Source organism: Somniosus microcephalus, chromosome 23 (genome assembly GCF_052327205.1).
Source record: "Somniosus microcephalus isolate GS21.2 chromosome 23, FLI_Smic_1.0, whole genome shotgun sequence".
NCBI lineage: Eukaryota > Metazoa > Chordata > Chondrichthyes > Squaliformes > Somniosidae > Somniosus > Somniosus microcephalus.
Genome location: NC_141009.1, coordinates 65,928,180 through 66,072,358, shown reverse-complemented (window position 1 = coordinate 66,072,358; position 144,179 = coordinate 65,928,180).

Sequence of the window (144,179 nt, the reverse complement as noted above, 5' to 3'; positions counted from 1 at the left end):
GAGTGAGTGTTTTGGGGTAAGTCTTTTGGAGTGAATGTTTTGGAGTGTTTTGGATTGTGTGGTTTGGAGTGTTTTGGAGTGAGTGTTTTGGTTTGATGTGGAGTGTGTGTGTTTTGGATTTTTTTTGGAGCGAATGTTTTGGAATGTGTGATTTGAAGTGGTTTGGAGTGAGTGTCTTGGAATGTTCTGGAGTGTGTGTTTTGGAGTGTTTTGGAGTGATGTGGCGAGTGAGTGTTTTGGAATAACTTGATGTGTGTGTGTTTAGGAGTAAGTGTTTTGGAATGTGTGATTTGGAGTGTTTTGGAGTGAGTGTCTTGGAATGTTCTGGAATGTGTGCTTTGGCGTGTTTTGGAGTGTTTGTTTTCGAGTGAGTGTTTTGGACTGTTTTGGAGTGTGTTTTGGAGTGTTTTGGAGTGAGCGTTTTGGAGTGTTTTGGAATGAGTGCTTTTGAATGAGTGGTTTGCAATGTGTTTTGGAGTGCACACTCAAAAACACTCCAAAACACTCACTACAAACCAGCCCAAAACAATCACTCCAAAACAATCCAAAACAAACTCCAAAACACTCCAAAACAATCACTCCAAAACACACACTCCAAACCATTCCAAAACACACACTCCAAACCACTCCAAAGCATACATTCCAAAACACTCTCCAAAACACACACTACAAACATTACAAAACACTCACTACAAGACACACCAAAATACACACTCCAAAACATTCACTCCAAAACAGTCCAAAACACCCACTCCAAAACACTCACTCCAAAGCATTCCAAAACACATACTCCAAATCACTCCAAAACACACACTCCAAATCAACCTAAAACGCTCCAAAACACACACTTCAGGACATCCGCACCAAACCACTCCAAGTCACATACTCCAAAACACTCACGCCAAAACACGACAAAACACACACATTTCACATCACAACAAAACACTCCAAAACACACTCCAAAACACTAACTCCAAAACACACACTGCAAAACATTCACTCCAAAACATTCCAGAACACACAGTCCAAAGCATTCCAAAATACTCATTCCAAAAGAGTCCAGAACACGCATTCCAAAACAATCCAAAACACTCCAAAATGCACACTCCAGAACACTCCAAAACACTCACTCCAAAACACACTACAAATCACTCCAAAACACTCATTCGAAAAAACACACACTCCAAAAACTCCAAAACACTTACTCCAAATCAATCACTCCAAAATCATGCTCAAAACACACTCCAAAACAAACACTCCAAAATACTCACTCCAATAATGTGTTTTGGAACATGTGATTTGGAGTTTTTTTGGGAGTGTGTTTTCGAGTGTTTGTTTTGGACTGTGTTCTGGAGTGTTTTGGAGTGATTGTTTTGGAATGTTTTGGATTAAGTTCTTTGGTGTTTGTGTTTCGGAGTGATTGTTTTGTAATAGTTTGTGTGTGTTGGAGTGTTTTGGAGTGTGTGTTTTGGAGTGTTTCTTTTGGATTGTGTTTTCGAGTGTTTATTTTGGAGCGTTTGTTTTTGGACTGTTTTGGAGTAAGTATTTTGGAGTTTATGCTTTGGAGTGTGTTTTGCAATGTTTTAGAATGTGAGTATTGGGAGGGTTTATCGGGGTGTGTGCTTTGGAGTGTGTTTTTGAGTGTTTGTTTTGGACAGTGTTTTGGACTGTTTTTGAATGTTTTGGAGTGTTTGTTTTGGAATAAGTATTTTGGAGTTTGTGCTTTGGAGTGATTGTTTTGTAATATATTGTAGTGTGTTTGGAGTGAGTGTTTTGGAGTGTGTTTTTGAGTGTGTGTTTTGGAGTGTGTTTTGGAGTGTTTTGTAGTGTGTCTTGGAGTGAGTGTTTTTGCATGTTCTGGAGTGTATGTTTTGGAGTGTGCGTTTTGGAGGTGGTGAGTTGTAATGCGAGTTTTGGTGTGTTTTGGAGTGATTGTTTTGGAGTGTTTTGGAATAAGCATTTTGGAGTTTGTTCTTTGGAGTGATTGTTTTGTAATATTTTGTAGTGTGTGTTTGGAGTGTTTTGGAGTGTGTTTTTGGGAGTTTTTGAGTGTGTGTTTTGGAGTGTGTTTTGGAGTGTTTTGGTGTGCGTTTTCACAGAAATCACAGAAACCCCACAGTGCAGATAGAGGCCATTTCGGCCCATCGAGCCTGCACCGACACATATCCCACCCGATCCCCGTAACCCCTACACCAACACATATCCCATCCTATCCTTGTAACCCCACGTATTTAATCCCCCTAACACTAATTTATCATATCCAATCAACCTAACCTGCACATCTTTGGACTGTGGGAGGAAACCGGAGCACCCGGAGAAAACCCACGCAAACACGGGGAGAATGTGCAAACTCCACACAGAGAGTCGCCCGAGGCCGGATTCGAACCCGGGTCTCTGGCGCTGTGAGGCAACAGTGCTAACCTCTAGGCCACCGTGCGTCTTTTGGCATGTTCTGGAGTGTATGTTTTGGAGTGTGCGCTTTGGAGTGTCTTGGACTGAGAGTTTTGGAGTGTTTTGATATGTGTTTTGGAAATTTGGAGTGAGTGTTTTGGAGTGTGTTTGGAGTGAATGTTTTGGAGTGAGTGTTTTGTAATATTTTGTAGAGTTTGTTTGGAGTGTTTTGGATTGAGTGTTTTGGAATGTGTGTTTTGCATTGTTTTGGAATGTTTGTTTTGGAGTGTTTCGGAGTGTGGTTTTCGAGTGAGTGTTCTGTAGTGAGTTTTTTGGAGTGCGTGTTTTGGAGTGAGTGTTTTGGCATGTTCTGGAGTGTGTGTGTTTTGGAATGTTTTGGAGTGAGTGGTTTGTAGTGAGTGTTTTGGTATGTTTTGGAGTGATTATTTTGGAGTGATTCTTTTTGAGTGAATGTTTTCGAGTGCTTGTTTTGGAGTGTTTTTGGAGAGTTTGGGAATGATTGTTTTTGGACTGTTTTGTAGTAAGTATTTTGGTGTTTATGTTTTGGAGTGATTGTTTTGCATTGTTTTGGAATGTGAGTTTTGGGTGCGTGTATCGGAGTGAGTGCTTTGGAGTGAGTGTTTTGTAGTGTGTTTTTAGAGCGAATGTTTTGGAGTGCTTTGGAGTGAGTGTTTTGGATTGTGTTTTGGAGTGTTTTGGAGAATGTTTTTGAATGTTTTGTATTGAGTTTTGTAGTTGCTGGTTTTGGAGTGTTTTTTGAGTGTTTTGTTGTGTTTTGGAGTGGTTGTTTTCGACTGTTTCGTAATAATATTATGGTTTTTGTGTTTTAGAGTTTGTGTTTTGCAGTGTTCTGGCGTGTGTGTTTTGGAGAGTTTTGATTTGTTGTGGAATGTGTGTTTGGCGTATTTTTGAGAGTGTTTTGGAGTGTGTGATTTGGAGTTTTTTGGTGTGAATGTTTTGTGTGTTTTGGAGTGTTTTAGGGTGATTTGGTGTGTGTGTATTTTGGAGTGCTTTGGAGTGAGTGATTTGGAGTGTGTTTTGGAGTGTGTATTTTGGAGTGATTATTTTGGAGTGAGTGTTTTGGAGTGATTTGATTTGGAGTATTTTGGCTACTGGGATTTGGAATGTTTTATTGTGAGTGTTTTGGAGTGTGTTGAAAGAAGTGTTTTTGAGTAAGTGGTTTGGAGTGTGTTTTGGAGTGTTTTGGAATGTGAGTTTTGGGTGTGCATCGGAGTGGGTGCTTTGGAGTGAATGCTTTGTTAATATGTGTTTTGGAGTGTGTGTTTTGGAGTGTGTTTTGGAGTGTTTGTTTTGGAATGAGTGTTTTGGACTGTTTTTGAGTGTTTGGAGTGATTGTTTTGGAGTGTTTTGGAATAAGTATTTTAGAGTTTGTGTTTTGGAGTTTGTATGAAATATTTTTGTAGTGTGTGTTTGGAGTGCTTTGGTGTGAGTGTTTTGGAGTGAGTGTTTTTGAGTGTGTGTTTTGGAGTGGGTGTTTTGGAGTGGGCGTTTTGGAGTTCGTGGGTTGTAATGCGTGTTTTGGTGTGTTTTGGAGTGATTTTTTTTGGAATGAGTTTTGGATTGTTTGGGATTGAGTGTATTCGACTGTTTTAGTTCTTTGGTGTGTTTTGGAGTGCTTGTTTTGGACTGTTTTGGAATAAGCATTTTGGTGTTTGTGTTATGGAGTGAGTGTTTTGCATTGTGTTTCGGAGTGTTTTATAGTGAGTGTTTTGGAGTGAGTGTTTTGGAGTGTGAGTTTTGGAGTGTCTTCGAGAGGGAGTTTTGGAGTGAGTGTTTTGGAGTGTGTTTAGGAGTGTGTGTTTTGGAGTGATTGTTTTGGAGTGCTTTGGAATAAGTATTTTGTTGATTGTTTTGTAATATTTTGTAGTGTGTTTGGAGTGTTTTGGAGTGAGTGATTTGGAGTGTGTTTTGGAGTATTTTGGTGTTTATGTTTTGGAGTGAGTGTTTTGCAGTGTTTTGGAATGTGAGTTTTGGGTGTGTGTATCGGAGTGAGTGCTTTGGAGTGAGTGTTTTGTAGTGTGTGTTTTAGAGCGAATGATTTGGAGTGCTTTGGAGTGAGTGTTTAGGAGTGTGTGTTTTGGAGTTTTTTGGAGTGTGTTTTGGAGTGTGTTTTGGAATGTTTTGGAGAGAATGTTTTTGAATGTTTTGTAGTGCTGGTTTTGGAGTGAGTGTTTTGGAGTGTTTTTGAGTGTTTTGTTCTGTTTTGGAGTGGTTTTTTTCGACTGTTTCGTAATAAGTATTTTGGTTTCTGTGTTTTAGAGTGTGTTTTGCAGTGTTTTGGCGTGTGTGTTTTGGAGAGTTTTGATTTGTTGTGGAATGTGTGTTTGGCGTATTTTTGAGAGTGTTTTGGAGTGTGTGATTTGGAGTTTTTTGGTGTGAATGTCTTGTGTGTTTTGGAGTGTTTTAGGGTGATTTGGTGTGTGTGTATTTTGGAGTGATTTGGAGTGATTGATTTGGAGTATTTTGGACTGGGATTTGGAATGTTTTATTGTGAGTGTTTTGGAGTGTATTGAAAGAGTGTTTTTGAGTAAGTGGTTTGGAGTGTGTTTTGGAGTGTTTTGGAATGTGAGTTTTGGGTGTGTATCGGAGTGGGTGCTTTGGAGTGAATGCTTTGTAGTGTGTGTTTTGGAGTGAGTGTTTTGGAGTGTGTTTTGGAGTGAGTGTTTTGGAGTGTTTGTTTTGGACTGAGTGTTTTGGACTGTTTTTGAGTGTTTTTGAGTGTTTGTTTTGGACTGAGTGTTTTGGACTGTTTTTGAGTGTTTTGGAGTGATTGTTTTGGAGTGTTTTGGAATAAGTATTTTAGAGTTTGTGTTTTGGAGTGATTGTTTTGAAATATTTGTAGTGTATGTTTGGAGTGTGTGTTTTGGAGTGAGTGTTTTGGAGTGTGTTTTGGAGTGTGTGTTTTGGAGTGTTTTTGAGTGTGTGTTTTGGAGTGAGTGTTTTGGAGTGGGCGTTTTGGAGTTCGTGGGTTGTAAAGCGTGTTTTGGTGTGTTTTGGAGTGATTTTTTTTGGAATGACTTTTGAATTGTTTGTTTGGGATTGAGTGTTTTGGAGTGTTTTTGTTTTTTGGTGTGTTTTGGAGTGCTTGTTTTGGATTGTTTTGGAGTAAGCATTTTGGTGTTTGTGTTATGGAGTGAGTGTTTTGCATTGTGGTTCGGAGTGTTTTATAGTGAGTGTTTTGGAGTGATTGTTTTGGGGTGTGTGTTTTGGAGTGTCTTCGAGAGAGAGTTTTGGAGTGAGTGTTTTGGAATGTTTTGGAGTGTGTGCTTTGGAGTGTCTTGGAGTGAGAGTTTTGGAGTGTTTTGGTATAAGTTTTGGAACGTTTGGAGTGAGTGTTTTGTAATATTTTCTAGTGTTTGGTGTTTTGGATTGAGTGTTTTGGAATGTGTGTTTTGCAGTGTTTTGGAGTGTTTGTTTTGGAGTGTTTTGGAGTGTGTGTTTTGGAGTGAGTGTTGTGGCATGTTCTGGAGTGTGTGTGTTGGAGTGTGTGTTTTGGAATGTTTTGAAGTGAGTGGTTTGTAGTGAGTGTTTTGGTGTGCTTGTGAGTGTTTGGGAGTGATTGTTTTGGACTCCTTTGGAATAATTATTTTGGTGTTTATGTTTTTGAGTTAGTGTTTTGCAGTGTTTTGGAATGTGAGTTTTGTGTGAGTGTATTGGAGTGAGTGTTTTGGAGTGAGTGTTTTGTTGTCTGTGTTTTGGAGTGTTTTGTAGTGTGTTTTGGAGTGTTTTGGAGTGAATGTTTTGGAGTGAGTGTTTTGTAATATTTTGTAGAGTTTGTTTGGAGTGTTTTGGATTGAGTGTTTTGGAATGTGTGTTTTGCATTGTTTTGGAATGTTTGTTTTGGAGTGTTTCGGAGTGTGGTTTTCGAGTGAGTGTTCTGTAGTGAGTTTTTTGGAGTGCGTGTTTTGGAGTGAGTGTTTTGGCATGTTCTGGAGTGTGTGTGTTTTGGAATGTTTTGGAGTGAGTGGTTTGTAGTGAGTGTTTTGGTATGTTTTGGAGTGATTATTTTGGAGTGATTCTTTTTGAGTGAATGTTTTCGAGTGCTTGTTTTGGAGTGTTTTTGGAGAGTTTGGGAATGATTGTTTTTGGACTGTTTTGTAGTAAGTATTTTGGTGTTTATGTTTTGGAGTGATTGTTTTGCATTGTTTTGGAATGTGAGTTTTGGGTGCGTGTATCGGAGTGAGTGCTTTGGAGTGAGTGTTTTGTAGTGTGTTTTAGAGCGAATGTTTTGGAGTGCTTTGGAGTGAGTGTTTTGGATTGTGTTTTGGAGTGTTTTGGAGAATGTTTTTGAATGTTTTGTATTGAGTTTTGTAGTGCTGGTTTTGGAGTGTTTTTGAGTGTTTTGTTGTGTTTTGGAGTGGTTGTTTTCGACTGTTTCGTAATAATATTATGGTTTTTGTGTTTTAGAGTTTGTGTTTTGCAGTGTTCTGGCGTGTGTGTTTTGGAGAGTTTTGATTTGTTGTGGAATGTGTGTTTGGCGTATTTTTGAGAGTGTTTTGGAGTGTGTGATTTGGAGTTTTTGGTGTGAATGTTTTGTGTGTTTTGGAGTGTTTTAGGGTGATTTGGTGTGTGTGTATTTTGGAGTGATTTGGAGTGAGTGATTTGGAGTGTGTTTTGGAGTGTGTATTTTGGAGTGATTATTTTGGAGTGAGTGTTTTGGAGTGATTGATTTGGAGTATTTTGGACTGGGATTTGGAATGTTTTATTGTGAGTGTTTTGGAGTGTGTTGAAAGAGTGTTTTTGAGTAAGTGGTTTGGAGTGTGTTTTGGAGTGTTTTGGAATGTGAGTTTTGGGTGTGCATCGGAGTGGGTGCTTTGGAGTGAATGCTTTGTAATATGTGTTTTGGAGTGTGTGTTTTGGAGTGTGTTTTGGAGTGTTTGTTTTGGAATGAGTGTTTTGGACTGTTTTTGAGTGTTTTGGAGTGATTGTTTTGGAGTGTTTTGGAATAAGTATTTTAGAGTTTGTGTTTTGGAGTTTGTATGAAATATTTTGTAGTGTGTGTTTGGAGTGCTTTGGTGTGAGTGTTTTGGAGTGAGTGTTTTTGAGTGTGTGTTTTGGAGTGAGTGTTTTGGAGTGGGCGTTTTGGAGTTCGTGGGTTGTAATGCGTGTTTTGGTGTGTTTTGGAGTGATTTTTTTTGGAATGAGTTTTGGATTGTTTGGGATTGAGTGTATTCGACTGTTTTAGTTCTTTGGTGTGTTTTGGAGTGCTTGTTTTGGACTGTTTTGGAATAAGCATTTTGGTGTTTGTGTTATGGAGTGAGTGTTTTGCATTGTGTTTCGGAGTGTTTTATAGTGAGTGTTTTGGAGTGAGTGTTTTGGAGTGTGAGTTTTGGAGTGTCTTCGAGAGGGAGTTTTGGAGTGAGTGTTTTGGAGTGTGTTTTGTAGTGTGTGTTTTGGAGTGATTGTTTTGGAGTGCTTTGGAATAAGTATTTTGTTGATTGTTTTGTAATATTTTGTAGTGTGTTTGGAGTGTTTTGGAGTGAGTGATTTGGAGTGTGTTTTGGAGTGTTTTGGTGTGTGTTTTGGAGTGTGTTTTGGCATGTGTCTTGGAGAGGAAGTTTTGGAGTGTGTTTTGGAGTGAGTGTTTTGGCATGTTTTGGAGTGTGTGCTTTGGAGTGTCTTGGACTAAGAGTTTTGGAGTGTTTTGGTATGTGTTTTGGAAATTTGGAGTGAGTGTTTTGGAGTGTGTTTTGGAGTGAATGTTTTGGAGTGAGTGTTTTGTAATATTTTGTAGAGTTTGTTTGGAGTGTTTTGGATTGAGTGTTTTGGAATGTGTGTTTTGGAGTGTTTGTTTTGGAGTGTTTTGGATTGAGTGTTTTGGAATGTTTTGGAGTGAGTGGTTTGTAGTGAGTGTTTTGGTGTGTTTTGGAGTGATTACTTTGGAGTGATTCTTTTCGAGTGAATGTTTTGGAGTGTTTTTGGAGAGTTTGGGAATGATTGTTTTTGGACTGTTTTGTAGTAAGTATTTTGGTGTTTATGTTTTGGAGTGAGTGTTTTGCAGTGTTTTGGAATGTGAGTTTTGGGTGTGTGTATCGGAGTGAGTGCTTTGGAGTGAGTGTTTTGTAGTGTGTGTTTTAGAGCGAATGATTTGGAGTGCTTTGGAGTGAGTGTTTAGGAGTGTGTGTTTTGGAGTTTTTTGGAGTGTGTTTTGGAGTGTGTTTTGGAATGTTTTGGAGAGAATGTTTTTGAATGTTTTGTAGTGCTGGTTTTGGAGTGAGTGTTTTGGAGTGTTTTTGAGTGTTTTGTTCTGTTTTGGAGTGGTTTTTTTCGACTGTTTCGTAATAAGTATTTTGGTTTCTGTGTTTTAGAGTGTGTTTTGCAGTGTTTTGGCGTGTGTGTTTTGGAGAGTTTTGATTTGTTGTGGAATGTGTGTTTGGCGTATTTTTGAGAGTGTTTTGGAGTGTGTGATTTGGAGTTTTTTGGTGTGAATGTCTTGTGTGTTTTGGAGTGTTTTAGGGTGATTTGGTGTGTGTGTATTTTGGAGTGATTTGGAGTGATTGATTTGGAGTATTTTGGACTGGGATTTGGAATGTTTTATTGTGAGTGTTTTGGAGTGTATTGAAAGAGTGTTTTTGAGTAAGTGGTTTGGAGTGTGTTTTGGAGTGTTTTGGAATGTGAGTTTTGGGTGTGTATCGGAGTGGGTGCTTTGGAGTGAATGCTTTGTAGTGTGTGTTTTGGAGTGAGTGTTTTGGAGTGTGTTTTGGAGTGAGTGTTTTGGAGTGTTTGTTTTGGACTGAGTGTTTTGGACTGTTTTTGAGTGTTTTTGAGTGTTTGTTTTGGACTGAGTGTTTTGGACTGTTTTTGAGTGTTTTGGAGTGATTGTTTTGGAGTGTTTTGGAATAAGTATTTTAGAGTTTGTGTTTTGGAGTGATTGTTTTGAAATATTTTGTAGTGTATGTTTGGAGTGTGTGTTTTGGAGTGAGTGTTTTGGAGTGTGTTTTGGAGTGTGTGTTTTGGAGTGTTTTTGAGTGTGTGTTTTGGAGTGAGTGTTTTGGAGTGGGCGTTTTGGAGTTCGTGGGTTGTAAAGCGTGTTTTGGTGTGTTTTGGAGTGATTTTTTTTGGAATGACTTTTGAATTGTTTGTTTGGGATTGAGTGTTTTGGAGTGTTTTTGTTTTTTGGTGTGTTTTGGAGTGCTTGTTTTGGATTGTTTTGGAGTAAGCATTTTGGTGTTTGTGTTATGGAGTGAGTGTTTTGCATTGTGGTTCGGAGTGTTTTATAGTGAGTGTTTTGGAGTGATTGTTTTGGGGTGTGTGTTTTGGAGTGTCTTCGAGAGAGAGTTTTGGAGTGAGTGTTTTGGAATGTTTTGGAGTGTGTGCTTTGGAGTGTCTTGGAGTGAGAGTTTTGGAGTGTTTTGGTATAAGTTTTGGAACGTTTGGAGTGAGTGTTTTGTAATATTTTCTAGTGTTTGGTGTTTTGGATTGAGTGTTTTGGAATGTGTGTTTTGCAGTGTTTTGGAGTGTTTGTTTTGGAGTGTTTTGGAGTGTGTGTTTTGGAGTGAGTGTTGTGGCATGTTCTGGAGTGTGTGTGTTGGAGTGTGTGTTTTGGAATGTTTTGAAGTGAGTGGTTTGTAGTGAGTGTTTTGGTGTGCTTGTGAGTGTTTGGGAGTGATTGTTTTGGACTCCTTTGGAATAATTATTTTGGTGTTTATGTTTTTGAGTTAGTGTTTTGCAGTGTTTTGGAATGTGAGTTTTGTGTGAGTGTATTGGAGTGAGTGTTTTGGAGTGAGTGTTTTGTTGTCTGTGTTTTGGAGTGTTTTGTAGTGTGTTTTGGAGTGCTTTGGAGTGAGTGTTTAGGAGTGTGTGTTTTGGAGTTTATTGGAGTGAGTGTTTTGGAGTATGTTTTGGAGTGTTTTGGAGAGAATGTTTTTTAGTGTTTTGTATTGAGTTTTGGATTGCTCGTTTTGGAGTGAGTGTTTTGGAGTGTTCTTGAGTGTTTTGTTGTGTTTTGGAGTGGTTGTTTTGGAATGTTTCATAATAAGTATTTTGGTTTTTGTGTTTTAGAGTGAGTGTTTTGCTGTGTTTTGGCATGTGTGTTTTGGGTGAGTGTATTGGAGTGAGTGTTTTGGAATGATTGTTTTGTAATGTTTTGTAGTTTGTGTTTTGGAGTGTTTTGTAGTGAGAGTGTTTTGGAGTGTGTGTTTTGGTGTGTTTTGGAGTGAGTGTTTTGGAGTGTTTTGATGTGTTGTGGAATGTATGTTTGGCGTTTTTTTGAGAGTGTTTTGGAGTGTGTGATTTGGAGTTTTTTGGTGTGAATGTCTTGCAATGTTCTGGACTGTGTGTTTTGGAGTGTTTTAGGGTGGTTTGGAGTTTGTGTATTTTGGAGTGATTTGGACTTAGTGTTTTGGAGTGTGTATTTTGGAGTGATTATTTTGGAGTGAGTGTTATGGAGTGATTGTTCTGGAGTATTTTGGACTGGGTTTTGGAATGTTTTATTGTGTGTGTTTTGGAGTGTATTGAAAGTGTTTTTGAGTGAGTGGTTTGGAGTGTGTTTTTGAGTGTTTTGGAGTCAGTGTGTTGGAATGATCTGGTGTGTTTGTTTTGGAGTGTTTTAGAGTGTTTGTTTTGGAGTGTTTTGGTGTGTTTTGGAGTGATTATTTTAGACTGTTTTGGAATAATAATTTTGGAGTTTGTGTTTTGAAGTGAGTGTTTTGGGCTCTTTTGGAGTGAGTGTTTTGTAATGTTTTGGAGTGAGTGTTTTGCAGTGAGTGTTTTGGAGTGTGTGTTTTGGAGTGTTTCGGAGTGTGTGTTTTCGAGTGCGTGCTTTGGACTGTGTGTTTTGTAGTGTGTGTTTTAGAGCGAATGTTTTGGAGTGCTTTGGAGTGAGTGTTTAGGAGTGTGTGTTTTGGAGTTTTTTGGAGTGTGTTTTGGAGTGTGTTTTGGATTGTTTTGGAGAGAATGTTTTTGAATGTTTTGTAGTGCTGGTTTTGGAGTGAGTGTTTTGGAGTGTTTTTGAGTGTTTTGTTCTGTTTTGGAGTGGTTGTTTTTGACTGTTTCGTAATAAGTATTTTGGTTTCTGTGTTTTAGAGTGAGTGTTTTGCAGTGTTTTGGCATGTGTGTTTTGGAGAGATTTGATTTGAAGTGGAATGTGTGTTTGGCGTATTTTTGAGAGTGTTTTGGAGTGTGTGATTTGGAGTTTTTTGGTGTGAATGTCTTGTGTGTTTTGGACTGTTTTAGGGTGATTTGGTGTGTGTGTATTTTGGAGTGATTTGGAGTGAGTGATTTGGACTGTGTGTTTTGGAGTGTGTATTTTGGAGTGATTATTTTGGAGTGAGTGTTTTGGAGTGATTGATTTGGAGTATTTTGGACTGGGATTTGGATTGTTTTATTGTGAGTGTTTTGGAGTGTGTTGAAAGAGTGTTTTTGAGTAAGTGGTTTGGAGTGTGTTTTGGAGTGTTTTGGAATGTGAGTTTTGGGTGTGTATCGGAGTGGGTGTTTTGGAGTGTGTGTTTTGGAGTGAGTGTTTTGGAGTGTGTGTTTTGGAGTGTTTGTTTTGGAGTGTTTGTTTAGGACTGAGTGTTTTGGACTGTTTTTGAGTGTTTTGGAGTGATTGTTTTGGAGTGTTTTGGAATAAGTATTTTAGAGTTTGTGTTTTGGAGTTTGTATGAAATATTTTGTAGTGTGTGTTTGGAGTGCTTTGGGGTGAGTGTTTTGGAGTGAGTGTTTTTGAGTGTGTGTTTTGGAGTGTTGTGGAGTGAGTGTTTTGGAGTGGGCGTTTTGGAGTTCGTGGGTTGTAATGCGTGTTTTGGTGTGTTTTGGAGTGATTTTTTTTGGAATGAGTTTTGGATTGTTTGGGATTGAGTGTTTTGGACTGTTTTTGTTTTTTGGTGTGTTTTGGAGTGCTTGTTTTGGACTGTTTTGGAGTAAGCATTTTGGTGTTTGTGTTATGGAGTGAGTGTTTTGCATTGTGTTTCGGAGTGTTTTATAGTGAGTGTTTTGGAGTGAATGTTTTGGAGTGTGAGTTTTGGAGTGTCTTCGAGAGGGAGTTTTGGAGTGAGTGTTTTGGAGAGTGTTTTGTAGTGTGTGTTTTGGAGTGATTGTTTTGGAGTGCTTTGGAATAAGTATTTTGTTGATTGTTTTGTAATATTTTGTAGTGTGTTTGGAGTGTTTTGGAGTGAGTGATTTGGAGTGTGTTTTGGAGTGTTTTGGTGTGTGTTTTGGCGTGTATTTTGGCATGTACTGGAGTGTGTGTTTTGGAGTGTGCGTTTTGGAGTTCGTGTGTTGTAATGCGTGTTTTGGTGTGTTTTGGAGTGATTTTTTTTGGAGTGAGTTTTGGAGTGTTTGTTTTGGATTGAGTGTTTTGGAGTGTTTTTGAATTTTTGGTGTGTTTTGGAGTGCTTGTTTTGGAATAAGTATTTTGGTGTTTGTGTTATGGAGTGAGTGTTTTTGCATTGTGTTTCGGAGTGTTTTATAGTGAGTGTTTTGGAGTGAGTGCATTGGCGTGTGAGTTTTGGAGTGTCTTGGAGAGGAAGTTTTGGAGTGTGTTTTGGAGTGAGTGTTTTGGCATGTTTTGGAGTGTGTGCTTTGGAGTGTCTTGGACTGAGAGTTTTGGAGTGTTTTGGTATGTGTTTTGGAAATTTGGAGTGAGTGTTTTGGAGTGTGTTTTGGAGTGAATGTTTTGGAGTGAGTGTTTTGTAATATTTTGTCGAGTTTGTTTGGAGTGTTTTGGATTGAGTGTTTTGGAATGTGTGTTTTGGAGTGTTTGTTTTGGAGTGTTTTGGATTGATTGTTTTGGAATGTTTGTTTTGGAGTGTTTCGGAGTGTGGTTTTCGAGTGAGTGTTCTGTAGTGAGTTTTTTGGAGTGCGTGTTTTGGAGTGAGTGTTTTGGCATGTTCTGGAGTGTGTGTGTTTTGGAATGTTTTGGAGTGAGTGGTTTGTAGTGAGTGTTTTGGTGTGTTTTGGAGTGATTACTTTGGAGTGATTCTTTTCGAGTGAATGTTTTGGAGTGTTTTTGGAGAGTTTGGGAATGATTGTTTTTGGACTGTTTTGTAGTAAGTATTTTGGTGTTTATGTTTTGGAGTGAGTGTTTTGCAGTGTTTTGGAATGTGAGTTTTGGGTGTGTGTATCGGAGTGAGTGCTTTGGAGTGAGTGTTTTGTAGTGTGTGTTTTAGAGCGAATGTTTTGGAGTGCTTTGGAGTGAGTGTTTAGGAGTGTGTGTTTTGGAGTTTTTTGGAGTGTGTTTTGGAGTGTTTTGGAGAGAATGTTTTTGAATGTTTTGTAGTGCTGGTTTTGGAGTGAGTGTTTTGGAGTGTTTTTGAGTGTTTTGTTCTGTTTTGGAGTGGTTGTTTTCGACTGTTTCGTAATAAGTATTTTGGTTTCTGTGTTTTAGAGTGTGTTTTGCAGTGTTTTGGCGTGTGTGTTTTGGAGAGATTTGATTTGAAGTGGAATGTGTGTTTGGCGTATTTTTGAGAGTGTTTTGGAGTGTGTGATTTGGAGTTTTTTGGTGTGAATGTCGTGTGTTTTGGAGTGTTTTAGGGTGATTTGGTGTGTGTGTATTTTGGAGTGATTTGGAGTGAGTGATTTGGACTGTGTTTTGGAGTGTGTATTTTGGAGTGATTATTTTGGAGTGAGTGTTTTGGAGTGATTGATTTGGAGTAATTTGGACTGGGATTTGGAATGTTTTATTGTGAGTGTTTTGGAGTGTGTTGAAAGAGTGTTTTTGAGTAAGTGGTTTGGAGTGTGTTTTGGAGTGTTTTGGAATGTGAGTTTTGGGTGTGTATCGGAGTGGGTGCTTTGGAGTGAATGCTTTGTAGTGTGTGTTTTAGAGCGAATGTTTTGGAGTGCTTTGGAGTGAGTGTTTTGGAGTGTGTTTTGGAGTGTTTTGGAGAGAATGTTTTTGAATGTTTTGTATTGTGTTTTGTAGTGCTGGTTTTGGAGTGAGTGTTTTGGAGTGTTTTTGAGTGTTTTGTTGTGTTTTGGAGTGTTTTAGGCTGATTTGGTGTGTGTGTATTTTGGAGTGATTTGGAGTGAGTGATTTGGACTGTGTGTTTTGGAGTGTTTATTTTGGAGTGATTATTTTGGAGTGAGTGTTTTGGAGTGATTGATTTGGAGTATTTTGGACTGGGATTTGGAATGTTTTATTGTGAGTATTTTGGAGTGTATTGAAAGAGTGTTTTTGAGTAAGTGGTTTGGAGTGGAGTGTTTTGGAATGTGAGTTTTGGGTGTGTATCGGAGTGGGTGCTTTGGAGTGAATGCTATGTAGTGTGTGTTTTGCAGTGTGTGTTTTGGAGTGAGTGTTTTGGAGTGTGTTTTGGAGTGAGTGTTTTGGAGTGTTTGTTTTGGACTGAGTGTTTTGGACTGTTTTTGAGTGTTTTGGAGTGATTGTTTTGGAGTGTTTTGGAATAAGTATTTTAGAGTTTGTGTTTTGGAGTGATTGTTTTGAAATATTTTGTAGTGTATGTTTGGAGTGTTTTGGGGTGAGTGTTTTGGAGTGTGTGTTTTGGAGTGTTTTTGAGTGTATGTTTTGGAGTGTTTTGGAGTGAGTGTTTTGGAATTCGTGGGTTGTAAAGCGTGTTTTGGTGTGTTTTGGAGTGATTTTTTTGGATTGTTTTGGAGTAAGCATTTTGGTGTTTGTGTTATGGAGTGAGTGTTTTGCATTGTGTTTCGGAGTGTTTTACAGTGAGTGTTTTGGAGTGAGTGTTTTGGAGTGTGAGTTTTGGAGTGTCTTCGAGAGAGAGTTTTGGAGTGAGTGTTTTGGAGTGAGTGTTTTGGAATGTTTTGGAGTGTGTGCTTTGGAGTGTCTTGGAGTGAGAGTTTTGGAGTGTTTTGGTATAAGTTTTGGAACGTTTGGAGTGAGTGTTTTGGAGTGAATGTTTTGGAGTGAGTGTTTTGTAATATTTTCTAGTGTTTGTTTGGTGTTTTGGATTGAGTGTTTTGGAACGTGTGTTTTGCAGTGTTTTGGAGTGTTTGTTTTGGAGTGTTTTGGAGTGTGTGTTTTGGAGTGAGTGTTGTGGCATGTTCTGGAGTGTGTGTGTTGGAGTGTGTGTTTTGGAATGTTTTGACATGCATTCTTGCTTGCATTCTTGCATGCAATCTTGCATTCTTTCTTGCATTCTTGCATGCAGCCTTGCAATCTTTCTTGCATTCTTGCATTCTTGCTTGCACTCTTGCAATCTTGCATGCATTCTTGCATGCATTCTTGCACTCTTGCTTACATTCTAGCACTCTTGTAAGCAATCTTGCATGCATTCTTGCATTTTTCATTCTTGCTTGCATTCTTGCCTGCGTTATTACATACTTGCGTGCATTCGTGCATTCTCGCATGCATTATTGCATGCATTCTTACATTATTGAATGCATTCTTGCTTGCATTATTCCATTCTTGCATTCTTGCTTGCATTCTTGCATGCAATCTTGCATTCTTTCTTGCATTCTTACATGCAGCCTTGCAATCTTTCTTGCATTCTTGCATTCTTGCTTGCACTCTTGCAATCTTGCATGCATTCTTGCATGCATTCTTGCATTCTTGCACTCTTTCTTTCATTCTAGCAATCTTGTAAGCAATCTTGCATGCATTCTTGCATTTTTTCATTCTTGCTTGCATTATTGCCTGCGTTATTGCATTCTTGCGTGCATTCATGCATTCTCGCATGCTTTATTGCATGCATTCTTACATTATTGAATGCATTCTTGCTTGCATTATTCCATTCTTGCATTCTTGCTTGCATTCTTGCATTCTTGCTTGCATTCTTGCATTCTTGTTTGCATTCTTGCATGCATTCTTGCTTGCATTCTTGCATGCATTCTTGCAGTCTTGCTTGCATTCTTCCATTCTTCCATTCTTGCATTCTTGCTTGCATTCTTGCATTTTTGCTTGAATTCTTGCATACATTCATTTGTTCTTGCATTCTTGTTTGCATTGTTGCATTCTTAGATTCTTGCTTGCATTCTTGCATTATTTCTTGCATTCTTGCATTCCTGCATGCATTCTTGCATTCTTGCTTGGATTATTGAATTATTGGTTGCATTCCTGAATTCTTGCTTGCATTCTTGCATTCTCGAATACATTCTTGCATTCTTGCTTCATTCTTGCTATCTTGCATGCATTCTTGCTTGCATTCTTGCATGCATTCTTGCATGCATTCTTGCATGCATTCTTACATTCTTGCATTCTTGCTTGCATTCTTGCATTCTTACATTCTTGCTTACCTTCTTGCATTCTTGCATGCATTCGTGCATTCTTGAATTCTTGCTTGCATTCTTTCTCTTTTTCTTGCATTCTGTCTATCTTTCTTGCAATCTTGCATGCATTCTTGCTTGCATTCTTTCTTTCTTTATTGCAGCCCTGCATGCCTTCTTGCACTCTTACTTGCAGTCTTGCATTCTTGCTTGCATTCTAGCTTGCAGACTTGCATGCATTCTTGCAGTCTTGCATGCAATCTTGCATTCAATCTTGTGTTTATTCTTGCATTCTTGCATGCAACCTTGCATTCTTTCAGCCTTGCTTGCATTCTTGCAATCTTGCATGCATTCTTGTTTGCATTCATGCATGCATTCTTGCATGCGTCCTTGCATTCTTTCTTGCATTCTGTCTGGCATTCTTGCATTCCTGCATGCATACTTGCATTCCTGTTTGCATTCTTGGTTGCATTCCTGACTTCTTGCTTGCATTCTTGCATTCTCGCATACATTCTTCCATTCTTGCTTGCATTCTTGCATTCTTGCATACTTTCTTGCATGCATTCTTGCATTCTTGCTTGCATTGTTGCAATCTCTCATGCATTCTTGCATTCCTGCTTGCTTTCTTGCATTCTTTCTTGCATTCTTGCATGCACTCTTGATGTCTTGCTTGCATTCTTCCATTCTTGCATTCTTGCTTGAATTCTTCCATACATTCATTTGTTCTTGCAGTCTTGTTTGCATTGTTGCATTCTTAGATTAATGCTTGCGTTATTGCATTCTTTCTTACATTCTTGCAATCTTGCATGCATTCTTGCATTCTTGCATGCATTCTTGCCTGCATTCTTGCATTCCTGCGTTCTTGCATTCCTGCATTCACGCATGCGTTCTTGCATTCTTGCATGCAATCTTGCATGCATTCTTGCTTTGTTGGATTATTTCTTGCATTCTTGCTTGCATTCTTGCATTCTCGCATGCTTTCTTGCATTCTTTAATTCTTGCATGCATTCTTGCATTCTTGTTTGCATTCTTGCTTGCATTCATGCATTCTTGCATACACTCTTGCATTCTTGCTGCCATTTCATCCATTCTTGCATTCCTGCATGCTTGCTTGCATTCTTGCATACACTCTTGCATTTTTTCTTGCATTCTTGCAATCTTGCATGCATTCTTGCATACATTCTTGCTTGCATTCATCCATTCTTGATTTCCTGCTTACATTCTTGCATGCATTCTTCCATTCTTTCTTGCATTCTTTTTTGCATTCCTGCATTCTTGCTTGCGTGCTAGCATTCTTGCTTGCATTTTAGCTTGCATTCTTGCTTGCATTTTTGCTTTGTTGGATTCTTGATTGATTTCTTGCATGCATTCTTGCTTGCATTGTTGCATTCTCGCATGCATTCTTGCATTCTTGCTTGAATTCTTGCCTGTATTCTTGCATGCAGTCTTGCAATCTTGCATGCATTCTTGCATACATTCTTGCTTGCATTAATCCATTCTTACATTCCTGCTTGCATTCTTGCATGCATTCTTCCATTCTATCTTGCATTCTTTTTTGCATTCTTGCTTGCGTGCTAGCATTCTTGCTTGCATTTTTGCTTCCATTCTTGCATTCTTGCTTTCATTCTTGTTTTGTTCGATTCTTGCTTGCATTCCTGCATGCATTCTTGCATTCTTGCTTGCATTGTTGCATTCCCTCATGCATAGTTGCATTTTTTGCTTGCATTCTTGATTGCATTCTTGCATGCATTCTTGCTGTCTTGCTTGCATTCTTTTCCTTGCATTTCTGAATTCTTGCTTGCATTCTTGCATTCACGCACGCAGTCTTGCATTCTTTCTTGCATTCTTGCATGCATTCTTGCATGCATTCTTGCGTGCGCTCTTGCGTTCATTCTTGCATGCATTCTTGCTTCCGTTCTTTCATTCTTGCATGCATTCTTGCATTACTGCATTTTTGCTTGCATTCTTGCATCCTCGCATGCATTCTTGCATTCATGCTTGCATTCTTGCATTGTTGCTTGCAAAGTTGCATGCATTCTTGTGTTCCTATTTGCATTCTTGTTTGCATTCCTGCATTCCTGCATTCTTGCTTGCATTATTGGTGTGTTTTGGAGTGAGTGTTTAGGAGTGTTCTTGCATTCTTGCTTGCATTCTTGCATTCTTTCTAGCTTTCTTGCATTCTGGCTTCCATTCTTGCATTCTTGCTTGCATTCGTCCATTCTTGCATTCTTGCATGCATTCTTGCATTCTTGCTTGCATTCATGTATTCTTGCATGCATTCTTGCATTCTTGTGTACAATCTTGTATTTTGCTTTCATTCTTCCATTCTTGCATTCTTACATTCTTGCTTGCATTCTTGCATTCATGCTTGCATTCTTGCATACCTTCTTGCATTTTTTCTTGCATTCTTGCACTCTTGCATTCTAGCATTCTTGCTTGCATTATTGCATGCATTGTTGCGTGCATTCCTGCATTCTTGCTTGCATGCATTTTTTGCATTCCTGTGCATTCTTACATGTATTCTGGCATCATTGCGTGCATTGTTGCATTCTTGCTTGCATTCTTTCTTGCATGCAATCTTGCATTCTTTCTTGCATTCTTGCATGCAGCCTTGCAATCTTTCTTGCATTCTTGCTTGCACTCTTGCAATCTTGCATGCATCCTTGCATGCATTCTTGCATTCTTGCACTCTTGCTTACATTCTATCAATCTTGTAAGCAATCTTGCATGCATTCTTGCATTGTTTCATTCTTGCTTGCATTCTTGTCTGCGTTATTGCATTCTTGCGTGCATTCATGCATTCTCGCATGCATTATTGCATGCATTCTTACATTATTGAATGCATTCTTGCTTGCATTCTTGCATTCCTGCATTCTTGCTTGCGTGCTGGCATTCTTGCTTGCATTTTTGCTTGCATTCTTGCATTCTTGCTTGCATTCTTGCATTGTTGAATTTTTGCTTATATTTTAGCAATCTTGCATGCATTCTTGCATTCTTGCTTGCTTGCATGCTTGCCTGCGTTCTTGCATTCTTGCATTCATTCTTGCATTCTCGCATGCATTCTTGCATGCATTCTTACAATATTGAATGCATCATTGCATGCATTATTGCTTGCATTATTCCATTCTTGCATTCTTGCTTGCATTCTTGCTTGCTTTCTTGCATTCTTTCTTGCATTCTTGTTTGCATTCTTGCATTTCTGCATGATTGCTTGCATGTTAGCATTCTTGCTTGAATTTGTGCTTGCATTCTTGCTTGCTTTCTTGCATTCTTGATTGCATTCTTGCATTGCTGGATTTTTGCTTGCATTCTTACATTCTTGCATGCATTCTTGCATTCTTGAGTGCATTCTTGCATGCTTTATTGCAACCTTGCATGCAATCTTGCATGTATTCTTGCATGCATTCTTTCATTGTTGCTTGCATTCTTGCATGCATTCCTGCATTCTTGCTTGCATTCTTGCATTCTTGCTTGCATTCTTGCTAGCATTCTTGCAAGCATTCTTGCATTCTTGCTTGCGTTCTTGCACTCTTGCATGCATAGAAACTTGAAATATAGAAGATAGGAGCAGGAGTAGGTCATACGGGGTCTTGCGCCTGCTCCATCATTCGATGAGTTCATGCATGCATGCATTCTTGCTTGCATTCTTTAATGTATTCTTGCTTGCGTTCATCCATTCTTGCATGCATTCTTGCATTCTTGCTTGCATTCATGTATTCTTGCATGCATTCTTGCATTCTTGTGTACAATCTTGTATTTTGCTTTCATTCTTCCATTCTTGCATTCTTACATTCTTGCTTGCATTCTTGCATTCATGCTTGCATTCTTGCATAATTTCTTGCATTTTTTCTTGCATTCTTGCACTCTTGCATTCTAGCATTCTTGCTTGCATTATTGCATGCATTCTTGCATTCTTGCGTGCTTTCCTGCATTCTTGTTTGCATTCATTCTTGCATTCTTGCATGCCGCCTTGCAATCTTTCTTGCATTCTTGCAATCCTGCTTGCACTCTTGCAATCTTGCATGCATTCTTGCATGCATTCTTGCACTCTTGCTTACATTCTAGCACTCTTGTAAGCAATCTTGCATGCATTCTTGCATTGTTCATTCTTGCTTGCATTCTTGCGTGCGTTATTGCATTCTTGCATGCATTCATACATTCCCGCATGCATTATTGCATGCATTCTTACATTATTGAATGCATTCTTGCTTGCATTATTCCATTCTTGCATTCCTGCTTGCATTCTTGCATTCTTGCTTGCATTCTTGCATTCTTATTTGCATTCTTGCATGCATTCTTTCTTGCATTCTTGCATGCATTCTTGCAGTCTTGCTTGCATTCTTCCATTCTTCCATTCTTGCATTCTTGCTTGCATTCTTGCATTTTTGCTTGAATTCTTGCATACATTCATTTGTTCTTGCATTCTCGTTTGCATTGTTGCATTCTTAGATTCTTGCTTGCATTCTTGCATTATTTCTTGCATTCTTGCATTCCTGCATGCATTCTTGCATTCTTGCTTGGATTATTGAATTATTGGTTGCATTCCTGAATTCTTGCTTGCATTCTTGCATTCTCGCATACGTTCTTGCATTCTTGCTTCATTCTTGCTATCTTGCATGCATTCTTGCTCGCATTCTTGCATGCATTCTTGCATGCATTCTTACATTATTGAATGCATTCTTGCATGCATTATTGCTTGCGTTATTCCATTCTTGCATTCTTGCTTTCATTCTTGCTTGCGTTCTTGCATTATTTCTTGCATTCTTGTTTGCATTGTTGCATTCTTGCTTGCATTCTTGCATGCATTCTTGCATTCTAGCTTGCATTTGTCCATTCTTGCATGCTTCCATTCTTACTTGCATCCTTGCATGCATTCTTGCATGCTAGCTTGCATTCGTCCATTCTTGCATGCTTCCATTCTTACTTGCATTCTTGCATGCATTCTTGTATTAGTTCTTGCATTCTTGTTTGCATTATTGCATTCTTGCTTGCATTCTTGCATTCTTGCTTGAGTGTTTTGGAGTGAGTGTTTTGGTGTTTTTTGGAGTGTTTGTTTTGGACTAAATGTCTTGGAGTAAGTGCTCTGGAGTGTTTTGGAGTGTGTGTTTTGGAGCGAGTGATATGGAGTGTGTGTTGTGGAGTGTTTTGGAGTGAGTGTTTTGGAGTGAGTGTTATGGAGTGTTTTGGAGTGTGTGTTTTGGAGTGTTTTGGAGTGAGTGTTTTGGAGTGTTCTTGCATTCTTGCTTGCATTCTTGCATGCATTCATGCATTCTTGCTGGCATTCTTGCATTCATTCTTGCATTCTTGCATGCATTCCTGCATGTATTCTGGCATCCTTGCATGCATTATGCATTCTTGCTTGCATTCTTGCATTCTTTCTAGCTTTCTTGCATTCTGGCTTCCATTCTTGCATTCTTGCTTGCATTCTTCCATTCTTGCATTCTTGCATGCATTCTTGCATTCTTGCTTGCATTCATGTATTCTTGCATGCATTCTTTCATTGTTGCTTGCATTCTTGCATGCATTCCTGCATTCTTGCTTGCATTCTTGCATTCTTGCTTGCATTCTTGCTAGCATTCTTGCAAGCATTCTTGCATTCTTGCTTGCGTTCTTGCACTCTTGCATGCATAGAAACTTGAAATATAGAAGATAGGAGCAGGAGTAGGTCATACGGGGTCTTGCGCCTGCTCCATCATTCGATGAGTTCATGCATGCATGCATTCTTGCTTGCATTCTTTAATGTATTCTTGCTTGCGTTCATCCATTCTTGCATGCATTCTTGCATTCTTGCTTGCATTCATGTATTCTTGCATGCATTCTTGCATTCTTGTGTACAATCTTGTATTTTGCTTTCATTCTTCCATTCTTGCATTCTTACATTCTTGCTTGCATTCTTGCATTCATGCTTGCATTCTTGCATAACTTCTTGCATTTTTCTTGCATTCTTGCACTCTTGCATTCTAGCATTCTTGCTTGCATTATTGCATGCATTCCTGCATTCTTGCTTGCATGCATTCTTGCATTCCTGTGCAATCTTACATGTATTCTGGCATCATTGCATGCATTCTTGCATTCTTGCATGCAATCTTGCATTCTTTCTTGCATTCTTGCATGCAGCCTTGCAATCTTTCTTGCATTCTTGCATTCTTGCTTGCACTCTTGCAATCTTGCATGCATTCTTGCATTCTTGCACTCTTGCTTACATTCTAGCACTCTTGTAAGCAATCTTGCATGCATTCTTGCATTTTTCATTCTTGCTTGCATTCTTGCCTGCGTTATTGCATTCTTGCGTGCATTCATGCATTATTGCATGCATTCTTACATTATTGAATGCATTCTTGCTTGCATTATTCCATTCTTGCATTCTTGCTTGCATTCTTGCATGCAATCTTGCATTCTTTCTTGCATTCTTGCATGCAGCCTTGCAATCTTTCTTGCATTCTTGCATTCTTGCTTGCACTCTTGCAATCTTGCATGCATTCTTGCATGCATTCTTGCATTCTTGCACTCTTGCTTTCATTCTATCAATCTTGTAAGCAATCTTGCATGCATTCTTGCATTTTTCATTCTTGCTTGCATTATTGCCTGCGTTATTGCATTCTTGCGTGCATTCATGCATTCTCGCATGCATTATTGCATGCATTCTTACATTATTGAATGCATTCTTGCTTGCATTATTCCATTCTTGCCTTCTTCCTTGCATTCTTGCATTCTTGCTTGCATTCTTGCATTCTTGTTTGCATTCTTGCATGCATTCTTGCTTGCATTCTTGCATGCATTCTTGCAGTCTTGCTTGCATTCTTCCATTCTTGCATTCTTGCTTGCATTCTTGCATTTTTGCTTGAATTCTTGCATACATTCATTTGTTCTTGCATTCTCGTTTGCATTGTTGCATTCTTAGATTCTTGCTTGCATTCTTGCATTATTTCTTGCATTCTTGCATTCCTGCATGCATTCTTGCATTCTTGCTTGGATTATTGAATTATTGGTTGCATTCCTGAATTCTTGCTTGCATTCTTGCATTCTCGCATACATTCTTGCATTCTTGCTTCATTCTTGCTATCTTGCATGCATTCTTGCTTGCATTCGCGCATACATTCTTGCATTCTTGCTTCATTCTTGCTATCTTTCATGCATTCTTGCTTGCATTCTTGCATGCATTCTTGCATTCTTGCTTGCATTCTTGCATTCTAGCTTGCATTCTTGCATTCTTACATTCTTGCTTACCTTCTTGCATTCTTGCATGCATTCGTGCATTCTTGCATGCATTCTTGAATTCTTGCTTGCATTCTTTCTTTTTTCTTGCATTCTGTCTAACTTTCTTGCAATCTTGCATGCATTCTTGCATTTTTGCTTGCATTCTAGCTTGCAGACTTGCATTCTTGCATGCAATCTTGTTTTTTTCTTGCATTCTTGCATGCAACCTTGCATTCTTGCATCCTTGCAGTCTTGCTTGCAATTTTGCAATCTTGCATGCATTCTTGCATTCTTGTTCGCATTCATGCATGTATTCTTGCGTGCATTCTTGCATTCTTTCTTGCATTCTGACTGGCATGCTTGCATTCCTGCATGCATACTTGCATTCCTGCCTGCATTCTTGGTTGCATTCCTGAATTCTTGCTTGCATTCTTGCATACATTCTTGCATTCTTGCTTGCATTCTTGCATGCTTTCATGCATTCTTGCATGCATTCCTGCATTCTTCAATGCATTCTTGCAGTCTTGCTTGCATTCTTCCATTCTTGCATTCTTGCTTGCATTCTTGCTTGAATTCTTGCATACATTCATTTGTTCTTGCATTCTTGTTTGCATTGTTTCATTCTTAGATTCTTGCTTGCGTTCTTGCATTCTTTCTTGCTTGCATGCATTCTTGCCTGCGTTCTTACATTCTCGCATGCGTTCTTGCATTCTTGCATGCAGTCTTGCAATCTTGCATGCATTCTTGCATGCTTTCTTGCTTGCATTAATCCATTCTGACATTCCTGCTTGCATTCTTGCATGCATTCTTGCATTCTTTCTTGCATTCCTGCATTCTTGCTTACGTGCTAGCATTCTTGCTTGCATTTTTGCTTGCATTCTTGCTTGCATGCTTGCATGCATTCTTGCATTCTTGCTTGCATTGTTGCAAACTCTCATGCATTCTTGCATTCTTGCTTCCATTCTTGCATGCATTCCTGCATGTATTCTGGCATCCGTGCCTGCATTCTTGCATTCCTGCTTGCTTTCTTGCATTCTTTCTTGCATTCTTGATTCCATTCTTGCATGCACTCTTGCTGTCTTGCTTGCATTCTTCCATTCTTGCATTCTTGCTTGCATTCCTGCATTTTGCTTGAATTCTTCCATACATTCATTTGTTCTTGCAGTCTTGTTTGCATTGTTGCATTCTTAGATTAATGCTTGCGTTATTGCATTCTTTCTTACATTCTTGCAATCTTGCATGCATTCTTGCATTCTTGCATGCATTCTTGCCTGCATTCTTGCATTCCTGCGTTCTTGCATTCCTGCATTCACGCATGCGTTCTTGCATTCTTGCATGCAATCTTGCATACATTCTTGCTTGCATTAATCCATTCTTACATTCCTGCTTGCATTCTTGCATGCATTCTTCCATTCTATCTTGCATTCTTGCTTACCTTCTTGCATTCTTGCATGCATTCGTGCATTCTTGAATTCTTGCTTGCATTCTTTCTCTTTTTCTTGCATTCTGTCTATCTTCCTTGCAATCTTGCATGCATTCTTGCATTCTTGCTTGCATTCTTTCTTTCTTTCTTGCAGCCCTGCATGCCTTCTTGCACTCTTACTTGCAGTCTTGCATTCTTGCTTGCATTCTAGCTTGCAGACTTGCATGCATTCTTGCAGTCTTGCATGCAATCTTGCATTCTTGCATGCAATCTTGTGTTTATTCTTGCATTCTTGCATGCAACCTTGCATTCTTTCAGCCTTGCTTGTATTCTTGCAATCTTGCATGCATTCTTGTTTGCATTCATGCATGCATTCTTGCATGCGTCCTTGCATTCTTTCTTGCATTCTGGCATTCCTGCATGCATACTTACATTCCTGTTTGCATTCTTGGTTGCATTCCTGACTTCTTGCTTGCATTCTTGCATTCTCGCATACATTCTTCCATTCTTGCTTGCATTCTTGCATTCTTGCATACTTTCTTGCATGCATTCTTGCATTCTTGCTTGCATTGTTGCAATCTCTCATGCATTCTTGCATTCTTGCTTCCATTCTTGCATGCATTCTTGCATGTATTCTGGCATCCGTGCCTGCATTCTTGCATTCCTGCTTGCTTTCTTGCATTCTTGATTCCATTCTTGCATGCACTCTTGCTGTCTTGCTTGCATTCTTCCATTCTTGCATTCTTGCTTGCATTCCTGCATTTTGCTTGAATTCTTCCATACATTCATTTGTTCTTGCAGTCTTGTTTGCATTGTTGCATTCTTAGATTAATGCTTGCGTTATTGCATTCTTTCTTACATTCTTGCAATCTTGCATGCATTCTTGCATTCTTGCATGCATTCTTGCCTGCATTCTTGCATTCCTGCGTTCTTGCATTCCTGCATTCACGCATGCGTTCTTGCATTCTTGCATGCAATCTTGCATGCATTCTTGCTTTGTTGGATTCTTTCTTGCATTCTTGCTTGCATTCTTGCATTCTCGCATGCTTTCTTGCATTCTTTAATTCTTGCATGCATTCTTGCATTCTTGTTTGCATTCTTGCTTGCATTCATGCATTCTTGCCTGCATTCTTGCATACAATCTTGCATTCTTGCTGCCATTTCATCCATTCTTGCATTCCTGCATGCTTGCTTGCATTCTTGCATACACTCTTGCATTTTTCTTGCATTCTTGCCATCTTGCATGCATTCTTGCATACATTCTTGCTTGCATTCATCCATTCTTGATTTCCTGCTTGCATTCTTGCATGCATTCTTCCATTCTTTCTTGCATTCTTTTTTGCATTCCTGCATTCTTGCTTTCGTGCTAGCATTCTTGCTTGCATTTTAGCTTGCATTCTTGCATTCTTGCTTGCATTCTTGCTTTGTTGGATTATTGATTGATTTCTTGCATGCATTCTTGCTTGCATTGTTGCATTCTCGCATGCATTCTTGCATTCTTGCTTGAATTCTTGCTTGTATTCTTGCATGCAGTCTTGCAATCTTGCATGCATTCTTGCATACATTCTTGCTTGCATTAATCCATTCTTACATTCCTGCTTGCATTCTTGCATGCATTCTTCCATTCTATCTTGCATTCTTTTTTGCATTCTTGCTTGCGTGCTAGCATTCTTGCTTGCATTTTTGCTTCCATTCTTGCATTCTTGCTTTCATTCTTGTTTTGTTCGATTCTTGCTTGCATTCCTGCATGCATTCTTGCATTCTTGCTTGCATTGTTGCATTCTCGCATGCATAGTTGCATTTTTTGCTTGCATTCTTGATTGCACTCTTGCATGCATTCTTGCTGTCTTGCTTGCATTCTTTTCCTTGCATTTCTGAATTCTTGCTTGCATTCTTGCATTCACGCACGCAGTCTTGCATTCTTTCTTGCATTCTTGCTTGCATTCTTGCATGCGTTCTTGCGTGCGCTCTTGCGTTCATTCTTGCATGCATTCTTGCTTCCGTTCTTTCATTCTTGCGTGCATTCTTGCATTACTGCATTTTTGCTTGCATTCTTGCATCCTCGCATGCATTCTTGCATTCATGCTTGCATTCTTGCATTGTTGCTTGCAAAGTTGCATGCATTCTTGTGTTCCTATTTACATTCTTGTTTGCATTCCTGCATTCCTGCATTCTTGCTTGCATTATTGGTGTGTTTTGGAGTGAGTGTTTAGGAGTGTTCTTGCATTCTTGCTTGCATTCTTGCATTCTTTCTAGCTTTCTTGCATTCTGGCTTCCATTCTTGCATTCTTGCTTGCATTCGTCCATTCTTGCATTCTTGCATGCATTCTTGCTTGCATTCATGTATTCTTGCATGCATTCTTGCATTCTTGTGTACAATCTTGTATTTTGCTTTCATTCTTCCATTCTTGCATTCTTACATTCTTGCTTGCATTCTTGCATTCATGCTTGCATTCTTGCATACCATCTTGCATTTTTTCTTGCATTCTTGCACTCTTGCATTCTAGCATTCTTGCTTGCATTATTGCATGCATTGTTGCGTGCATTCCTGCATTCTTGCTTGCATGCATTTTTTGCATTCCTGTGCATTCTTACATGTATTCTGGCATCATTGCGTGCATTCTTGCATTCTTGTTTGCATTCTTTCTTGCATGCAATCTTGCATTCTTTCTTGCATTCTTGCATGCAGCCTTGCAATCTTTCTTGCATTCTTGCTTGCACTCTTGCAATCTTGCATGCATCCTTGCATGCATTCTTGCATTCTTGCACTCTTGCTTACATTCTAGCAATCTTGTAAGCAATCTTGCATGCATGCTTGCATTGTTTCATTCTTGCTTGCATTCTTGTCTGCGTTATTGCATTCTTGCGTGCATTCATGCATTCTCGCATGCATTATTGCATGCATTCTTACATTATTGAATGCATTCTTGCTTGCATTATTCCATTCTTGCATTCTTGCTTGCATTCTTGCATTCTTGTTTGAAATCTTGCATTCCTGCATTCTTGCTTGCGTGCTGGCATTCTTGCTTGCATTTTTGCTTGCATTCTTGCTTGCTTTCTTGCATTCTTGCTTGCATTCTTGCATTGTTGAATTTTTGCTTATATTTTAGCAATCTTGCATGCATTCTTGCATTCTTGCTTGCTTGCATGCTTGCCTGCGTTCTTGCATTCTTGCATTCATTCTTGCATTCTCGCATGCATTCTTGCATGCATTCTTACAATATTGAATGCATCATTGCATGCATTATTGCTTGCATTATTCCATTCTTGCATTCTTGCTTGCATTCTTGCTTGCTTTCTTGCATTCTTTCTTGCATTCTTGTTTGCATTCTTGCATTTCTGCATGATTGCTTGCATGTTAGCATTCTTGCTTGAATTTGTGCTTACATTCTTGCTTGCTTTCTTGCATTCTTGATTGCATTCTTGCATTGCTGGATTTTTGCTTGCATTCTTACATTCTTGCATGCATTCTTGCATTCTTGAGTGCATTCTTGCATGCTTTATTGCAATCTTGCATGCAATCTTGCATGTATTCTTGCATGCATTCTTTCATTGTTGCTTGCATTCTTGCATGCATTCCTGCATTCTTGCTTGCATTCTTGCATTCTTGCTTGCATTCTTGCTAGCATTCTTGCAAGCATTCTTGCATTCTTGCTTGCGTTCTTGCACTCTTGCATGCATAGAAACTTGAAATATAGAAGATAGGAGCAGGAGTAGGCCATACGGGGTCTTGCGCCTGCTCCATCATTGGATGAGTTCATGCATGCATGCATTCTTGCTTGCATTCTTTAATGTATTCTTGCTTGCGTTCATCCATTCTTGCATGCATTCTTGCATTCTTGCTTGCATTCTTGTATTCTTGCATGCATTCTTGCATTCTTGTGTACAATCTTGTATTTTGCTTTCATTCTTCCATTCTTGCATTCTTACATTCTTGCTTGCATTCTTGCATTCATGCTTGCATTCTTGCATAACTTCTTGCATTTTTTCTTGCATTCTTGCACTCTTGCATTCTAGCATTCTTGCTTGCATTATTGCATGCATTCTTGCGTGCATTCCTGCATTCTTGCTTGCACGCATTCTTGCATTCCTGTGCATTCTTACATGTATTCTGGCATCATTGCATGCATTCTTGCATTCTTGCTTGCATTCTTGCATGCAATCTTGCATTCTTTCTTGCATTCTTGCATGCAGCCTTGCCATCTTTCTTGCATTCTTGCATTCTTGCTTGCACTCTTGCAATCTTGCATGCATTCTTGCATGCATTCTTGCATTCTTGCACTCTTGCTTTCATTCTAGCAATCTTGTAAGCAATCTTGCATGCATTCTTGCATTTTTCATTCTTGCTTGCATTATTGCCTGCGTTATTGCATTCTTGCGTGCATTCATGCATTCTCGCATGCATTATTGCATGCATTCTTACATTATTGAATGCATTCTTGCTTGCATTATTCCATTCTTGCATTCTTGCTTGCATTCTTGCATTCTTGCTTGCATTCTTGTTTGCAATCTTGCATGCATTCTTGCTTGCATTCTTGCATGCATTCTTGCAGTCTTGCTTGCATTCTTCCATTCTTACATTCTTGCATTCTTGCTTGCATTCTTGCATTTTTGCTTGAATTCTTGCATACATTCATTTGTTCTTGCATTCTTGTTTGCATTGTTGCATTCTTAGATTCTTGCTTGCATGCTTGCATTATTTCTTGCATTCTTGCATTCCTGCATGCATTCTTGCATTCTTGCTTGGATTATTGAATTATTGGTTGCATTCCTGAATTCTTGCTTGCATTCTTGCATTCTCGCATACATTCTTGCATTCTTGCTTCATTCTTGCTATCTTGCATGCATTCTTGCATGCATTCTTACATTCTTGCATTCTTGCATTCTTACATGCTTGCTTGCATTCTTGCTTACCTTCTTGCATTCTTGCATGCATTCGTGCATTCTTGAATTCTTGCTTGCATTCTTTCTCTTTGTCTTGCATTCTGTCTATCTTTCTTGCAATCTTGCATGCATTCTTGCTTGCATTTTTTCTTTCTTTCTTGCAGCCCTGAATGCCTTCTTGCACTCTTACTTGCAGTCTTGCATTCTTGCTTGCATTCTAGCTTGCAGACTTGCATGCATTCTTGCAGTCTTGCATGCAATCTTGCATTCTTGCATGCAATCTTGTGTTTATTCTTGCATTCTTGCATGCAACCTTGCATTCTTTCTTGCATTCTTTCAGCCTTGCTTGCATTCTTGCAATCTTGCATGCATTCTTGTTTGCATTCATGCATGCATTCTTGCATGCGTCCTTGCATTCTTTCTTGCATTCTGTCTGGCATTCTTGCATTCCTGCATGCATACTTGCATTCCCGTTTGCATTCTTGGTTGCATTCCTGACTTCTTGCTTGCATTCTTGCATTCTCGCATACATTCTTCCATTCTTGCTTGCATTCTTGCATACTTTCTTGCATGCATTCCTGCATTCTTCAATGCATTCTTGCAGTCTTGCTTGCATTCTTCCATTCTTGCATTCTTGCTTGCATTCTTGCATTCTTGCTTGAATTCTTGCATACATTCATTTGTTCTTGCATTCTTGCTTGCATTCTTTAATGTATTCTTGCTTGCGTTCATCCATTCTTGCATGCATTCTTGCTTGCATTCATGTATTCTTGCATGCATTCTTGCATTCTTGTGTACAATCTTGTATTTTGCTTTCATTCTTCCATTCTTGCATTCTTACATTCTTGCTTGCATTCTTGCATTCATGCTTGCATTCTTGCATAACTTCTTGCATTTTTTATTGCATTCTGGCACTCTTGCATTCTAGCATTCTTGCTTGCATTATTGCATGCATTCTTGCGTGCATTCCTGCATTCTTGCTTGCATGCATTCTTGCATTCCTGTGCATTCTTACATGTATTCTGGCATCATTGCATGCATTCTTGCATTCTTGCTTGCATTTTTGCATGCAATCTTGCATTCTTTCTTGCATTCTTGCATGCAGCCTTGCAATCTTTCTTGCATTCTTGCATTCTTGCTTGCACTCTTGCAATCTTGCATGCATTCTTGCATGCATTCTTGCACTCTTGCTTTCATTCTAGCAATCTTGTAAGCAATCTTGCATGCATTCTTGCATTTTTCATTCTTGCTTGCATTCTTGCCTGCGTTATTACATACTTGCGTGCATTCATGCATTCTCGCATGCATTATTGCATGCATTCTTACATTATTGAATGCATTCTTGCTTGCATTATTCCATTCTTGCATTCTTGCTTGCATTCTTGCATGCAATCTTGCATTCTTTCTTGCATTCTTACATGCAGCCTTGCAATCTTTCTTGCATTCTTGCATTCTTGCTTGCACTCTTGCAATCTTGCATGCATTCTTGCATGCATTCTTGCATTCTTGCACTCTTGCTTTCATTGTAGCAATCTTGTAAGCAATCTTGCATGCATTCTTGCATTTTTTCATTCTTGCTTGCATTATTGCCTGCGTTATTGCATTCTTGCATGCATTCATGCATTCTCGCATGCATTATTGCATGCATTCTTACATTACTGAATGCATTCTTGCTTGCATTATTCCATTCTTGCATTCTTGCTTGCATTCTTGCATTCTTGCTTGCATTCTTGCATTCTTGTTTGCATTCTTGCATGCATTCTTGCTTGCATTCTTGCATGCTGTCTTGCAGTCTTGCTTGCATTCTTCCATTCTTGCATTCTTGCTTGCATTCTTGCATTTTTGCTTGAATTCTTGCATACATTCATTTGTTCTTGCATTCTTGTTTGCATTGTTGCATTCTTAGATTCTTGCTTGCATTCTTGCATTATTTCTTGCATTCTTGCATTCCTGCATGCATTCTTGCATTCTTGCTTGGATTATTGAATTATTGGTTGCATTCCTGAATTCTTGCTTGCATTCTTGCATTCTCGCATACATTCTTGCATTCTTGCTTCATTCTTGCTATCTTGCATGCATTCTTGCTTGCATTCTTGCATGCATTCTTGCATGCATTCTTGCATGCATTCTTGCATTCTTGCTTGCATTCATGTATTCTTGCATGCATTCTTGCATTCTTGTGTACAATCTTGTATTTTGCTTTCATTCTTCCATTCTTGCATTCTTACATTCTTGCTTGCATTCTTGCATTCATGCTTGCATTCTTGCATACCATCTTGCATTTTTCTTGCATTCTTGCACTCTTGCATTCTAGCATTCTTGCTTGCATTATTGCATGCATTGTTGCGTGCATTCCTGCATTCTTGCTTGCATGCATTTTTTGCATTCCTGTGCATTCTTACATGTATTCTGGCATCATTGCGTGCATTCTTGCATTCTTGTTTGCATTCTTTCTTGCATGCAATCTTGCATTCTTTCTTGCATTCTTGCATGCAGCCTTGCAATCTTTCTTGCATTCTTGCTTGCACTCTTGCAATCTTGCATGCATCCTTGCATGCATTCTTGCATTCTTGCACTCTTGCTTACATTCTAGCAATCTTGTAAGCAATCTTGCATGCATGCTTGCATTGTTTCATTCTTGCTTGCATTCTTGTCTGCGTTATTGCATTCTTGCGTGCATTCATGCATTCTCGCATGCATTATTGCATGCATTCTTACATTATTGAATGCATTCTTGCTTGCATTATTCCATTCTTGCATTCTTGCTTGCATTCTTGCATTCTTGTTTGAAATCTTGCATTCCTGCATTCTTGCTTGCGTGCTGGCATTCTTGCTTGCATTTTTGCTTGCATTCTTGCTTGCTTTCTTGCATTCTTGCTTGCATTCTTGCATTGTTGAATTTTTGCTTATATTTTAGCAATCTTGCATGCATTCTTGCATTCTTGCTTGCTTGCATGCTTGCCTGCGTTCTTGCATTCTTGCATTCATTCTTGCATTCTCGCATGCATTCTTGCATGCATTCTTACAATATTGAATGCATCATTGCATGCATTATTGCTTGCATTATTCCATTCTTGCATTCTTGCTTGCATTCTTGCTTGCTTTCTTGCATTCTTTCTTGCATTCTTGTTTGCATTCTTGCATTTCTGCATGATTGCTTGCATGTTAGCATTCTTGCTTGAATTTGTGCTTACATTCTTGCTTGCTTTCTTGCATTCTTGATTGCATTCTTGCATTGCTGGATTTTTGCTTGCATTCTTACATTCTTGCATGCATTCTTGAGTGCATTCTTGCATGCTTTATTGCAATCTTGCATGCAATCTTGCATGTATTCTTGCATGCATTCTTTCATTGTTGCTTGCATTCTTGCATGCATTCCTGCATTCTTGCTTGCATTCTTGCATTCTTGCTTGCATTCTTGCTAGCATTCTTGCAAGCATTCTTGCATTCTTGCTTGCGTTCTTGCACTCTTGCATGCATAGAAACTTGAAATATAGAAGATAGGAGCAGGAGTAGGCCATACGGGGTCTTGCGCCTGCTCCATCATTGGATGAGTTCATGCATGCATGCATTCTTGCTTGCATTCTTTAATGTATTCTTGCTTGCGTTCATCCATTCTTGCATGCATTCTTGCATTCTTGCTTGCATTCTTGTATTCTTGCATGCATTCTTGCATTCTTGTGTACAATCTTGTATTTTGCTTTCATTCTTCCATTCTTGCATTCTTACATTCTTGCTTGCATTCTTGCATTCATGCTTGCATTCTTGCATAACTTCTTGCATTTTTTCTTGCATTCTTGCACTCTTGCATTCTAGCATTCTTGCTTGCATTATTGCATGCATTCTTGCGTGCATTCCTGCATTCTTGCTTGCACGCATTCTTGCATTCCTGTGCATTCTTACATGTATTCTGGCATCATTGCATGCATTCTTGCATTCTTGCTTGCATTCTTGCATGCAATCTTGCATTCTTTCTTGCATTCTTGCATGCAGCCTTGCCATCTTTCTTGCATTCTTGCATTTTTGCTTGCACTCTTGCAATCCTGCATGCATTCTTGCATGCATTCTTGCATTCTTGCACTCTTGCTTTCATTCTAGCAATCTTGTAAGCAATCTTGCATGCATTCTTGCATTTTTCATTCTTGCTTGCATTATTGCCTGCGTTATTGCATTCTTGCGTGCATTCATGCATTCTCGCATGCATTATTGCATGCATTCTTACATTATTGAATGCATTCTTGCTTGCATTATTCCATTCTTGCATTCTTGCTTGCATTCTTGCATTCTTGCTTGCATTCTTGCATTCTTGTTTGCAATCTTGCATGCATTCTTGCTTGCATTCTTGCATGCATTCTTGCAGTCTTGCTTGCATTCTTCCATTTTTACATTCTTGCATTCTTGCTTGCATTCTTGCATTTTTGCTTGAATTCTTGCATACATTCATTTGTTCTTGCATTCTTGTTTGCATTGTTGCATTCTTAGATTCTTGCTTGCATGCTTGCATTATTTCTTGCATTCTTGCATTCCTGCATGCATTCTTGCATTCTTGCTTGGATTATTGAATTATTGGTTGCATTCCTGAATTCTTGCTTGCATTCTTGCATTCTCGCATACATTCTTGCATTCTTGCTTCATTCTTGCTATCTTGCATGCATTCTTGCTTGCATTCTTGCATGCATTCTTGCATGCATTCTTACATTCTTGCATTCTTGCATTCTTACATGCTTGCTTGCATTCTTGCTTACCTTCTTGCATTCTTGCATGCATTCGTGCATTCTTGAATTCTTGCTTGCATTCTTTCTCTTTTTCTTGCATTCTGTCTATCTTTCTTGCAATCTTGCATGCATTCTTGCTTGCATTTTTTCTTTCTTTCTTGCAGCCCTGAATGCCTTCTTGCACTCTTACTTGCAGTCTTGCATTCTTGCTTGCATTCTAGCTTGCAGACTTGCATGCATTCTTGCAGTCTTGCATGCAATCTTGCATTCTTGCATGCAATCTTGTGTTTATTCTTGCATTCTTGCATGCAACCTTGCATTCTTTCTTGCATTCTTTCAGCCTTGCTTGCATTCTTGCAATCTTGCATGCATTCTTGTTTGCATTCATGCATGCATTCTTGCATGCGTCCTTGCATTCTTTCTTGCATTCTGTCTGGCATTCTTGCATTCCTGCATGCATACTTGCATTCCCGTTTGCATTCTTGGTTGCATTCCTGACTTCTTGCTTGCATTCTTGCATTCTCGCATACATTCTTCCATTCTTGCTTGCATTCTTGCATACTTTCTTGCATGCATTCCTGCATTCTTCAATGCATTCTTGCAGTCTTGCTTGCATTCTTCCATTCTTGCATTCTTGCTTGCATTCTTGCATTCTTGCTTGAATTCTTGCATACATTCATTTGTTCTTGCATTCTTGCTTGCATTCTTTAATGTATTCTTGCTTGCGTTCATCCATTCTTGCATGCATTCTTGCTTGCATTCATGTATTCTTGCATGCATTCTTGCATTCTTGTGTACAATCTTGTATTTTGCTTTCATTCTTCCATTCTTGCATTCTTACATTCTTGCTTGCATTCTTGCATTCATGCTTGCATTCTTGCATAACTTCTTGCATTTTTTTATTGCATTCTTGCACTCTTGCATTCTAGCATTCTTGCTTGCATTATTGCATGCATTCTTGCGTGCATTCCTGCATTCTTGCTTGCATGCATTCTTGCATTCCTGTGCATTCTTACATGTATTCTGGCATCATTGCATGCATTCTTGCATTCTTGCTTGCATTTTTGCATGCAATCTTGCATTCTTTCTTGCATTCTTGCATGCAGCCTTGCAATCTTTCTTGCATTCTTGCATTCTTGCTTGCACTCTTGCAATCTTGCATGCATTCTTGCATGCATTCTTGCACTCTTGCTTACATTCTAGCACTCTTGTAAGCAATCTTGCATGCATTCTTGCATTTTTCATTCTTGCTTGCATTCTTGCCTGCGTTATTACATACTTGCGTGCATTCATGCATTCTCGCATGCATTATTGCATGCATTCTTACATTATTGAATGCATTCTTGCTTGCATTATTCCATTCTTGCATTCTTGCTTGCATTCTTGCATGCAATCTTGCATTCTTTCTTGCATTCTTACATGCAGCCTTGCAATCTTTCTTGCATTCTTGCATTCTTGCTTGCACTCTTGCAATCTTGCATGCATTCTTGCATGCATTCTTGCATTCTTGCACTCTTGCTGTCATTGTAGCAATCTTGTAAGCAATCTTGCATGCATTCTTGCATTTTTTCATTCTTGCTTGCATTATTGCCTGCGTTATTGCATTCTTGCATGCATTCATGCATTCTCGCATGCATTATTGCATGCATTCTTACATTACTGAATGCATTCTTGCTTGCATTATTCCATTCTTGCATTCTTGCTTGCATTCTTCCATTCTTGTTTGCATTCTTGCATGCATTCTTGCTTGCATTCTTGCATGCAGTCTTGCAGTCTTGCTTGCATTCTTCCATTCTTCCATTCTTGCATTCTTGCTTGCATTCTTGCATTTTTGCTTGAATTCTTGCATACATTCATTTGTTCTTGCATTCTTGTTTGCATTGTTGCATTCTTAGATTCTTGCTTGCATTCTTGCATTATTTCTTGCATTCTTGCATTCCTGCATGCATTCTTGCATTCTTGCTTGGATTATTGAATTATTGGTTGCATTCCTGAATTCTTGCTTGCATTCTTGCATTCTCGCATACATTCTTGCATTCTTGCTTCATTCTTGCTATCTTGCATGCATTCTTGCTTGCATTCTTGCATGCATTCTTGCATGCATTCTTGCATGCATTCTTACATTCTTGCATTCTTGCTTGCATTCTTGCATTCTTACATTCTTGCTTGCATTCTTGCTTACCTTCTTGCATTCTTGCATGCTTTCGTGCATTCTTGAATTCTTGCTTGCATTCTTTCTCTTTTTCTTGCATTCTGTCTATCTTTCTTGCAATCTTGCATGCATTCTTGCATTCTTGCTTGCATTCTTTCTTTCTTTCTTGCAGCCCTGCATGCCTTCTTGCACTCTTACTTGCAGTCTTGCATTCTTGCTTGCATTCTAGCTTGCAGACTTGCATGCATTCTTGCAGTCTTGCATGCAATCTTGCATTCAATCTTGTGTTTATTCTTGCATTCTTGCATGCAACCTTGCATTCTTTCAGCCTTGCTTGCATTCTTGCAATCTTGCATGCATTGTTGTTTGCATTCATACATGCATTCTTGCATGCGTCCTTGCATTCTTTCTTGCATTCTGTCTGGCATTCTTGCATTCCTGCATGCATACTTGCATTCCTGTTTGCATTCTTGGTTGCATTCCTGACTTCTTGCTTGCATTCTTGCATTCTCGCATACATTCTTCCATTCTTGCTTGCATTCTTGCATTCTTGCGTACTTTCTTGCATGCATTCTTGCATTCTTGCTTGCATTGTTGCAATCTCTCATGCATTCTTGCATTCTTGCTTCCATTCTTCCATGCATTCCTGCATGTATTCTGGCATCCGTGCCTGCATTCTTGCATTCCTGCTTGCTTTCTTGCATTCTTGATTCCATTCTTGCATGCACTCTTGCTGTCTTGCTTGCATTCTTCCATTCTTGCATTCTTGCTTGCATTCCTGCATTTTGCTTGAATTCTTCCATACATTCATTTGTTCTTGCAGTCTTGTTTGCATTGTTGCATTCTTAGATTAATGCTTGCGTTATTGCATTCTTTCTTACATTCTTGCAATCTTGCACGCATTCTTGCATTCTTGCATGCATTCTTGCCTGCATTCTTGCATTCCTGCGTTCTTGCATTCCTGCATTCACGCATGCGTTCTTGAATTCTTGCATGCAATCTTGCATGCATTCTTGCTTTGTTGGATTCTTTCTTGCATTCTTGCTTGCATTCTTGCATTCTCGCATGCTTTCTTGCATTCTTTAATTCTTGCATGCATTCTTGCATTCTTGTTTGCATTCTTGCTTGCATTCATGCATTCTTGCCTGCATTCTTGCATACACTCTTGCATTCTTGCTGCCATTTCATCCATTCTTGCATTCCTGCATGCTTGATTGCATTCTTGCATACACTCTTGCATTTTTTCTCGCATTCTTGCAATCTTGCATGCATTCTTGCATACATTCTTGCTTGCATTCATCCATTCTTGATTTCCTGCTTACATTCTTGCATGCATTCTTCCATTCTTTCTTGCATTCTTTTTTGCATTCCTGCATTCTTGCTTGCGTGCTAGCATTCTTGCTTGCATTTTAGCTTGCATTCTTGCATTCTTGCTTGCATTCTTGCTTTGTTGGATTCTTGATTGATTTCTTGCATGCATTCTTGCTTGCATTGTTGCATTCTCGCATGCATTCTTGCATTCTTGCTTGAATTCTTGCTTGTATTCTTGCATGCAGTCTTGCAATCTTGCATGCATTCTTGCATACATTCTTGCTTGCATTAATCCATTCTTACATTCCTGCTTGCATTCTTGCATGCATTCTTCCATTCTATCTTGCATTCTTTTTTGCATTCTTGCTTGCGTGCTAGCATTCTTGCTTGCATTTTTGCTTCCATTCTTGCATTCTTGCTTTCATTCTTGTTTTGTTCGATTCTTGCTTGCATTCCTGCATGCATTCTTGCATTCTTGCTTGCATTGTTGCATTCTCGCATGCATAGTTGCATTTTTTGCTTGCATTCTTGATTGCATTCTTGCATGCATTCTTGCTGTCTTGCTTGCATTCTTTTCCTTGCATTCCTGAATTCTTGCTTGCATTCTTGCATTTACGCACGCAGTCTTGCATTCTTTCTTGCATTCTTGCTTGCATTCTTGCATGCATTCTTGCATGCATTCTTGCGTGCGCTCTTGCGTTCATTCTTGCATGCATTCTTGCTTCCGTTCTTTCATTCTTGCATGCATTCTTGCATTGCTGCATTTTTGCTTGCATTCTTGCTTCCTCGCATGCATTCTTGCATTCATGCTTGCATTCTTGCATTGTTGCTTGCAAAGTTGCATGCATTCTTGTGTTCCTATTTGCATTCTTGTTTGCATTCCTGCATTCCTGCATTCTTGCTTGCATTATTGGTGTGTTTTGGAGTGAGTGTTTAGGAGTGTTCTTGCATTCTTGCTTGCATTCTTGCATTCTTTCTAGCTTTCTTGCATTCTGGCTTCCATTCTTGCATTCTTGCTTGCATTCGTCCATTCTTGCATTCTTGCATGCATTCTTGCATTCTTGCTTGCATTCATGTATTCTTGCATGCATTCTTGCATTCTTGTGTACAATCTTGTATTTTGCTTTCATTCTTCAATTCTTGCATTCTTACATTCTTGCTTGCATTCTTGCATTCATGCTTGCATTCTTGCATACCTTCTTGCATTTTTTCTTGCATTCTTGCACTCTTGCATTCTAGCATTCTTGCTTGCATTATTGCATGCATTGTTGCGTGCATTCCTGCATTCTTGCTTGCATGCATTTTTTGCATTCCTGTGCAGTCTTACATGTATTCTGGCATCATTGCGTGCATTCTTGCATTCTTGCTTGCATTCTTTCTTGCATGCAATCTTGCATTCTTTCTTGCATTCTTGCATGCAGCCTTGCAATCTTTCTTGCATTCTTGCTTGCACTCTTGCAATCTTGCAGGCGTCCTTGCATGCATTCTTGCATTCTTGCACTCTTGCTTACATTCTAGCAATCTTGTAAGCAACCTTGCATGCATTCTTGCATTGTTTCATTCTTGCTTGCATTCTTGTCTACTTTATTGCATTCTTGCGTGCATTCATGCATTCTCGCATGCATTATTGCATGCATTCTTACATTATTGAATGCATTCTTGCTTGCATTATTCCATTCTTGCATTCTTGCTTGCATTCTTGCATTCTTGTTTGCATTCTTGCATTCCTGCATTCTTGCTTGCGTGCTGGCATTCTTGCTTGCATTTTTGCTTGCATTCTTGCTTGCTTTCTTGCATTCTTGCTTGCATTCTTGCATTGTTGAATTTTTGCTTATATTTTAGCAATCTTGCATGCATTCTTGCATTCTTGCTTGCTTGCATGCTTGTCTGCGTTCTTGCATTCTTGCATTCATTCTTGCATTCTCGCATGCATTCTTGCATACATTCTTACAATATTGAATGCATAATTGCATGCATTATTGCTTGCATTATTCCATTCTTGCATTCTTGCTTGCTTTCTTGCATTCTTTCTTGCATTCTTGTTTGCATTCTTGCATTTCTGCATGATTGCTTGCATGTTAGCATTCTTGCTTGAATTTGTGCTTGCATTCTTGCTTGCTTTCTTGCATTCTTGATTGCATTCTGGCATTGCTGGATTTTTGCTTGCATTCTTACATTCTTGCATGCATTCTTGCATTCTTGAGTGCATTCTTGCATGCTTTATTGCAACCTTGCATGCAATCTTGCATGTATTCTTGCATGCATTCTTTCATTGTTGCTTGCATTCTTGCATGCATTCCTGCATTCTTGCTTGCATTCTTGCATTCTTGCTTGCATTCTTGCAAGCATTCTTGCATTCTTGCTTGCGTTCTTGCACTCTTGCATGCATAGAAACTTGAAATATAGAAGATAGGAGCAGGAGTAGGTCATACGGGGTCTTGCGCCTGCTCCATCATTCGATGAGTTCATGCATGCATGCATTCTTGCTTGCATTCTTTAATGTATTCTTGCTTGCGTTCATCCATTCTTGCATGCATTCTTGCATTCTTGCTTGCATTCATGTATTCTTGCATGCATTCTTGCATTCTTATGTACAATCTTGTATTTTGCTTTCATTCTTCCATTCTTGCATTCTTACATTCTTGCTTGCATTCTTGCATTCATGCTTGCATTCTTGCATAATTTCTTGCATTTTTTCTTGCATTCTTGCACTCTTGCATTCTAGCATTCTTGCTTGCATTATTGCATGCATTCTTGCATTCTTGCGTGCATTCCTGCATTCTTGCTTGCATGCATTCTTGCATTCCTGTGCATTCTTACATGTATTCTGGCATCATTGCATGCATTCTTGCATTCTTTCTTGCATTCTTGCATGCAGCCTTGCAATCTTTCTTGCATTCTTGCATGCAGCCTTGCAATCTTTCTTGCATTCTTGCATTCTTGCTTGCACTCTTGCAACCTTGCATGCATTCTTGCATGCATTCTTGCACTCTTGCTTACATTCTAGCACTCTTGTAAGCAATCTTGCATGCATTCTTGCATTGTTCATTCTTGCTTGCATTCTTGAATGCGTTATTGCATTCTTGCATGCATTCATACATTCTCGCATGCATTATTGCATGCATTCTTACATTATTGAATGCATTCTTGCTTGCATTATTCCATTCTTGCATTCCTGCTTGCATTCTTGCATTCTTGCTTGCATTCTTATTTGCATTCTTGCATGCATTCTTGCTTGCATTCTTGCATGCATTCTTGCAGTCTTGCTTGCATTCTTCCATTCTTCCATTCTTGCATTCTTGCTTGCATTCTTGCATTTTTGCTTGAATTCTTGCATACATTCATTTGTTCTTGCATTCTCGTTTGCATTGTTGCATTCTTAGATTCTTGCTTGCATTCTTGCATTATTTCTTACATTCTTGCATTCCTGCATGCATTCTTGCATTCTTGCTTGGATTATTGAATTATTGGTTGCATTTCTGAATTCTTGCTTGCATTCTTGCATTCTCGCATACATTCTTGCATTCTTGCATGCATTCTTGCATGCATTCTTGCATGCATTCTTACATTATTGAATGCATTCTTGCATGCATTATTGCTTGCGTTATTCCATTCTTGCATTCTTGCTTGCGTTCTTGCATTATTTCTTGCATTCTTGTTTGCATTGTTGCATTCTTGCTTGCATTCTTGCATGCATTCTTGCATTCTAGCTTGCATTTGTCCATTCTTGCATGCTTCCATTCTTACTTGCATCCTTGCATGCATTCTTGCATGCTAGCTTGCATTCGTCCATTCTTGCATGCTTCCATTCTTACTTGCATTCTTGCATGCATTCTTGTATTATTTCTTGCATTCTTGTTTGCATTATTGCATTCTTGCTTGCATTCTTGCATTCTTGCTTGAGTGTTTTGGAGTGCGTGTTTTGGTGTTTTTTGGAGTGTTTGTTTTGGACTAAATGTCTTGGAGTAAGTGCTCTGGAGTGTTTTGGAGTGTTTTGGAGTGTGTGTTTTGGAGCGAGTGATATGGAGTGTGTGTTGTGGAGTGTTTTGGAGTGAGTGTTTTGGAGTGTTTTGGAGTGAGTGTTTTGGAGTGTTCTTGCATTCTTGCTTGCATTCTTGCATGCATTCATGCATTCTTGCTTGCATTCTTGCATTCATTCTTGCATTCTTGCTTGCATTCTTGCATTCTTTCTAGCTTTCTTGCATTCTGGCTTCCATTCTTGCATTCTTGCTTGCATTCTTCCATTCTTGCATTCTTGCATGCATTCTTGCATTCTTGCTTGCATTCATGTATTCTTGCATGCATTCTTGCATTCTTGTGTACAATCATCTTGTATTTTGCTTTCATTCTTCCATTCTTACATTCTTGCTTGCATTCTTGCATTCATGCTTGCATTCTTGCATACCTACTTGCATTCTTTCTTGCATTCTTGCACTCTTGCATTCTAGCTTTCTTGCTTGCATTATTGCATGCATTCTTGCGTGGATTCCTGCATTATTGCTTGCATGCATTCTTGCATTCCTGTGCATTCGTACATGTATTCTGGCATCATTGCATGCATTCTTGCATTCTTTCTTACATTCTTGCTTGCATTCTTGCATGCAATCTTGCATTCTTGCATGTAGCCTTGCAATCTTTCTTGCATTCTTGTTTGCACTCTTGCAATCTTGCATGCACCCTTGCATGCATTCTTGCATTTTTGCACTCTTGCATAAAATCTAGCAATCTTGTAAGCAATCTTGCATGCATTCTTGCATTTCTCATTCTTGCTTGCATTCTTGCCTGCGTTATTGCATTCTTGCGTGCATTCATGCATTCTCACATGCATTATTGCATGCATTCTTACATTATTGAATGCATTCTTGTTTGCATTATTCCATTCTAGCATTCTTGCTTGCATTATTGCGTGCATTCTTGCATTCTTGCGTGCATTCCTGCATTCTTGCTTGCATGCATTCTTGCATTCCTGTGCATTCTTACATGCATTCTGGCATCATTGCATGCATTCTTGCATTCTTGTTTGCATTCTTGCATGCAATCTTGCATTCTTTCTTGCATTCTTGCATGCAGGCCTGCAATCTTTCTTGCATTCTTGCTTGCACTCTTGCAATCTTGCATGCATTCTTGCATGCATTCTTGCATTCTTGCACTCTTGCTTACATTCTAGCACTCTTGTAAGCAATCTTGCAGGCATTCTTGCATTTTTCATTCTTGCTTGGATTATTGCCTGCGTTATTGCATTCTTGCGTGCATTCATGCATTATTGCATGCCTTCTTACATTATTGAATGCATTCATGCTTGCATTATTCCATTCTTGCATTCTTGCATGCAGCCTTGCAATCTTTCTTGCATTCTTGCATTCTTGCTTGCACTCTTGCAATCTTGCATGCATTCTTGCATGCATTCTTTCTTTCTTTCTTGCAGCCCTGCATGCCTTCTTGCACTCTTACTTGCAGTCTTGCATTCTTGCTTGCATTCTAGCTTGCAGACTTGCATGCATTCTTGCAATCTTGCATGCATTCTTGCATTCTTGCATGCATTCTTGCCTGCATTCTTGCATTCCTGCGTTCTTGCATTCCTGCATTCACGCATGCGTTCTTGCATTCTTGCATGCAATCTTGCATGCATTCTTGCTTTGTTGGATTCTTTCTCGCATTCTTGCTTGCATTCTTGCATTCTCGCATGCTTTCTTGCATTCTTTAATTCTTGCATGCATTCTTGCATTCTTGCTTGCATTCTTGCTTGCATTCATGCATTCTTGCCTGCATTCTTGCATACAATCTTGCATTCTTGCTGCCATTTCATCCATTCTTGCATTCCTGCATGCTTGCTTGCATTCTTGCATACACTCTTGCATTTTTTCTTGCATTCTTGCAATCTTGCATGCATTCTTGCATACATTCTTGCTTGCATTCATCCATTCTTGATTTCCTGCTTGCATTCTTGCATGCATTCTTCCATTCTTTCTTGCATTCTTTTTTGCATTCCTGCATTCTTGCTTGCGTGCTAGCATTCTTGCTTGCATTTTAGCTTGCATTCTTGCATTCTTGCTTTGTTGGATTCTTGATTGATTTCTTGCATGCATTCTTGCTTGCATTGTTGCATTCTCGCATGCATTCTTGCATTCTTGCTTGTATTCTTGCATGCAGTCTTGCAATCTTGCATGCATTCTTGCATACATTCTTGCTTGCATTAATCCATTCTTACATTCCTGCTTGCATTCTTGCATGCATTCTTCCATTCTATCTTGCATTCTTTTTTGCATTCTTGCTTGCGTGCTAGCATTCTTGCTTGCATTTTTGCTTCCATTCTTGCATTCTTGCTTTCATTCTTGTTTTGTTCGATTCTTGCTTGCATTCCTGCATGCATTCTTGCATTCTTGCTTGCATTGTTGCATTCTCGCATGCATAGTTGCATTTTTTGCTTGCATTCTTGCATGCATTCTTGCTGTCTTGCTTGCATTCTTTTCCTTGCATTTCTGAATTCTTGCTTGCATTCTTGCATTCACGCACGCAGTCTTGCATTCTTTCTTGCATTCTTGCATGCATTCTTGCATGCGTTCTTGCGTGCGCTCTTGCGTTCATTCTTGCATGCATTCTTGCTTCCGTTCTTTCATTCTTGCATGCATTCTTGCATTACTGCATTTTTGCTTGCATTCTTGCATCCTCGCATGCATTCTTGCATTCATGCTTGCATTCTTGCATTGTTGCTTGCAAAGTTGCATGCATTCTTGTGTTCCTATTTGCATTCTTGTTTGCATTTCTGCATTCCTGCATTCTTGCTTGCATTATTGGTGTGTTTTGGAGTGAGTGTTTTGGAGTGTTCTTGCATTCTTGCTTGCATTCTTGCATTCATTCTTGCATTCGTGCATGCATTCCTGCATGTATTCTGGCATCCTTGCATGCATTATGCATTCTTGCTTGCATTCTTGCATTCTTTCTAGCTTTCTTGCATTCTGGCTTCCATTCTTGCATTCTTGCTTGCATTCGTCCATTCTTGCATTCTTGCATGCATTCTTGCATTCTTGCTTGCATTCGTGTATTCTTGCATGCATTCTTGCATTCTTGTGTACAATCTTGTATTTTGCTTTCATTCTTCCATTCTAGCATTCTTACATTCTTGCTTGCATTCTTGCATTCATGCTTGCATTCTTGCATACCTTCTTGCATTTTTCTTGCATTCTTGCACTCTTGCATTCTAGCATTCTTGCTTGCATTATTGCATGCATTGTTGCGTGCATTCCTGCATTCTTGCTTGCATGCATTTATTGCATTCCTGTGCATTCTTACATGTATTCTGGCATCATTGCGTGCATTCTTGCATTCTTGCTTGCATTCTTTCTTGCATGCAATCTTGCATTCTTTCTTGCATTCTTGCATGCAGCCTTGCAATGTTTCTTGCATTCTTGCTTGCACTCTTGCAATCTTGCATGCATCCTTGCATGCATTCTTGCATTCTTGCACTCTTGCTTACATTCTTGCATTCTTGTTTGCATTCTTGCATTCCTGCATTCTTGCTTGCGTGCTGGCATTCTTGCTTGCATTTTTGCTTGCATTCTTGCTTGCTTTCTTGCATTCTTGCTTGCATTCTTGCATTGTTGAATTTTTGCTTATATTTTAGCAATCTTGCATGCATTCTTGCATTCTTGCTTGCTTGCATGCTTGCCTGCGTTCTTGCATTCTTGCATTCATTCTTGCATTCTCGCATGCATTCTTGCATGCATTCTTACAATATTGAATGCATCATTGCATGCATTATTGCTTGCATTATTCCATTCTTGCATTCTTGCTTGCATTCTTGCTTGCTTTCTTGCATTCTTTCTTGCATTCTTGTTTGCATTCTTGCATTTCTGCATGTTTGCTTGCATGTTAGCATTCTTGCTTGAATTTGTGCTTGCATTCTTGCTTGCTTTCTTGCATTCTTGATTGCATTCTTGCATTGCTGAATTTTTGCTTGCATTCTTACATTCTTGCATGCATTCTTGCATTCTTGAGTGCATTCTGGCATGCTTTATTGCAATCTTGCATGCAATCTTGCATGTATTCTTGCATGCATTCTTTCATTGTTGCTTGCATTCTTGCATGCATTCCTGCATTCTTGCTTGCATTCTTGCTTGCATTCTTGCTAGCATTCTTGCAAGCATTCTTGCATTCTTGCTTGCGTTCTTGCACTCTTGCATGCATAGAAACTTGAAATATAGAAGATAGGAGCAGGAGTAGGTCATACGGGGTCTTGCGCCTGCTCCATCATTCGATGAGTTCATGCATGCATGCATTCTTGCTTGCATTCTTTAATGTATTCTTGCTTGCGTTCATCCATTCTTGCATGCATTCTTGCATTCTTGCTTGCATTCATGTATTCTTGCATGCATTCTTGCATTCTTATGTACAATCTTGTATTTTGCTTTCATTCTTCCATTCTTGCATTCTTACATTCTTGCTTGCATTCTTGCATTCATGCTTGCATTCTTGCATAATTTCTTGCATTTTTTCTTGCATTCTTGCACTCTTGCATTCTTGCTTGCATTATTGCATGCATTCTTGCATTCTTGCGTGCATTCCTGCATTCTTGCTTGCATGCATTCTTGCATTCCTGTGCATTCTTACATGTATTCTGGCATCATTGCATGCATTCTTGCATTCTTTCTTGCATTCTTGCATGCAACCTTGCAATCTTTCTTGCATTCTTGCATTCTTGCTTGCACTCTTGCAATCTTGCATGCATTCTTGCATGCATTCTTGCACTCTTGCTTACATTCTAGCACTCTTGTAAGCAATCTTGCATGCATTCTTGCATTGTTCATTCTTGCTTGCATTCTTGCCTGCGTTATTGCATTCTTGCATGCATTCATACATTCTCGCATGCATTATTGCATGCATTCTTACATCATTGAATGCATTCTTGCTTGCATTATTCCATTCTTGCATTCCTGCTTGCATTCTTGCATTCTTGCTTGCATTCTTATTTGCATTCTTGCATGCATTCTTGCTTGCATTCTTGCATGCATTCTTGCAGACTTGCTTGCATTCTTCCATTCTTCCATTCTTGCATTCTTGCTTGCATTCTTGCATTTTTGCTTGAATTCTTGCATACATTCATTTGTTCTTGCATTCTCGTTTGCATTGTTGCATTCTTAGATTCTTGCTTGCATTCTTGCATTATTTCTTACATTCTTGCATTCCTGCATGCATTCTTGCATTCTTGCTTGGATTATTGAATTATTGGTTGCATTCCTGAATTCTTGCTTGCATTCTTGCATTCTCGCATACATTCTTGCATTCTTGCTATCTTGCATGCATTCTTGCATGCATTATTGCATGCATTCTTACATTATTGAATGCATTCTTGCATGCATTATTGCTTGCGTTATTCCATTCTTGCATTCTTGCTTTCATTCTTGCTTGCGTTCTTGCATTATTTCTTGCATTCTTGTTTGCATTGTTGCATTCTTGCTTGCATTCTTGCATGCATTCTTGCATTCTAGCTTGCATTTGTCCATTCTTGCATGCTTCCATTCTTACTTGCATCCTTGCATGCATTCTTGCATGCTAGCTTGCATTCGTCCATTCTTGCATGCTTCCATTCTTACTTGCATTCTTGCATGCATTCTTGTATTATTTCTTGCATTCTTGTTTGCATTATTGCATTCTTGCTTGCATTCTTGCATTCTTGCTTGAGTGTTTTGGAGTGTGTGTTTTGGTGTTTTTTGGAGTGTTTGTTTTGGACTAAATGTCTTGGAGTAAGTGCTCTGGAGTGTTTTGGAGTGTTTTGGAGTGTGTGTTTTGGAGCGAGTGATATGGAGTGTGTGTTGTGGAGTGTTTTGGAGTGAGTGTTTTGGAGTGTGTGTTTTGGAGTGTTTTGGAGTGAGTGTTTTGGAGTGTTCTTGCATTCTTGCTTGCATTCTTGCATGCATTCATGCATTCTTGCTTGCATTCTTGCATTCATTCTTGCATTCTTGCATGCATTCCTGCATGTATTCTGGCATCCTTGCAGGCATTATGCATTCTTGCTTGCATTCTTGCATTCTTTCTAGCTTTCTTGCATTCTGGCTTCCATTCTTGCATTCTTGCTTGCATTCTTCCATTCTTGCATTCTTGCATGCATTCTTGCATTCTTGCTTGCATTCATGTATTCTTGCATGCATTCTTGCATTCTTGTGTACAATCATCTTGTATTTTGCTTTCATTCTTCCATTCTTACATTCTTGCTTGCATTCTTGCATTCATGCTTGCATTCTTGCATACCTACTTGCATTTTTTCTTGCATTCTTGCACTCTTGCATTCTAGCTTTCTTGCTTGCATTATTGCATGCATTCTTGCGTGGATTCCTGCATTATTGCTTGCATGCATTCTTGCATTCCTGTGCATTCGTACATGTATTCTGGCATCATTGCATGCATTCTTGCATTCTTTCTTGCATTCTTGCTTGCATTCTTGCATGCAATCTTGCATTCTTGCATGTAGCCTTGCAATCTTTCTTGCATTCTTGTTTGCACTCTTGCAATCTTGCATGCACCCTTGCATGCATTCTTGCATTTTTGCACTCTTGCATACATTCTAGCAATCTTGTAAGCAATCTTGCATGCATTCTTGCATTTTTCATTCTTGCTTGCATTCTTGCCTGCGTTATTGCATTCTTGCGTGCATTCATGCATTCTCGCATGCATTATTGCATGCATTCTTACATTATTGAATGCATTCTTGTTTGCATTATTCCATTCTAGCATTCTTGCTTGCATTATTGCGTGCATTCTTGCATTCTTGCGTGCATTCCTGCATTCTTGCTTGCATGCATTCTTGCATTCCTGTGCATTCTTACATGCATTCTGGCATCATTGCATGCATTCTTGCATTCTTGTTTGCATTCTTGCATGCAATCTTGCATTCTTTCTTGCATTCTTGCATGCAGGCCTGCAATCTTTCTTGCATTCTTGCTTGCACTCTTGCAATCTTGCATGCATTCTTGCATGCATTCTTGCATTCTTGCACTCTTGCTTACATTCTAGCACTCTTGTAAGCAATCTTGCAGGCATTCTTGCATTTTTCATTCTTGCTTGCATTATTGCCTGCGTTATTGCATTCTTGCGTGCATTCATGCATTCTTGCATGCATTATTGCATGCCTTCTTACATTATTGAATGCATTCATGCTTGCATTATTCCATTCTTGCATTCTTGCATGCAGCCTTGCAATCTTTCTTGCATTCTTGCATTCTTGCTTGCACTCTTGCAATCTTGCATGCATTCTTGCATGCATTCTTTCTTTCTTTCTTGCAGCCCTGCATGCCTTCTTGCACTCTTACTTGCAGTCTTGCATTCTTGCTTGCATTCTAGCTTGCAGACTTGCATGCATTCTTGCAGTCTTGCATGCAATCTTGCATTCTTGCATGCAATCTTGTGTTTATTCTTGCATTCTTGCATGCAACCTTGCATTCTTTCAGCCTTGCTTGCATTCTTGCAATCTTGCATGCATTCTTGTTTGCATTCATATATGCATTCTTGCATGCGTCCTTGCATTCTGTCTGGCATTCTTGCATTCCTGCATGCATACTTGCATTCCTGTTTGCATTCTTGGTTGCATTCCTGACTTCTTGCTTGCATTCTTGCATTCTCGCATACATTCTTCCATTCTTGCTTGCATTCTTGCATTCTTGCATACTTTCTTGCATGCATTCTTGCATTCTTGCTTGCATTGTTGCAATCTCTCATGCATTCTTGCTTCCATTCTTGCATGCATTCCTGCATGTATTCTGGCATCCGTGCCTGCATTCTTGCATTCCTGCTTGCTTTCTTGCATTCTTGATTCCATTCTTGCATGCACTCTTGCTGTCTTGCTTGCATTCTTGCATTCTTGCTTGCATTCCTGCAATTTGCTTGAATTCTTCCATACATTCATTTGTTCTTGCAGTCTTGTTTGCATTGTTGCATTCTTAGATTAATGCTTGCGTTGTTGCATTCTTTCTTACATTCTTGCAATCTTGCATGCATTCTTGCATGCATTCTTGCCTGCATTCTTGCATTCCTGCGTTCTTGCATTCCTGCATTCACGCCTGCGTTCTTGCATTCTTGCATGCAATCTTGCATGCATTCTTGCTTTGTTGGATTCTTTCTCGCATTCTTGCTTGCATTCTTGCATTCTCGCATGCTTTCTTGCATTCTTTAATTCTTGCATGCATTCTTGCATTCTTGCTTGCATTCTTGCTTGCATTCATGCATTCTTGCCTGCATTCTTGCATACAATCTTGCATTCTTGCTGCCATTTCATCCATTCTTGCATTCCTGCATGCTTGCTTGCATTCTTGCATACACTCTTGCAGTTTTTCTTGCATTCTTGCAATCTTGCATGCATTCTTGCATACATTCTTGCTTGCATTCATCCATTCTTGATTTCCTGCTTGCATTCTTGCATGCATTCTTCCATTCTTTCTTGCATTCTTTTTTGCATTCCTGCATTCTTGCTTGCGTGCTAGCATTCTTGCTTGCATTTTAGCTTGCATTCTTGCATTCTTGCTTGCATTCTTGCTTTGTTGGATTCTTGATTGATTTCTTGCATGCATTCTTGCTTGCATTGTTGCATTCTCGCATGCATTCTTGCATTCTTGCTTGAATTCTTGCTTGTATTCTTGCATGCAGTCTTGCAATCTTGCATGCATTCTTGCATACATTCTTGCTTGCATTAATCCATTCTTACATTCCTGCTTGCATTCTTGCATGCATTCTTCCATTCTATCTTGCATTCTTTTTTGCATTCTTGCTTGCGTGCTAGCATTCTTGCTTGCATTTTTGCTTCCATTCTTGCATTCTTGCTTTCATTCTTGTTTTGTTCGATTCTTGCTTGCATTCCTGCATGCATTCTTGCATTCTTGCTTGCATTGTTGCATTCTCGCATGCATAGTTGCATTTTTTGCTTGCATTCTTGATTGCATTCTTGCATGCATTCTTGCTGTCTTGCTTGCATTCTTTTCCTTGCATTTCTGAATTCTTGCTTGCATTCTTGCATTCACGCACGCAGTCTTGCATTCTTTCTTGCATTCTTGCTTGCATTCTTGCATGCATTCTTGCATGCGTTCTTGCGTGCGCTCTTGCGTTCATTCTTGCATGCATTCTTGCTTCCGTTCTTTCATTCTTGCATGCATTCTTGCATTACTGCATTTTTGCTTGCATTCTTGCATCCTCGCATGCATTCTTGCATTCATGCTTGCATTCTTGCATTGTTGCTTGCAAAGTTGCATGCATTCTTGTGTTCCTATTTGCATTCTTGTTTGCATTTCTGCATTCCTGCATTCTTGCTTGCATTATTGGTGTGTTTTGGAGTGAGTGTTTTGGAGTGTTCTTGCATTCTTGCTTGCATTCTTGCATTCATTCTTGCATTCGTGCATGCATTCGTGCATGTATTCTGGCATCCTTGCATGCATTATGCATTCTTGCTTGCATTCTTGCATTCTTTCTAGCTTTCTTGCATTCTGGCTTCCATTCTTGCATTCTTGCTTGCATTCGTCCATTCTTGCATTCTTGCATGCATTCTTGCATTCTTGCTTGCATTCGTGTATTCTTGCATGCATTCTTGCATTCTTGTGTACAATCTTGTACTTTGCTTTCATTCTTCCATTCTTGCATTCTTACATTCTTGCTTGCATTCTTGCATTCATGCTTGCATTCTTGCATACCTTCTTGCATTTTTTCTTGCATTCTTGCACTCTTGCATTCTAGCATTCTTGCTTGCATTATTGCATGCATTGTTGCGTGCATTCCTGCATTCTTGCTTGCATGCATTTATTGCATTCCTGTGCATTCTTACATGTATTCTGGCATCATTGCGTGCATTCTTGCATTCTTGCTTGCATTCTTTCTTGCATGCAATCGTGCATTCTTTCTTGCATTCTTGCATGCAGCCTTGCAATGTTTCTTGCATTCTTGCTTGCACTCTTGCAATCTTGCATGCATCCTTGCATGCATTCTTGCATTCTTGCACTCTTGCTTACATTCTTGCATTCTTGTTTGCATTCTTGCATTCCTGCATTCTTGCTTGCGTGCTGGCATTCTTGCTTGCATTTTTGCTTGCATTCTTGCTTGCTTTCTTGCATTCTTGCTTGCATTCTTCCATTGTTGAATTTTTGCTTATATTTTAGCAATCTTGCATGCATTCTTGCATTCTTGCTTGCTTGCATGCTTGCCTGCGTTCTTGCATTCTTGCATTCATTCTTGCATTCTCGCATGCATTCTTGCATGCATTCTTACAATATTGAATGCATCATTGCATGCATTATTGCTTGCATTATTCCATTCTTGCATTCTTGCTTGCATTCTTGCTTGCTTTCTTGCATTCTTTCTTGCATTCTTGTTTGCATTCTTGCATTTCTGCATGTTTGCTTGCATGTTAGCATTCTTGCTTGAATTTGTGCTTGCATTCTTGCTTGCTTTCTTGCATTCTTGATTGCATTCTTGCATTGCTGGATTTTTGCTTGCATTCTTACATTCTTGCATGCATTCTTGCATTCTTGAGTGCATTCTGGCATGCTTTATTGCAATCTTGCATGCAATCTTGCATGTATTCTTGCATGCATTCTTTCATTGTTGCTTGCATTCTTGCATGCATTCCTGCATTCTTGCTTGCATTCTTGCATTCTTGCTTGCATTCTTGCTAGCATTCTTGCAAGCATTCTTGCATTCTTGCTTGCGTTCTTGCACTCTTGCATGCATAGAAACTTGAAATATAGAAGATAGGAGCAGGAGTAGGTCATACGGGGTCTTGCGCCTGCTCCATCATTCGATGAGTTCATGCATGCATGCATTCTTGCTTGCATTCTTTAATGTATTCTTGCTTGCGTTCATCCATTCTTGCATGCATTCTTGCATTCTTGCTTGCATTCATGTATTCTTGCATGCATTCTTGCATTCTTATGTACAATCTTGTATTTTGCTTTCATTCTTCCATTCTTGCATTCTTACATTCTTGCTTGCATTCTTGCATTCATGCTTGCATTCTTGCATAATTTCTTGCATTTTTTCTTGCATTCTTGCACTCTTGCATTCTAGCATTCTTGCTTGCATTATTGCATGCATTCTTGCATTCTTGCGTGCATTCCTGCATTCTTGCTTGCATGCATTCTTGCATTCCTGTGCATTCTTACATGTATTCTGGCATCATTGCATGCATTCTTGCATTCTTTCTTGCATTCTTGCATGCAGCCTTGCAATCTTTCTTGCATTCTTGCTTGCACTCTTGCAATCTTGCATGCATTCTTGCATGCATTCTTGCACTCTTGCTTACATTCTAGCACTCTTGTAAGCAATCTTGCATGCATTCTTGCATTGTTCATTCTTGCTTGCATTCTTGCCTGCGTTATTGCATTCTTGCATGCATTCATACATTCTCGCATGCATTATTGCATGCATTCTTACATTATTGAATGCATTCTTGCTTGCATTATTCCATTCTTGCATTCCTGCTTCCATTCTTGCATTCTTGCTTGCATTCTTATTTGCATTCTTGCATGCATTCTTGCTTGCATTCTTGCATGCATTCTTGCAGTCTTGCTTGCATTCTTCCATTCTTCCATTCTTGCATTCTTGCTTGCATTCTTGCATTTTTGCTTGAATTCTTGCATACATTCATTTGTTCTTGCATTCTCGTTTGCATTGTTGCATTCTTAGATTCTTGCTTGCATTCTTGCATTATTTCTTACATTCTTGCATTCCTGCATGCATTCTTGCATTCTTGCTTGGATTATTGAATTATTGGTTGCATTCCTGAATTCTTGCTTGCATTCTTGCATTCTCGCATACATTCTTGCATTCTTGCTATCTTGCATGCATTCTTGCATGCATTATTGCATGCATTCTTACATTATTGAATGCATTCTTGCATGCATTATTGCTTGCGTTATTCCATTCTTGCATTCTTGCTTTCATTCTTGCTTGCGTTCTTGCATTATTTCTTGCATTCTTGCATTCTTGCTTGCATTCTTGCATGCATTCTTGCATTCTAGCTTGCATTTGTCCATTCTTGCATGCTTCCATTCTTACTTGCATCCTTGCATGCATTCTTGCATGCTAGCTTGCATTCGTCCATTCTTGCATGCTTCCATTCTTACTTGCATTCTTGCATGCATTCTTGTATTATTTCTTGCATTCTTGTTTGCATTATTGCATTCTTGCTTGCATTCTTGCATTCTTGCTTGAGTGTTTTGGAGTGTGTGTTTTGGTGTTTTTTGGAGTGTTTGTTTTGGACTAAATGTCTTGGAGTAAGTGCTCTGGAGTGTTTTGGAGTGTTTTGGAGTGTGTGTTTTGGAGTGTGTGTTTTGGAGTGAGTGTTTTGGAGTGTTCTTGCATTCTTGCTTGCATTCTTGCATGCATTCATGCATTCTTGCTTGCATTCTTGCATTCATTCTTGCATTCTTGCATGCATTCCTGCATGTATTCTGGCATCCTTGCAGGCATTATGCATTCTTGCTTGCATTCTTGCATTCTTTCTAGCTTTCTTGCATTCTGGCTTCCATTCTTGCATTCTTGCTTGCATTCTTCCATTCTTGCATTCTTGCATGCATTCTTGCATTCTTGCTTGCATTCATGTATTCTTGCATGCATTCTTGCATTCTTGTGTACAATCATCTTGTATTTTGCTTTCATTCTTCCATTCTTACATTCTTGCTTGCATTCTTGCATTCATGCTTGCATTCTTGCATACCTACTTGCATTTTTTCTTGCATTCTTGCACTCTTGCATTCTAGCTTTCTTGCTTGCATTATTGCATGCATTCTTGCGTGGATTCCTGCATTATTGCTTGCATGCATTCTTGCATTCCTGTGCATTCGTACATGTATTCTGGCATCATTGCATGCATTCTTGCATTCTTTCTTGCATTCTTGCTTGCATTCTTGCATGCAATCTTGCATTCTTGCATGTAGCCTTGCAATCTTTCTTGCATTCTTGTTTGCACTCTTGCAATCTTGCATGCACCCTTGCATGCATTCTTGCATTTTTGCACTCTTGCATACATTCTAGCAATCTTGTAAGCAATCTTGCATGCATTCTTGCATTTTTCATTCTTGCTTGCATTCTTGCCTGCGTTATTGCATTCTTGCGTGCATTCATGCATTCTCGCATGCATTATTGCATGCATTCTTACATTATTGAATGCATTCTTGTTTGCATTATTCCATTCTAGCATTCTTGCTTGCATTATTGCGTGCATTCTTGCATTCTTGCGTGCATTCCTGCATTCTTGCTTGCATGCATTCTTGCATTCCTGTGCATTCTTACATGCATTCTGGCATCATTGCATGCATTCTTGCATTCTTGTTTGCATTCTTGCATGCAATCTTGCATTCTTTCTTGCATTCTTGCATGCAGGCCTGCAATCTTTCTTGCATTCTTGCTTGCACTCTTGCAATCTTGCATGCATTCTTGCATGCATTCTTGCATTCTTGCACTCTTGCTTACATTCTAGCACTCTTGTAAGCAATCTTGCAGGCATTCTTGCATTTTTCATTCTTGCTTGCATTATTGCCTGCGTTATTGCATTCTTGCGTGCATTCATGCATTCTTGCATGCATTATTGCATGCCTTCTTACATTATTGAATGCATTCATGCTTGCATTATTCCATTCTTGCATTCTTGCATGCAGCCTTGCAATCTTTCTTGCATTCTTGCATTCTTGCTTGCACTCTTGCAATCTTGCATGCATTCTTGCATGCATTCTTTCTTTCTTTCTTGCAGCCCTGCATGCCTTCTTGCACTCTTACTTGCAGTCTTGCATTCTTGCTTGCATTCTAGCTTGCAGACTTGCATGCATTCTTGCAGTCTTGCATGCAATCTTGCATTCTTGCATGCAATCTTGTGTTTATTCTTGCATTCTTGCATGCAACCTTGCATTCTTTTAGCCTTGCTTGCATTCTTGCAATCTTGCATGCATTCTTGTTTGCATTCATATATGCATTCTTGCATGCGTCCTTGCATTCTGTCTGGCATTCTTGCATTCCTGCATGCATACTTGCATTCCTGTTTGCATTCTTGGTTGCATTCCTGACTTCTTGCTTGCATTCTTGCATTCTCGCATGCATTCTTCCATTCTTGCTTGCATTCTTGCATACTTTCTTGCATGCATTCTTGCATTCTTGCTTGCATTGTTGCAATCTCTCATGCATTCTTGCATTCTTGCTTCCATTCTTGCATGCATTCCTGCATGTATTCTGGCATCCGTGCCTGCATTCTTGCATTCCTGCTTGCTTTCTTGCATTCTTGATTCCATTCTTGCATGCACTCTTGCTGTCTTGCTTGCATTCTTGCATTCTTGCATTCTTGCTTGCATTCCTGCAATTTGCTTGAATTCTTCCATACATTCATTTGTTCTTGCAGTCTTGTTTGCATTGTTGCATTCTTAGATTAATGCTTGCGTTGTTGCATTCTTTCTTACATTCTTGCAATCTTGCATGCATTCTTGCATGCATTCTTGCCTGCATTCTTGCATTCCTGCGTTCTTGCATTCACGCATGCGTTCTTGCATTCTTGCATGCAATCTTGCATGCATTCTTGCTTTGTTGGATTCTTTCTCGCATTCTTGCTTGCATTCTTGCATTCTCGCATGCTTTCTTGCATTCTTTAATTCTTGCATGCATTCTTGCATTCTTGCTTGCATTCTTGCTTGCATTCATGCATTCTTGCCTGCATTCTTGCATACAATCTTGCATTCTTGCTGCCATTTCATCCATTCTTGCATTCCTGCATGCTTGCTTGCATTCTTGCATACACTCTTGCAGTTTTTCTTGCATTCTTGCAATCTTGCATGCATTCTTGCATACATTCTTGCTTGCATTCATCCATTCTTGATTTCCTGCTTGCATTCTTGCATGCATTCTTCCATTCTTTCTTGCATTCTTTTTTGCATTCCTGCATTCTTGCTTGCGTGCTAGCATTCTTGCTTGCATTTTAGCTTGCATTCTTGCATTCTTGCTTGCATTCTTGCTTTGTTGGATTCTTGATTGATTTCTTGCATGCATTCTTGCTTGCATTGTTGCATTCTCGCATGCATTCTTGCATTCTTGCTTGAATTCTTGCTTGTATTCTTGCATGCAGTCTTGCAATCTTGCATGCATTCTTGCATACATTCTTGCTTGCATTAATCCATTCTTACATTCCTGCTTGCATTCTTGCATGCATTCTTCCATTCTATCTTGCATTCTTTTTTGCATTCTTGCTTGCGTGCTAGCATTCTTGCTTGCATTTTTGCTTCCATTCTTGCATTCTTGCTTTCATTCTTGTTTTGTTCGATTCTTGCTTGCATTCCTGCATGCATTCTTGCATTCTTGCTTGCATTGTTGCATTCTCGCATGCATAGTTGCATTTTTTGCTTGCATTCTTGATTGCATTCTTGCATGCATTCTTGCTGTCTTGCTTGCATTCTTTTCCTTGCATTTCTGAATTCTTGCTTGCATTCTTGCATTCACGCACGCAGTCTTGCATTCTTTCTTGCATTCTTGCTTGCATTCTTGCATGCATTCTTGCATGCGTTCTTGCGTGCGCTCTTGCGTTCATTCTTGCATGCATTCTTGCTTCCGTTCTTTCATTCTTGCATGCATTCTTGCATTACTGCATTTTTGCTTGCATTCTTGCATCCTCGCATGCATTCTTGCATTCATGCTTGCATTCTTGCATTGTTGCTTGCAAAGTTGCATGCATTCTTGTGTTCCTATTTGCATTCTTGTTTGCATTTCTGCATTCCTGCATTCTTGCTTGCATTATTGGTGTGTTTTGGAGTGAGTGTTTTGGAGTGTTCTTGCATTCTTGCTTGCATTCTTGCATTCATTCTTGCATTCGTGCATGCATTCCTGCATGTATTCTGGCATCCTTGCATGCATTATGCATTCTTGCTTGCATTCTTGCATTCTTTCTAGCTTTCTTGCATTCTGGCTTCCATTCTTGCATTCTTGCTTGCATTCGTCCATTCTTGCATTCTTGCATGCATTCTTGCATTCTTGCTTGCATTCGTGTATTCTTGCATGCATTCTTGCATTCTTGTGTACAATCTTGTACTTTGCTTTCATTCTTCCATTCTTGCATTCTTACATTCTTGCTTGCATTCTTGCATTCATGCTTGCATTCTTGCATACCTTCTTGCATTTTTTCTTGCATTCTTGCACTCTTGCATTCTAGCATTCTTGCTTGCATTATTGCATGCATTGTTGCGTGCATTCCTGCATTCTTGCTTGCATGCATTTATTGCATTCCTGTGCATTCTTACATGTATTCTGGCATCATTGCGTGCATTCTTGCATTCTTGCTTGCATTCTTTCTTGCATGCAATCTTGCATTCTTTCTTGCATTCTTGCATGCAGCCTTGCAATGTTTCTTGCATTCTTGCTTGCACTCTTGCAATCTTGCATGCATCCTTGCATGCATTCTTGCATTCTTGCACTCTTGCTTACATTCTTGCATTCTTGTTTGCATTCTTGCATTCCTGCATTCTTGCTTGCGTGCTGGCATTCTTGCTTGCATTTTTGCTTGCATTCTTGCTTGCTTTCTTGCATTCTTGCTTGCATTCTTGCATTGTTGAATTTTTGCTTATATTTTAGCAATCTTGCATGCATTCTTGCATTCTTGCTTGCTTGCATGCTTGCCTGCGTTCTTGCATTCTTGCATTCATTCTTGCATTCTCGCATGCATTCTTGCATGCATTCTTACAATATTGAATGCATCATTGCATGCATTATTGCTTGCATTATTCCATTCTTGCATTCTTGCTTGCATTCTTGCTTGCTTTCTTGCATTCTTTCTTGCATTCTTGTTTGCATTCTTGCATTTCTGCATGTTTGCTTGCATGTTAGCATTCTTGCTTGAATTTGTGCTTGCATTCTTGCTTGCTTTCTTGCATTCTTGATTGCATTCTTGCATTGCTGGATTTTTGCTTGCATTCTTACATTCTTGCATGCATTCTTGCATTCTTGAGTGCATTCTGGCATGCTTTATTGCAATCTTGCATGCAATCTTGCATGTATTCTTGCATGCATTCTTTCATTGTTGCTTGCATTCTTGCATGCATTCCTGCATTCTTGCTTGCATTCTTGCATTCTTGCTTGCATTCTTGCTAGCATTCTTGCAAGCATTCTTGCATTCTTGCTTGCGTTCTTGCACTCTTGCATGCATAGAAACTTGAAATATAGAAGATAGGAGCAGGAGTAGGTCATACGGGGTCTTGCGCCTGCTCCATCATTCGATGAGTTCATGCATGCATGCATTCTTGCTTGCATTCTTTAATGTATTCTTGCTTGCGTTCATCCATTCTTGCATGCATTCTTGCATTCTTGCTTGCATTCATGTATTCTTGCATGCATTCTTGCATTCTTATGTACAATCTTGTATTTTGCTTTCATTCTTCCATTCTTGCATTCTTACATTCTTGCTTGCATTCTTGCATTCATGCTTGCATTCTTGCATAATTTCTTGCATTTTTTCTTGCATTCTTGCACTCTTGCATTCTAGCATTCTTGCTTGCATTATTGCATGCATTCTTGCATTCTTGCGTGCATTCCTGCATTCTTGCTTGCATGCATTCTTGCATTCCTGTGCATTCTTACATGCATTCTGGCATCATTGCATGCATTCTTGCATTCTTTCTTGCATGCAGCCTTGCAATCTTTCTTGCATTCTTGCATTCTTGCTTGCACTCTTGCAATCTTGCATGCATTCTTGCATGCATTCTTGCACTCTTGCTTACATTCTAGCACTCTTGTAAGCAATCTTGCATGCATTCTTGCATTGTTCATTCTTGCTTGCATTCTTGCCTGCGTTATTGCATTCTTGCATGCATTCATACATTCTCGCATGCATTATTGCATGCATTCTTACATTATTGAATGCATTCTTGCTTGCATTATTCCATTCTTGCATTCCTGCTTGCATTCTTGCATTCTTGCTTGCATTCTTATTTGCATTCTTGCATGCATTCTTGCTTGCATTCTTGCATGCATTCTTGCAGTCTTGCTTGCATTCTTCCATTCTTCCATTCTTGCATTCTTGCTTGCATTCTTGCATTTTTGCTTGAATTCTTGCATACATTCATTTGTTCTTGCATTCTCGTTTGCATTGTTGCATTCTTAGATTCTTGCTTGCATTCTTGCATTATTTCTTACATTCTTGCATTCCTGCATGCATTCTTGCATTCTTGCTTGGATTATTGAATTATTGGTTGCATTCCTGAATTCTTGCTTGCATTCTTGCATTCTCGCATACATTCTTGCATTCTTGCTATCTTGCATGCATTCTTGCTTGCATTCTTGCATGCATTATTGCATGCATTCTTACATTATTGAATGCATTCTTGCCTGCATTATTGCTTGCGTTATTCCATTCTTGCATTCTTGCTTTCATTCTTGCTTGCGTTCTTGCATTATTTCTTGCATTCTTGTTTGCATTGTTGCATTCCTGCTTGCATTTTTGCATGCATTCTTGCATTCTAGCTTGCATTTGTCCATTCTTGCATGCTTCCATTCTTACTTGCATCCTTGCATGCATTCTTGCATGCTAGCTTGCATTCGTCCATTCTTGCATGCTTCCATTCTTACTTGCATTCTTGCATGCATTCTTGTATTATTTCTTGCATTCTTGTTTGCATTATTGCATTCTTGCTTGCATTCTTGCATTCTTGCTTGAGTGTTTTGGAGTGCGTGTTTTGGTGTTTTTTGGAGTGTTTGTTTTGGACTAAATGTCTTGGAGTAAGTGCTCTGGAGTGTTTTGGAGTGTGTGTTTTGGAGCGAGTGATATGGAGTGTGTGTTGTGGAGTGTTTTGGAGTGAGTGTTTTGGAGTGTGTGTTTTGGAGTGTTTTGGAGTGAGTGTTTTGGAGTGTTCTTGCATTCTTGCTTGCATTCTTGCATGCATTCATGCATTCTTGCTTGCATTCTTGCATTCATTCTTGTATTCTTGCATGCATTCCTGCATGTATTCTGGCATCCTTGCAGGCATTATGCATTCTTGCTTGCATTCTTGCATTCTTTCTAGCTTTCTTGCATTCTGGCTTCCATTCTTGCATTCTTGCTTGCATTCTTCCATTCTTGCATTCTTGCATGCATTCTTGCATTCTTGCTTGCATTCATGTATTCTTGCATGCATTCTTGCATTCTTGTGTACAATCATCTTGTATTTTGCTTTCATTCTTCCATTCTTACATTCTTGCTTGCATTCTTGCATTCATGCTTGCATTCTTGCATACCTACTTGCATTTTTTCTTGCATTCTTGCACTCTTGCATTCTAGCTTTCTTGCTTGCATTATTGCATGCATTCTTGCGTGGATTCCTGCATTATTGCTTGCATGCATTCTTGCATTCCTGTGCATTCGTACATGTATTCTGGCATCATTGCATGCATTCTTGCATTCTTTCTTGCATTCTTGCTTGCATTCTTGCATGCAATCTTGCATTCTTGCATGTAGCCTTGCAATCTTTCTTGCATTCTTGTTTGCACTCTTGCAATCTTGCATGCACCCTTGCATGCATTCTTGCATTTTTGCACTCTTGCATACATTCTAGCAATCTTGTAAGCAATCTTGCATGCATTCTTGCATTTTTCATTCTGGCTTGCATTCTTGCCTGCGTTATTGCATTCTTGCGTGCATTCATGCATTCTCGCATGCATTATTGCATGCATTCTTACATTATTGAATGCATTCTTGTTTGCATTATTCCATTCTAGCATTCTTGCTTGCATTATTGCATGCATTCTTGCATTCTTGCGTGCATTCCTGCATTCTTGCTTGCATGCATTCTTGCATTCCTGTGCATTCTTACATGCATTCTGGCATCATTGCATGCATTCTTGCATTCTTGTTTGCATTCTTGCATGCAATCTTGCATTCTTTCTTGCATTCTTGCATGCAGGCCTGCAATCTTTCTTGCATTCTTGCTTGCACTCTTGCAATCTTGCATGCATTCTTGCATGCATTCTTGCATTCTTGCACTCTTGCTTACATTCTAGCACTCTTGTAAGCAATCTTGCAGGCATTCTTGCATTTTTCATTCTTGCTTGCATTATTGCCTGCGTTATTGCATTCTTGCGTGCATTCATGCATTCTTGCATGCATTATTGCATGCCTTCTTACATTATTGAATGCATTCATGCTTGCATTATTCCATTCTTGCATTCTTGCATGCAGCCTTGCAATCTTTCTTGCATTCTTGCTTGCACTCTTGCAATCTTGCATGCATTCTTGCATGCATTCTTGTACTCTTGCTTTCATTCTAGCAATCTTGTAAGCAATCTTGCATGCATTCTTGCATTTTTCATTCTTGCTTGCATTATTGCCTGCGTTATTGCATTCTTGCGTGCATTCATGCATTCTCGCATGCATTATTGCATGCATTCTTACATTATTGAATGCTTTCTTGCTTGCATTATTCCATTCTTGCATTCTTGCTTGCATTCTTGCATTCTTGCTTGCATTCTTGCATTCTTATTTGCATTCTTGCATGTATTCTTGCTTGCATTCTTGCATGCATTCTTGCAGTCTTGCTTGCATTCTTCCATTCTTACATTCTTGCATTCTTGCTTGCATTCTTGCATTTTTGCTTGAATTCTTGCATACATTCATTTGTTCTTGCATTCTTGTTTGCATTGTTGCATTCTTAGATTCTTGCTTGCATTCTTGCATTATTTCTTGCATTCTTGCATTCCTGCATGTATTCTTGCATTCTTGCTTGGATTATTGAATTATTGGTTGCATTCCTGAATTCTTGCTTGCATTCTTGCATTCTCGCATACATTCTTGCATTCTTGCTTCATTCTTGCTATCTTGCATGCATTCTTGCTTGCATTCTTGCATTCATTCTTGCATGCATTCTTGCATGCATTCTTACATTCTTGCATTATTGCTTGCATTCTTACATTCTTGCTTGCATTCTTGCTTACCTTCTTGCATTCTTGCATGCATTCGTGCATTCTTGAATTCTTGCTTGCATTCTTTCTCTTTTTCTTGCATTCTGTCTATCTTTCTTGCAATCTTGCATGCATTCTTGCATTCTTGCTTGCATTCTTTCTTTCTTTCTTGCAGCCCTGCATGCCTTCTTGCACTCTTACTTGCAGTCTTGCATTCTTGCTTGCATTCTAGCTTGCAGACTTGCATGCATTCTTGCAGTCTTGCATGCAATCTTGCATTCTTGCATGCAATCTTGTGTTTATTCTTGCATTCTTGCATGCAACCTTGCATTCTTTCAGCCTTGCTTGCATTCTTGCAATCTTGCATGCATTCTTGTTTGCATTCATACATGCATTCTTGCATGCGTCCTTGCATTCTTTCTTGCATTCTGTCTGGCATTCTTGCATTCCTGCATGCATACTTGCATTCCTGTTTGCATTCTTGGTTGCATTCCTGACTTCTTGCTTGCATTCTTGCATTCTCGCATACATTCTTCCATTCTTGCTTGCATTCTTGCATACTTTCTTGCATGCATTCTTGCATTCTTGCTTGCATTGTTGCAATCTCTCATGCATTCTTGCTTCCATTCTTGCATGCATTCCTGCATGTATTCTGTCATCCGTGCCTGCATTCTTGCATTCCTGCTTGCTTTCTTGCATTCTTGATTCCATTCTTGCATGCACTCTTGCTGTCTTGCTTGCATTCTTGCATTCTTGCATTCTTGCTTGCATTCCTGCAATTTGCTTGAATTCTTCCATACATTCATTTGTTCTTGCAGTCTTGTTTGCATTGTTGCATTCTTAGATTAATGCTTGCGTTGTTGCATTCTTTCTTACATTCTTGCAATCTTGCATGCATTCTTGCATTCTTGCATGCATTCTTGCCTGCATTCTTGCATTCCTGCGTTCTTGCATTCCTGCATTCACGCATGCGTTCTTGCATTCTTGCATGCAATCTTGCATGCATTCTTGCTTTGTTGGATTCTTTCTCGCATTCTTGCATTCTCGCATGCTTTCTTGCATTCTTTAATTCTTGCATGCATTCTTGCATTCTTGCTTGCATTCTTGCTTGCATTCATGCATTCTTGCCTGCATTCTTGCATACAATCTTGCATTCTTGCTGCCATTTCATCCATTCTTGCATTCCTGCATGCTTGCTTGCATTCTTGCATACACTCTTGCATTTTTTCTTGCATTCTTGCAATCTTGCATGCATTCTTGCATACATTCTTGCTTGCATTCATCCATTCTTGATTTCCTGCTTGCATTCTTGCATGCATTCTTCCATTCTTTCTTGCATTCTTTTTTGCATTCCTGCATTCTTGCTTGCGTGCTAGCATTCTTGCTTGCATTTTAGCTTGCATTCTTGCATTCTTGCTTGCATTCTTGCTTTGTTGGATTCTTGATTGATTTCTTGCATGCATTCTTGCTTGCATTGTTGCATTCTCGCATGCATTCTTGCATTCTTGCTTGAATTCTTGCTTGTATTCTTGCATGCAGTCTTGCAATCTTGCATGCATTCTTGCATACATTCTTGCTTGCATTAATCCATTCTTACATTCCTGCTTGCATTCTTGCATGCATTCTTCCATTCTATCTTGCATTCTTTTTTGCATTCTTGCTTGCGTGCTAGCATTCTTGCTTGCATTTTTGCTTCCATTCTTGCATTCTTGCTTTCATTCTTGTTTTGTTCGATTCTTGCTTGCATTCCTGCATGCATTCTTGCATTCTTGCTTGCATTGTTGCATTCTCGCATGCATAGTTGCATTTTTTGCTTGCATTCTTGATTGCATTCTTGCATGCATTCTTGCTGTCTTGCTTGCATTCTTTTCCTTGCATTTCTGAATTCTTGCTTGCATTCTTGCATTCACGCACGCAGTCTTGCATTCTTTCTTGCATTCTTGCTTGCATTCTTGCATGCATTCTTGCATGCGTTCTTGCGTGCGCTCTTGCGTTCATTCTTGCATGCATTCTTGCTTCCGTTCTTTCATTCTTGCATGCATTCTTGCATTACTGCATTTTTGCTTGCATTCTTGCATCCTCGCATGCATTCTTGCATTCATGCTTGCATTCTTGCATTGTTGCTTGCAAAGTTGCATGCATTCTTGTGTTCCTATTTGCATTCTTGTTTGCATTTCTGCATTCCTGCATTCTTGCTTGCATTATTGGTGTGTTTTGGAGTGAGTGTTTTGGAGTGTTCTTGCATTCTTGCTTGCATTCTTGCATTCATTCTTGCATTCGTGCATGCATTCCTGCATGTATTCTGGCATCCTTGCATGCATTATGCATTCTTGCTTGCATTCTTGCATTCTTTCTAGCTTTCTTGCATTCTGGCTTCCATTCTTGCATTCTTGCTTGCATTCGTCCATTCTTGCTTGCATTCGTGTATTCTTGCATGCATTCTTGCATTCTTGTGTACAATCTTGTATTTTGCTTTCATTCTTCCATTCTTGCATTCTTACATTCTTGCTTGCATTCTTGCATTCATGCTTGCATTCTTGCATACCTTCTTGCATTTTTTCTTGCATTCTTGCACTCTTGCATTCTAGCATTCTTGCTTGCATTATTGCATGCATTGTTGCGTGCATTCCTGCATTCTTGCTTGCATGCATTTATTGCATTCCTGTGCATTCTTACATGTATTCTGGCATCATTGCGTGCATTCTTGCATTCTTGCTTGCATTCTTTCTTGCATGAAATCTTGCATTCTTTCTTGCATTCTTGCATGCAGCCTTGCAATGTTTCTTGCATTCTTGCTTGCACTCTTGCAATCTTGCATGCATCCTTGCATGCATTCTTGCACTCTTGCTTACATTCTTGCATTCTTGTTTGCATTCTTGCATTCCTGCATTCTTGCTTGCGTGCTGGCATTCTTGCTTGCATTTTTGCTTGCATTCTTGCTTGCTTTCTTGCATTCTTGCTTGCATTCTTGCATTGTTGAATTTTTGCTTATATTTTAGCAATCTTGCATGCATTCTTGCATTCTTGCTTGCTTGCATGCTTGCCTGCGTTCTTGCATTCTTGCATTCATTCTTGCATTCTCGCATGCATTCTTGCATGCATTCTTACAATATTGAATGCATAATTGCATGCATTATTGCTTGCATTATTCCATTCTTGCATTCTTGCTTGCATTCTTGCTTGCTTTCTTGCATTCTTGTTTGCATTCTTGCATTGCTGGATTTTTGCTTGCATTCTTACATTCTTGCATGCATTCTTGCATTCTTGAGTGCATTATTGCATGCTTTATTGCAATCTTGCATGCAATCTTGCATGTATTCTTGCATGCATTATTGCATGCATTCTTACATTATTGAATGCATTCTTGCATGCATTATTGCTTGCGTTATTCCATTCTTGCATTCTTGCTTTCATTCTTGCTTGCGTTCTTGCATTATTTCTTGCATTCTTGTTTGCATTGTTGCATTCTTGCTTGCATTTTTGCATGCATTCTTGCATTCTAGCTTGCATTTGTCCATTCTTGCATGCTTCCATTCTTACTTGCATCCTTGCATGCATTCTTGCATGCTAGCTTGCATTCGTCCATTCTTGCATGCTTCCATTCTTACTTGCATTCTTGCATGCATTCTTGTATTATTTCTTGCATTCTTGTTTGCATTATTGCATTCTTGCTTGCATTCTTGCATTCTTGCTTGAGTGTTTTGGAGTGCGTGTTTTGGTGTTTTTTGGAGTGTTTGTTTTGGACTAAATGTCTTGGAGTAAGTGCTCTGGAGTGTTTTGGAGTGTGTGTTTTGGAGCGAGTGATATGGAGTGTGTGTTGTGGAGTGTTTTGGAGTGAGTGTTTTGGAGTGTGTGTTTTGGAGTGTTTTGGAGTGAGTGTTTTGGAGTGTTCTTGCATTCTTGCTTGCATTCTTGCATGCATTCATGCATTCTTGCTTGCATTCTTGCATTCATTCTTGCATTCTTGCATGCATTCCTGCATGTATTCTGGCATCCTTGCATGCATTATGCATTCTTGCTTGCATTCTTGCATTCTTTCTAGCTTTCTTGCATTCTGGCTTCCATTCTTGCATTCTTGCTTGCATTCTTCCATTCTTGCATTCTTGCATGCATTCTTGCATTCTTGCTTGCATTCATGTATTCTTGCATGCATTCTTGCATTCTTGTGTACAATCATCTTGTATTTTGCTTTCATTCTTCCATTCTTACATTCTTGCTTGCATTCTTGCATTCATGCTTGCATTCTTGCATACCTACTTGCATTTTTTCTTGCATTCTTGCACTCTTGCATTCTAGCTTTCTTGCTTGCATTATTGCATGCATTCTTGCATAGATTCCTGCATTATTGCTTGCATGCATTCTTGCATTCCTGTGCATTCGTACATGTATTCTGGCATCATTGCATGCATTCTTGCATTCTTTCTTGCAATCTTGCTTGCATTCTTGCATGCAATCTTGCATTCTTGCATGTAGCCTTGCAATCTTTCTTGCATTCTTGTTTGCACTCTTGCAATCTTGCATGCACCCTTGCATGCATTCTTGCATTTTTGCACTCTTGCATACATTCTAGCAATCTTGTAAGCAATCTTGCATGCATTCTTGCATTTTTCATTCTTGCTTGCATTCTTGCCTGCGTTATTGCATTCTTGCGTGCATTCATGCATTCTCGCATGCATTATTGCATGCATTCTTACATTATTCCATTCTAGCATTCTTGCTTGCATTATTGCGTGCATTCCTGCATTCTTGCTTGCATGCATTCTTGCATTCCTGTGCATTCTTACATGCATTCTGGCATCATTGCATGCATTCTTGCATTCTTGTTTGCCTTCTTGCATGCAATCTTGCATTCTTTCTTGCATTCTTGCATGCAGCCCTGCAATCTTTCTTGCATTCTTGCATTCTTGCTTGCACTCTTGCAATCTTGCATGCATTCTTGCATGCATTCTTGCATTCTTGCACTCTTGCTTACATTCTATCACTCTTGTAAGCAATCTTGCAGGCATTCTTGCATTTTTCATTCTTGCTTGCATTATTGCCTGCGTTATTGCATTCTTGCGTGCATTCATGCATTCTTGCATGCATTATTGCATGCCTTCTTACATTATTGAATGCATTCATGCTTGCATTATTCCATTCTTGCAATCTTGCTTGCATTCTTGCATTCTTGTTTGCATTCTTGCATGCATTCTTGCTTGCATTCTTGCAGTCTTGCTTGCATTCTTCCATTCTTCCATTCTTGCTTGCATTCTTGCATTTTTGCTTGAATGCTTGCATACATTCATTTGTTCTTGCATTCTTGTTTGCATTGTTGCATTCTTAGATTCTTGCTTGCATTCTTGCATTATTTCTTGCATTCTTGCATTCCTGCATGCATTCTTGCATTCTTGCTTGGATTATTGAATTATTGGTTGCATTCCTGAATTCTTGCTTGCATTCTTGCATTCTCGCATATATTCTTGCATTCTTGCTTCATTCTTGCTATCTTGCATGCATTCTTGCTTGCATTCTTGCATGCATTCTTGCATGCATTCTTGCATGCATTCTTACATTCTTGCATTCTTGCTTGCATTCTTGCATTCTTACATTCTTGCTTGCATTCTTGCTTACCTTCTTGCATTCTTGCATGCATTCGTGCATTCTTAAATTCTTGCTTGCATTCTTTCTCTTTTTCTTGCATTCTGTCTATCTTTCTTGCAATCTTGCATGCATTCTTGCATTCTTGCTTGCATTCTTTCTTTCTTTCTTGCAGCCCTGCATGCCTTCTTGCACTCTTACTTGCAGTCTTGCATTCTTGCTTGCATTCTAGCTTGCAGACTTGCATGCATTCTTGCAGTCTTGCATGCAATCTTGCATTTTTGCAAGCAATCTTGTGTTTATTCTTGCATTCTTGCATGCAACCTTGCATTATTTTTTGCATTCTTGCAGCCTTGCTTGCATTCTTGCAATCTTGCATGCATTCTTGTTTGCATTCATGCATGCATTCTTGCATGCGTCCTTGCATTCTTTCTTGCATTCTGTCTGGCATTCTTGCATTCCTGTTTGCATTCCTGACTTCTTGCTTGCATTCTTGCATTCTCGCATACATTCTTCCATTCATGCTTGCATTCTTGCATAATTTCTTGCATTTTTTCTTGCATTCTTGCACTCTTGCATTCTAGCATTCTTGCTTGCATTATTGCATGCATTCTTGCATTCTTGCGTGCATTCCTGCATTCTTGCTTGCATGCATTCTTGCATTCCTGTGCATTCTTACATGTATTCTGGCATCATTGCATGCATTCTTGCATTCTTGCTTGCATTCTTTCTTGCATTCTTGCATGCAGCCTTGCAATCTTTCTTGCATTCTTGCATTCTTGCTTGCACTCTTGCAATCTTGCATGCATTCATGCATGCATTCTTGCACTCTTGCTTACATTCTAGCACTCTTGTAAGCAATCTTGCATGCATTCTTGCATTGTTCATTCTTGCTTGCATTCTTGCCTGCGTTATTGCATTCTTGCATGCATTCATACATTCTCGCATGCATTATTGCATGCATTCTTGCATTATTGAACGCAATCTTGCTTGCATTATTCCATTCTTGCATTCCTGCTTGCATTCTTGCATTCTTGCATGCATTCTTGCATTCTTATTTGCATTCTTGCATGCATTCTTGCTTGCATTCTTGCATGCATTCTTGCAGTCTTGCTTGCATTCTTCCATTCTTCCATTCTTGCATTCTTGCTTGCATTCTTGCATTTTTGCTTGAATTCTTGCATACATTCATTTGTTCTTGCATTCTCGTTTGCATTGTTGCATTCTTAGATTCTTGCTTGCATTCTTGCATTAGTTCTTGCATTCTTGCATTCCTGCATGCATTCTTGCATTCTTGCTTGGATTATTGAATTATTGGTTGCATTCCTGAATTCTTGCTTGCATTCTTGCATTCTTGCTTCATTCTTGCTATCTTGCATGCATTCTTGCATGCATTCTTACATTATTGAATGCATTCTTGCATGCATTATTGCTTGCGTTATTCCATTCTTGCATTCTTGCTTTCATTCTTGCTTGCGTTCTTGCATTATTTCTTGCATTCTTGTTTGCATTCTTGCATTCTTGCTTGCATTCTTGCATGCATTCTTGCATTCTAGCTTGCATTTGTCCATTCTTGCATGCTTCCATTCTTACTTGCATCCTTGCATGCATTCTTGCATGCTAGCTTGCATTCGTCCATTCTTGCATGCTTCCATTCTTACTTGCATTCTTGCATGCATTCTTGTATTATTTCTTGCATTCTTGTTTGCATTATTGCATTCTTGCTTGCATTCTTGCATTCTTGCTTGAGTGTTTTGGAGTGAGTGTTTTGGTGTGTTTGTTTTGGACTAAATGTCTTGGAGTAAGTGCTCTGGAGTGTTTTGGAGTGTTTTGGAGTGTGTGTTTTGGAGCGAGTGATATGGAGTGTGTGTTGTGGAGTGTTTTAGAATGAGTGTTTTGGAGTGAGTGTTATGGAGTGTTTTGGAGTGTGTGTTTTGGAGTGTTTTGGAGTGAGTGTTTTGGAGTGTTCTTGCATTCTTGCTTGCATTCTTGCATGCATTCATGCATTCTTGCATTCATTCTTGCGTTCTTGCATGCATTCCTGCATGTATTCTGGCATCCTTGCATGCATTATGCATTCTTGCTTGCATTCTTGCATTCTTTCTAGCTTTCTTGCATTCTGGCTTCCATTCTTGCATTCTTGCTTGCATTCTTCCATTCTTGCATTCTTGCATGCATTCTTGCATTCTTGCTTGCATTCAAGTATTCTTGCTTGCATTCTTGCATTCTTGTGTACAATCTTGTATTTTGCTTTCATTCTTCCATACTTGCATTCTTACATTCTTGCTTGCATTCTTGCATTCATGCTTGCATTCTTGCATAATTTCTTGCATTTTTTCTTGCATTCTTGCACTCTTGCATTCTAGCATTCTTGCTTGCATTATTGCATGCATTCTTGCATTCTTGCGTGCATTCTTGCTTGCATGCATTCTTGCATTCCTGTGCATTCTTACATGTATTCTGGCATCATTGCATGCATTCTTGCATTCTTTCTTGCATGCAATCTTGCATTCTTTCTTGCATTCTTGCATGCAGCCTTGCAATCTTTCTTGCATTCTTGCATTCTTGCTTGCACTCTTGCAATCTTGCATGCATTCTTGCATGCATTCTTGCATTCTTGCACTCTTGCTTACATTCTAGCACTCTTGTAAGCAATCTTGCAGGCATTCTTGCATTTTTCATTCTTGCTTGCATTATTGCCTGCGTTATTGCTTTCTTGCGTGCATTCATGCATTCTTGCATGCATTATTGCATGCCTTCTTACATTATTGAATGCATTCATGCTTGCATTATTCCATTCTTGCATTCTTGCTTGCATTCTTGCTTGCATTCTTGCATGCATTCTTGCTTGCATTCTTGCAGTCTTGCTTGCATTCTTCCATTCTTCCATTCTTGCTTGCATTCTTGCATTTTTGCTTGAATGCTTGCATACATTCATTTGTTCTTGCATTCTTGTTTGCATTGTTGCATTCTTAGATTCTTGCATGCATTCTTGCATTCTTGCTTGGATTATTGAATTATTGGTTGCATTCCTGAATTCTTGCTTGCATTCTTGCATTCTCGCATACATTCTTGCATTCTTGCTTCATTCTTGCTATCTTGCATGCATTCTTGCATGCATTCTTGCATGCATTCTTACATTCTTGCATTCTTGCATTCTTACATTCTTGCTTACCTTCTTGCATTCTTGCATGCATTCCTGCATTCTTGAATTCTTGCTTGCATTCTTTCTCTTTTTCTTGCATTCTGTCTATCTTTCTTGCAATCTTGCATGCATTCTTGCATTCTTGCTTGCATTCTTTCTTTCTTTCTTGCAGCCCTGCATGCCTTCTTGCACTCTTACTTGCAGTCTTGCATTCTTGCTTGCATTCTGGCTTGCAGACTTGCATGCATTCTTGCAGTCTTGCATGCAATCTTGCATTTTTGCATGCAATCTTGTGTTTATTCTTGCATTCTTGCATGCAACCTTGCATTATTTTTTGCATTCTTGCAGCCTTGCTTGCATTCTTGCAATCTTGCATGCATTCTTGTTTGCATTCATGCATGCATTCTTGCATGCGTCCTTGCATTCTTTCTTGCATTCTGTCTGGCATTCTTGCATTCCTGCATGCATACTTGCATTCCTGTTTGCATTCTTGGTTGCATTCCTGACTTCTTGCTTGCATTCTTGCATTCTCGCATACATTCTTCCATTCTTGCTTGCATTCTTGCATTCTTGCATACTTTCTTGCATGCATTCCTGCATTCTTCAATGCATTCTTGCAGTCTTGCTTGCATTCTTCCGTTCTTGCATTCTTGCTTGCATTCTTGCATTCTTGCTTGAATTCTTGCATACATTCATTTGTTCTTGCATTCTTGCTTGCATTCTTTAATGTATTCTTGCTTGCGTTCATCCATTCTTGCAGGCATTTTTGCATTCTTGCTTGCATTCATGTATTCTTGCATGCATTCTTGCATTCTTGTGTACAATCTTGTATTTTGCTTTCATTCTTCCATTCTTACATTCTTACATTCTTGCTTGCATTCTTGCATTCATGCTTGCATTCTTGCATAATTTCTTGCACTTTTTCTTGCATTCTTGCACTCTTGCATTCTAGCATTCTTGCTTGCATTATTGCATGCATTCTTGCATTCTTGCATTCATGCTTGCATTCTTGCATAATTTCTTGCACTTTTTCTTGCATTCTTGCACTCTTGCATTCTAGCATTCTTGCTTGCATCATTGCATGCATTCTTGCATTCTTTCTTGCATTCTTGCATGCAGCCTTGCAATCTTTCTTGCATTCTTGCATTCTTTCTTGCACTCTTGCAATCTTGCATGCATTCTTGCATGCATTCTTGCATTCTTGCACTCTTGCTTACATTCTAGCACTCTTGTAAGCAATCTTGCATGCATTCTTGCATTGTTCATTCTTGCTTGCATTCTTGCCTGCGTTATTGCATTCTTGCATGCATTCATACATTCTCGCATGCATTATTGCATGCATTCTTACATTATTGAATGCAATCTTGCTTGCATTATTCCATTCTTGCATTCCTGCTTGCATTCCTGCATTATTGCTTGCATTCTTGCATTCTTATTTGCATTCTTGCATGCATTCTTGCTTGCATTCTTGCATGCATTCTTGCAGTCTTGCTTGCATTCTTCCATTCTTCCATTCTTGCATTCTTGCTTGCATTCTTTCATTATTTCTTGCATTCTTGCATTCCTGCATGCATTCTTGCATTCTTGCTTGGATTATTGAATTATTGGTTGCATTCCTGAATTCTTGCTTGCATTCTTGCATTCTCGCATACATTCTTGCATTCTTGCTTAATTCTTGCTATCTTGCATGCATTCTTACATTATTGAATGCATTCTTGCATGCATTATTGCTTGCGTTATTCCATTCTTGCATTCTTGCTTTCATTGTTGCTTGCGTTCTTGCATTATTTCTTGCATTCTTGTTTGCATTCTTGCATTCTTGCTCGCATTCTTGCATGCATTCTTGCATTCTAGCTTGCATTTGTCCATTCTTGCATGCTTCCATTCTTACTTGCATCCTTGCATGCATTCTTGCATGCTAGCTTGCATTCGCCCATTCTTGCATGCTTCCATTCTTACTTGCATTCTTGCATGCATTCTTGTATTATTTCTTGCATTCTTGTTTCCATTATTGCATTCTTGCTTGCATTATTGCATTCTTGCTTGAGTGTTTTGGAGTGAGTGTTTTGGTGTGTTTGTTTTGGACTAAATGTCTTGGAGTAAGTGCTCTAGAGTGTTTTGGAGTGTTTTGGAGTGTGTGTTTTGGAGCGAGTGATATGGAGTGTGTGTTGTGGAGTGTTTTGGAATGAGTGTTTTGGAGTGAGTGTTATGGAGTGTTTTGGAGTGTGTGTTTTGGAGTGTTTTGGAGTGAGTGTTTTGGAGTGTTCTTGCATTCTTGCTTGCATTCTTGCATGCATTCATGCATTCTTGCTTGCATTCTTGCATTCATTCTTGCGTTCTTGCATGCATTCCTGCATGTATTCTGGCATCCTTGCATGCATTATGCATTCTTGCTTGCATTCTTGCATTCTTTCTAGCTTTCTTGCATTCTGGCTTCCATTCTTGCATTCTTGCTTGCATTCTTCCATTCTTGCATTCTTGCATGCATTCTTGCATTCTTGCTTGCATTCAAGTATTCTTGCTTGCATTCTTGCATTCTTGTGTACAATCTTGTATTTTGCTTTCATTCTTCCATACTTGCATTCTTACATTCTTGCTTGCATTCTTGCATTCATGCTTGCATTCTTGCATAATTTCTTGCATTTTTTCTTCCATTCTTGCACTCTTGCATTCTAGCATTCTTGCTTGCATTATTGCATGCATTCTTGCATTCTTGCGTGCATTCCTGCATTCTTGCTTGCATGCATTCTTGCATTCCTGTGCATTCTTACATGTATTCTGGCATCATTGCATGCATTCTTGCTTGCATTCTTTCTTGCATTCTTGCATGCAATCTTGCATTCTTTCTTGCATTCTTGCATGCAGCCTTGCAATCTTTCTTGCATTCTTGCTTGCACTCTTGCAATCTTGCATGCATTCTTGCATTCTTGCACTCTTGCTTACATTCTAGCACTCTTGTAAGCAATCTTGCAGGCATTCTTGCATTTTTCATTCTTGCTTGCATTATTGCCTGCGTTATTGCATTCTTGCGTGCATTCATGCATTCTTGCATGCATTATTGCATGCGTTCTTACATTATTGAATGCATTCATGCTTGCATTATTCCATTCTTGCATTCTTGCTTGCATTCTTGTTTGCATTCTTGCATGCATTCTTGCTTGCATTCTTGCAGTCTTGCTTGCATTCTTCCATTCTTGCTTGCATTCTTGCATTTTTGCTTGAATGCTTGCATACATTCATTTGTTCTTGCATTCTTGTTTGCATTGTTGCATTCTTAGATTCTTGCTTGCATTCTTGCATTATTTCTTGCATTCTTGCATTCCTGCATGCATTCTTGCATTCTTGCTTGGATTATTGAATTATTGGTTGCATTCCTGAATTCTTTCTTGCATTCTTGCATTCTCGCATACATTCTTGCATTCTTGCTTCATTCTTGCTATCTTGCATGCATTCTTGCTTTCATTCTTGCATGCATTCTTGCATGCATTCTTACATTCTTGCATTCTTGCTTGCATTCTTACATTCTTGCTTGCATTCTTGCTTACCTTCTTGCATTCTTGCATGCATTCCTGCATTCTTGAATTCTTGCTTGCATTCTTTCTCTTTTTCTTGCATTCTGTCTATCTTTCTTGCAATCTTGCATGCATTCTTGCATTCTTGCTTGCATTCTTTCTTTCTTTCTTGCAGCCCTGCATGCCTTCTTGCACTCTTACTTGCAGTCTTGCATTCTTGCTTGCATTCTAGCTTGCAGACTTGCATGCATTCTTGCAGTCTTGCATGCAATCTTGCATTTTTGCATGCAATCTTGTGTTTATTCTTGCATTCTTGCATGCAACCTTGCATTATTTTTTTGCATTCTTGCAGCCTTGCTTGCATTCTTGCAATCTTGCATGCATTCTTGTTTGCATTCATGCATGCATTTTTGCATGCGTCCTTGCATTCTTTCTTGCATTCTGTCTGGCATTCTTGCATTCCTGCATGCATACTTGCATTCCTGTTTGCATTCTTGGTTGCATTCCTGACTTCTTGCTTGCATTCTTGCATTCTCGCATACATTCTTCCATTCTTGCTTGCATTCTTGCATTCTTGCATACTTTCTTGCATGCATTCCTGCATTCTTCAATGCATTCTTGCAGTCTTGCTTGCATTCTTCCATTCTTGCATTCTTGCTTGCATTCTTGCATTCTTGCTTGAATTCTTGCATACATTCATTTGTTCTTGCATTCTTGCTTGCATTCTTTAATGTATTCTTGCTTGCGTTCATCCATTCTTGCAGGCATTCTTGCATTCTTGCTTGCATTCATGTATTCTTGCATGCATTCTTGCATTCTTGTGTACAATCTTGTATTTTGCTTTCATTCTTCCATTCTTGCATTCTTACATTCTTGCTTGCATTCTTGCATTCATGCTTGCATTCTTGCATAATTTCTTGCATTTTTTCTTGCATTCTGGCACTCTTGCATTCTAGCATTCTTGCTTGCATTATTGCATGCATTCTTGCATTCTTGCGTGCATTCCTGCATTCTTGCTTGCATGCATTCTTGCATTCCTGTGCATTCTTACATGTATTCTGGCATCATTGCATGCATTCTTGCATTCTTGCGTGCATTCTTTCTTGCATTCTTGCATGCAGCCTTGCAATCTTTCTTGCATTCTTGCATTCTTTCTTGCACTCTTGCAGTTTGCATGCATTTTTGCATGCATTCTTGCATTCTTGCACTCTTGCTTACATTCTAGCACTCTTGTAAGCAATCTTGCATGCATTCTTGCATTGTTCATTCTTGCTTGCATTCTTGCCTGCGTTATTGCATTCTTGCATGCATTCATACATTCTCGCATGCATTATTGCATGCATTCTTACATTATTGAATGCAATCTTGCTTGCATTATTCCATTCTTGCATTCCTGCTTGCATTCTTGCATTATTGCTTGCATTCTTATTGGCATTCTTGCATGCATTCTTGCTTGCATTCTTGCATGCATTCTTGCAGTCTTGCTTGCATTCTTCCATTCTTCCATTCTTGCATTCTTGCTTGCATTCTTTCATTTTTGCTTGAATTCTTGCATACATTCATTTGTTCTTGCATTCTCGTTTGCATTGTTGCATTCTTAGATTCTTGCTTGCATTCTTGCATTATTTCTTGCATTCTTGCATTCCTGCATGCATTCTTGCATTCTTGCTTGGATTATTGAATTATTGGTTGCATTCCTGAATTCTTGCTTGCATTCTTGCATTCTCGCATACATTCTTGCATTCTTGCTTAATTCTTGCTATCTTGCATGCATTCTTACATTATTGAATGCATTCTTGCATGCATTATTGCTTGCGTTATTCCATTCTTGCATTCTTGCTTTCATTCTTGCTTGCGTTCTTGCATTATTTCTTGCATTCTTGTTTGCATTCTTGCATTCTTGCTTGCATTCTTGCATGCATTCTTGCATTCTAGCTTGCATTTGTCCATTCTTGCATGCTTCCATTCTTACTTGCATCCTTGCATGCATTCTTGCATGCTAGCTTGCATTCGCCCATTCTTGCATGCTTCCATTCTTACTTGCATTCTTGCATGCATTCTTGTATTATTTCTTGCATTCTTGTTTCCATTATTGCATTCTTGCTTGCATTATTGCATTCTTGCTTGAGTGTTTTGGAGTGAGTGTTTTGGTGTGTTTGTTTTGGACTAAATGTCTTGGAGTAAGTGCTCTAGAGTGTTTTGGAGTGTTTTGGAGTGTGTGTTTTGGAGCGAGTGATATGGAGTGTGTGTTGTGGAGTGTTTTGGAATGAGTGTTTTGGAGTGAGTGTTATGGAGTGTTTTGGAGTGTGTGTTTTGGAGTGTTTTGGAGTGAGTGTTTTGGAGTGTTCTTGCATTCTTGCTTGCATTCTTGCATGCATTCATGCATTCTTGCTTGCATTCTTGCATTCATTCTTGCGTTCTTGCATGCATTCCTGCATGTATTCTGGCATCCTTGCATGCATTATGCATTCTTGCTTGCATTCTTGCATTCTTTCTAGCTTTCTTGCATTCTGGCTTCCATTCTTGCATTCTTGCTTGCATTCTTCCATTCTTGCATTCTTGCATGCATTCTTGCATTCTTGCTTGCATTCAAGTATTCTTGCTTGCATTCTTGCATTCTTGTGTACAATCTTGTATTTTGCTTTCATTCTTCCATACTTGCATTCTTACATTCTTGCTTGCATTCTTGCATTCATGCTTGCATTCTTGCATAATTTCTTGCATTTTTTCTTCCATTCTTGCACTCTTGCATTCTAGCATTCTTGCTTGCATTATTGCATGCATTCTTGCATTCTTGCGTGCATTCCTGCATTCTTGCTTGCATGCATTCTTGCATTCCTGTGCATTCTTACACGTATTCTGGCATCATTGCATGCATTCTTGCTTGCATTCTTTCTTGCATTCTTGCATGCAATCTTGCATTCTTTCTTGCATTCTTGCATGCAGCCTTGCAATCTTTCTTGCATTCTTGCTTGCACTCTTGCAATCTTGCATGCATTCTTGCATTCTTGCACTCTTGCTTACATTCTAGCACTCTTGTAAGCAATCTTGCAGGCATTCTTGCATTTTTCATTCTTGCTTGCATTATTGCCTGCGTTATTGCATTCTTGCGTGCATTCATGCATTCTTGCATGCATTATTGCATGCGTTCTTACATTATTGAATGCATTCATGCTTGCATTATTCCATTCTTGCATTCTTGCTTGCATTCTTGCATTCTTGTTTGCATTCTTGCATGCATTCTTGCTTGCATTCTTGCAGTCTTGCTTGCATTCTTCCATTCTTCCATTCTTGCTTGCATTCTTGCATTTTTGCTTGAATGCTTGCATACATTCATTTGTTCTTGCATTCTTGTTTGCATTGTTGCATTCTTAGATTCTTGCTTGCATTCTTGCATTATTTCTTGCATTCTTGCATTCCTGCATGCATTCTTGCATTCTTGCTTGGATTATTGAATTATTGGTTGCATTCCTGAATTCTTGCTTGCATTCTTGCATTCTCGCATACATTCTTGCATTCTTGCTTCATTCTTGCTATCTTGCATGCATTCTTGCTTTCATTCTTGCATGCATTCTTGCATGCATTCTTACATTCTTGCATTCTTGCTTGCATTCTTACATTCTTGCTTGCATTCTTGCTTACCTTCTTGCATTCTTGCATGCATTCCTGCATTCTTGAATTATTGCTTGCATTCTTTCTCTTTTTCTTGCATTCTGTCTATCTTTCTTGCAATCTTGCATGCATTCTTGCATTCTTGCTTGCATTCTTTCTTTCTTTCTTGCAGCCCTGCATGCCTTCTTGCACTCTTACTTGCAGTCTTGCATTCTTGCTTGCATTCTAGCTTGCAGACTTGCATGCATTCTTGCAGTCTTGCATGCAATCTTGCATTTTTGCATGCAATCTTGTGTTTATTCTTGCATTCTTGCATGCAACCTTGCATTATTTTTTTGCATTCTTGCAGCCTTGCTTGCATTCTTGCAATCTTGCATGCATTCTTGTTTGCATTCATGCATGCATTCTTGCATGCGTCCTTGCATTCTTTCTTGCATTCTGTCTGGCATTCTTGCATTCCTGCATGCATACTTGCATTCCTGTTTGCATTCTTGGTTGCATTCCTGACTTCTTGCTTGCATTCTTGCATTCTCGCATACATTCTTCCATTCTTGCTTGCATTCTTGCATTCTTGCATACTTTCTTGCATGCATTCCTGCATTCTTCAATGCATTCTTGCAGTCTTGCTTGCATTCTTCCATTCTTGCATTCTTGCTTGCATTCTTGCATTCTTGCTTGAATTCTTGCATACATTCATTTGTTCTTGCATTCTTGCTTGCATTCTTTAATGTATTCTTGCTTGCGTTCATCCATTCTTGCAGGCATTCTTGCATTCTTGCTTGCATTCATGTATTCTTGCATGCATTCTTGCATTCTTGTGTACAATCTCGTATTTTGCTTTCATTCTTCCATTCTTGCATTCTTACATTCTTGCTTGCATTCTTGCATTCATGCTTGCATTCTTGCATAATTTCTTGCATTTTTCTTGCATTCTGGCACTCTTGCATTCTAGCATTCTTGCTTGCATTATTGCATGCATTCTTGCATTCTTGCGTGCATTCCTGCATTCTTGCTTGCATGCATTCTTGCATTCCTGTGCATTCTTACATGTATTCTGGCATCATTGCATGCATTCTTGCATTCTTGCGTGCATTCTTTCTTGCATTCTTGCATGCAGCCTTGCAATCTTTCTTGCATTCTTGCATTCTTTCTTGCACTCTGGCAATCTTGCATGCATTCTTGCATGCATTCTTGCATTCTTGCACTCTTGCTTACATTCTAGCACTCTTGTAAGCAATCTTGCATGCATTCTTGCATTGTTCATTCTTGCTTGCATTCTTGCCTGCGTTATTGCATTCTTGCATGCATTCATACATTCTCGCATGCATTATTGCATGCATTCTTACATTATTGAATGCAATCTTGCTTGCATTATTCAATTCTTGCATTCCTGCTTGCATTCTTGCATTCTTGCTTGCATTCTTGCATTCTTATTTGCATTCTTGCATGCATTCTTGCTTGCATTCTTGCATGCATTCTTGCAGTCTTGCTTGCATTCTTCCATTCTTCCATTCTTGCATTCTTGCTTGCATTCTTGCATTTTTGCTTGAATTCTTGCATACATTCATTTGTTCTTGCATTCTCGTTTGCATTGTTGCATTCTTAGATTCTTGCTTGCATTCTTGCATTATTTCTTGCATTCTTGCATTCCTGCATGCATTCTTGCATTCTTGCTTGGATTATTGAATTATTGGTTGCATTCCTGAATTCTTGCTTGCATTCTTGCATTCTCGCATACATTCTTGCATTCTTGCTTAATTCTTGCATTCTTGCTATCTTGCATGCATTCTTGCTTGCATTCTTGCATGCATTCTTGCATGCATTCTTACATTATTGAATGCATTCTTGCATGCATTATTGCTTGCGTTATTCCATTCTTGCATTATTTCTTGCATTCTTGTTTGCATTCTTGCATTCTTGCTTGCATTCTTGCATGCATTCTTGCATTCTAGCTTGCATTTGTCCATTCTTGCATGCTTCCATTCTTACTTGCATCCTTGCATGCATTCTTGCATGCTAGCTTGCATTCGTCCATTCTTGCATGCTTCCATTCTTACTTGCATTCTTGCATGCATTCTTGTATTATTTCTTGCATTCTTGTTTGCATTATTGCATTCTTGCTTGCATTCTTGCATTCTTGCTTGAGTGTTTTGGAGTGAGTGTTTTGGTGTGTTTGTTTTGGACTAAATGTCTTGGAGTAAGTGCTATGGAGTGTTTTGGAGTGTTTTGGAGTGTGTGTTTTGGAGCGAGTGATATGGAGTGTGTGTTGTGGAGTGTTTTGGAATGAGTGTTTTGGAGTGAGTGTTATGGAGTGTTTTGGAGTGTTTTGGAGTGAGTGTTTTGGAGTGTTCTTGCATTCTTGCTTGCATTCTTGCATGCATTCATGCATTCTTGCTTGCATTCTTGCATTCATTCTTGCGTTCTTGCATGCATTCCTGCATGTATTCTGGCATCCTTGCATGCATTATGCATTCTTGCTTGCATTCTTGCATTCTTTCTAGCTTTCTTGCATTCTGGCTTCCATTCTTGCATTCTTGCTTGCATTCTTCCATTCTTGCATTCTTGCATGCATTCTTGCATTCTTGCTTGCATGCATTCTTGCATTCCTGTGCATTCTTACATGTATTCTGGCATCATTGCGTGCATTCTTGCATTCTTGCTTGCATTCTTGCATGCAATCTTGCATTCTTTCTTGCATTCTTGCATTCTTGCATGCAGCATTGCAATCTTTCTTGCATTCTTGCATTCTTGCTTGCACTCTTGCAATCTTGCATGCATCCTTGCATGCATTCTTGCATTCTTGCACTCTTGCTTACATTCTAGCAATCTTGTAAGCAATCTTGCATGCATTCTTGCATTTTTCATTCTTGCCTGCATTCTTGCCTGCGTTATCGCATTCTTGCGTGCATTCATGCATTTTCGCATGCATTATTGCATGCATTCTTACATTATTGAATGCATTCTTGCCTGCATTATTCCATTCTTGCATTCTTGCTTGCATTCTTGTTTGCATTCTTGCATTCTTGCTTGCATGCTGGCATTCTTGCTTGCATTTTTGCTTGCATTCTTGCTTGCTTTCTTGCATTCTTGCTTGCATTGTTGCATTGTCGAATTTTTGCTTATATTTTAGCAATCTTGCATGCATTCTTGCATTCTTGCTTGCTTGCATGCTTGCCTGCGTTCTTGCATTCTTGCATTCATTTTTGCATTCTCGCATGCATTCTTACAATCTTGAATGCATCATTGCATGCATTATTGCTTGCATTATACCATTCTTGCATTCTTGCTTGCATTCTTGCTTGCTTTCTTGCATTCTTTCTTGCATTCTTGTTTGCATTCTTGCATTTCTGCATTATTGCTTGCATGTTAGCATTCTTGCTTGAATTTTTGCTTGCATTCTTGCTTGCTTTCTTGCATTCTTGATTGCATTCTTGCATTGCTGGATTTTTGCTTGCATTCTTACATTCTTGCATGCATTCTTGAGTGCATTCTTGCATGCTTTATTGCAATCTTGCATGCAATCTTGCATGTATTCTTGCATGCATTCTTTCATTGTTGCTTGCATTCTTGCTTGCATTCTTGCATGCATTCCTGCATTCTTGCTTGCATTCTTGCATTCTTGCTTGCATTCTTGCTAGCATTCTTGCAAGCATTCTTGCATTCTTGCTTGCATTCTTGCATTCTTGCATGCATAGAAACTTGAAATATAGAAGATAGGAGCAGGAGTAGGTCATACGGGGTCTTGCGCCTGCTCCATCATTCGAAGAGTTCATGCATGCATGCATTCTTGCTTGCATTCTTGCTTGCATTCTTTAATGTATTCTTGCTTGTGTTCATCCATTCTTGCATGCATTCTTACATTCTTGCTTGCATTCATGTATTCTTGCATGCATTCTTGCATTCTTGTGTACAAACTTGTATTTTGCTTTCATTCTTCCATTCTTGCATTCTTACATTCTTGCTTGCATTCTTGCATTCATGCTTGCATTCTTGCATAACTTCTTGCATTTTTCTTGCATTCTAGCATTCTTGCTTGCATTATTGCATGCATTGTTGCATTATTGCGTGCATTCCTGCATTCTTGCGTGCATGCATTCTTGCATTCATGTGCATTCTTACATGTATTCTGGCATCATTGCAGCATTCTTGCATTCTTGCTTGCATTCTTGCATGCAATCTTGCATTCTTTCTTGCATTCTTGCACGCAGCCTTGCAATCTTTCTTGCATTCTTGCATTCCTGCTTGCATTCTTGCATTCATTCTTGCATGTATTCTGGCATCCTTGCATTCATTCTTGCTTGCATGCATTCTTGCATTCCTGTGCATTCGTACATGTATTCTGGCATCATTGCATGCATTCTTGCATTCTTTCTTGCATTCTTGCATGCAATCTTGCATTCTTGCATTCTTGCATGCAGCCTTGCAATCTTTCTTGCATTCTTGCTTGCACTCTTGCAATCTTGCATGCATCCTTGCATGCATTCTTGCATTTTTGCACTCTTGCATACATTCTAGCAATCTTGTAAGCAATCTTGCATGCATTCTTGCATTTTTCATTCTTGCTTGCATTCTTGCCTGCGTTATTGCATTCTTGCGTGCATTCATGCATTCTCGCATGCATTATTGCATGCATTCTTACATTATTGAATGCATTCTTGCTTGCATTATTCCATTCTAGCATTCTTGCTTGCATTATTGCATGCATTCTTGCGTGCATTCCTGCATTCTTGCTTGCATGCATTCTTGCATTCCTGTGCATTCTTACATGCATTCTGGCATCATTGCATGCATTCTTGCATTCTTGTTTGCATTCTTGCATGCAATCTTGCATTCTTTCTTGCATTCTTGCACGCAGCCTTGCAATCTTTCTTGCATTCTTGCATTCTTGCTTGCACTCTTGCAATCTTGCATGCATTCTTGCATTCTTGCACTCTTGCTTACATTCTAGCACTCTTGTAAGCAATCTTGCAGGCATTCTTGCATTTTCCATTCTTGCTTGCATTATTGCCTGCGTTATTGCATTCTTGCGTGCATTCATGCATTCTTGCATGCATTATTGCATGCCTTCTTACATTATTGAATGCATTCATGCTTGCATTATTCCATTCTTGCATTCTTGCTTGCATTCTTGCAGTCTTGCTTGCATTCTTCCATTCTTCCATTCTTGCTTGCATTCTTGCATTTTTGCTTGAATTCTTGCATACATTCATTTGTTCTTGCATTCTTGTTTGCATTGTTGCATTCTTAGATTCTTGCTTGCATTTTTGCATTATTTCTTGCATTCTTGCATTCCTGCATGCATTCTTGCATTCTTGCTTGGATTATTGAATTATTGGTTGCATTCCTGAATTCTTGCTTGCATTCTTGCATTCTCGCATACATTCTTGCATTCTTGCATCATTCTTGCTATCTTGCATGCATTCTTGCTTGCATTCTTGCATGCATTCTTGCATGCATTCTTGCATGCATTCTTACATTTTTGCATTCTTGCTTGCATTCTTGCATTCTTACATTCTTGCTTACCTTCTTGCATTCTTGCATGCATTCGTGCATTCTTGAATTCTTGCTTGCATTCTTTCTCTTTTTCTTGCATTCTGTCTATCTTTCTTGCAATCTTGCATGCATTCTTGCATTCTTTCTTTCTTTCTTGCAGCCCTGCATGCCTTCTTGCACTCTTACTTGCAGTCTTGCATTCTTGCTTGCATTCTAGCTTGCAGACTTGCATGCATTCTTGCAGTCTTGCATGCAATCTTGCATTCTTGCATGCAATCTTGTGTTTATTCTTGCATTCTTGCATGCAACCTTGCATTATTTTTTGCATTCTTGCAGCCTTGCTTGCATTCTTGCAATCTTGCATGCATTCTTGTTTGCATTCATGCATGCATTCTTGCATGCGTCCTTGCATTCTTTCTTGCATTCTGTCTGGCATTCCTGCATTCCTGCATGCATACTTGAATTCCTGTTTGCATTCTTGGTTGCATTCCTGACTTCTTGCTTGCATTCTTGCATTCTCGCATACATTCTTCCATTCTTTCTTGCATTCTTGCATACTTTCTTGCATGCATTCCTGCATTCTTCAATGCATTCTTGCAGTCTTGCTTGCATTCTTCCATTCTTGCATTCTTGCTTGCATTCTTGCATTCTTGCTTGAATTCTTGCATACATTCATTTGTTCTTGCATTCTTGCTTGCATTCTTTAATGTATTCTTGCTTGCGTTCATCCATTCTTGCAGGCATTCTTGCATTCTTGCTTGCATTCATGTATTCTTGCATGCATTCTTGCATTCTTGTATACAATCTTGTATTTAGCTTTCATTCTTCCATTCTTCAATTCTTCCATTCTTGCTTGCATTCTTGCATTCATGCTTGCATTCTTGCATAATTTCTTGCATTTTTTCTTGCATTCTTGCACTCTTGCATTCTAGCATTCTTGCTTGCATTATTGCATGCATTCTTGCATTCTTGCGTGCATTCTTGCTTGCATGCATTCTTGCATTCCTGTGCATTCTTACATGTATTCTGGCATCATTGCATGCATTCTTGCATTCTTCCTTGCATTCTTGCAATCTTGCATGCATTCCTGCATGCATTCTTGCATTCTTGCACTCTTGCTTACATTCTAGCACTCTTGTAAACAATCTTGCATGCATTCTTGCATTGTTCATTCTTGCTTGCATTCTTGCCTGCGTTATTGCATTCTTGCATGCATTCATACATTCTCGCATGCATTATTGCATGCATTCTTACATTATTGAATGCAATCTTGCTTGCATTATTCCATTCTTGCATTCCTGCTTGCATTCTTGCATTCTTGCTTGCATTCTTGCATTCTTATTTGCATTCTTGCATGCATTCTTGCTTGCATTCTTGCATGCATTCTTGCAGTCTTGCTTGCATTCTTCCATTCTTCCATTCTTGCATTCTTGCTTGCATTCTTGCATTTTTGCTTGAATTCTTGCATACATTCATTTGTTCTTGCATTCTCGTTTGCATTGTTGCATTCTTAGATTCTTGCTTGCATTCTTGCATTATTTCTTGCATTCTTGCATTCCTGCATGCATTCTTGCAGGGATTATTGAATTATTGGTTGCATTCCTGAATTCTTGCTTGCATTCTTGCATTCTCGCATGCATTCTTGCATTCTTGCTTCATTCTTGCTATCTTGCATGCATTTTTGCTTGCATTCTTGCATGCATTCTTGCATGCATTCTTACATTATTGAATGCATTCTTGCATGCATTATTGCTTGCGTTATTCCATTCTTGCATTCTTGCTTTCATTCTTGCTTGCGTTCTTGCATTATTTCTTGCATTCTTGTTTGCATTCTTGCATTCTTGCTTGCATTCTTGCATACATTCTTGCATTCTAGCTTGCATTTGTCCATTCTTGCATGCTTCCATTCTTACTTGCATCCTTGCATGCATTCTTGCATGCTAGCTTGCATTCGTCCATTCTTGCATGCTTCCATTCTTACTTGCATTCTTGCATGCATTCTTGTATTATTTCTTGCATTCTTGTTTCCATTATTGCATTCTTGCTTGCATTCTTGCATTCTTGCTTGAGTGTTTTGGAGTGAGTGTTTTGGTGTGTTTGTTTTGGACTAAATGTCTTGGAGTAAGTGCTCTGGAGTGTTTTGGTGTTTTTTGGAGTGTTTGTTTTGGACTAAATGTCTTGGAGTAAGTGCTCTGGAGTGTTTTGGAGTGTTTTGGAGTGTATGTTTTGGAGCGAGTGATATGGAGTGTGTGTTGTGGAGTGTTTTGGAGTGAGTGTTTTGGAGTGAGTGTTATGGAGTGTTTTGGAGTGTGTGTTTTGGAGTGTTTTGGAGTGAGTGTTTTGGAGTGTTCTTGCATTCTTGCTTGCATTCTTGCATGCATTCATGCATTCTTGCTTGCATTCTTGCATTCATTCTTGCATTCTTGCATGCATTCCTGCATGTATTCTGGCATTCCTGCATGCATTATGCATTCTTGCTTGCATTCTTGCATTCTTTCTAGCTTTCTTGCATTCTGGCTTCCATTCTTGCATTCTTGCTTGCATTCGTCCATTCTTGCATTCTTGCATGCATTCTTGCATTCTTGCTTGCATTCATGTATTCTTGCATGCATTCTTGCATTCTTGTGTACAATCTTCCATTCTTGCATTCTTACATTCTTGCTTGCATTCTTGCATTCTTACATTCTTGCTTGCATTCTTGCATTCATGCTTGCATTTTTGCATACCTTCTTGCATTTTTTCTTGCATTCTTGCACTCTTGCATTCTAGCATTCTTGCTTGCATTATTGCATGCATTCTTGCGTGGATTCCTGCATTCTTGCTTGCATGCATTCTTGCATTCCTGTGCATTCTTACATGTATTCTGACATCATTGCATGCATTCTTGCATTCTTGCTTGCATTCTTGCATGCAGCCTTGCAATCTTTCTTCCATTCTTGCATTCCTGCTTGCACTCTTGCAATCTTGCATGCATCCTTGCATGCATTCTTGCATTCTTGCACTCTTGCTTACATTCTATCAATCTTGTAAGCAACCTTGCATGCATTCTGGCATTTTTCATTCTTGCTTGCATTCTTGCCTGCGTTATCGCATTCTTGCGTGCATTCATGCATTGTCGCATGCATTATTGCATGCATTCTTACATTATTGAATGCATTCTTGCTTGCATTATTCCATTCTTGCATTCTTGTTTGCATTCTTGCATTCCTGCATTCTTGCTTGCATGCTGGCATTCTTGCTTGCATTTTTGCTTGCATTCTTGCTTGCTTTCTTGCATTCTTGCTTGCATTCTTGCATTGTTGAATTTTTGCTTATATTTTTGCAATCTTGCATGCATTCTTGCATTCTTGCTTGCTTGCATGCTTGCCTGCGTTCTTGCATTCTTGCATTCATTCTTGCACTCTCGCATGCATTCTTACAATATTGAATGCATCATTGCATGCATTATTGCTTGCATTATTCCATTCTTGCATTTTTCTTGCTTTCTTGCATTCTTTCTTGCATTCTTGCATTTCTGCATTATTGCTTGCATGTTAGCATTCTTGCTTGAATTTTTGCTTGCATTCTTGCTTGCTTTCTTGCATTCTTGATTGCATTCTTGCATTGCTGGATTTTTGCTTGCATTCTTACATTCTTGCATGCATTCTTGCATTCTTGAGTGCATTCTTGCATGCTTTATTGCAACCTTGCATGCAATCTTGCATGTATTCTTGCATGCATTCTTTCATTGTTGCTTGCATTTTTCTTGCATTCTTGCATGCATTCCTGCATTCTTGCTTGCATTCCTGCATTCTTGCTTGCATTCTTGCTAGCATTCTTGCAAGCATTCTTGCATTCTTGCTTGCGTTCTTGCATTCTTGCATGCATAGAAACTTGAAATATAGAAGATAGGAGCAGGAGTAGGTCTGCTCCATCATTCGATGAGTTCATGCATGCATGCATTCTTGCTTGCATTCTTGCTTGCATTCTTTAATGTATTCTTGCTTGCGTTCATCCATTCTTGCATGCATTCTTGCTTGCATTCATGTATTCTTGCATGCATTCTTGCATTCTTGTGTACAATCTTGTATTTTGCTTTCATTCTTCCATTCTTGCATTCTTACATTCTTGCTTGCATTCTTGCATTCATGCTTGCATTCTTGCATAACTTCTTGCATTTTTTCTTGCATTCTTGCTTGCATTATTGCATGCATTCTTGCATTCTTGCGTGCATTCCTGCATTCTTGCTTGCATGCATTCTTGCATTCCTGTGCATTCTTACATGTATTCTGGCATCATTGCATGCATTCTTGCATTCTTGCTTGCATTCTTGCATGCAGCCTTGCAATCTTTCTTGCGTTCTTGCTTGCACTCTTGCAATCTTGCATGCATTATTGCATGCATTCCTGCATTCTTGCACTCTTGCTTACATTCTAGCACTCTTGTAAGCAATCTTGCATGCATTCTTGCATTTTTCATTCTTGCTTGCATTCTTGCCTGTGTTATTGCATTCTTGCGTGCATTCATGCATTCTCGCATGCATTATTGCATGCATTCTTACATTATTGAATGCATTCTTGCTTGCATTATTCCATTCTTGCATTCTTGCTTGCATTCTTGCATGCAATCTTGCAATCTTTCTTGCATTCTTGCATTCTTGCTTGCACTCTTGCAATCTTGCATGCATTCTTGCATGCATTCTTGCATTCTTGCACTCTTGCTTACATTCTAGCACTCTTGTAAGCTATCTTGCATGCATTCGTGCAGTTTTCATTCTTGCTTGCATTATTGCCTGCGTTATTGCATTCTTGCATGCATTTATGCATTCTCACATGCATTATTGCATGCATTCTTACATTATTGAATGCATTCTTGCTTGCATTATTCCATTCTTGCATTCTTGCTTGCATTCTTGCATTCTTGCTTGCATTCTTGCATTCTTGCTTGCATTCTTGCATGCATTCTTGCTTGCATTCTTGCATGCATTCTTGCAGTCTTGCTTGCATTCTTCCATTCTTCCATTCTTGCATTCTTTCTTGCATTCTTGCATTTTTGCTTGAATTCTTGCATACATTCATTTGTTCTTGCATTCTTGTCTGCATTGTTGCATTCTTAGATTCTTGCTTGCATTCTTGCATTATTTCTTGCATTCTTACATTCCTGCATGCATTCTTGCATTCTTGCTTGGATTATTGAATTATTGGTTGCATTCCTGAATTCTTGCTTGCATTATTGCATTCTCGCATACATTCTTGCATTCTTGCTTCATTCTTGCTATCTTGCATGCATTCGTGCTTGCATTCTTGCATGCATTCCTGCATGCATTCTTGCATTCTTACATTCTTGCTTGCATTCTTGCTTACCTTCTTGCATTCTTTCTTGCATTCTTGCAGCCTTGCTTGCATTCTTGCAATCTTGCATGCATTCTTGTTTGCATTCATGCATGCATTCTTGCATGCGTCCTTGCATTCTTTCTTGCATTCTGTCTGGCATTCTTGCATTCCTGCATGCATACTTGCATTCCTGCTTGCATTCTTGTTGCACTCCTGACTTCTTGCTCGCATTCCTGCATTCTCGCATACATTCTTCCATTCTTGCTTGCATTCTTGCATTCTTGCATACTTTCTTGCATGCATTCCTACATTCTTCAATGCATTCTTGCAGTCTTGCTTGCATTCTTCCATTCCTGCATTCTCGCATACATTCTTCCATTCTTGCTTGCATTCTTGCATTCTTGCATACTTTCTTGCATGCATTCCTACATTCTTCAATGCATTCTTGCAGTCTTGCTTGCATTCTTCCATTCTTGCATTCTTGCTTGCATTCTTGCATTCTTGCTTGAATTCTTGCATACATTCATTTGTTCTTGCATTCTTGCTTGCATTCATCCATTCTTGCATGCATTCTTGCATTCTTGCTTGCATTCATGTATTCTTGCATGCATTCTTGCATTCTTGTGTACAATCTTGTATTTTGCTTTCATTCTTCCATTCTTGCATTCTTACATTCTTGCATTCATGCTTGCATTCTTGCATACCTTCTTGCATTTTTTCTTGCATTCTTGCACTCTTGCATTCTAGCATTCTTGCTTGCATTATTGCATGCATTCTTGCGTGGATTCCTGCATTCTTGCTTGCATGCATTCTTGCATTCCTGTGCATTCTTACAGGGGTGAAAGAGGAGTTGGGGTGAGGGGTTGGAGAGTAGGGTGAAAGAGGAGTTGGGGTGAGGGTGTTTTTTGTGGGCCTTCATCCTGCGCCAGACTTCTGTAGCATGGAGGGAGCGAGGGAGACCTCCATGTCTGCAGGGGCCTCCGCCTCTGCTCCCTCCGGCGGAGCAGGTTTGTCGGCTTCCTCGGGCCCGAGCCCGGCCGCAGGTATTGACGTTTCCGCTAAGGCGGACAATTCAGCCTGCTGCGCGCTCATAGTGTTGGGGAGCTTAATTGCCAGGGCAATGTTTGCCGCAGGGTCATAAACTCCACACCCTGTGAGTCGCTTGCCGTCAGATACCATGCTAGAACCGTCTACGTAGATCTCGCGGCCTGTAGGATGTATCCCGGCCCGTAAACCTATGTTGACTTCCCATACCCCTTCTACGGAACATTGATGGGCTGTCCCGGGTTTTGCCATATTGGCTGCGAGCCTTGGCGCGCAGAGGCCTTTGACTTTGAGATCCATCTGGGAAAGGAGGAGGGTCCAGCGCGCGATCCGAGCGCTGCTTACGGTCCCATCCTTAATCCTTCCATCCAGAAGCATCTTTGTGGGGGTGTGATGGGTGAGGAGCGTAATGGGAGAGGTCCCTGTGAAGATCACAGCCCAATGCGTGGCCAGGAGATGCCGTTCGCAATTGGAGAAACTCCTCTCCACATCCGTGAGCACCCTGGAGGAATAAACTACTGGACTTAGCTTGCCGTGCCGCTCCTGGAGCAGCATTGCGCTCAGGCTGTCTCCACTAGCGGCTACCTCCAGAAAGAACTCCTCTCCCCCATCTATGGCCCCTAGGGCTGGCGCGGTCTGCAGATCTCTTTTCAACTTCTCGAATGCTGCCTGGCACCCCTGGTCCCAGGAGCACTCGACTCCCTTGTGTAAGAGTCGGAGTAGCGGGGCCGCCGTGGCAGCATAGTCCTCGATGAAATCTCTGCAGTACCCGGTCAATCCCAAAAAGGACCTTACACCCGTTACTGTGTTGGGAATCGGCAGATCTTGTATAGATTCCCGTCTGGCCTTATCTATGGCTCTTTCCCCAGCATGGATGGCCAGACCCAGGAATTTGACTTCCTGCTGGCCGATCTGGGCTTTCTTTGCATTTACTTTGAAACCCTTCCTTTCTAACAGTTCCAATAATTCGGCTAATAGTGGGCCGTGCTCCTCCCTTGTGTCTGTGAACAGGAGTAAGTCATCCACATACTGCACTATCTGGTTGGGCTGGCTAAACTCTTTCAAACTCCCCGCCATGCACTGATGGAAAATGCTGGGGCTGTTGTGAAAACCCTGTGGTAAGCAGTTCCAAGTGTACTGTTGCCCTTTGAAAGTAAAGGCGAACTTGTACTGGTCCTCCCGCCGCAGCGGAATGGACCAAAAACCGTTTGAGATGTCCAGCACCGTGAATGTGGTCGCCGATGCTGGAATACTCCCTATTAAGTCTGCAACTGCTGCTACCGTGGGCGCGCAGGCCGGGATGTTACTATTGAGGACTCTGTAGTCCACCGTGGCTCTCCACGAATTGTCCGGTTTCTTTACCGGCCATAATGGGGAGTTCACGTGGGTGACTATCGTTCTCAACACGCCCTGCTGCACCAATGAAGATATTGCTGTCTCCATGTCGGGTTCTGCCTCCTTGGGGAAATTATACTGCTTTTGGGGTCGGATCATGGGGTCCCCGTCTACGCTGACTTCGAACCCAGTGACTCTCCCACAATCGTGCTTGTGGGTGGCAAACGCGGTCAGATTTTCTGACACACACGCCTGCAAGTCCGTTGGGACGTTCGCTACCATGACCTCGAGATCGTAACCTCCTGACGGCTTCATAGTGCACAGGGCCCCCTTTTCTTCCTTCCCCGGGATTACGACTACCTTACCTAAACCGCCCTTGGCTCCCCAGAGACAGTGATTTCTCAGGTCCATGAGGATCCCGTGTTCCACCAAGAAATCAGCCCCGAGGATGCCTTTTCCACCCCTTCTCTCCACTTCAATAGGATGCACGTCCATGTGGTGTGGAGTGCTCCCAACTGAATGGAGAGCGGGCGGGAGTACGCGCCAGCCTGTTCTCTGCCTGTGAAACCCGCTACTAAATATGGAGTTCCGTCCCCCTCTCCCATAATCTCTAAGATCTCATCCCGTAGCAAATCATAGTCCTTGTGCCCTCTCTTGCTCTCGTCAGGGAGACATTGGAGGAGCGAGCTGTCCAGGGAGAACAGCAGCATTTTAGACTGTTCAACCCCGTCGCAGTCATTGACTGCTGTGGTCTGCTCCACGTCCCTGAAATGCACGGAGGGATCTCCTGACTCGGAGAGTTTCGGGATGTGACTTATCATCTCTCTTAGCTGTCGTGCGCTATGAGGCATTATGATCTGACTCTCAAGGGGTCCGTCATCGCCATTCTCTTCGTTTGGACCGAGCCTCCAGTGTCTCGTTGGACACATCGGCGCCGGCCCTGACTCTACTGTCGGGGGTTGTTTTACCTCAGGGCTCTCTTCCTCTACCGTCTCCGTCTCCTTTCCCGGAGTCCAAGACTCCTCATAAGCAGGAGGCGCAGAGGGTTCGGGGGTTGGTTCCTGAACTACCTCTTGTGGAATCGGTCTTTTGGATTCCTTGGCTAGTAATAGCTGGCTTGCCGGTGGATTTATGAGACACACCAACCCGTTTGCCTTCGCTAGGGCCTTTCTCAGGTCCTCTAGCTCCCGGCGGCAAGCGCTGTGGTCGGTGCTCTCAGATCTATCCTCCATGGCCATCTTATATGCTGCCCTGGCTCCCAGGAGCTTTCCCTCTTGGGCATCTACTTGCTTGGCCAGACGGAAACACCTCTCTCTCATTCTACCCTCACTGGCCTTGGCTTCAATGACCTGACATTTGATATATTCTACCCGGGTCTCGTGGCAGCGAATCATGGAGTGGCGTTCCTGATTCAGCGCGTTAAGCGCTTCAATCAGTTGCTGCCCTCCCGCAACCTTCTCCTCCACATCTTTAAGCAAGCCGTTGATCTGGGCTGTCTGTGCTGCAACGACCTGGTCCAAAAGCTGGACTTGCTTTTTGTAGCACATCAGCCAGACTGCCTTCTCTACAGATTTCTTATGCTCTTTACCCGCTGTCCACTTGATGGCTGCGTCTAGCGGGCGCCTATCCCTTAATAGGTCAGATATCCATTGCTTTGTGAGGTTAACTTTTCCAAAAACATAATCGGCTATTCTCTCGTCCATCACATCTCGTTTATTCAGAACCTGATCTAACACACTACTTTAATGCTGCCAAGGTCCTGCCGCGGTCGCCATTTCTGTAGGGGGTTTCTCCCTTGCCCGTTCTGGTCTCCTGCCAGGCTTCGAGCAATTACTCTTGAGTGGTTCAACCCACTCCCACTACGGTTCTAGACCTTGGACTTGGGTGCAGAGAACAGTAGTGCAGAGACTCAATAGACCAGGTTGAATAGCATGAAATGGATGCTTTTATTTTAAACCGTTTGAAGCATTAGAAAATACATGTCATAGGCACAGATTAAAGTAACTACAATCTTGCACAAATTTGTGAACTTAACTTTATGGAAATGGGGAACACACGGCACATCGAAAAAGGGAAAACACATTACGATAACCCTTAACCCCCTCCCCTATACCTAAACTAAGTTTCGACCTGGGGAACCTGGGATCATGCTCACCACTCTTGAAATCGCGAAAAAGGGGGGTTCGCAGCCTTTTGGTACCGCTTTCCGTCATCACGTGGATTTGGAAGCTTCTGGCGCAGTCGATATTCTCTCTCTCTCTCGAGGCGGTGGGGTAGACATAGCCTCGATGAGCGCTCGTCAAGGTTGAGATCCACTATGTGGATTTGTGTTCATGTAGCAGACCTAGATGCAGGCTGTTAACGAAGTGCATGCACATGGGAGAATCTTGTGGCCTGGATCGCCAGTCCTCCAGAGGGTTTCTTCTCCGTTGGCCTGGGTCGTCGATGATCTCCCGACCCCAGCACCCGGGCCGCCCTCGTCGTCTTCTCGTCGTGGCCGAGCCTTGTTTGGCTGAACACCGACCACGTTGTCTTTTTACCGAAGTCGTCCGTCTTTAAAAAGACGAAACGCCTTCATCGATGCTGCATCTGCCGAAGTGGAAGAGGCGCCGATCCTGGCACCGTCCGTCCTTCGTTCGTTCCTCGTAGAAGAAGTTCTTGAAGAAGTGGAAGTCTGAAGTCGCCCAACAAGAAGCCGTAGCAGTCAAGAAGTAGAAGCAATAACTTAGGTGGACTTTCAATCCATAGTTATACTCTTTTTGGGACAGTCTTATCTCCCGCCAAATCATAGTCCTGTCTTTGTATTAATTTTGGCGGGCAGAAATCTCTGCAGGGGCGCTTTGTCTTGTAACGGAGCCGGTGATAACTTAAACTGGCCTTCCTGGCCGATAATGTCTTTTAATGTCCGTTGCATTGTCACCGCGGCTCGGTTCGCATATTGATCGGTCCGGAGATTTTCCTTGATGGCTGCTAAACGGTTTTTCCTTTGTACAATAAATGGGTATAAGTGTTTTTGCATTGTCCGCCCATATCTTGATGGGCCCCATCCTGTACTTATAATCCATTGCTCAGCTGCATGTCGACCCTCTGCCTCTGGGTCATAAGAACATAAGAACATAAGAAATAGGAGCAGGAGTAGGCCAATCGGCCCCTCGAGCCTGCTCCACCATTCAATAAGATCATGGCTGATCTGATCCTAACCTCAAATCTTCTATCACTCAGCATCCACCCGAACCCATGTGATCTCCCGGGAGAGGCGAAAAACCAGATAAAGACCCAATGGCCAATTTGGGAGAAAAAAATCTGGGAAATTCCTCTCCGACCCATCTAGGCGATCGAAATTCTTCCAGGAGATCACTCTGTCCCTATATTTTCTACAGTACTTACCTTCTGTAAAGGCGATCTCCACCCCAGCCAGGAACAGGAATAAAACCATCTCCTGAAATCTAACACAGAATTAGAACACAATAGGAGCAGAACAAGGCTACACGGCCCCTGGGCCCACTCCGCTACCCACAGGGCCATGACCATTCCGAACCTAGACTCATGTCCAATTTCCTGCCCGCTCCCCGTAACCCTTAATTCCCTTTACTTCTAGGAAACTATCTATTTCTGTTTTAAATTTATTTAATGATGTAGCTTCCACAGCTTTCTGGGGCAGCAAATTCCACAAACCTACCACCCTCTGAGTGAAGAAGTTTCTCCTCATCTCAGTTTTGAATGAGCAGCCCCTTATTTTAAGATTATGCCCCCTAGTTCTAGTTTCACCCATCATTGGGAACATCCTCACCGCATCCACCCGATCAAGCCCCTTCACAATCTTATATGTTTCAATAAGATCGCCTCTCATTCTTCTGAACTCCAATGAGTAGAGTCCCAATCTACTCAACCTCTCCTCATATGTCCATCCCCTCATCCCCGGGATTAACCGAGTGAACCTTCTTTGTACTGACTCGAGAGCAAGTATGTCTTTTCTTAAGTATGGACACCAAAACTGTATGCAGTATTCCAGGTGCGGTCTCACCAATACCTTGTACAACTGCAGCAATACCTCCCTGTTTTTATATTCCATCCCCCTAGCAATAAAAGCCAACATTCCATTGGCCTTCACTTGCTGCACCTGCATACTAACTTTTTGAGTTTCGTGCACCAGGACCCCCAGATCCCTTTGTACTACAGTACTTTCCAGTTTCTTGCCATTAAGATAATAACTTGCTCTATGATTTTTCCTGCCAAAGTGCATAACCTCACACTTTCCAGTATTGTATTCCATCTGCCAAATCTCTGCCCACTTACTTAGCCTGTCTATATCCCTTTGCAGGTTTTTTATGTCCTCCTCACTCACTACTTTCCGTCCCATCTTTGTATCATCTGCAAACTTTGATATGTTACACTCGGTCCCCTCCTCCAAATCGTTAATATAGATTGTAAAGAGTTGGGGACCCAGCACTGATCCCTGCGGAACACCACTAGTTACTGGTTGCCAATCTGAGAATGAACCATTTATCCCAACTCTCTGCTTTCTGTTAGAGAGCCAATCCTCCACCCACGCCAGAATATTACCCCCAATCCCGTGATTTTTTTATCTTGAGCAATAATCTTTTGTGTGGCACCTTGTCAAATGCCTTCTGGAAGTCTAAATACACTACGTCCACTGGTTCCCCTTTATCCACCCTGTATGTTACTTCCTCAAAAAACTCAAGCAAATTTGTCAAACATGACTTCCCCTTCATGAAACCATGCTGAGTTTGTCCTATTAAATTATGTTTATCCAAATGTCCCGTTACTGTCTCCTTAATAATGGACTCTAACATTTTACCAACCACAGATGTTAGGCTAACAGGTCTATAGTTTCCAGCCTTCTGCCTACTACCCTTTTTAAATAAGGGTGTTACATTAGCAGTTTTCCAATCTGCCGGGACCTTTGCTGAGTCCAGTGAGTTTTGGAAAATTATTACCAATGCATCCACAATCCCTACCGCCACTTCCCTCAAGACCCTAGGATGCAAGCCATCAGGTCCAGGGGATTTATCCGGCTTAAGTCCCATTATTTTACCAAGTACCACTTCCTTAGTGATTTTAATCGTATTTAGTTCCTCCCCCACTAGAACCCCCTGTTTGTCCAGTGTTGGGATATTCTTAGTGTCCTCTACTGTAAAGACTGATACAAAATAATTGTTCAGTGTTCTTGCCATCTCCATGTTTCCCACCATTAATTTCCCAGTCTCATCCTCTAAGGGACCAACATTTACTTTAGCCACCCTTTTTCTTTTTATATAACTATAGAAACTTTTACTGTCTGTTTTTATATTTTTTGCTAATTTACTTTCATAATCTATCTTCCCTTTCTTAATCAATCTTTTATTTATTTTTTGATGTCTTTTAAAGACTTCCCAATCTTCCATCCTCCCACTAGATTTGGCTACCTTATATGCCCTTGTTTTTAGTCGGATACTATCCTTAATTACTTTACTTAGCCACGGATGGCTATCTTTTCTTTTCCACCCTTTTTTCCTCAGTGGAATATATTTTTTTTGGAAGTTGTAAAATAACTCCTTAAATGTACACCACTGGTCATGTACCGTCTTACCCTTTAATCTATTTTCCCAGTCCACTCTAATTAATTCCGCTCTCATACCTTCATAGTCTCCTTTATTCAAGCTCAGCACACTTGTTTGAGATCCAACCTTCTCACCCTCTAATTGAATATGGAACTCAACCATGTTATGGTCACTCATTCCAAGGGGATCCTTTACTAGGACATTTTTAATTAATCCTGTCTCATTACACAGAACCAAATCTAAGGTTGCTTGCCCCCTGGTCGGTTCAGTTACATGCTGCTCAAGAAACCCATCCCTAATACACTCAATGAACTCATCCTCAAGGCTGCTCTGCCCAATATGATTTGTCCAGTTAATATGATAATTAAAATCCCCCATAATTATAGCTGTTCCCTTATTACAAGCCTCAACTATTTCCTGATTAATACTCCGTCCAACAGAGTTGCAACTGTTCGGAGGCCTATAGACTACACCCACTAGTGTTTTTTTCCCCTTATTATTCCTTATCTCCACCCAAACTGTTTCACTATCCTGCTCCTTTGACCCAATATCATTTCTCTGTATTATAGTGATTCCTTCCTTTATTAACATAGCCACCCCACCTCCTCTCCCTTCCTGCCTGTCCTTCCTGATTGTTAAATAACCTGGTCTGTTTAATTCCCAGTCATGGTCACCCTGCAGCCATGTTTCTGTAATGGCCACAAGATCATACCCATATGTCATTATTTGTGCCGTTAACTCATTCATTTTGTTACGAATGCTACGTGCATTCAGATAAAGAACTTTCAAATATGTTTTGTAACACTTAGTTCCTGTTTTTTCCCCTTTTAGTACTTTACTTTTTACTCCATACCTTCTGTCCCTTCCTGACACATTCTGTTTTTTAATTCCCCCACTGCTACCTAAGTCTATGACCTTCTCTGTTGTCATTTCTATTATTTGCTCTCTAGAAACCTCCCCCCCCACTAATTAGTTTAAAGCCCTCTCTACAGCCCTAGTTATATGATTCGCCAGGACTCTAGTCCCAGCACTGGCCAAGTGGAGTCCGTCCCAATGGAACAGCTCCCTCCTGTCCCAGTACTGGTGCCAGTGTCCCAAGAAGCAAAACCCATTTCTCCCACACCAGTCTTTGAGCCACGCATTTAACTCTTTAATTTTATTTATCCTAGCCAAATTCGCTCGTGGCTCAGGTAATAACCCAGAGATTATTACCCTTGAGGTTCTGTTTTTTAATTTGACCCCTAGCTGCTCATACTCCTTTAACAGAACCGTCTTCCTTGTCCTATCTACGTCGTTTGTACCAACATGGACCACGACAACTGGATCCTCCCCCTCCCACTCCAAGTTTCTTTCCAGCCCAGAAGAGATGTCCTTAACCCTGGCACCAGGCAGGCAACACAGCCTTCGGGACTCCCGCTCTTGACTGCAGAGAACCCTATCTATCCCCCTAATGATACTATCCCCTACCACTACAACATTTCGTTTTACTCCCTCCACTTGAATGGCCCCCTGTACCACGGTGCTGTGGCCAGGTTGCTCATCCTCCCTGCAGTCCCCGCTCCCGCCCTCACAGGGAGTAAGAACCTCGATCCTGCTGGACAAGAACAAGGGCTGCGTCTCCTTCAACACTACATCCTGGATCCCTGTACCTTCCTCACTCGTAGTCACACCGTCCTGTCCCTGACCACGGACTACATCTGCAGTAATTAACTTCATAGGTGTGACCATCTCCTGAAACATAGAGTCCAGGAACTTCTCCCCCTCCCTGATGTGTCGCAGTGTCTGAAGCTCGGTCTCAAGCTCCATAACATGGACCTTGAGTTCCTCTAGCAGCAAACACTTGTCGCAGATGTAATCACCGTGAGCCTCAATGGGGGTCACCAGCTCCCACATCTCGCAACAGTAACACATCACCTGCTCCATTCTATATAATTAATTAAATTTCTTCTTATTAGTTATGAAGACCCTGCCCGGATATATATGATAATATCACACCACTATTCAATAGGACTTACCAATTTAAAGGTATAAAAGAGAAGCGAAGGAAGAAAACCAACCAACCAGCTGATCACCAACCTCCTCCTTGAATACTGTCTGTGGGGCTTGTTGGTTGACTCGTCTCACTGCTCCGCCTCTGCAGTGCTGTCTAAGCCTGGGAGTGGCGAACAAAACAGAGCAAAAAACACACCCTCACCTCCCACTTATCCAAACTCTCCCACTTAGCAAAACTCCAACAGCACTCAATGCACAAAGCACTCCGTGCACTGCACCAGCCCCTCCCCTTTTATACCCAGATTCTACTTCCTGTTTAAACTGCCCAAGAGCTAAAAAACCCTTAAAAAATTAAACTTACTTCAAATAATTGACTTCTTAACACACTAAAATTCACAAAATACACTTAAATGATTTTTCTCCCACTTAGCAAAACTCCAACAGCACTCAATGCACAAAGCACTCCGTGTACTGCACCAGCCCCTCCCCTTTTATACCCGGATTCTACTTCCTGTTTATACTGCCCAAGAGTTTAAAAAACCCTTAAAAAATTAAACTTACTTAAAATAATTGACTTCTTAACACACTAAAATTCACAAAATACACTTAAATGATTTTTCTCCCACTTAGCAAAACTCCAACAGCACTCAATGCACAAAGCACTCCGTGCACTGCACCAGCCCCTCCCCTTTTATACCCAGATTCTACTTCCTGTTTAAACTGCCCAAGAGTTTAAAAAACCCTTAAAAAATTAAACTTACTTCAAATAATTGACTTCTTAACACACTAAAATTCACAAAATACACTTAAATGATTTTTCTCCCACTTAGCAAAACTCCAACAGCACTCAATGCACAAAGCACTCCGTGTACTGCACCAGCCCCTCCCCTTTTATACCCGGATTCTACTTCCTGTTTATACTGCCGAAGAGTTTAAAAAACCCTTAAAAAATTAAACTTACTTAAAATAATTGACTTCTTAACACACTAAAATTCACAAAATACACTTAAATGATTTTTCTCCCACTTAGCAAAACTCCAACAGCACTCAATGCACAAAGCACTCCGTGTACTGCACCAGCCCCCCCCCTTTTATACCCGGATTCTACTTCCTGTTTAAACTGCCCAAGAGTTTAAAAAACCCTTAAAAAATTAAACTTACTTCAAATAATTGACTTCTTAACACACTAAAATTCACAAAATACACTTAAATGATTTTTCTCCCACTTAACAAAACTCCAACATCACTCAATGCACAAAGCATAAGATCAGAGTTGATGGAACTCCATGCACAGATGCAGGAGTCACTGGCAGGTTTTGTCTCCAAGGTCGCTGCGAGTGTGGAGCGAATGGATGAGTCCATAGCGACCATGAGCAGAGTCTTTGTGGAGTCAGTGCCGCATGAACGCATCAACACGGAAAGGATGGCTACCTCCGTGGAAATGATTGCTGCCTCCGTGGTAAGGCTGGCTACCGTAGAGGAGAGGATGGCTATGGTAGAGGAGAGGAGGGCTACGGCCATGGAGGAGGCTAGCCGCTAGGGTAAATCCATGTTGACTTTGCCCGATCCTGTCACTGTTTTCCAAGTGCTTGACTAATCTACTGGAATTTTTTGAGGATTTAACTGGTAAAATAGATAAGGGAGAACCAGTGGATGTGGTGTATTTGGACTTTCAGAAGGCTTTCGATAAGGTCCCGCATAAGAGATTAGCGTGTAAAATTAAGGCACATGGGATTAGGGGCAAGGTACCGACTTGGATAGAGAACTGGTTGGCAGACAGGAAGCAAAGAGTTGGAATAAACGGGTCTTTTTCCGAGTAGCAGGCAGTGACTAGTGGGATGCCGCAGGGATCAGTTCTTGGACCCCAGCTATTCACAATATATATTAATGATCTAGACGAGGGAACTAGATGTAATATCTCCAAGTTTGCAGATGACAAAAATCTGGGTGGGCGTGTGTGCTGTGAGGAGGATGCTGAGAAACTCCAGTCTGATTTGGACAGGTTGGGTGATTGGGCAGAAGCATGGCAGATGCAGTATAATGTGGATAAATGCGAGGTTATCCACTTTGGTGTCAAAAACAGGAAGGCAGATTATTATCTGAATGGCAATAGATTGGGAGAAGGGGAAGTGCAACAAGACCTGGGTGTCCTTGTGCACCAGTCGCTGAAGGTAAGCATGCAGGTGCAGCAGGTGGTTAAGAAGGCAAATGGTATGTTGGCCTTCGTAGCGAGAGGGTTCGAGTACAGGAACAAGGATGTCTTGCTGCAGTTGTACAGGGCCTTGGCGAGACCACACCTTGAGAATTGTGTGCAGTTTTGGTCGCCTTATCTGAGGAAGGATGTTCTGGCCATGGAGGGAGTGCAGCGAAGATTTACCAGACTGATACCTGGGATGGCAGGAATGACGTATGAGGAGAGATTGGGTCGATTGGGCTTATACTCGCTGGAGTTTAGAAGAATGAGAGGGGATCACATTGAAACTTATAAAATTCTAACAGGACGAGACAGACTAGATGCAGGAAGGATGTTCCCGATGTAGGGGGAGTCCAGAACCAGGGGTCACAGTCTAAGGATAAGGGGTAAGCCCTTAGAAGCGTGCAATAAGCGCACAGCAGTCATCATGGGTGACTTTAATCTACATATAGATTGGGCCAACCAAATTAGTAACAATACTGTGGAGGAGGAATTCCTGGAGTGTTTACGGGATGATTTCCTGGACCAATATGTCGAGGAACCAACCAGAGATCAGGCCATCTTAGACTGGGTATTATGTAACGAGAAAGGATTAATTAGCAATCTTGTTGTATGAGGCCCCTTGGGTCTGAGCGATCATAATACGATCGAATTCTTCATTAAGATGGAGAATGAAGTAGTTGACTCAGAGACTAGGGTCCTCAATTTAAATAAAGGAAACTACGATGGTCTGAGGAGCGAGTTGGGTAGGATTGATTGGGGAATGGCACTCAAAGGATTGATGGTGGATAGGCAATGGCAAACATTCAAAGACCGAATGGATGAGCTACAGAATTTGTTCATCCCAGTTTGGCATAAAAATAAAACAAAAAAGGTGACTCAACCGTGGCTAACAAGGGAAATTATGGATAACATAAGATCCAAGGAGACGACATATAAATTGGCCAGAAAAAGCAATAATCCTGAGGATTGGGAGCAGTTTAGGATTCAACAAAGGAGGACAAAGGGATTAATTAAGAAAGGGAAAATAGAATATGAGAGTAAGCTTTCAGGGAACATAAAAACTGACTGTAAAAGCTTTTATAGATATGTGAAGAGAAAAAGATTGGTGAAGTCAAGCATAGGTCCCTTACAGTCAGAATCAGGGGAATTTATAATGGGAAACAAAGAAATGGCAGACCAACTAAATTCATACTTTGGTTCTGTCTTCACAAAGGAGGACACAAATAACCTCCCAGAGATGCCGGTGAACATAGGGCCTGATGAAAGGGTGGAACTGAAAGAAATCAGTATTTGTAGGGAAATGGTGTTAGGAAAATTGATGGGACTGAAGGCCGATAAATCCCCAGGGCCTGATAATCTACATCCCAGGGTACTAAAGGAAGTGGCCCTAGAAATAGTAGATGCATTGCTGGTCATCTTCCAGAACTCGGTAGACTCTGGAACAGTACCCATGGATTGGAGGGTAGCTAATGTTACCCGACTCTGCAAAAAGGGTGGTAGAGAAAAAGCGGGGAATTACAGACCGGTAAGCCTGACATAAGTACTGTGGAAAATGCTAGAATCTATTATAAAAGATGTAATAGCAGAGCACTTGGTAAGCAGTGACAGGATCGGACAAAGTCAACATGGATTTACAAAATGTAAATCTTGCTCGACTAATCTACTGGAATTTTTTGAGGATGTAACTGGTAAAATAGATAAGGGAGAATCAGTGGATGTGGTGTATTTGGACTTTCAGAAGGCTTTCGATAAGGTCTCACATAAGAGATTAGCGTGCAAAATTAAGGCACATGGGATTGGGGGCAAGGTATTGACTTGGATAGAGAACTGGTTGGCGGACAGAAAGCAAAGAGTTGGAATAAACGGGTCGTTTTCCGAGTGGCAGGCAGTGACGAGTGGGGTACCACAAGGATCGGTCCTAGGACCCCAGCTGTTCACAATATATATTAATGATCTGGACGAGGGAATTGGATGTAATATCTCCAAATTTGCAGACGACACAAAGCTGGGTGGGAGGGTAAGCTGTGAGGAGGATGTCGTGAAACTCCAGTACGATTTGGACAGATTGGGTGATTGGGCAGAAACATGGCAAATGCACTATAATGTGGATAAATGTGAGGTTATCCACTTTGGTGGCAAAAACAGGAAGGCAGATTATTATTTGAATGGCAATAGATTGGGAGAAGGGGAAGTGCAAAGAGACCTGGGTGTTCTTGTGCACCAGTCGCTGAAGGTAAGCATGCAGGTGCAGCAGGCGGTTAAGAAGGCAAATGGTATGTTGGCCTTCGTAGCAAGAGGGTTCGAGTACAGGAACAGGGATGTCTTGTTACAGTTGTACAGGGCCTTGGTGAGACCGCACCTTGAGTATTGTGTGCAGTTTTGGTCGCCTTACCTGAGGAAGGATGTTCTTGCCATGGAAGGAGTGCAGCGAAGATTCACCAGGCTGATACCTGGGATGGCAGGAATGACGTATGAGGAGAGATTGTGTCGATTCGGCTTATACTCACTGGAGTTTAGAAGATTGAGAGGGGATCTCATCGAAACCTATAAAATTCTGTCATGTCTGGATAGACTAGATGCAGAAAGGATGTTTCTGATGGCCGGGGAGTCCAGAACCAGGGGTCATAGTCTAAGGATAAGGGGTAAGCCATTTAGGACTGAAATGAGGAGGAATTTCTTCACCCAGAGAGTGGTGAACCTGTGGAATTCTCTGCCACAGAGGGCGGTGGAGGCCAGTTCATTAAATATATTCAAAAAAGAGTTGGATATATTTCTTAAGGCTAAAGGGATATGGGGAGAAGGCAGAGACAGGGTACTGAATTTGGATGATCAGCCATGAACTCATTGAATGGTGGAGCAGGCTCGAAGGGCCGAATGGTCTACTCCTGCTCCTTGCTTCTATTTAGGACTGAGATGAGGAGGAATTTCTTCACCCAGAGAGTGGTGAACCTGTGGAATTCTCTAGCACAGAAGGCAGTTGAGGCCAATTCATTAAATATATTCAAGAATGAGTTAGATATATTTCTTAAGGCTAAAGGGATACGGGGAGAAGGCAGGGACAGGGTACTGAACTTGGATGATCAGCCATGATCTCATTGAATGGTGGAGCAGGCTCGAGGGGCCGAATGGCCTCCTCTTACTCCTATCTTCTATGTTTCTATGTTTCTGTGAAGGAGGGGGTGTCTTATGAAGAAAGGTTGAGCAGGTTGGGCCTATACTCATTGGAGTTTAGAAGAATGAGAGGGGATCTTATTGAAACATATAAGATTCTGAGGGGGCTTGACAGAGTAGATGCAGAGAGGATGTTTCCCCTCATGGGGGAATCTAGAACTAGGGGGCATAATTTCAGAATAAGGGGGCACCCTTTTAAACCGGAAATGAGGAGGAATTTCTTCTCAGTGGGTCGTGAATCTTTGGAATTCTCTTCCCCAGAGAGCTGTGGAGGTTTGGTCATTGAATATATTTAAGGTGGAGATAGACAGATTTTTGAACGATAAGGGAGTCGAGGGTTATGGGGAGTCGGCAGGGAAGTGGAGTTGAGGCCAAGATCAGATCAGTTATGATCTTATTGAACAGCGGAGCAGGCTCGAGGGGCCAAATGACCTACTCCAGCTCCTACATCTTATGTTCCTATGTTCTGATGAGCCACTGTATTCCCTTGGTGCGTTTCTAATAACCCTGAATCCCATTTGTTGATAAGAACCTGTCGAGTTCCTTCTTGAAACCCATTCAGGTTTCTTGTTCCATTATCCCGTGCTTTTAAAATCATCTAGCTGTTTGATTTAGGTGCCTGCATGGCCCAGTGGTAGCACGTACTCTAAGCTGACACTTCAGTGCCATACTGAGGGAGTGCGGCACTGTCGGAGGTGCCGTCTTTCGGATGAGACGATAAAACAAGGCTCCATCTATCCTCTCAGGTGGACTTAAAAGATCCCATGGCCAGTATTTTGAAGAAGGGTAGGGGAGTTCTCCTGGGCCAACATTTATCCCTCAACCAACATCACTGAAAAAAACAGATTATCTGGTCATTATTTCATCGCTATTTGTGGGAGCTTGCTGTGCGCAAATTGGCTGCTGCGTTTCCTACATTGCAGCAGCGATTACACTTTAAGGAAGTGCTTCATTGGCTGAAAAGTGATTTGGGACGTCCTGATGTTGTGAAAGGTCTATCAATGCAAGTTCTTGATGCACTACTGAGAAATTGGAGCGTGTAAATCAGAATTGCCTTGTACGATTGTTTACCTGGTATCAACATTGGAAAGTTGGTCTTTGCTAAATTCAGCACCAACCTTTCAGTCGGTCCTTTATCCTTCAACATTGTCCTTGTAATGACCAGACCCTAAACTATTCACCCATTTTTGATGGCAGCACATGGATTGGATCTCACGGTGCAATATCCTCACTGTTTTAAAAAAATCAATTTGTTTGTGTTTCTAGGCGACACGTGTGGTGAGCATGTTTGACTATCAAGCTCCAATAGCTCACGTTTGCAAATAGAAGACAATGGGGTAATTAAACCAAGTAATTTAATGTCGGGAGCCGGATAAGAAACAAAAAGGAGAATAAATATCAGGATTATCATCCAGGGTCATTTCTCACCTTGAAGAAGGAGCTGGCTTGACATCTGTTGTGAGGGCGGATTGAAGGTTATCTTCAGCAGCTGTCCAGTGAAGGTGCAGTGTTACTTGTGTCCATTGCTTCTTTCTTAGTATTTCTATTTTGGCATCTCATTCTACTCTCTAAAGTGCCTCGGGGCACTAACCATGTGAACAGTGTGTTATAAACCCAGGTTATCTGGGGAGAATCCTGGCGCTAAACCGGGGAGGCAGTTCCCAAAATAGTCATTCTCAATGTCAATTGAAAATGAAAGTTCTTTAAACTTCCGGGGAACGAAGGGTTAACACTGTGCTGATTGGTTGTGAGTTCTAACACCTGTGATTGAAAGAAGATCCAGTTGTTTCTTGGCAAGCCGTGTGGTAATGAGTTTGGGAGTTAAGTACTTCCAAAATAAAGCCTATTATATCACAAGTTAATTACTGTGCCATTAATGTGCGGCCATTCTGTTTGTTAAAGTGTTATTTAGACCCACTTGTGCCTCAGTGGTCAGTGATTATTCAACAGGTTTCACATTCTGCCCGTGTGTGTCTTGGTGCCACCCACAATTATCAACACGTGCTATTATTTTATTTTGTCGTGGTATATAAATCGCATGAGTCACACAACACGGGTCGCCATCTCTGATTGGACGTATTCCTGGTGCTTTCATCATGTGACCTGCTGGATCCAACCGCCTTTTTCCCCCGTTTCCAATATTTTTATAAATGAATGAAAGTGGTGAAAGAAAATGGGGAAAATCCAGGAGATTAAATTCCTGGAGACTCCGGGACATCCTGCAGAGTTGGAAACCCAACACACGACTCTGCCTCTCAGTACTTGCCAAGTGTTGTCTTGTTTCCCCCACTCAATTCTTCACCCCCAGCCCCTCCCCACTAGTATTTGTTTTTGTACCAATTCACTACTTTGTTGTTTAATTGTGTTTGGAGGAGTTCCTTGATGTGGCCTGAGACTTTGAAACTGCCACTGGTGTTTTCGTGACTGAATAAGCCCAATCCAGGTTTTACTGACTGGGGGATTTGGCAATTTAGTAACTGGAACTTTGAGGATCACATGACAGAATTCCACCAACTTATAATTCCATCCACTGTAAGTTTCAGAAGGGAATTGGGTAAATGCTTGAAAAGGAAACATTTGCTGGGCTACGGGGAAAGAGCGGGAGAGTGGGGCTAATTGGATAGTGCATTCAAAGAGCTGGCAGAGGCAAGATGGGCTGAATGGCCTCCTTCTGTGCTGTATGATCTTGACCAGTCCCTGAGAGGACATTAGCAGTTACAGCGAGAGTTAGTGGTTAGTTTATATTGTCATCTGTTGGGAGTTGGAGAGCAATTGGCAGAGATTATTCCTGAATTGGCCATGTTTCTTTGTCTGTTTCCAGAGATAGCGTAACTGGTAGGTGGGACGGCAGCATGTGAGGTCATACTGTCTACTGGATGGGGTGAGCTTAATGGGCCTGATAGTCTTCATCTACTTTTGTATGTCTTTTTGTATGTGCAGACTGGGGAATCAATCTGGGTCCAGCCTAGTGTGTGGCTCAAAGAGTTCACCCAGTCAGTAACTGAGCCCAGGGACAATCAGAACTCATCTCTTCCCCTTTCTGTTCCCTTCAATGATCCATGCACAAATCAGGAGACACACAACAGTAAGTTTGTTCATTTTCAATCCACGTTTATTTTCAGATGTTAAACTTCTCACATTTCAGTTGTTGAAACATGACTTGTAATATACGAAATATCACGTACAGGAAATGACTCTCTGGTCCATCCAGCCTTGTCCATCGCAATATATAGACCCCCCACCATGTGATCTCCTGGGAGAGGCGAAAAACCAGACATAAAAACCCAGGCCAATTTGGGGAAAAAATCCGGGAAATTCCTCTCCGACCCCCTTAGGCGATCGAAACTAGTCCAGGAGATCATTATGGCCCAAATATTCTAAGACAATTACTTTCTCACTTCAACTCTGCTAACATCAATTGAACACAGTCCCCGGGAGCCTGGTCTTCAGCAATCTCCTGTCTAGTTCTGTAGCAGCAGTCACAAACCCAATATTCAGCGATGACGAGAAACTGGTTGGCAGGTTGTCTAGAGTTCCCACTTCTGTCGTTCCAGGTTGAACGAAAACTGTCCCCAATCTTTTCTTTAAAGTGTTAACTGTGACACCATTTAATTTGCTGGGAACATCCGTTCCTAAACATTGACAGGCCGAATTGGGGGTGGAATGTGGATCTAATTACCGGGATGCATCGGCACAATCTGCCTGGGGAAAATCTCTTAAGGCGTGACCTTCCCTGTTAAGACATTTTGTTAAGACATCCTGGCCTAGAAATTCATTTTGCACAGTTTTGTGGCGCTAAAGTCGGGCGGGCGGGGAATTTAGCGCCCGCCGGAAACTGCAGGTAAACGCGCCGAAATTCATTTGTTTTGGCTAAAAGTTTTGGCGAGCGCTAAAATCGGTTTGCAACGCTCGTTTCCGGCGCTAAACCGGCGCTGCCGCCTGATAACGCCGATTCCTGGCGCAGCTCAGGTACGGTCATGTGCTGCTTGACAGCAGACACCCTGACGCCAGCCTGCTCTTAAAGGGGCAAGGGTCGACTTTGTCTGCAACCACCTCCCTTCTGAAGCGCAGCCTCTTAACACAATGCCCGGCAGTCATGGTGAGATAGGACACCTGCTGCCGGTATTCCCTGAGTGGGTAAGGCCTACGTTGCCAACGCATGATGGCCCCTCTGCATCTAGGCATGGCTGCCCTTCTCTCACAGCGTCTGCGAGCCCTCCGCACATAATGCTGCAACTCAAGGTTGGCCCCCCATACAGCCCCCATAATAAAGTTCGCAACAGTGAAATCACCAAGAGTGAAATGGCAAAGCACTGGCCAGAAGCCAAAAATACCTCTCCTGTCCTGTTCCAAATCTGTATTCTCTGTGCCTTGGTGTCTGTGTCGAAATCCAAACCAGTGAAGTCCTTGCATTCAAATGGCTGGCCTTTATAGGTCAGTGGAGGTGCCCTTTAATTAGCGCTCACCGAGGGCCACAGGGCCTCTGCAACGTTCCATTTAACAAATCCTAACAGCGCCACGCCCAAGTTGGACCGGCGCCACTGAATTTCCGGTTTGGGGCGCTGAAACGGCGTTGCGCGCGGATATGACGTCATAAGCTGCGCGCGCACCCGAGCGGGAGCTTACACTTAGCGCCGGCGCTAAATCACTATTGAATTTGGGCGTCGGCGCATATCGCTCTACATTCTGGCGCAAAGGGCTTTTCGGCGCTAGTCTCGCCATTTTCTGGCGCTAACGACTGGCGCAAGCTACTGAATTTCTAGGCCCCTAACTTTGAAGGACAAACCCACTTGTTTTTCCCCTCCCTCCCCGACTCCCGTGCAGTGTTAACTTTTAGCACACCCCAGAACCCAGTTTGTTGACACCGAAAGACAACCCAGAACGAGGAAAAGACATAACAATACTCCCCACTAGACCCAAGAGACAACCAGGTGGGTGGCAAATGCCGCGTCACTTGAAGAATGAAGAGGAGCTTACAAGGGAGCAGCTGACACGGGAACAGCTGACAAGGGAGCTGTGATCTTCATTCAGGCATTCTGCACACACTGCTGGCGACTAACCAAGTAGTACTGAGGACGAGGAAGGTGGAGGTACTTGTATGGGAACAGAGGCATAAATGACCAGGACAGACACAATAAAGTGAGCATTACCCATGAGTGCCGCACTGCTGGTATACCCTAATCTGACGGGCATTCCATCTCAACTGCCAGGCCATCAATCAGAAGCTGGCAGGATCCAAATCCAGATCCTGACGGTTCAGCTTACTGTTTGGATCTGGCGCTGGCACCCGTGAATAACACCCACTTTGATCTATTTGTCCTGGGAGCTGGAGAATCTGTTCACTTGCAGGTACGGTCCGCCCTTCTCACCCTGAGTACCAGTTGGACAGTGTCCAGCAGTGTGTGGAGGATGTCAGAATGAAAAATTCCCTAAAAAAGGTAGGGTCCTCTATACTCTAAAAATGACTTGGATTTCTCCCGTGGGCTCCTGAAATCAAAGTGTGTATTCAACACCCGGGTGTCCCTGAAGCACGGTTTGTGAGGTAACTAAAGGGTTAACCAGAACCACCAGCTGCTGCAATTTCCTGGAGCATCCTGGAGATCAGGCAACCCTGAGCAACAGAATCCAGAAACAAAAGCACGAAAGACTGCCGGGCCTCCGCCCCGACAGCCTGAGGTCCTCCAGCAGATTGGTGATTATCCGGTGATGTGAGCAAGTCGATCGACCTGGTAAACCCCCCAAGTCCTGAAGATGTTCTGGACTACCTCAGTGTGGATCATCCACTAGTTAGGGTGGACTACAGAGCAGCTGAGTGTGCCGACTGTTGTGTTGTCCTCCCCGTGCCAAATGTGGCAGCAAGAGTGTCACCCCGTCGTTCAAGCACCAATGGGAAGCAATGCGTCAACTTGACAGAGGGACCCAGGAAGGAGGGTCCCACCCTGTTTGTTGACTTACCGGACCCTTGTCATATTGTCTGTCTGCAGACACACTGACTTACCCTGCACCGAGTCTGAAGGTGGAGATGTCCTATTATACCGTTCACACCCCGAGCCTGTTGAAATGCCAAGTGAAATCACTGGCCGAGAAGACCATTCATGCTGTGGATACATTACTGGCAGAGTGACGGCCATCCAGAAGGCTCAACTGGAGAAATATCCCCAACAGTTGAGCCTTCTGGATGACGATCACTCGCTCTCACTCGCCCTGCATTCCAGGTCCTAATCTGGAATGACGGACTAGCAAGATACAAAGGACATTGTGCTCCGGATAAAGCCTTGAATCGGCTGGTGGAGGTGAATGGATTGGTGGTGGTGAGTGGAAGGGGCCTATAGATGGGGTGGGCTAAGCTACAAAGTGAGCAGTGCCCCCTCCCAACCTTGTGTGTCAATTCGGGAATGCCTGAAGGTTCTGCTACAGCAGATCCTCCACTTGCTCGCCAAAGAAGCCCTCGGCACCAATGGGCATCTGCAGAACCTGAAGGATCCCCAAGGTGTGAGGACAAACTAAGTGGCAATGCAAGATCCACTGGACGATAGATCCTGCTCCTGCATTGAGAGCACCCACACAGTCTGCTGCTGCAGCAGATGCTCTCTGAAGGTGGTCCTCTCTGGCAGGGATTGCTCCCTCAACTCACCTGCTGGTCAGTGAAGCCAGCCCCAGTGGATTTGATGGCAGGGAATTCGGGATATGCGCCAAACCCTGCAGGAAGGTCCGCCAGACCCACATGTCCCACCATTTGGATTCTGGTGGGTGGAACAGGACTAGTTTCCTGGGCAGTTCCCTTCCTTCTGAGGCTTTCACGACTGAAGTTCGCCAGCTGTACCAGCGAACCTTAAGTTGTGAGGCAGAGTGGCGGGGCTGTCTACCTTGGCCATAACTGGGGCGTGCCTATCAAGTCCGCCCAGACCGCCTTGGAAATTGGGAGGGGGAATCCAACAAAGGTCGATGCCTGAGGCCTTTGCAAGACCCCAGGTAAAGACTCAACCCTCACAAGTGATGGGACTTCCGGAACTCACAGTTTCAGACTCGAAGTCACCCTTGTTTTGAATACATGGAAGAACCTCAACGCACAGAAGCCGTGGTTCCCAGTTTGGTTTCTGGAGCGCACGCACCCTCCCTGGGAGAGCCTCTCGAGTGTCGTAGGGAGCGACTGAAGGTGGGTCCACAGTGGTGGGTGGGAGCCACAGATCTATAAATAGAGATCTGCAGCTGCACTCACCAAAGTGGACATCACCCGCAGCATAGGTGACCCTGTGTAGGGTCGAGTCCACCGAGGTTGGTGCCCCCAAATGAGCTGGCGCCAACTGGAGACCAATGTCCCGGGGCTGCGTTGGTGTCACCAGAGGGGACGGATGAGTCATAGAGTCATAGAGTTTTACAGCACAGAAAGAGGCCCTTCGGCCCATCGTGTCTGCGCCGCCCTTCCATCCCTGTCCAGTCTAATCCCATTTTCCAGCATTTGGTCCATAGCCTTGTATGCAATGGCATTTCAAGTGCTCATCCAAATGCTTCTTGAATGTTGTGAGGGTTCCTGCCTCTACCACCTTTCAGGCAGTGCGTTCCACATTCCAACCACCCTCTGGGTGAAAAAGTTCCTCCTCAAATCCCCTCTAAATCTCCTGCCCCTTACCCTGAATCTATGCCCCCTTGTTATTGACCCCCCTACTGAGGGGAAAAGTTCCTCTTTATCTACCCTATCTATGCCCTTCATCATTTTGTACACCTCAATCAGGTCCCCCCTCAGCCTTCTTTGCTCCAAGGAAAACAACCCCAGCCTGTCCAGCCTCTCTTCATAGCTGAGGCGCTCCATCCCAGGTAACATCCTGGTGAATCTTCTCTGCACCCTCTCCAAAGCAATCACATCCTTCCTATAGTGAGGCGACCAGAACTGCACACAGTACTCCAGCTGTGGCCTCACCAGCGTTTTGTACAGCTCCATCATAACCTCCCTGCTCTTATATTCTATGCCTCGGCTAATGAAGGCAAGTATCCCATATGCCTTTTTAACCACCTTATCTACCTGTTCCGCTGCCTTCAGGGATCTATGTACATGTACACCAAGGTCCCTCTGACCCTCTGTACTTCCTAGCGTCCTACCACTCATTGTGTATTCCCTTGCCTTATTTGTCCGTCCAAAATGCATCACCTCGCACTTTTCAGGGTTAAATTCCATTTGCCACTTTTCCGCCCATCTGACCAACCCGTTTATATCGTCCTGTAGCCTGAGGCTTTCCTCCTCACAATTTACCACCCCACCAATTTTCGTGTCATCTGCGAACTTACTGATCATACCTTTTACATTCTCATCCAAATCATTTATGTAGATCACAAACAACAAGGGACGCAGCACCGATCCCTGAGGTACCCCACTGGACACAGGCTTCCAGTCACAAAAGCAACCTTCGACCATCACCCTCTGCCTCCTGCCACTCAGCCAGTTTAGGATCCAACGCGCCAAGGCACCCTGGATCCCATGGGCTCTTACCTACTTGACCAGTCTCCTATGCGGGACCTTGTCAAAAGCTTTACTGAAGTCCATGTAAACCACATCCACAGCATTTCCCTCATCCACCCCCCTAGTCACCCCCTCGAAAAATTCAATCAGATTTGTCAGACATGATTTACCCTTGACAAAGCCATGCTGACTATCCCCGATTAATCCTTGCCTCTCCAAGTGGAGACTAATTTTGTCCCTCAGAATTTTTTCCAATAATTTCCCTACCACAGATGTTAGACTCACTGGCCTGTAATTCCCTGGTTTATCCCTGCTACCCTTCTTGAATAATGGTACTACGTTAGCTGTTCTCCAGTCCTCTGGTACATCCCCTGTGGCCAGAGAGGTTCTGAAAATTTGTGTCAGAGCCCCTGCAATCTCCTCCTTTGCCTCCCACAGCAGCCTGGGATACATCTCGTCTGGGCCTGGGGATTTATCCACTTTTTGGCCTGCTAAAACCGCTAGCACCTCCTCCCTCTCGATGCTAATATGTTCAAGTATGTCACAGTCCCCTTGCCCGATTTCTATGTCTGCATCGTCTTTCTCCATAGTGAACACAGATGCAAAAAATTCATTTAATACCCCGCCTACATCATCTGGCTCTACACACAGATTGCCACTTTGGTCCCTAATGGGCCCTACCCTTTCCCTGGTTATCCTCTTGCCCTTAATATACTTATAAAACATCTTAGGATTTTCCTTTATTTTGCTCGCCAGTGTTATTTCATGGCCCCTCCTTGCCCTCCTAATTTCTTTTTTAAGTATGCCCCTGCACTTTTTATACTCCTCTAGGGCTTCTTCCGTCTTTAGTCTTTTGTAACTGCCAAAAGCCCCCCTTTTATTTCTGATGCATTTTTGTATATCCCTTGTCATCCAAGGTTCCCTTTGCTTGTTAGTCCCACCCTTGACCTTTACAGGAACATGTTGGCGTTGTACTCTCTCTATTTCCCTTCTGAAAATCTCCCACTGTTTTGATGCGGATTTTCCTATAAGTAGCTGCTCCCAGTCCACTTTGGCCAGATCCTGCCTTATCATATTAAAATCGGCCTTCCCCCAATTTAGAACCCTAATTTCCGGGCCGTCTTTGTCTTTTTCCATGACCACCTTAAATCTCACCGAATTATGGTCACTGTCGCCAAAATGCTCTCCTACTGACACTTCCACCACTTGCCCGGCTACATTCCCCAGAATTAGGTCCAGTACCGCCCCCTCTCTTGTAGGACTTTCTACATGCTGGCTCAAAAAGCTCTCCTGGATGCACTTTAAGAATTCTGCACCCTCTAAGCCTTTCACACTCTGACTATCCCAATTTATATTGGGGAAGTTGAAATCCCCCACTATTATTACCCTATTATTTTCGTACTTCTCTGCGATTTGCCTACATATCTGTTCCTCTATCTCCCCCTGACTGTTTGGGGGCCTATAGTACACTCCCAGCAAAGTGCTTGCCCCCTTTTTGTTTTTAAGTTCTACCCATATGGCCTCATTAGAGGAACCCGCTAATATATCATCCCTCCTTACAGCAGTAATTGACTCCTTAATTAATATTGCAACACCCCCTCCTCTTATACACCCCCCTCTGTCTCGCCTGAAGATTCTATACCCCGGAATATTCAGCTGCCAGTCCTGACCCTCCCTCAACCATGTCTCCGTGATAGCACAAATATCGTACTCCCATGTATTCAACAACAACTTCAGTTCATCCACCTTTTTTACAAGACTCCTTGCATTAAAATAAATGCCCTCCAGCCCTGCCATATTCCCTTTTGCCTTCAAATATTTGCTCTGCCTTCCCAGCTGACTTGTTTTTTCTGGTGTATTTGTCTGTAAATCACCCCCTACTATAGCTCCACTCTGTACCCCATCCCCCTGCCAAGTTAGTTTAAACCCCCCGCAGCAGTGCTAGCAAACCTCCCCGCAAGGATGTTGGTTCCCCTCTGGTTCAGGTGTAAACCGTCCGACTTGTACAAGTCCCACCTTTCCCAGAAGCAGACCCAGTGATCCAGGAAACTAAAGCCCTCCCTCCTGCACCATCCCTTTAGCCACGCATTCATCTGTTCTATCTTCCTATTCCTATACCCACTAGCACGTGGCACCGGGAGTAATCCAGAGATTACAACCTTTGAGGTCCTGCTCTTTAATCCTTCACCTAGCTCCCTAAATTCTTGCTGCAGGACCTCATCCCTCTTTTTACCTATGTCGTTGGTACCAATGTGGACCACGACCTCTGACTGTTCACCCTCCCCCTCCAGAATGCCCTGCAGCCGCTCAGTGATATCCTTGACCCTGGCACCAGGGAGGCAACAAACCATCCTGGATTCACGTCTACGGCCACAGAAACGCCTATCTGTTCCCCTTACTATAGAATCCCCTACCACTATTGCTCTCCCACTCTTTTCCCCCCCTTCCTGGGCAGCAGGAGCACCCCCAGTGCCAGGAAGTTGGCTGCTGCTGCCTTCCCCTGGTGAGTCATCCCCCTCAACAGTATCCAAAGCGGTATACTTGTTTGAGAGGGGAATGGTCACAGGGGTCTCCTGCACTACCTGCCTGCTTCTATTGCTCCGCCTGGTGGTCACCCATTTCCTGTCTTCCTGTGTAGCCCTTCCCTGCGGTGTGACCAACTCACTAAACGTGCTATCCACGACCCTCTCAGAATCGTGAATGCTCAACAACACATCCACCCGCAGCTCCAGCGCCTCAATGCGGTCTGCTAGTAGCTGCAGATGGATGCATCTCTGGCACACGTGGTCATCAGGGGCACCAGGGTCCCTGAATTCCCACATAGAGCAAGAGGAGCATATCACGGGGCTGGGCTCACTTGGCATGACCTTCCCCTTACTTAATTTAAATTAATTTACTATCCCCAATTAAAAATATCTCTAAGGCGCTTGTATAATCTACCAACAGTCCCTGCAACACCAGAAAAGACCCTAGTAACTTAAAACTACAGAGTTAAAGTTTAAAAAAGAGAAATACTCACCAACCAATCACTTACCTGCTCCCTGGTGACGTCACACACCGATTACTTTTTACCTCTCTGCAACTTCCGAACTCGCCGACTGGAGTTTTGTCCCGCCTCTCCTGGCCTCTCCTGCTCCTTTTATCTCCGCCGCCGCCGGCGAGTGTCCCGCAGGTCCGCTGCTCCCGCTACCTGCCGCCGCTGCTCTGAGGCCTCTCCTGCTCCTTTTATCTCCGCCGCCGCCGGCGAGTGTCCCGCAGGTCCGCTGCTCCCGCTACCTGCCGCCGCTGCTCTGAGGCCTCTCCTGGCCTCTCCTGCTCCTTTTATCTCCGCCGCCGCCGGCGAGTGTCCCGCAGGTCCGCTGCTCCCGCTACCTGCCGCCGCTGCTCTGAGGCCTCTCCTGCTCCTTTTATCTCCGCCGCCGCCGGCGAGTGTCCCGCAGGTCCGCTGCTCCCGCTACCTGCCGCCGCTGCTCTGAGGCCTCTCCTGCTCCTTTTATCTCCGCCGCCGCCGGCGAGTGTCCCGCAGGTCCGCTGCTCCCGCTACCTGCCGCCGCTGCTCTGAGGCCTCTCCTGGCCTCTCCTGCTCCTTTTATCTCCGCCGCCGCCGGCGAGTGTCCCGCAGGTCCGCTGCTCCCGCTACCTGCCGCCGCTGCTCTGAGGCCTCTCCTGCTCCTTTTATCTCCGCCGCCGCCGGCGAGTGTCCCGCAGGTCCGCTGCTCCCGCTACCTGCCGCCGCTGCTCTGAGGCCTCTCCTGCTCCTTTTATCTCCGCCGCCGCCGGCGAGTGTCCCGCAGGTCCGCTGCTCCCGCTACCTGCCGCCGCTGCTCTGAGGCCTCTCCTGGCCTCTCCTGCTCCTTTTATCTCCGCCGCCGCCGGCGAGTGTCCCGCAGGTCCGCTGCTCCCGCTACCTGCCGCCGCTGCTCTGAGGCCTCTCCTGCTCCTTTTATCTCCGCCGCCGCCGGCGAGTGTCCCGCAGGTCCGCTGCTCCCGCTACCTGCCGCCGCTGCTCTGAGGCCTCTCCTGCTCCTTTTATCTCCGCCGCCGCCGGCGAGTGTCCCGCAGGTCCGCTGCTCCCGCTACCTGCCGCCGCTGCTCTGGTGAAGGACACACCAACAGTAGCTGGTGGCGCTTGGGGGAACCAGCCTGATTCTGGCACCAGTAGGCACGGACACCTCCGAACCAGCTGGTGCCAGAGGAGGACTCTTCCTCTATCCTGGGAGGCCTCAGTACAAGTGGTACCGGGGTTTCACCCGATTTTGACTGGGATGGATTGGCTTTAACCAGCTCATCCCATTCCATGCCATCGAGGCAACAACCGGAGCGTCCACCCTTGAGACTTTCCTGTTCAGTCCCAACTTGGACCACCGGTCGACATCGGTCGGAGATGACTGTATGGACTGGGCCCTATCCAGTGCCAGTGCAGTTAACCCCGAGCAATGCCGAACTGAGCCTGGAGTTGGAGCAGGGTTGATGCTTGATGCCGATGCGGGGTCCTTTGGGCTGGACGTGAAGGTCCAGCCCAGGGGAGAACTAGGGAGGAGGGAGAGGGGCGTGGGAAATTTTTTTAAATGGGAAAGAAACGTGCCAGAAGGGAAAGAGTTGGTGTAACACCATCTCCAATCATTGGCTGCGCGTTTAAATGGATCTGTTATTGCCCGTCAAATAAAGAAATTAAAAGATGTACAGTTGATACTAAAGAAATGAATGGGACACAGAGGGATGGGCGTGAGGGGTATTTCAGTGTTGCTGTTTCCTCCTTTGTGGTATCTCTGCTGGCATTGATGTGATTTTGGTCAGGATGTGTGATCCAGTTGTCTTTGTGGTTTTGTTACTCACAACTTTAATCTATTGGTAGTTTGATGAAACCGTCCATTTCCTCTCACTCATCCAGACACCAACCGTGTACCTGTGGCAGAAGAAGAAATGACAAAAATCACTGGATTGCAACAAGGACAACGACGGGCATTTTATCACTCCCCTCGAAAAATAAACCATATAACCTGTAAAAGGATTTATCAAATTCCCTTTAAAAAGGCAAAACCTGGGCCAGCGTCGAGCTGTGTGGGCAGGTACCAAGCTCGGTCAAGGCAGCTCCAGTGGCATTACTGCCCAGGAGTACATTCTTTGAGCCTTAACCCTGAGCGCTCAGTGCTGGTGAACACGTTGAGAAACTGATTATTCAGTTGTTAACTCTCCCTGTCAGCCTCTCTTATTTAGACCCGTTCATTCAACACCAATCAACGGTTTCAAGAGGGACGCTCTTGACTTTTTAAATGGTGTGGAGATGCCGGAGTTGGACTGGGGTGGACAAATGTAAGAAGTCACACAGCACCAGGTTATAGTCCAACAGCTTTATTTGAAATCACAAGCTTTCGGAGCGCTGCTCCTTCGTCAGGTGAAGTGGAGAAATGCATAAAGACACAGCTTATATAGTCAGAGAATAATGTCAGATGTTTACAGGTAATCTTGCTGTAAACATCTGACATTATTCTCTGACTATATAAGCTGTGTCTTTATGCATTTCTCCACTTCACCTGACGAAGGAGCAGCGCTCCGAAAGCTTGTGATTTCAAATAAAGCTGTTGGACTATAACCTGGTGTTGTGTGACTTCTGACTTTTTAAATGGTCGGGCTGAGCTGTCCCACAGACTATCCCCGTGTCCAGGACAAGTTGATCAGAACAACCAGCATGTACTGACCTGGTTTCAGTTTCCAGGATTTGAGCCTTTATATCTGCACGGATTTTGCTGTAACTCACTCTGACTTTCACGGGGAATGATACAAGTTGGAACTACAGCTCCAAACACAGTTAGTCACAGTCAGTAAATAGTTGTCTACATTTACAGAGCAGGGAGTGAGCATTAAACTCCAGGACTGGGAGGAGCCGGTCAGTGAGGAGCTGAGTCAGGTGGGGCTCAGTAACCATCAGTAACCAGGCTCCGGGACCCAGACTACCGATGAGCAACGCTAAGGAAGAACTACCAATAACAAACTGAACTATTCCACCCGACTGTGCATCAATATTACTGTACCTGATAAACTGTTCATATTGCTCATTATGACTTTCACTAATAATACAAGATAAACAGGTTAAGACATAGAAATATAGAAGATAGGAGCGGGAGTAGGCTATTCGGCCCCTCGAGCCTGCTCTGCCATTTAATGAGATCATGGCTGATCATCCAAATTCAGTACCCTGTCCCTGCTTTCTCCCCATATCCCTTGATCCCTTTAACTTTAAGAAATATATCTAACTCCTTCTTGAATATATTTAATGAATTGGCCTCAACTGCCTTTTGTGGTAGCGAATTCCACAGGTTCACCACTCTCTGGATGAAGAAATTCTTCCTCATCTCTGTCCTAAATGGCTTACCCCTAATCTTTAGACTGTGACCCATGGTTCTGGACTCTCCCGCCATCGGGAACATCCTTCCTGCATCTAGTCTGTCTCGTCCTGTTAGAATTTTATAAGTTTCAATGAGATCCCCTCTCATTCTTCTATACTCCAGTGAGTATAAGCCCAATCGACCCAATCTCTCCTCATACGTCATTCCTGCCATCCCAGGTATCAGCCTGGTGAATCTTCACTGAACTCCCTCCATGGCAAGAACATCGTTCCTCAGATAAGGCGACCAAAACTGCACACAATACTCAAGGTGTGGTCTCACCAAGGCCCTGTACAACTGCAGCAAGACATCCTTGTTCCTGCACTCGAATCCTCTCTCATTCTTCTAAACTCCAGCGAATATAAGCCCAATCTCTCCTCACACGTCCATTCCTGCCATCCCAGAAAGACAAGCCTTTCAAAGTTCATGAACTTCTGTCCACGCTGCTGGTTGATGTTGTTTCAATTGTTCGTGTTGTCTTCATAAAGCAAAGCTGTTCAGATGTTCGAGCCGACCGCATCTCCCTTTCCTTTACTTAAACTGGGTTGTTTCGCCTCCTGCCTCACATTTATTTAGCTTACAAAGCTATTGTGCTGTTTCATCTCAGTGTGATGTGCAGTGTGAGGGTGAGGCTTACTCTGTGATGTCACGGTTTGACCTGTCCAATTAAAGTGGCCTCACTTTGACACCATATTTGGTAAAAACCTTTCGGCTTTACTAAAGTTACACTGACTTGTTTCGCTAGAAAGCAATAACAGGTTTCCATGTGGTTACGACCCAGAGCACAGTGTGCTTAGGCGATGGGCAGTGATGGGATTGTTTGCCTTCTACCAATTATGTTAAGTAATTGCATACATTTAAAGCAACAGGAGTAGGCCATTCAGCCCCTTGAGCCTGCTCCAGCATTCAATTAGAGCATAGCTGCTCTGCACCTCAAATCCATTTACCTGTCTTTGATCGATATCCCTTGATCAACTTAGGAGCAGGAGTAGGCCATTTAGCCCCTCGAGCCTGCTCCGCCATTCAATAAGATCATGGCTGATCTAATCTTGGCCTTAACTCCACTTCACTGCCCGCACCCCATAACCCTCAGAGGTTGCAGGTTCCTCTGAGGAGTCTGGAATCTCAGGCTCTTCCTCCTGCACAGTGGGGACGGGGGCTCTTGATGGTCCTGTGGGGGAGGAATGGAAAGAGTTAGAGATGTGATGCCAAGGTTACATGCACATTGCATTTTGCAGATGATCATAAGTCCATATGATGTAGCTTCAGAATCATTATCAGCGACTCATGCAATGCCAATGAGAGAGATGGAAAACTATTCTGTCACCAGCTTGCGGGGATGCACCTGTCTGTCCTTCCCCAACTTCCACCTCTGTATCATCCCCGACAACCTCCAGGACGGCTTCCTCCCATGTGGGTGAGCTGGGCTAATGAGGGCGGCCCTCCTCCTGTCCTGGCTCACTCTCTCCTGTTGTGAGCTCTCTTTTCCTGCAATGAGGGAGACAAGTGGAGGTTGAGTGAGAATGAGGGAGTGAGTGTAGCGATTGCATAGCAATGATACTTAGAAGGAGACAAAGATGGAGTGAGGTTGCAAGACCAAGGGCCCTCCCTGTGTGTTGTCAGTTGTGTTCAAAGCATCAGAGTGAGAGGGAGTGTGAGGGCTGCATGGTGGAATAGTTATGTGAATGTGAGCATAGGGAGAGAGGGAATGGCTGCGGGAGCATGGACGTGAGTGTCAAGTGGGATGTGGAGGAAGAGACTGCTAAAGCTGAGTGCTGGTGAGGAAAGGCAATGGGGATCAGATTGAGGGTGATGGAAACTTCATACTTACTTTTCCAGTGCAATGAAGGTCGTGGAATCTTCTCCTGCACTGCATCCAGGTGCGCCGTGTGAGCCTCAAGGAGTTGACTTCCCCAGCCACCTGTAGCCACACAGCCTTGCTAGGAGCGGTTTGTGATCAGTTACCAGGGTGAACTTTCTGCCGATCAGAAACTGTTGGAATTTCTTGATTCCAAACACAATGGTGAGTGCTTCTTTTTCAATTTGTGCGTAGTTTCTTTCGCTCTTCGCAATGCAACGCAATTGGTTTCTCTTGGCCGTCATCCATTACGTGGCTTATGACAGCTCCCATACCATAGCTAGAAGCATCACATGCTAACTTAAGCTCACGCTCTGTGTCATAGTGCACAAGTAGAGCATTGCTAGAGAGACTTCCCTTACAAGCGTCGTAAGCTTCCTGTTGCGCTTTTGTCCACTTCCACTGGAAATCCTTCTTCAAGAGCTCGTGCAATGGAGCTAACATGGTCGTTAACTCAGGTAAGAAACGTGCATAGTACTGGACCATTCCAAGGAAAGATCTTAACTCAGACACGTTCTGTGGCTTTGGAGCATTGATGACAGCATCAACCTTTTCCTTAACCGGTTGCAAGGCATTTGCATCAACTTTCAGACCAAGGTATACAACCTCGGGCTGCACACGTTTGTTCCTTTTCAATTTGACATTGTGGGAATTCAACCTTTGAAGCACTAAATGTAACACTTCTTGATTTTCTTCCTAACTGCTTGTTGCGATCAGCACATTGTCTTGATTGCATCAGCAATTTGGAATTCCTTGCAAAATCTTATCCATCGTAGCCTGGAAGATTTGGAGGGAGGACTTTACACCATATGGCAGCTTGGTATATGAGTCCAATCCCTTGTGTGTGTTGATTGTGATACTGTTGACTCTCTTTGTCAACATTCAGCTGAGCATAAGCGTGCACCAGGTGAAGCTTAGAGAAAACCTTTGACCCAGAGAGTGCTGCATACAAATCTTGCGATGCAGGTAACGGGTACTGCTCATCATCAACTGCTTGGTTGATAGTAACTTTGTTGTCACCGCACAAGCGTACAGTTTTGTCTGCTTTGGGCACTTTTGTCAGTTTTTACTAGCATTCCATTCCCTCTCAATTTCTGTAGCTCTTCCTCCACCTGACTTTTCGAGGCATTGCCTTCACGTTGGACAGACTTCACGTTGGACTTGATGTGGATATGCACATCATACCCAGTGATGCCTTGCTTCTGGCAGTGAAAACACTTCACACTTCTGTATTGGCTGGACTGTGGTGAGTGATTTCCACTGCAGCGATAACTGCTCTCACCGACATGCTTTTGACTTGGTCTCACAACTCTAGGTTTGGCGGTGGCTTTGTGACTGTGGACCTCAGCTGCACTAATCACTTGAGTTGGACGGAGATCCCTAGCATTCTTAGACACCATCTCCATAGATAAGGCAATTTTGCATGCTATGTCAAACATTAGGGCCTAGAAATTGAGTTTACACAGTTTTGGGGCGCTAAAGTCGGGCGCTCGGAAAATTTAGCGCCCGCCTGAAACTGCAGGCAACCGCGCCGATATTCAGTGGATTTGGCCAAGAGTTCTGGCGAGCGCTGAAACCGGTGTTGCAAAGCTCTGTTCCAGCGCTAAACCGGCGCTGCGGCCTGATCACGCCGATTACGGGCGCAGCACAGGTGCGGTCATGTGCTGCTTGTCAGCAGACACCCTGACGCCGGCCTGCTCTTAAAGGGGGAAGGGTCAACTTTGGCTGCTGCCACGCCCTGCACACTGGAGCCCTGCAGCTAGGCCTCAACAGTGCTGGTGGGACAAACTAGCGGCAGGACCTCTGGAAATGGAACGTGCAAGAGCTGAGCGCTTCTCAGAGCATGCTCTGAGGGTGCTCCTGGATAATGTGCAGGCAAGAAGACACATCTTGTGCCCAGACAGTGGCAGAAAGGCTGCCAGGAAGGACTTCCGGAAAGCCTGGAGGAGCATCGCCCGCAGGGTCACTGCCAATTCTGCTGTGGCCAGGACTGCGGACCAGTGCCGCAAAAAGTTCAATGACCTCTGTCGGCAGGTCAAGGTGAGTACCCTTTGCACTGTCCTCCTCATCCTTGCATGTGAGCCTCACATTATGGGCAAAGGGACCTGAAAGGCATAATGGCCAGCCCTCCTCACGCAGCAATGGCACTGGCATGATCAGCAACAGCACTTTCTGCACTGACCACACTGGCCACGCTATTCCACCATGGGAGGCAGTACACTCAGCAACAGGGCACCACACTGTACTAAGACTCCATCGTTTCTCTTGCAGGCGAAGGTGGCCAGAAATACGCGCAGCCGGCAGGAGACCGGTGGTGGACGGCCCTGCTACCAGGCTCTGAGTCATCTGGAGGCGAGCGTCGCTGGACTCCTGCGTCCCCGAGTGACTGGCCCTGTAGCCATGGGTGATGCAGACCCTGTGCTGGAAGCCACTGGTAAGGAGCTGCCCGCTTGCACCTCTCTCGTTGCCCTAGTGCTTCCGATGTAAATCCTTTCCCAATGACTGACATGTGGCCATAATGCCACCGCTCAGGCGTCCCTCGCTGACGCCCTGTCCTCACTTTAAAGCTACTCTTGTGCCTTCCTGCTTTCAGCTGCTGAGGAGGAGGTGGTCCCTGAGGCGCCAAGTGCCAGGCCCTTGCAGGAGGAGGAAGACCTGGACCAGGAGGAAGCCGGCACATCTGGTGAACACTCAGCCGCGCCAGGGGATGGAAATGAAGGGGGCACGCCTGGCATGGCGGGGAGCCAGGGGGAAGTGTTGGAGGGGAGGGCAGATCCTGTGGCCAGTCGGCGTCAGGCACGCGGGAAGGGTCCTGCAGCACGCCGGCCTGCTCCCCAGAGGGGGCAGGTGTTGGAGGGGACGGCAGAGCCTGGGTGCAGTGGGGTCCAGGCAGGCGACAGGGTTCTGCCAGCTCTGCCACCTTCTCCCCAGCTGCAGAGTCCTCTCTCCAGTGCGGGGAGTGTGGTGGCCCAGGAGGTGCGCCTCCTGCAACAGATCTCGGCGGCGTCTGACCAGCGCCACCAACAGTTCATGAGGGCTGCGGACCGCATGCCGGACGCCATCGAGTCCCTGGCACAGAGTGTCGCGGCATTCGCCGAATCACAGGTCAGGGGGGTGGAGCTACTCGCTGCAGCACACGCCAGGGGGCTGGAACAACTCGCGGCAGTGCAGGAGGCGAGTCGGCAGATAAGTGGTACCGGCCACACACTGGCACAGCAGCTGGAGGCACATAGCCAGGCATTGCGCGCTCTAACTTCTGCCACACTCGCTGTGGCGCAGAGGCGTCGCCCCCGCACCCGCCGCCCTGCTGCAACACAGCGGTCTGGCCTCCAGCAAATAGCTGCGCCAGCTGAGCTGCCAGGCCGGACGAGTGCCACTGTGTCTGCTCAGCCTCGCGCGCCTGCCAGCAGCCAGCTTGCCCCCCTTGGAGCATCCGACACTGCCACTCCCCCAGCCAGGGTGCGAGGAGCTGCTGCTGCCACTGATGCTGGCCAGCCACTGACGAACCAGGCAGCAGCCGGCCCCTCCCGGGACATGCGTCGTCTTGGGCGACCCCCAAGGGCATCTGTGGCGACGCATGGGGTCCCTCAGGAGCCTTCCCCCAGCCTTGATGCGCCCACAGGGCTCACGTTGAGGCGGAGCACCAGGACGGGCAGGGGCCGGGGAAGGCTCTGTAATGACTCGCCCTCTCGGCACACACGCTAGAGTGTGTTGAGTTCCCAATGTATATATGGGAGGGCTTCTGTTTTGGGGGTTTATTATGTTTGCCGGCTGAAAGTGAAGGCTTTTTTTGTTTTGATGGGGGTGTTTCTGCTGTCGAGGGGGGGCCTTTTTTTGTTACAGCCAATGTTGAAGGCCATGTGGATGGTCAAGTTTTGTTAGTCCTCCCCAGGTTTTGGGAGTGACATATGTTTCTGACTGTTTTTTGGGGGTGTTCTCTGTTTTTGTGATTCATGTGGGAAGGGGCCTCAGTTTGTCAAATAAAGGTTTTCATTTATTCAGCTTGTCCAGGTGTCATGTTTCAAGTGGTTGCTGCGTTCACCGGCTCACGGCTTCCGGAGCGCCTGCCTTCAGGTGGCAACATTCCCACAGGCCATTCCCTCACAGCGGGCCTAGAAGTGTCGAGCAATAAGCCCCCGGCCTACGGCCCTTGGCCCTTGTGGCCCCCTCCTGGCCTGCTCCTCCTCCACCTCCTCCCCCTCCTCCTCCTGCTCGTCCTCCTCAGGTGGTGGGCCAATGTCAGGTGGCAGTGCCTGAGTCCGGCGGATAGCCAGGTTGTGCAGCATGCAGCACACGACGGCGAACTGGGACACTCTATCCGACGAATACTGTAGAGAGCCGCCGGAGTGATCCAGGCAGCGGAAGCGTTGCTTGAGGATGCCTATGGTTTGCTCTATGACGTTCCTTGTTGCTTGATGGCTTTCATTGTATGACTCCTCCGCGGGTGCCCTGGGCGCACGGAGCGGGGTCATGAGCCATGTGCACAAAGGGTAGCCCTTGTCCCCGATAAGCCATCCCCTTGGTGGAGGCTGTGCCTGGAACATGTCAGCCACAGTAGTCTGGCGCACGATAAATGCATCGTGGCTGCTTCCTGGGAAGCGGGCATTTACAGCTAGGATGCGCTGCATGTGGTCACACACCAGCTGCACATTGAGGGAATGGAAGCCCTTGCGGTTGCGGTAAACCTCGGGATTGTCTATAGGTGCCCGCATAGCCACATGCGTGCAGTCAATGGCACCCTGCACCATGGGGAAGCCCGCGATCCTGTCAAATCCCACTGCATGCTGCCGCTGCCTCTGTTGGGTCATGGGGAAGGAGATGAACTGGTGTCTCCTCGTGAACAGTGCATCGGTGACCTGCCGGATGCAGCGATGTGCGGCGAACTGGGAGATGTTCGCGATGTCCACAGCAGCGGCTTGGAAGGAGCCGCTTGCATAAAAGCTGAGAGCCACCGTGACCTTCACTTCCACCGAGAGAGACGTCCTGGACATGAGCTGTGGCTGCAAATCTGCGTGAAGCAGCTGGCAGATCTCTCCAACCACCTCCCTTCTGAAGCGCAGCCTCTTTACACAAAGTGCCGCAGACATGGTGAGATAGGACACCTGCTGCCGGTATTGCCTGGGTGCGTAACGCCTACGTTGGCGACGCCTGATGGCCCTTCTGTGTCTACGCATGGCTGCCCGTCTCTCACAGCGTCTGCCAGCCCCCCGCACATAATGCTGCAACTCAATGTTGGCCCCCCATGCAGCCCCCATATTCAAGGTCGCAACAGTGAAATCAGCAAGAGTCAAATGTCAAAGCACTGGCCAGAAGCCAAAAATACCTCTCCTCTCTTGTCCCAAATCTGGAATCTCTGTCCCTTGGTCCCTGTGTAGAAATCCAAAGCAGTGAAGTCATTGCTGCAAAATGGCTGGGCTTTATAGGTCAGTGGAGGTGCCCTTTAATTTGCACTCCCCGAGGCCCACAGGGCCTCTGCAACGTTCCATTTTACAGTTCCTAATAGCGCCATGCCCACATTGGGTGGGCGCCACTCAATTTCCGGTTTGGGGCGCAAAAACAGCATTGCGCGCGGATATGACGTCATAATCTGCGCGCGCACCCGAGCGGGCGCAAACACTTTGCGCCGGCGTGAATTCTCAAATGAATTTGGGCGTCGGCACAGATCGGTCTGCATTCTGGCGCTAAGGCTTTGTGCCGGAAATATAGCCCTTTTTTGGCGTTAACGACTGGCGCTACCCACTGAATTTCTAGGCCTAGGTTTGGAGTGTTCAGTAATTTGGACAGTGTGCGCTCATCCACCAGTTCACACACAAACTTATCTCGCAACGCATGATTCAAAATGTGCCAAAGTTACAATGCAAAGACAGGTTTTTAAGCGCTACAATGTACTCTGATGGTTTCACTTTGTTTTTGGTTTCTGGTACCAAACTTATAGCTCGTTGCTATTTCTAATGGATTTGGGTCAAAATGGTCCTCGAGTTTCTCGACAATGTCTTCAAACGACACATCCTTCACTATCCCTGGCGCAAGCAGGTTTGTCAACGTTCTGTAGACATCTGGCCCGATCTCTAGAAAAATTGCTTTCTTCCATTCACTAATTACTTTATTTTGAGCTTGAACATTCTCATCTGCACCTTCAGTCTCAATAATGTTATTGACCCTAAAAAAATCTCCACCCGCTCAATGTAAGAACTGAATGGTTCGTGAGCTCGGTCATACATGCCGAGGCTTCTGATGAATCCCGTAGACACGGCCATGATTGTCCCGATCCCGTTGAACAATGACTCAGCACACTACCTATGTACCTGTGAGAATCAACGCTGCTGTTGCTGTGTATACATAAATGTGAAGTTGAAGCACAGACAATTGTGCATCAGCATTAACAGTAAAACATAGTAAAAAATTCAGTTTAGGTGTCACAAATTCACTTTAAACTTTTCCACTCGAAGGTTGAACACTGGCCTTCCGTGATCCCTAAAAATGGCTTCGGGGTCCCATTCTCGTTGCCAAAAATGTAATATATGTGGGTAGAACAAATGAAGGGCAGAGACATGATGACTTGCTAGTCAAAGTGCTTATTTATTAGACCAGAGCAAACTAAGCATGCTCATACTAAACCATGTGACAAACCATGTGATAAAACATTACATGCTGCAACTTCACAACATTCAATGCATATCATGAAGCAGATAGCGAAATGCTGTTTTTGCGAAGCTAATGGCAGTGCCGCACAACTCGGACAGAAACTTTTGGATATTTGCATTTAACTGCGCATCTGCCCCTCACCTGATGTTGCTGTACCATTTATGCATAAATAACGGCGTGCGCCATTAGCCTCATGGTTATTTTGACAGCAAAATCTGCCCCATTATGTCAGGAGCCCATAAACCAAATACATGATAACAGATATCTGGCAGTGAGTTACAGGCTGTAGTTTAATCAGTAGGTTCTAGCAACGTAATAAACTCCAAACTCCATGCCATCTATGACTGTCAGCAGAATTATAAAATAGAACCACAGCCTTACATTCACTGCAGGTATTTGCTATTGTAAGCATTGTGTTGTAAGCAAGTTTCTATGGGGGCGAAATTCCCCTCGTTTTTGCCTCCGGTATGAGGTGCTAATGGGGCGCAAATGGTTTTTCGCCCCCACCCGAGGCGATAACCGCGCCTCCCGTGAAATTCCGCAGGAGTTAGCGGCGGCACTGCCGGGTATTGGCCTGATCTTCTGCGCCCGGAGACCATGACATCATCTCCGAGCGCAGCGCCCCGGGAGAAAAATTCCCCCTCGCGCCCCGCTGCAGCGCCGGGCGATGTTACCGACTGCTGCAGGGTGTCGCGAACGGAGAGGCCGGCCGCTCGCGGAGCGCTATTAAAGGCTTGGTGGCTGGCCGACATGAACAAAATCGGTGAAATTAAAAACAAAATGCAGTGCACCGGACGCAGGCTGAGTGCCACGATTGGTCAGCCCGGCACTGCTCGCGCGACACTCCCGCACCCCGGTTCTCCAGCAGATGCTAAACAAAATGCACAGCTTGCAGCGGGGAGCCCTACCCTTTAATTGAGGGAAGAGCCCCTGCAACGTGGCAGCGCCTCGTGTGGCCACGCGTGGCACTGCTGAGCACATCGCCCCAGATCGGGACATTCCCCGCTTCTTTTGCGCCAAGAGGCAAGTGGAAAGCTTGACTTTCTGACCGCCCCCCACCCCAAGTTTCTGACCTCCCTCCCCACCCCACCCCCGAGTTCCTGACCTTCTCCCCCGCCCAAGTTCCTGACCTTCACCCCCCCCTCCCCCACCATCCCAGATTCCTGACCTTCTTTCCCCTGCCCAAATTCCTCCCATCCCCGGGTTCCTGACCCTCCCCCACCTCCCCATAGATGGGACATTGTGCGTGGGTCACGGATTGTTAACAGGTTTCTTGGATATGAAGTGAATAGGGACAGCTTTCCGATGACTAGTGTCTAGTCTAGTGGGAGGAGAGGGAGAACGTGATGTGGGTGTAAAGGGGGTGGGATTGGATGAACGTGATCCGTCTTACCACCTGGATCACGTTCTCGCTCTCATCGCCCCCTTTAGACCTGGATCACGTTCTTCCCCCATCCCCACTGTGCCCTCCGTGCTCTTTACCCCCCCACCCCCGAGTTCCTGGCCTTCTCTCCCCGAGTTCCTGACTTCCTCTCCCCGCCCCTCCTCCCTCTCACTCCTCCTCCTCTCTGTCTCTCTCCCCCTCTCCTCTCACTCCCCCCTCTGATTCCCTCTTTCCCCCTCTCTCTCTCCCCATCCCCTCTCTCTCTCCCCCTCTCTCTCTCCCTCCAATCCTCTCTCTCTCTCCCCTCTGATTACCTCTCTCTCCCCCTCCTCTCTCTCTCCCCCCTCCGATCCCCCCTCTCTCCCCCTCAGATCCCCTCTGTCCCCTCACTCTCCCCCCTCCGATCGTCTCTCTTTCTCCCCCTTCGATCCTCTCTCTCCCCCCTCCTCTCTCTCTCTCCCCTCTGATTACCTCTGTGTCTCCCCCTCCTCTCTCTCTCTCTCTCCCCTCCGATTCCCTCACTCTCTCTGAAGGCTGCAAAAATGTTCGTGTAGATAATCACAGCGATATTCTAGACAAAAGTTCTGGAGGCTCCTTTAGTCTAGTCATTGATTTTCGAAAGATAACCCAAAATCCCCAATAGCAGGCTCCAGGCTCAGCAATGTGGTTCAGTAGGCCCCACTTCCGGCTTCCTCGTATGTCGTACTGCGCATGTGCGACAGGAACGAATGCGCATGCACAGTACCAAACAGGCGCACATGCACAGAGAGAGTCAAAAAACGCCGTGCAAATAGTCACTCCGAATAAGAAGGGCAAATAGAGTGTATGAGAATAGATTAGCAGGTACAGTAACATAAAAAGGAATTCAAAAGTCTTTTATAAACATACTAGCTGGGGAGCCCCGCGTTGCGAGGGCAATTTTGGGGCGCTTGGTCTCCCTGCCCCTGTGTGTCCCCCCTCTCCCTGTCATGTCCTCTCCCTGTCCTATCCCTCCCTCCCCTCCTCTCCCTCCCCTGTCTCCTCCCCCCCCCACTCCCCCGCTCCCCTCTGTCCCTCTCTCCGGCCCCTCCCCCTGCCTAGCGCCTGAGGTCCGGTGCCGTTGCGATAGCGGGAATGCTGAGTGGCGGCCGGTGCCGGGAGCGGGCTCTCGCGGGCGGCGCATGCGCGGTCAGTGCGGGCGGCGCATGCGCGGTCAGTGCGGGCGGCGTGAGGCGGCCTGGCGGCCGTTAGCGAGCGGGACACTTCGGGCGGCCCGCCCGCGCTACGGCCCCGACACCGTGAAACCTGAGAGGGGGAAGTAGAGAGAGACAGGGAAGAGGAGAAAGAGAGAGAGGGCAGAGGAGAGAGGGAAGAGGAGAAGGAGAGAGAGGGAAGAGGAGAAGGAGAGAGCGAGAGGGAAGAAAGAGAGAGAGAGAGAGAAATCTTTTGAGCTTCAGGCCCCGAGTCCCCCCTGCGCGAGGGTGAGGAGCGGGGGGGGGGTTGCTAAACACAATATAAAACTCAAATAAATTGTTAATTAATTCCATAACACATAATTCAAATATTTACCTTACTTCCCTAACACACTGAAAGTGTGGGGAAAAAATTGTGAAAAATCAAGATGGCGGCCACTCACCTCGGTTCAGAAGGATAAGGCCCGCCCACACACGCACCGATTGGTCGACCGGTCAGGTCACCGAAGCGTAGGATTGGTCAATCGTCGAGTGACTCGACACTCAACTGTAGGAAGGAACCCGCCGTCCAATTGGTCGACATCGACGTCACACGGTCGCTAATGAGATGCTAATGAGCAGAAGGCTGAACGTTTTTCGGATACCGCGGGCAGGATTTTTGTGCGGCCGAAACGTAAATACGCCTATGACCGGTCCGGAATCGCAAGCTTTCTTTTGAGGTGGCGCGCGCGTCGGTACGCTCTAACTTTTGCGTGTATAGAGAACAGACAGACAGGCTTTTTTGTAAAACAGCAGTTTACAGGGCCGCGCGGTTTATGGCCGGCCGCTGCCGCTCCCCCGCTCTGTGTCTCGGGCCGAGCGGTTGTGAGGCCCGGCCCAAGTGACCCCAACTCACCTCCCGCTCCGGCAGTCCGGGAGCGGGATACTGTGCCGGAGCCGCACTGTGGGGGTTTGTTGTGCTGGTGCTGTCGCTGTCGGTATAAAAAAATGGCCGCGACGTTTCGGGAGGCTGCAGTATTAGGCCCGCCCACACATGGAATGAAACGTCCCCCGTGATGCAAGAGAGAGAGAAAGACTGGGGGGAGACGAGAGAGAGAGGGAAGGAGAGAAAGGGAAGGAGAGAGAGAGAGAGAGGGAAGGAGAGAGAGAGAGAGAGAGGGAAGGAGAGAGAGAGAGAGAGAGAGAGAGAAAGGGAAGGATAGAGAGAGAGAGAGAGAGAGAGAGAGAAATGGAAGGAGAGAGAGAGAGAGAGAGAGGGAAGGAGAGAGAGAGACTGGGGGGAGAGAGAGAGACGGGGAGAGAGAAAGAGTAGAGAGACTGGGGCGAGAGATAGAGAGAGACGGGAAGATAGAGAGAGATAGAGAGAGAGAGAGACTGGGGAGAGAGAGAGAGACTGGGGAGACAGAGAGAGAGACTGAGGGGGGACAGAGAGAGAGACTGAGGGGGAGAGAGAGAGCGACTGAGGGGGAGAGAGAGAGACTGGGGTAGAGAGAGAGAGACATGGGAGAGAGAGAGTAGAGAGACGGGGAGAGAGAAGAGAGAGACTGGGGAGAGAGAGAGAATGGGGAGATGGAGAGAGAGAGCGACTGAGGGGGGAGAGAGACTGGGGGAGAGAGAGAGAGACGGGGGGAGAGAGAGAGTAGAGAGACTGAGGGGAGAGAGAGGAGAGAGACTGGGAAGAGAGAGAGAGAATGCGGAGATAGATAGAGAGAGAGAGAGACTGAGGGGGAGAGAGAGAGAGACTGGGGAGATAGAGAGGGAGAGAGAGAGAGACTGAGGGGAGAGAGAGCGAGATGGGGAGAGAAAGAGAGTAGAGGGAGAGAGTGGGGGAGAGAGACTGGGGGGAGAGGGAGAGAGTGGGGGGGAGAGAGAGAGAGAGACTGGGGGGAAGGAGAGACTGGGGGAGAGAGAGACTGGAGGGGACAGAGAGAGAGAAACTGGGGCGAGAGAGAGACTGGAGGAGAGAGAGAGACTGGGGGAGAGAGAGAGAGAGACTGGGGGAGAGAGAGACTGGGAGAGAGAGAGAGAGACTGGGAGAGAGAGAGAGAGAGAGACCTGTCAAAATTAAGATTAGTCCTGGGAGAAGGAGACAGACCATACCTTGGGGCCAAATATGTAACAACATGTCACAACCTGAGGACTGTTTAAAATTAAGAATGTTTAAAATTAATATTGAACGTACCAAATGAAGTACAAAGACTGTTTAAAATTAATATTGTTTAAAAGTAATATTGTATGTACCCAACAAATGTCAAATCGATTCACACCGACAGAATGTTGGAAAACTGTACCTTTTTGCTATGTAAGCTTTGGCAATATGGTTCTCTGTAAACTTTCATGCCAATAAAGCATTTGAATTGGAATTGGAATTGGACTGAGGGGGGAGAGAGAGAGAGAGACTGGGGAGAGAGGGCGAGACTGGAGGAGGGAGAGTCTGGAGGAGAGAGAGAGACTGGGGGAGAGAGAGAGACTGGGAGATAGAGAGAGGGAGAGAGAGAGACTGAGGGGGGAGAGAGAGAGAGACGGGGAGAGAGAGAAGAGAGTCACCCCAGCTGAGTAGGCTGGGCACAGTGAAAGCATTGATTTCTTTATGACAGCACAAACACTGCTCTGACATCATAGCAGCTCTTCGACATCACAGTCACTCAATGCTAATGAGATGCTGGATGAGCGGAACGCTGAACGTTTTTGGGATACCGCGGGCGGGATTTTTGTCCGGCCGAAACGTAAATAGGCCTATGACCGGTCCGGAATCGCAAGCTTTTTTTTGAGGCGCCGCGCGCGTCGGTACGCTGTGTAACTTCCAAACGCCTAGAGACCAGGCGGACAGACAGACAGACAGACAGACAGACAGACAGACAGAAGAGCCGCTTTATATATATAGATAAATAGTAATAGTAAAAGAATTGTCAAAGGAAGGGTGGGGCCAATTAGGGACCAAAAAGGAGATCTTCTTGTGGAGGCAGCGGTCATGGCTGAGATACTAAAAGACTTTTGCATCTGTATTCACTGAAGAAGAGGAAGCTACCAATGTTACAGTAAAGGAGGAGGTTGTAGAGAAATTGGAAAGGATACAAATAGATAAAGAGGAGTTACTGAAAAGATTGTCAGTGCTCAAAGTAGAAAAGTCACCCCGTCTGGATAAGCATCCGAGGTTGCTGAGGGAAATAAGGGTGGAGATAGCAGAGTAACTGGCCACCTACTTCCAACCCTCCTTAGATATCGGCATGGTGCCAGAGGATTGGAGGATTGCAAATGTTACACCCTTGTTTAAAAGAAGTGGAGAGTGATAAACCTGGCAACTACAGGCTAGTCAGCCTAATGTCTGTGGTGGGGAAACTTTCAGAGATAAGAATGCAGGACAAAATTAATTGTCATTTGGAAAAATATGGGTTAATAAATGAAAGTCAGCATGGATTTGTTAAAGGCAAATCATGTTTGATTAACTTGATTGAGTTCTTTGATGAAGTAACGGAGAGGGTTGATGAGGGTAGTGTGGTTAATGTGTATATGGACTTTCTAAAAGTGTTTGATAAAGTACCACATAATAGAGTTGTCAGCAACATTGAAGCCCATGGGATTAAAGGGGCAATGGCATCGAAACAAAATTGACTAAGAGACAGAAAGCAGAGAGTCGTGGTGAATGGTTGTTTTTCATACTGGGGGGAAGTGTCAGCTGTGGCTCACTTGGTAGCTCACTCGCCTCCGAGTCAGAAGGCTGTGGGTTCAAGTCCCACTCCAGGCACTTGAGCACATTAAAGCTAGGCTGACGCTCCAGTGCAGTGCTGAGGGTGTGCTGCACTGTCGGAGGTGCCGTCTTTCAGATGAGATGTTAAATCGAGGCCCTGTCTGCTCTCTCAGGTGGATGTAAAAGATCCCACGGCACTATTTCGAAGAAGAGCAGGGGAGTTATTCCCAGTGTCCTGGCCAATATTTATCACTCAATCTACATCACTAAAACAGATTATCTGCTCGTTATCACGTTTGTGGGAGCTTGCTGTGTGCAAATTGGCTGCCGTGTTTCCTACAGTACAACAGCGCTTCAAAAAGTAACTCATTGGCTGTAAAGCACTTTGAGACGTCCAGTGGTCGTGAAAGGCGCTATATAAATGCAAGTCATTCTTTTTTATGTAGTGGTATCCCCCAGTAGTTGGTATTAGGATCACTGCTCTTTTTTGATATATATTAATGACATGGACGGGTATACAGGGCATAATTTCAAAGTTTGCAGATGGCACGAAACTCGGAAATGTAGCAAACTGTAAGGAGGAAAATAGCAGACTTCAGGAGGACATAGCCTGGTGAAATGGGAAGACACATTTAAAGCAGAGAAGCGTGAAGTGATACATTTTGTTAGGAAGAACGAGGAGAGTTAATATAAACTAAATGGTACAATTTTAAACGGGGTGCAGGAACAGGGTGACCTGGGAATGTATGTAGACAAATCTTTGAAGGAGGCAGGACAAGTTGAGAAGGCTGTTAAAAGAGGATCTTTGGCTTTATAAATAGAGGCATCGAGTACAAAAGCAAGGAAGTTATGGTAAACCATTATAAAACACTGGTTCGGCCCCAGATGGAGTAATGTGTCCAATTCTGAGCATCACACTTTAGGAAGGATGTCAAAGCCTTAGAGAGGGTGCAGAGGAGATTTGCTAGAATGGTACCAGGGATGCGGGACTTCAGTTATGTCGAGAGACTAGAGAAGCTGGGTTTGTTCTTTTTAGAGCAGAGGAGCTTATGGGGAGATTTAATAGAGGTTTTCAAATCATGAATGGTTTTGATAGAGTAAATACGGAGAAACTGTTTTCAGTGGCAGAAGGGTCGGTAACCAGAGGACACAAATTTAAGGTAATTGGCAAAAGAACCAGAGGCGAGATGAGGTGAATTATTTTAGCAGTGAGTTGTTATGATCTGGAACGCGCTGCCTGAAAGGGTGGTGGAAGCAGATTCAATAATAACTTTCAAAAGGGAATTGGATAAATACTCGAAGGGGAAAAATTCCCAATAGACCGAAGGGCATCCTCCTGTGCTGTACCATTCTATGGGCAGGATTTTCATTGGGCCGTGGAGGCGGGATTGGAGGCGTACGGATGGTTAAAATTGCAAAACCTGGCGGGCAGACGGACCCACCTCCAACCCGCCTCCACGCAATTTTCAAAAATTCGTGTCTGATGGTCCTGCCTCCAAGAGGCGAGATAGGCCGTTAAGGACCTTAACAAGCACTAAATTGCCTCTATAATGCCATTTTGAATGGCCATTGCAATTTTAACCCTTTTCCCACGTGAAACACGCCTGTTCTGAAACACGACGGTGAAACCTGGTGGGAGCACAATTGGACTGCTGACTATCAACTGCAGGTCAACCATTAAAGAGGAGATTTAATCAGCCATCATTTGCAGGTGGCAGTACTTTGTAGTCTCAGGTCTGGGGGAACTTTTAGAAGGCATAACCACAGCTGTGGAAGTTTGGAGCCTGACACCCATCTCCAGTGTGACCTCCTGGGAAACCCCTCTCGCCACCTTCACTGAGCGCTTCCTCAACTGAGCATCTACCAGAAGCATGGGAGCCATTTATTTCCTTCCCTTCTGGATATTAGATGAGGCCGAACAACAGCAGCCCCAACAGCAGCAGCAACAACAACAGCAGCCCCAACAGCAGCAGCAACAACAGGCGCGCTAAGCTGCTTCTCACCCACCTGAAGATGCACAGGCCAGAAGGGGCCAGCGCATGGAAGCCCGTCGGCGCAGGAGATACCCCCCAAACAGGGTCTACAGACACAGGGTCAGCTATCTCAACATGTCTGAGCAGCAGTGCCAAAGGCGGCTCTGACTTTCGCGAGAGGTAGTGGGTGACATCTGCGCAATGCTGCAACAAGACCTGCAGGCCAGAGGACAAGGTGGACAACTCTTACCAGTGGCCGTCAAAGTCACCACCGCACTCAACGTTTTTGCCTCAGGCTCATTCCAGGGATCAGCAGCAGACATCAACGGCATCTCCCAGGCGGCCGCACACACTTGCATCACGCAGGTAACCAATGCCCTCTTTGCCCTCACATGCAATCACATCCATTTCACCAAGGATCAAGCAAGTGTCACGGCGCATGTGGTTGGATTAGCTCATCTGGCAGGCTCTCCAAGGGTGCAGGGCGTTGTTGACTGCACACATGTGGCCCTTAAGGCACCCCATCACAATCCAGGTATTTTTGTCAATCGCAAGGGCTTCCACTCCCTTAACGTTCAGCTGGTGTGTGACCACAAGAAGGAGATTTTGCATGTTTGTGCTAAGTACCCTGGCAGTTGCCATGACTCCTTCATACTGCGCCAGTCTAGTGTGCCTCCACGATTCAGTCCATCAGACCAACTTAACGGATGGCTACTTGGAGACAAGGGCTATCCCCTGAGGACGTGGCTAATACATAGATACATAGATACATAGAAGATAGGAGCAGGAGTAGGCCATTCGGCCCTTCGTGCCTGCTCCGCCATTCAATGAGATCATGGCTGATCCTTTAATTCAGTATCCCGTCCCCGCCTTCTCTCCGTAACCCTTAACCCCTTTTGCCCGTAGAAATATATCTAATTCCCTCTTAAATATATTTAATGAGCTGGCGTACACTGCCCTCTGTGGCAATGAGTTCCACAGGTTCACCACTCTCTGAGTGAAGAAATTCCCCCAGCATTTCCAAATTTGCAGACGACACTAAACTAGGAGGGGGGGTGGGCTCAGAGGAAGAGACCAGGAAGCTCCAGAGCGATTTGGACAGACTGGGCGATTGGGCGGATAAATGGCAGATGCACTATAATGTGGACAAGTGCGAAGTTATCCACCTTGGGTGCAGGAACGGGAGGGCAAATTATTATTTAAATGGCAATAGATTGGGAGAGGGGGAAGTACAGAGAGACCTGGGTGTTCTTGTACACCAGTCACTGAAGGCGAGCATGCAGGTGCAACAGGCGGTCAAGAAGGCAAACGGTATGCTGGCCTTCATAGCAAAAGGGTTAGAATACAGGAACAGGGATACCTTGCTGCAGCTGTACAGGGCACTGGTGAGACCACACCTCGAGTACTGTGTACAGTTTTGGTCGCCTCATCTGAGGAAGGATGTTCTTGCCATGGAGGGGGTGCAGCGGCGATTCACCAGGCTGATACCAGGAATGGCGGGAATGACCTATGAGGAGAGACTATGTAGTTTAGGGATGTACACACTGGAGTTTAGAAGATTGAGAGGGGACCTCATAGAAGTGTATAAAATTCTGACAGGTCTAGACAGACTGGATGCAGAAGGAATGTTTCCCTTGGGGGGGGAGAACAGAACTAGAGGACATAATTTAAGGATAAGGGCTAAACCATTTAGGACAGAGATGAGGAGGAATTTCTTCACTCAGAGAGTGGTGAACCTGTGGAACTCATTGCCACAGAGGGCAGTGTACGCCAGCTCATTAAATATATTTAAGAGGGAATTAGATATATTTCTACGGGCAAAAGGGGTTAAGGGTTACGGAGAGAAGGCGGGGACGGGATACTGAATTAAAGGATCAGCCATGATCTCATCGAATGGCGGAGCAGGCACGAAGGGCCGAATGGCCTACTCCTGCTCCTATCTTCTATGTATCTCTGTCCTAAATGGTTTAGCCCTTATCCTTAAATTATGTCCTCTAGTTCTGTTCTCACCCGCCAAGGGAAACATTCCTTCTGCATCCAGTCTGTCTAGACCTGTCAGAATTTTATACACTTCTATGAGGTCCCCTCTCAATCTTCTAAACTCCAGTGTGTACATCCCTAAACTACATAGTCTCTCCTCATAGGTCATTCCCGCCATTCCTGGTATCAGCCTGGTGAATCGCCGCTGCACCCCCTCCATGGCAAGAACATCCTTCCTCAGATGAGGCGACCAAAACTGTACACAGTACTCGAGGTGTGGTCTCACCAGTGCCCTGTACAGCTGCAGCAAGGTATCCCTGTTCCTGTATTCTAACCCTTTTGCTATGAAGGCCAGCATACCGTTTGCCTTCTTGACCGCCTGTTGCACCTGCATGCTCGCCTTCAGTGACTGGTGTACAAGAACACCCAGGTCTCTCTGTACTTCCCCCTCTCCCAATCTATTGCCATTTAAATAATAATTTGCCCTCCCGTTCCTGCACCCAAGGTGGATAACTTCGCACTTGTCCACATTATAGTGCATCTGCCATTTATCCGCCCAATCGCCCAGTCTGTCCAAATCGCTCTGGAGCTTCCTGGTCTCTTCCTCTGAGCCCACCCCCCCTCCTAGTTTAGTGTCGTCTGCAAATTTGGAAATGCTGCATCCGACTCCCTGATCCAGGTCATTAATGTAAATTGTGAACAGCTGGGGGCCCAGGACAGATCCCTGTGGTACCCCACTTGTTACTGCCTGCCATTCAGAAAATGAGCCGTTTATTCCAACTCTCTGTTTTCTATCTGACAGCCAGTTCCCTATCCACGCCAATACTTTCCCCTTTATCCCATGAGCCTCAATTTTCCATGCTAATCTTTTATGTGGGACCTTATCGAAGGCCTTTTGGAAGTCCAGGTACACCACATCTACTGGCTCTCCCCCATCTATTCTACCAGTTACTCCCTCAAAAAATTCCAATAGATTAGTCAAGCACGATTTACCCTTTGTAAATCCATGTTGACTCTGTCCTATCCTGTCCCCATTTGCTAAGTGCTCCGCTATTTCATCCTTAATGATGGACTCCAGCATTTTGCCCACAACTGATGTAAGGCTTACAGGTCTGTAATTACCTGCTTTTTCCCTACCCCCCTTTTTGAATAGTGGGGTAACGTTAGCTACCCTCCAATCCATGGGCACTGTTCCCGAGTCTAATGAATTCTGAAAAATCATCCTTAGTGCATCCGCTATCTCTAGGGCCACCTCCTTCAGTACCCTAGGATGCATGTTATCAGGCCCTGGGGATTTGTCCACCTTCAATCCCTTTAGCTTCCTTAACACCATATCCTTAGAGATATTGATTTGCGTCAGTTCCTCCTTTGCCAATGTCCCTATTTTTCCCGATATCCCAGGGAGGTTTTTTGTGTCTTCCTTCGTAAAGACTGACCCAAAGTATGCATTTAGTTGATCTGCCATTTCCTTATTTCCCATTATATATTCCCCCGTATCTGACTGCAATGGACCAACTTTGGTTTTCACCAGTCTTTTCCTTTTGATATACTTATAAAAGCTTTTGGAGTTAGTTTTTATATTTTCCGCCAGCTTGTTTTCGTAAGCTATTTTGCCCCTCTTGATTATGCCCTTTGCCCTCCTTTGCTCTATCTTAAACTGTTCCCAATCTTCCGCTCTGGCGCTTTTTTTGGCTATTTTATACGCCCTATCTTTGGATTTTATGCTGTCTCTAATTTCCCCTGTTATCCACGGTTGAGTCACCTTTTTAGATTTCCTTTTATGCCAGATTGGTATAAACAATTTTTGCAATTTTGTCATTCTATCTTTAAATGTTTGCCATTGTTTATCTACCTCCAGTCCTCCCAGGAACGTTGTCCAATCAGACCTACTCAGTTCCCGTCTCATGGCATCATAATTCCCCTTGTTTAAATTCAGGACCTTAGTCTCTGAGTCAATTTCTTCGCTCTCCATTTCGAGTGAGAAATCGATCATGTTATGATCGCTCTGACCCAAGGGTCCCCGTACAACAAGATTACTGATTAGTCCCTTCTCATTGCACAGTACCCAGTCCAATATAGCCTGTTCCCGAGTTGGTTCCTCGACATATTGATCCAGATAACCATCCCTTAAACACTCAAGGAATTCCTCCTCCTCATTATTTTTACTGATTAGGCTAGTCCAATCTATATGTAAGTTAAAGTCACCTATGATGACAGCTGTGCTCTTATTGCACGCTTCTCTAATTTCCCTCGTGATGCCCTCCCTAACCTCTATTTTACTATTTGGAGGCCTATATACCACTCCTATTAATGACGCCATTGAGGAGACCATCCAATGAAGCTGAGGAGAGCTACAACTCCAGCCACATGTCCACCAGAGCCATAATCGAGCAAACCATCGGTTTGCTGAAGATGCACTTCAGATACCTGGATAGCTCAGGTGGAGCCCTGCAGTACTCAGCAGCCAGGGTCTCCAGAATCGTTGTGGTTTGATGTGCACTTCACAACATGGCACAGTGTCGTGGCTTGCAGATTCCTGAGGACCAAGTGGCTCCTCACATATCCTCTTCAGATGAGGAGGGGGAGGAGGAGGAGGAAGAGGAGGAGAGTGAAAATGAACATCCTGCAGAGGCCCATCAACCAGCGGCAGCAGTACGCGAGAACATAGCTGCCCGGGATGCAAGGAACGCACTCATCTTGGCCAGATTTGCTTAGCCTAGCCACTCAAGCACTTTTGCCTCTCATCTTCTTACCTGAGCATCGACAATGGCCACGAACCAACTGATTCCTAGCAACTTGAGCACCATACTGACAATTGCAAGTAATCCTAAGCCCTCAAAGGGGAAGTCCCATTCGCGAAATGACACACACCACAACTACAGCAGTAGCCATCAGATTTTTTATGTACATGATTCATATGATGGCTTTTACACATAAAACATCAAATTTCAACAAGTGACTACCCTTGTGACTATTTGTGCAGTATCTTTCTCTTACGCGTGCTCCTACGTGCTGCTTCCCCTGTGCCTTCAGCAGATGTGGAGGCCCCTTGCTCAGTTTCTTGCTGCTCCTGTCTCAACACCTTTGGCAGGCGTCCTCTGGGGTGGCGAACCTGTGAGGGCTCATCAACAGTCAGCTGCTCCTGCGGCTGTGCAGGGGTTGAGACGCCGATCCCAGTTCGGTGTGGACTCTGGTGGGGCTCTGACCGAGGGCTCTGCAGTGGCATGGAAGTGTGAGCGCTTGGAGAGGAGCCCCCACTTCCTTGATGTCTGCCACCAGTTCAGTTCAGTTCAGTTCAAATCGCTTTATTGGCATGATAAAGTACATCTTATGTTGCCAAAGCATCAAAATACATTTATGGTTGAACACATAAACGCAGTTCTATTCATACAGTGTATAAACAGGTATATCCCTGAGTGTATAAATAAACATTCGCATTGTTTATACATATTCTTTTCTTAGTTTACTGGTTGTCCCTCTGTTCATGGCAAGCTGTAACATAGTGTGCTGCCAGTGTTACACAGCTTCTCTCCTCCCCCAGTAGGAATGGGAGTTTTTGGTTGTCATTCAGATTTCTGAAATCAGGGCATAATTGTGAGAATTTTTGATAGAAATTCTCCCTGATGCCCTGATATTTTTCACAGGCTGTGAGGAAGTGCATCTCTGTCTCAACTACTCCCTGACTGCAGTGAGAGCATATCCTGTCTTCTCTTGGCAGCCTGGTCTGCCTGTGTCTGCCTTTTTCGATCGCTAGGCTATGTTCGCTAAGTCTGTACCTTGTCAAGGTTCTTCTCAGTTTGTTATCCTTTATCATGGTCAGGTAATCAGCAATGTTGTATTGTCTGTTTAGGGCCAAGTAGCAATTGAGTTTGCTTTGGGTTTTTGTTGTTTCTGCCCAGTATGACAGATATTTTTCCTTTTGCTTAGCGACGATTGTGTTGGGTCGAATTCTTTGTGTTACCCTGTCACTGTCCTGGGACTGGTTATTGTTAGTATTCATAGTCATAGAGTCATAGAGTTTTACAGCACAGAAAGAGGCCCTTCGGCCCATCGTGTCTGCGCCGCCCATCCATCCCTGTCCAGTCTAATCCCATTTTCCAGCATTTGGTCCATAGCCTGGTATGCAATGGCATTTCAAGTGCTCATCCAAATGCTTCTTGAATGTTGTGAGGGTTCCTGCCTCTACCACCCTTTCAGGCAGTGCGTTCCACATTCCAACCACCCTCTGGGTGAAAAAGTTCCTCCTCAAATCCCCTCTAAATCTCCTGCCCCTTACCCTGAATCTATGCCCCCTTGTTATTGACCCCCCTACTAAGGGGAAAAGTTCCTCTTTATCTACCCTATCTATGCCCTTCATCATTTTGTACACCTCAATCAGGTCCCCCCTCAGCCTTCTTTGCTCCAAGGAAAACAACCCCAGCCTGTCCAGCCTCTCTTCATAGCTGAGGCGCTCCATCCCAGGTAACATCCTGGTGAATCTTCTCTGCACCCTCTCCAAAGCAATCACATCCTTCCTATAGTGAGGCGACCAGAACTACACACAGTACTCCAGCTGTGGCCTCACCAGCGTTTTGTACAGCTCCATCATAACCTCCCTGCTCTTATATTCTATGCCTCGGCTAATGAAGGCAAGTATCCCATATGCCTTTTTAACCACCTTATCTACCTGTTCCGCTGCCTTCAGGGATCTATGTACATGTACACCAAGGTCCCTCTGACCCTCTGTACTTCCTAGGGTCCTACCACTCATTGTGTATTCCCTTGCCTTATTTGTCCGTCCAAAATGCATCACCTCGCACTTTTCAGGGTTAAATTCCATTTGCCACTTTTCCGCCCATCTGACCAACCCGTTTATATCGTCCTGTAGCCTGAGGCTTTCCTCCTCACAATTTACCACCCCACCAATTTTCGTGTCATCTGCGAACTTACTGATCATACCTTTTACATTCTCATCCAAATCATTTATGTAGATCACAAACAACAAGGGACCCAGCACCGATCCCTGAGGTACCCCACTGGACACAGGCTTCCAGTCACAAAAGCAACCTTCGACCATCACCCTCTGCCTCCTGCCACTCAGCCAGTTTAGGATCCAATGCGCCAAGGCACCCTGGATCCCATGGGCTCTTACTTTCTTGACCAGTCTCCTATGCGGGACTTTGTCAAAAGCTTTACTGAAGTCCATGTAAAGCACATCCACAGCATTTCCCTCATCCACCCCCCTAGTCACCCCCTCGAAAAATTCAATCAGATTTGTCAGACATGATTTACCCTTGACAAAGCCATGCTGACTATCCCCGATTAATCCTTGCCTCTCCAAGTGGAGACTAATTTTTTCCCTCAGAATTTTTTCCAGTAATTTCCCTACCACAGATGTTAGACTCACTGGCCTGTAATTCCCTGGTTTATCCCTGCTACCCTTCTTGAATAATGGTACTACGTTAGCTGTTCTCCAGTCCTCTGGTACATCCCCTGTGGCCAGAGAGGTTCTGAAAATTTGTGTCAGAGCCCCTGCAATCTCCTCCTTTGCCTCCCACAGCAGCCTGGGATACTATTGTTAGTAGTTACTTCACTGAGTCCCAGGACTAGTTGT